This window comes from Artemia franciscana, chromosome 3, assembly GCF_032884065.1.
Source record: "Artemia franciscana chromosome 3, ASM3288406v1, whole genome shotgun sequence".
NCBI classification, from domain to species: domain Eukaryota; kingdom Metazoa; phylum Arthropoda; class Branchiopoda; order Anostraca; family Artemiidae; genus Artemia; species Artemia franciscana.
In genome coordinates, this window is record NC_088865.1 from 48,411,657 (window position 1) to 48,534,496 (window position 122,840).

A 122,840-nucleotide genomic window follows, 5' to 3' on the forward strand; every position below is an offset into this window, starting at 1 on the left:
AATACTCTATTATACCCTATATAGATTTGGATATATGAAATAAACTGAGAACTTAAATTTAACTCAGTTTCTTCAGTTGCTTCTTTGATCAGAAAAATGTGTCTCTTTCCAGACTGAAATATTTTTCTTTCGCAGATCCGAAGCTCTTTAGGTTAAAGACAAAATTTTAAATGTATGTCTGATTGTCAGAATATCATTTTTGCTGAAAGACATTGACGGCAAAAAAGTTTATTTTTGTGTTACGAATATATGTCAAAATGGTTAACCTTTAAGGGTAAAATGAAGAAACGTTGCATAGAAAACGCTCCATTAATTTTTATATTTTACCAACAATCCGCTGAAACGATTTTTTAGTATATCAGAAAATATATCGATTAAAAGTAAACATTCCTAACAAAAAGCCAATATTGAAAAAATAAATGAGAAATCACTGCACCATTTCGTTGTAAATGTTTATCAGAATTACGTAGAAAAGACCGTTTAAAATAGATTTATTTTAAAGGCAAAAAACAAAATCAAACGAAACATCAAACATCATTTATATACGCTACCTTACTAGGAATGTATCTTTGCTCCCTAAAAGAGAGAAAAAGAGAGGGAGAGAGAGAGAGAGAGAGAGGTTGGAGGAGAAAGAGGAAAGGAAAGGGATAATGAGTCAAAGAGAGACAGAAAGAAAAAGGAAGGAAGATATAAGAAAGGGGGAAATGGATAGAGAGAGAACCAGAAAGAGAGAGGGAAAGAGAGAAAGACCGAGACAGAGACAAATGGATAGAGAGATAGAAAGGAAGAGAGAGGGGAAAGAAAGTTGAAAAAGCCTCTCTCTGCCTATGAAGCTCATCAGCCTTGATTTGAGGATTAATCATCTTGATCTTTCATCAATCATATATCTTCCATTTTAATCGATTCGTTATTGAAAATTCATTTTCCACACATTTCATCTGTCAGTTGGCATAGGAAAAATAAATTATCAAATTCTACCATGCACTTATCTCAGGTAAAAGTTTTAATACTGAACTCCACGCTAGATTTTTAAACAATAATATCATAGTGTTCATAATTTAAGCCTCTTCCGCTTTTTAATGTAAATAATAAATTAATTGTAATAGCAATTTAAATTGAAAACATGACGGATTCTCGCCAAATAACACTTCTGGTAGAATCTTAGGAAAAATCTTACATTACAGAATTAACTAAAAACTGTTTAGGTCTTAACTGTAAAAAAAACAACTAAAAATTGACTTAGGATTTGTTTCACTTTAATTCTAACTATAACTTATACGGGTATAAATGATCATATCATCCATAATGGATATCAATGAATCAGACTCGTGAGCTTTGATAATTGTATGTCACTAAAATAGAGACCATTTTACTATTCTCTCGCTTGCAGTGACGAGGTGATACATATACCTATTTGCCATTTTTATCCTCTTAAAGAAATGTGTCTTCCAATCAATCTCTCCCTGTCCCTCTTTACTCTGAAATCCTAAACACACTCTCTTATTTCATTCCAAGCGAATTTCACGTGTTCTATTTCTGTAAGTCTTGAACATACGGCGAAACGAATGACATAAATTCCTCTCAAAACAGATGGCACTAAATGTATCTTCTTCCTCTCATTTATTCTTTTCAGTAGCTCCTTTGAAAGCTCGTTGTCACCCTGTAAGCAAATTTTGCTTTTATTCAAGATTTAAGCTTTTTCTCGGGAATCTACTAACTATTATTTTTAACCATATGACTATTGATAAATTTGTTAAACAGTCAACTATTAAGTTCAAACACTATAATAGCATTTGATTTGAAACAAACTGATTTTGAACATTTTGTCCATCATCAAAAAGCAACAAAAATTTTGCCTTTTTTTTCTCCAAACAGCGATATTACCGTTTAATATCCTTAGCATTTATATATTAAGGCCTGAAGGAGTTTAGTCATTTTTCACGATCCTTCAAAACTATGAGAGACTTTAATTTAATCTGAATCCCAGGACTTATGGACAGAACTATATTTGTTTATCAGGTCAGTGAAACACTAAATATTTGACAAATACTATTTTTGATATTTAATGATCTGAAAATTATTACCTCATTCTCAACAGGGTAAAATATTTTAATCTATCCAAAATGTTATTTCTTGGCGTAAATGAAACAAAATCAGTTTTATAATTATGACAACGGAATGTTATTATTAGGAAGATTATTTTTGCACTAATTAAGATTTTAAGATTAATTTTAAGGTAAGGAAAGATTATTTTAAGCAAAGTACTTACAGTGTATTATTGTTTTTCTGACCAAGGCCTTTTTGTACAGAAGGAGTTGTCAAAATTTTGAAATGACCTCATTCGATTGTAAATTGAACGTTATAGTGTTCTTTTTAGGAGTCAAAACTAATTGGAGGGCTATCAGACCCCCCATGTCTATCATATACCCAAACACATCTGATCAAAATTTCGAGCAATTAATTTTTTCAGCATAGTTGAAAGGTCCGGTGATTACCAAGTCTGACCAAGGCCTTTTGTTTATCCCACGTCAGAAATAAAATCCCACCCCTAAGCCCTTTGGGCAAGGGTTATAAGCTATGCAATTTGTCCATTGTTTAAACATAGCATATGTTATATGTTATTGAGAAAAGTGCGCAAGTTTGACCTTGACTTTCCAAAAAGACAAAGATCGTTCAGGTGAACTTTTAGTTGTCGTTGTTTTTGTTCTACCACTATTTCTTTTCTGTTCAGATAAAGATCAAAACTAGGTTTTTAAAGACTGGTTTTCCAGGCTTTCAGAAATTATTTTCTCTTTTATTCTATAAGTTGATGGTACATATCAATTAGACTTACTTAGTTGAAAGATTTTACTGTCTATGTGAATATAATCTGGTCTAAAATATCCTAGTCAGAAGAGCTTACTTGTACTTCCCAAAAGAAGTGAGAGAAAGCCATGTTGACCATTCTGGGCTTCTATTCGGCTAAGAGAAATTAATATAGACATGTTGTCAAATTTTATGGACAAAAGTAATATATAGGTAAAGTTTCAACTGCTTCAAAATTTTTCTTATTTAGAAAAATATTGCCACATCTCAACAATAGTTCCGTCATTCAATAGGAACATCCTGGCTAAGAGGTTGGCGCACTGGGTTGGGAATCCTTTGTCTGAGGAGCATGGGTTTGATTTCTGACGTGGCCGGTTATTTGGTTCGGAATAGGAGTCGGTGGCGAGAATCTGTAAGATCAACCAGAGTCTACCCACCTTTAAATGGGTGCCTATAGAAATCTGGGGTAGGTTAGACGGAAGTGTGTGCAAAACTGTCATACTTACTTTACTCACATTCAATAGGACTAAAGCCCCAATATTATTTTCAAAAAATTCCAGACAGATGGAAAAATTCTATAAATATCACAGATCTTCTTTATTTTAACTTTTTTTACTGTTTGCATTTAAGTTTTACTTCTGGATAATACAGGAAAACATACTTAAAATTTACGTGCCCAATTTGTTACATGACATCCATGATTTGTATTTTGTCCTGATAATCAGGAAAGATGTTTGCGCAGAAGCTTTAGACAAGATTGACACATTGTAACCTCTGTATGCATGGATAAAAAAAATTGTAGTAAACTCCTTCAATATTTTGTTTCAACTTGATTGGTTGAATTAAATCCAATACCTTCGCATGAAGGTATTGGAATAAATTTTCTTATATACCTTCGCATTTGGAATAAATTTTCTTATAATTTGGAAGAGGTGAAGATCAATTTAAAAAAATTTGTAGTTTACATTTAATTTTCTTTAATTTGTACATTTACATTTTTATAGCTCCTGTAGTTGGGGACAAAGCATTATTTATAATTTAAATGCTAAAATTGATTCATAAATCTTTTTATAATATCAATATTATTCTTTTGTAAAAGTTGTATGTATAAAATCATGCGATTTAAATGAAAAATTTGAAGACTTGAAAAGGATCGAAACCAAATGAAAGGAGTAGCTATTTAGTTGATTATAATCTTAATATAATTTACTTTTTCAAGTCTGATTTAAACTTTCATATTTCTTGGTAAAGTATAATAATATATTAAAATTGGTGCAGATATCACATACTCAATTATACCATAACAACCGTTAAAAAGTGCGAATAAAATGTTGAAAATGAGCTGAAATTCGATTAGTGACAAAAAAAATTTAAACCATTTTAATTTAAATGTATCTTAGCATAAATTATTCATTAATATCTTAGGCTAATTTCTGTGCCGAAAGCTATTAAATATTCTAAAATAACTAAGCTATGTACCTTTGATTACCATGGTTTTGTGGATGGTTTTGTTGATTAATTTATGGATTAGTTTGACGCTAGTCTTGAGATAAATAAAAACGAACCTAGAATTCACTGAGCGCTCATTGCTCTTGATTGGAAGTTAATTGTAGATAAACTGTAAGCCTCTCTGTCCGATTTTCTTGTTATTGATTTTATTTTTTGTTTCGTTTCACCACTCTCAAGGTAATTTTTAAATAATCCCCGACCGTTTAGCTATTTGGTTGATGAATCCCAAAAATAGAGTGTGTCAGAGCGCTCTGATTCAGAAAATCTGTTTGTAATTTTGTTTTTCATAGAATGAAAGCATGAGGAACTTAGCCCTAATAGATTTGGCCCTGAGAAACATGGAAGCATGAGAAACATGGAGTTCTCCTTTGCTATACAAGCTGATTATGGAAAACCAAGAGTATACAACTCGATTTGATAGGCTAAGTCGCTCTAGAAGTACTATTTATGTCAGTGTGGGTGAATTTATTCCATTTTTTAGTAGACGGCCAGACATTAAAGTAATCAATCAATTTTTGGACAAAGCTACAATTTAACCAGGAAATACTGTAGCTATCTTAACCTAGGTAAATAAAATTCTTATAGACTTTCAGGGGAAATGATCGGGTTAATTCCTGAAATTTCCATTTCCATTTTTCAATTTCTTCTTCCGAAATATTAAAATATCTAGATCCGAAAAGTAATTGTTTATTCAAGGCTACTATGCTGTAACAAAACTCAATATATCTGGATAAGATTTGCAAAATATTGTCAGTAAGTTCCATAACTCTTCCTTTAAATTCATAATTTATCATCACTGCCTCTGGCTACTTTTAGGGATAAGGGAAAGCTTAACTGCTGAAAGATTAGTCATAGTTTACCTCAACATGCCTTAGCTCGTTGGACCCAGAGGCGCAACTAATACTTTATCTCCTAAGATTTTTGTATTAATACCGTATGAGAAAAATAAATTCTAAAGCAATTATCCAATCTTACTAGAGCCCAATCCAGATAAAAAGATCGTAGAGTAAAAGAGAGCAAATCCCTGCTCATAAGGATAAAAACAATCAAATAATTAGAAAAAGGAAATGCAGCTGATTAACTGCAGGTGAAATGATTAAAAAAAAATTCTTTAGAAACTAGTCTAGAAATATTTTTTTTTCTAAAGAGCAAATATCTACCCTATTTATGGTTGTCTAAAAATTGATCCGTCACCCTACTAAATTCTTAGCTACCTGCTAACAATTTAGATTAGCCCAGATTAATTAAGTAGCACCTCTTGAGCAATTAAGTATGAATTTGAGTATGAGCGTGTATGAGCTTGAGTGTGAGTGTGAAAGATTATCCTATGAAGGAGTTACAAGCAGAATGATCAACGCTAAAGGTATAAATAAGCATAGACATGCTCGGGAGACAACTTATTGAACTACAGCTACCTTTTCATAGTTTTACGGGGCTATTTCGCTATTTCCAATTTCCAACTAGCCCTTTCAATTTTCAATCGAAAGACCCCTTTTTGAAGTTTCTATGACATTTCCTTCGATACGAAACGCCCTGGTTTAAAATAAATAAATAAATATATTGTTTCTACATCGCTCTTTACTTAGGCAGCACCATCACGCTGCCTATGATATTTATAAGTAAGTTCATTTAATAAATCAATTACGACTAGAGTGTATTATTAAAAAGTGAATTTTTTTTTTCGAACCGTATATCTACACAAAATTGAGATATGATTACCCTTGCTAGTAAGTTTTCGTCTCATGCATTAAGAATTACTTTGCATGCGGTATATTGCAAGATTATTGCTTTTAAACATGATGATTGATGCTAGAATGCTAGACCAAGCTGTCAAGGAGCTGATGGCAAAAAGAGAGGCAATATTCCAGTCAGTTTTGATTTCTAATCAATCCCTTTCAGCCAAGTCCATGTCTGACTAGCGAGATCCAGTCGCTATGCACTCAACTCTCTCGAAAAGACGATAAAATTGCCGAACTTCGGATTAAACTGGGTGAGCAAAGCCTAGAAGTGGGCCCAGGGGATATAAGGATTCTACAGCTGGAAGTTAGAGATAGTCGACTTAACCTTGTATTACACGGTCTGGAAAGATAACGACGAAAAGAGACTCTCGAACGGGAAGTGAAATATCTAAATTGAAAGTAAACGTTCAGTATTGGAGAATATTGTACTTTCTCGGTCATACAGGGTTAACCACAAACCAAACAGTGTTTCTAGGCAGATGTCGTTTGCATCAGAGCACGATGTACACACAGTTTTAAAATCCTTCGGCAAACTGAAAGGTTCGGACATGAGAATATGTACTGATCTACCTCCGGCTTTTAAAGCCATAAGAGCTGAACTTTTAAATAAAATGAAAACAATCAAGGACTCGAAAACTTATAAGTTCGTTTGTCTGCGACATAAATGGACTGAATTAAGACTCCAGGCAAAAAAAAACGAGCGTGATGCTTGGTTCAATATTGATGATGAGTGATGTATAGTATGTTTGATAAGTTAGTCTCAGTAAGCTGATATGAATACGTGTAGTTATATCTCCACTTGCGAAATGCCATGGCAATTGAATGAAGATGCAGAATGCATCGCCTGTGGAAGCTCTTCTGGTTCTTTCTTGTGTAACTTTTCTTTGTATTAATCTCTTTTTTTCTTCATAAGTCTTTTCCCTCATAAAGGGGGTGTAGTTGATGAATGTTCTAAAATTCCGGGATTGGCGAGTGTTTGCTGTCCTTGCATTGTTCCTTTTATCAATATTTGTTTCTTTTGTGTTTGACTTCTAGGTTTTTTCTTCCTTATTTTTTGCATTACTAAAGGCTCATTTTTGGCGTATATTTTCTTGCTTTTTTAGGAACACAGTATGATACTGATAACCACCCGTTGATGATATATCTATCATATCAACTATCTTCTTCACTCACTGCTCCAGAATCCCACCTAGGATGTTTGGTAAGTTGAATTTAATTAAGTCATTCAACTCGCCGGCAGGAGATTGAGAGGTTTTTGAGCGTGTTAGCTTTGTACGTTACTTAGGATTTACTGTTGATGAAAACCTGTCATTCAAGCACCATCTTAGCCATCTTTAGTTGAAATTAAGCAGAAATGTTGGAATGATGCGTCACCTGAAGTTTATTTTACCTGATAATACATTGAGGTCCGTCTATTTTAGCTTAGTACAATCTTACCTTAACTATTGATCACTTTTTTATTCGAATACATTTAGGAGCCATTTACTGCCACACCAGAGATAGCAGAATAAAGGATTACGAGCGCTAAAGAATATGTTCCATCTCCTGTGTCGCTACCAAATAAATCAAGTACCCAGAGTATGTATGTTAGATTTCATATCCTTCCAGTTAACCAGTTTGAAATGTTTCAGCCAGTTCTCTTTGTTTTTCGGTATCGTAAGAAGGTATTGCCTGTGTATTTTTATTAATCAGAGCTGTTATAGGTAGAGGGTGCGGTGGATTCATGTCGACAGTCCAGGAGGCGGTGGATGGTCCGTCATCCGCTAATTAAATCTCATAGATTGCGTACTTCACTAAAAATAGGTTAATTACAGCATGGAATAAGTTTGGTAAAAATTGTAATCTATCTATTCCCCTGTCAATACTAAAAAATAATATTAAAGAGTGCCTGATGAAGATTTAATTTGTTAATCAGTAAGTGTATGTGTACACATATGTATGTGTATATTGGCATATGTATGTAGATGTGCTTGTACATACATCTGTAAGGATCTTTTGTATGGTGTGTTTTGGGGGGATATAGTCTCTATTACTCTGTTGATGAGTTGAATAAAGTTAATACAATTTGGAGTTTTTTTGGTGGGTTTAGGAGTCTGGAAAGGTGAGTTAACTATTGTTTTGTATATCATTTTTGAGGGTAGTTTGAATAGAAAATCAAAGATTTTGGTTTAAAATATATATGTATATGTTGTATATTACCAGAGGTACAATTAATTTAAATCTTTGTCTTATTGGTTTTTTTTCCCGACTCTGTGGAGTTTGTCCCTCGTTCGGAAATTTAAACTGTTGTGCCAATATGGTATTAATAAATAAACCTTGAACATTGGTATCTGAATAAGTTTATTCATTTGAATTTTATTTGGATAAACTCATTTAAAATAAAAATAAATTACCTTAAGTCGAAAGCACACCAATCCAAGTTGTGGCTTTACCGGTATTTCAAATCTGTCATCAGAATGAACTAAATCTGAAAAAGCTTTTGCCAAGTTACATTGCTTCCTAATATGCTTTCTCAGTCCTTCTGCGCCATAAATTCTTAGTACAAACCAAAGTTTTAGAGACCGGAACCTTCTTCCTAAGGGTATTTGCCAATGCTTAAAAAGAACAAAGAACATAGTTTTAGATTTGTAGGCTACATATTTCCATTAAGACGAATAAAACTACATGACCGGTGTAATTTCTGCAAATTTGAGAACCCTCCATATTTCATTAGTTTTTAAAGTTCCTTTTTTCTAAAGTTTAGGTGGATTCGTACAATCTAAACGTCTAGGCATCAAACAAACTTTTGCTTATGATAACTGTGACTTAAAAGCTACATAAAGTAAATTATCGAAGAAAACACATGTCAAGGTGAAGTAAAGGGTAACTTCACATTGCCTACAAAGAATTTGTGTCTAAAAAAAACATTCAAATGTTTCAATAGGTGTTTTAAAACACGCTTTTCATATAAACAACCTTGGTTTTTGGTGTTTATCTTTTTAACAATGTAATATCAAATCGCAACACAACCTTAATATTGCTTGTAAATTAGAATTGAACCAAAATAACGGTCAAAATAAAACACGTCTCGACATTAAACGATTGCTCACATTAGAAATAAAGTCATAGTCCTTAGGAACTTGTTGGCAAAATGCATTCACAAACAGAACTACCTTTGATTTAAGAAATGTCTTTTCATTTTGTATTTACCGTATAAATATTGAGGAGCATAACAAAATTTTTGTATTTTCTGTGTAACACAATTTTCCCTCGTAATAACAGCCACACATTACTTATGAATGATCCAAAATAGCTAGCCAGATAAAACACACCTCAAGTAGCAACAGGAGAAAGCTTCACTAAAATCTTCAAGAGATCAGTGATTAAATGATCAGTATCAAATGATTAATATTCCCACGGAATCACTTTAAAAAGGCACATACAATAAGAACAATCCTTGACGGTAATCAAAAAACCTCATTCCTTATTTTAAAGCAATTTTTCTATATTAAACAAACCATAATACCAACCAAAAGAAATACTTTCAAATTGCAACTGGAGCAGGTTTCAATAAAATGACCATTATCAAAATATTCATTCTCCCAGGGACTTCGTTTTTAGAACTCACTTCTAAGTACAGGCACCCTTGGTGAAACAAACCTTAGTTGATTTCTCGGTGCAATATAAATGTCAAGGAGTCAAACAGCCTTATTCCTGATTTTAAAATCTGCATCAGAGTTTGGGTGCTGCCATCTCCCATCCCTTTATATTTCAGCTAAAGTATGAATACCCCCGTCCCCGAAATGATTCAACAAGAAATTACCTATTGAAGACCAATGAGATCAGTATTTTTAACAATGCCTCTAAGGCGAATACAAGACAAGCGCTTTGGATTTGGTTTAAACAATTAATTTTTGTTTCAAATGTCTTCGAAGGCAATCGAGAACAATTTCAAGTGCCAAGTAGCTATATTGACGCCACTCAAAAATAGCAATAGAAAGCTACTGCGCAAAGAGTGGGGGGCACTGTCCCTCATTTGTGCAGGAAACTCTCTACTCACCCTTTGTATTAATTTCAAGCTTTGCTTTCGTTTTTTTTATTCAATATTGTCAAAGATCCATTATTAGTTTTTGTGACTTGACTTACTTGACTTAATGCTCCTGCCGAAATACTTCCGGCGTCGAGAGTGATGCTACATGGTGCGTCCATTTAGACCGGTCTCTTGCAAGGATGTGGACGTCCTCCTGAATATTTGCCATGGCTAAGAAGCCACCTGTCATGTTCTTCCATCTGGTTGGGAGACGACCTCTTGGGCGTTTCCCGCCATGCAGCACGGGATCAAAGTCAAAAATCGTTCGTGCGGGAGTGTTGGGGGGCATGCGAAGGAGATGTCCGTACCAGCTTAGTGTTCGTTGGGCGAGCTGGACTGAGAAGGGCGTTTGAGCAGTTAACGCCCGGAGGTTCTCGTTGCTAACAAAATCGTGCCAGCGTAGTCCTTCAATGCGGCGAAGATGCTTAGTTTGGGCTATATTTACGGTGCTAAGCACAGACTGAGTGGCTGCCCAGGTTTCGGCTCCGTAAAGAAGCACGGATCCCACCAAAGCATTGTATATGCGCATCTTGGTCCTACGGCTGATAGAAGGTTTCCTCCAAAAGGCGCTTAAACTTCCCACTACAACCGAGGCTTTGGTAATTCGGTGCATTAGATCTTTGTGGATTGATCCGTCATTTGAGAGGATAGAGCCAAGGTATGTAAATTCCTCAACAATCTCAGCTGGTTTGTCACCGACCCATATGACTGCCGTCGGACGCGGTGAGTTACGGGGCTCAACAAACATCACTTTTGTCTTCTGCCAATTAATCGACAGCCCTATCTTTAAGGCTTCATCAGCAAGGATCTGTAGGGCTACTCTGAGCTTTGACGGTGAATTGGAGACAAGAGCAAGGTCATTGGCATAGTCAGCGTCTGAAAGTACTTTATCACCGTAATGCAACCCAAACTGGAGGCGGCTTATGGTCCGAGTCATAATGTAGTCGATGACACAATTAAATAGCTCTGGAGCAGCAGCACAGCCCTGACGGACTCCAGTATTGATTTCAAAAGATGAGCTGCGTCTGCCATTGACTTGCACGCAGCTCTCAGTCCCTTCGTGGAGCCGCTCGATAATGTTGCAGTACTTCGCTGGTAGTCCCGTTGTTTTCAGTTAGAGCCAGAGTGATTACTGGTCGACAGAATCGAAAGCAGCCTTGAAATCAACAAGGGCAACATATGCTTTTTGTTGAAACTCTCGAGTCTTTTCTGTCAGCTGCCGCATTGTGAATATTTGCTCAACGGTTGTTGTGACATCATAGTTTTATAGTTTTTGCGACAGTCATTCCATTATGCAATCTTTGAAAGCCAGAGATAATAATTAGAAAATTGTTTTCAAATTTGCCGAGTTTCCTTTTTAGGTCTCCAGTTGGTCTCAAAATCGTTTCCTTGTGAAAAAATATTTGATTGCTGACCCAATTCCAAGTGTTGATGACCTGGCCTAACCTGTGTAGTAAAGATCGACCACTTCTGGATGCGGTATTCTTTGATGATTTGTTTGTAGTCGGTGTTATGCATTAATATGTATAGTAATTTTTTTACTGTTTTTCTGTCTTTAATCCATCGTTTTCACTTTATACCTTGATGAGTAGTGAAAAATTTCCATTTCATCTAAACGCAATATTCGGTACGGTAAAATGTTTCTAAGATCCACTAGCTAAGCAGTAGAAGTTGAGAAAAATTTTCAAACAGAAGAAAAAACAATGATATTTCCGGACAGTGAAAAAAACAAAATTACAATATAAATATTTGCAACGAGATCTCAGATTAGCCGTCCTCGGCGCAAAGATAGAAAAATGTTAAAAGAACTTAAGAAACAACCACTAATATAAAAAAAGGTAAAATAAATAACCACTAGAACGAAAATAAGCCGAGGAACTGTTCCATGCAACTGTAAAAGGGCTGTTTTTTTACGGTATTTTATTACTTTTTCTATCTTGCACTGAGGACGGCTGAGTGGTGGTCCGGACTGAAATATTTGCACACAATTTTTGCTTTTTAAGTAGCTAGAAATATCCTCATTTTTCTTCTGTTTAAAATTTTTCCCAACTTTTTCAGCATGGTTTATTACTAAATGTCACAGAATAAATCAAACTACTTCTTAAATTGAAAGCCTACACCTTCATGGGAATTTTTAAAATTACAAATGGAATGTGGCATATCTGAAGCTGCTGTGCCTTATGAAAATGACCATTTTGAAGATAGTATTGGTCGAAAAATGGTTTTTGGGCTTAAATGGGCAGCCGAGGCGCTAGCCAATTTTTTCCCTTAAAAAAGTAGATAACTTAGAAATCCTTCATTATAAATAATGACGAAGATCACACTGCCTTTTCATAATACAACAACAAAAGAGAGAATAATGAGGACTTTTTTCCCAAGACAGTGAACCAACAAAACCTATTTGTAATAAAATTTAATTCTTTTTTAACATATGGCTCTGAACAGATATTAAGTACTCTATCCACAAGAGATATTACCACACCTCTTTTAACCTGTGGAGGATGGTTAGATTTGAAGTGAAGATATCTATTATTATGCGTAGGTTTTCTGTAAACCGTAAATTCAAGTTTATTCACACTGCGTATTATCAATACATCTAAAAAAGGTATTTTTCCATCTCTTTCGGTCTCTAGAGTGAATTGCAGGTTTCTATCGTGTGTATTTAAATGTTCTAGAAAACCTTTAAGTTCACTTTCACCATAATTCCAAACTGAAATTACGTCGTCCATGAAACGTCCCCAAAACACATGATTAAGAAAATACGAATCTAGGGCCCAATTTTCAAGATTATCGACGAAAATATTTGCGAGTAGGCCTGATAGAGGTGCTCCCATAGGAAGGCCCCTTACCTCTTTGTAATATGAATCTCGAAACTGGAAGTTCATGGGATATTTGTTACATAATTTAACCAAATACATGAGAACATCAATGTCTAGACCTATTGCTGACTCTTCAATTAGATGGTAATTGTTTTCCAGTTTATTTTGTAATAATTGTTCAGATTTTGAAACATCAATACTAGTATACATAAGAAACTATGTCAAAGCTGCTTAATATGGAATTCTCAGAAATGTCTATTTGTTTCAATTTTTCTACAAGATCAACTGAATTTTTTATATAAGATTTTTGGGAGTGAAGCAATGGTTTAAATGCAGTGCATAACCATTTTCCAATGTTTGAGGCAGGTGATTTTGTACTAGCTACAATGGGTCTTACAGGAATGCCTTGTTTGTGCATTTTTGGTAATCCATAAAACTTTGAGCAAAAAACACCACGAGGGAGGAATTTATTGTATAACTGTGGAGTGATTCTGCCATTTTCTTTCAAGGTTTTTAATTCTTTTATCACTTTTTGAGCAAATTGATCAGTCTGGTCATGGGTTGATTTAACATAAGTGGTTGTATCATTTAAATGTGACTGAATTTTACCATCATAATCAGTTTTATTCATAATTACTATGGAGTTGCTTTTATCGGCTTTAGTGATTATTATTGAGCAATCCTTACGGAGTTTGTTCAAAAATTTTGTGTCATATGATTTTTCCATTGCGTTATTGAGAGAATTAGGAAGTTTTAATGAGGTGTTGTAAAGAGTGTTAATTACATAAGATCTAACTGTATCCGGGTTTGAAACAAGAGCACTACATTTGTGGAGAGAGGATTCTAAAGATGCTACCACGTCTGCAACTGGAACTTGTTTCGGTAAAAACGAAAATTTTGGCCCTTGTTCTAGGACTTTTTCTTCAACATAGCTAAGCTTTTTAGATGAAATATTTACAATCGCAGGTCCAGGACTTATCTTAGGGTTGTAAACTGGGTTGTCCACTTGAGACTCATATTTCAACCTCGTAAACTTATTAGTGAGTCTCTCTTGTGACACACGGAAATCATGGTGGAATAAATTCCTTTCCATCCTAACAATCTGCAAAAAATCATCAGTGGACAAGCTCTGTGACAGAAAATTTTCGAATGATTTTCGTTCTGAGGAAATTATATGTCTTCTGTGTTTTTTGTCCTTAATAATATGACTCAACGTTTTTAGCTGTAGTTTATGTGTGAACTGTTACTCTCGTAAAGTATTTAAGTGAAATTTATGCCTTAAGGATTTAGGAATAATTTTATTCCTTCTGCAGGATTCCAGAAACGTTTGCTGATTAATAATGTTCGCGTGTTTTTTCCCTAAACTAATAAAATGAAAAATATCTTTGGTCAAATGCTCCCCATAAGCGTGACGTAAATAATGACGAAGACCACACTGCCTTTCCATAATACAACAACAAAAGAGAGAATAATGAGGACTTTTTTCCCAAGACAGCGAACCAACAAAAACTATTTGAATATTTCGGCCCTATATCTAACGGCCGAATATATCTAAGGGCTGAATCCATATCTTTCGATTCAGCTTTAAGTAATCATATTTTTGAAAATCCAGACCATTATGTTCTATTTGACGAAATAATTCTAATTAGCAATGACCTGGGAATCAAACAAACTGTCCGTGAGGCAATCGAAGTCAAACGAACTTAAATAATAACACATCCCTAAATAGAGACTTGGGTCAATACACAGTCAACCCTACGTACACAAAATTAATTATAGAAAATAATCTAATTCAAAATAAAACAAAAATAAGAACGAACAAAAACAAGCCCAATATCAAAAGAACTATCAGATTAGCTGCAGAGAAGGCAAATATCGCAATAAGAAATCATTCCAATTTTTAATAAATACAGTTAGTGAAATGAATGAACTTTTTTATCTTGCAAAATTTTAGCTTTTATCAGACAGTCTTGGCTGAACTTTTCGTTAAGAAGTAATGATGCCAAGGCTATTTTAATATAAAAACAAATGGATTTTTAACTGAGAACTTTTATTGTAAGTGTTTTATTGTTTTTTATTTTTTCTTTGCTGAGGACGGCCCTTAGATATAGGGCCGAAATATTCAAATAGGTTTTGTTGGTTCACTGTTCTGGGGAAAAAAAGTCCTCATTATTTTCTCTTTTGTTGTTGTAGTACCATTATAATAATAACAATATATTTTGGTACTTGTGTATTATTCAGAACACACTGAAAAAGTTTGCTCAGTTACCTGACATTCATTGTCAATGGCACAATTAGTTTTATTCCCTATATGTCTTTGTCAAATCACCAGCGATTCAAATCTTATAAGTTTTTCTTGAGTTGCCAAACCTTGCAAGTTTCCTTATCTCTTTGGTACGAACTTAAAATATATTACTATAGGCCGTGTTTGTCTTTCACCAGGTTGTCTACTGTTTGTTTCTTACTTGGCCATGTTCGTTTTTCACGTGTTACACAAATGTTTCTTATTGTTTCTTACTGTGTCAAGTTTCTTACTTGGCCATGTTCGTTTTTTACGTGTCATAAACAAATTATTTTGGATATCATTCGGAAATCTTTCTCACTAAGCAGTAGGATGAACAGCATATAGAAGCATAAATATATAATATATAATATATAAGTATAATGTATATATATATAATATATAATATAATATATAAGTATATATATATATATATATATATATATATATATATATATATATATATATATATATATATATATATATATATATATATATATATGTGTGTATATATATACATATATATATATATATATATATATATATATATACATATATATATATATATATATATATCATGAAAAGAGAAATCACCAATGCTACAGCACAAACACAAAAAAAAAAAAAAAAAAAAAAAAAAAAAAAAAAAAAAAAAAAAAAAAAAAAAAAAAAAAAAAAAAAAAAAAAAGAGACAGAAGGAGAAAAGGAAGACTGTTTTCCTAAATTAGTGATTAATATAGACCAGCACTTGAATGAGGCCTTAACCCTACTCATCCATACAATCACATAGGTCAAACAGCATAGCCACACACAATCAACCATAAAGAATAATCCATGGACAGGCAGTCATGTCGTCAATAAGTATAAGTCGTCATTTACCGAACAATAGAAAAAATAATATAGACAAATAATTCAGAGGCAACACCCAACATAAGGGCTCATCAGGAGAATACACTGGCCTATATAGGGTTTCGCCACTCTAAATTCTCTACCCAGCACAGTGTTGTGGCTACCACAGAATACCCATGGCATCCCCGCGTCAGGTATCACCCCCAAAATACATGCCTATGAAAAAAAAAAAACAGCAAATGTAAAACAACCAAGTAAAACCAAAACAAGCTTATCCTGTTAATATATCCCTCCCTTTAGCAACAATAGGTAAACTAAATATTATAAATTTTACCAAATCACAAATATTAACACATTGCAAAAAACCTTTACAAACACATTGCAAAAAACACATTACAAATATATATATATATATATATATATATATATATATATATATATATATATATATATATATATATATATATATATATATATATATATATATATGTATATATATACATATATATATATATACATATATATATATATATATATATATATATATATACATATATATATATATATATATATATATATATATATATATATATATATATATACATATATATATATATATATATATATATATATATATATATATATATATATATATATATATATATATATATATATATATATATATATATATATATATATATATATATATATATATATATATATATATATATATATATATATATATATATATATATATATATATATATATATAAAACGGACCTCCTGGCTGATATATATATATATAGTTGGTTGGTGCGCTGGATTCGGGATCCTTTGTCTGAGAGGACGCGGGTTCGAATACCAGTGTACCCAATTCTTCAGTTTGGGACGGGGGTCAGTGGCGTGACTTTGTAAGCTTAGCCAGAGTCGACACAGCTCTAAATGGGTACCTGGAGAAATCTGGGGAAGGTAAACAGGAAGGGTGTGCGAAAGCACAGGATGGCTGGCCCCCAACCCCCCATTGCACCTCCTGGCTGAAAGGCCAAGAAACGGAGATCAGCACCGCCGGTAGGGACTGTAAAGTCTAATGCCGTATCCTTATATATATATATATATATATATATATATATATATATATATATATATATATATATATATATATATATATATATATATAAATACAAAACGGACGAGTAGTTTATTTTCCGTTGTTTATTCTTGATACTTACTCTGTAGTCAAGTGTTTTGCTTTGTTTGTCATGCCTCAGATAGACGGGATCGATATTGAAAGCATCCACTAAATCCTTTGAATTTTTTAGCCAAAGAGCGGAACAGTCAAAATGCACCATCAGCCATTTATGGGGATTGAAATTGAAAGAATCGGCAAGGTTTATTCCATTTAAATGGTGTCTATATTCAGGACATATGAACGCTGACCCTAAAAAGTAAAATGGTTGTTTCACTATTTAGCTTTAAAGCTTTTTAATAAATTTTATATAAAAAACTGTATCAGGGGATCTCTAAATAAGTTGCAGGGTTAATTATTTTTTCTTAATAGTTTAAGTTCAGTAAACTGCGCTTAGTAACAAAATTTAATTTTCCAAAACACCTCGTGAATTATGAAAAATGCTTGTTGATTCTAACCAACCCGTAACAAAATGTGACAAGAAAATAAACATGGTGAAGGTGTTAAAGTGTAGGAAAATGGAAACAAATGGTGATGATACTGAGATACGGTTGGACATATCCATTTTCACTGCAGATTCTCCCCAGAAAACTTCTTGCCAATGATTCCGTTTAAAAAAAAATTCCTTAGCATGCTTCATTTGAAAAAAAGGCTTTTTTCTTACTTAATTTCTGATCATTTTCATGTGATGGTAGAAATCCCCCATAAAGAAAATTTTTCCAGGGCATACCCATCAATGGAAAGTTTTTCCCCAGTTATATTCACATGGATAATTTTCCTTAGGCAAAGTTCTCCCGAGGAAAATCCCCCGCACGCAAAAATACCCCAGAGAAAAATAACTCAACAAAAAATTTCTCCCAGAACATCTCCACATGTAAAATAGAGCCGCTAACGAGGAAGTAAGACAAATAAAACAATGTCGCATATGAACTCTGGCAAATTCCCTTTTAAAGGAATAATATGAAAAAAACTTCGTTTTCTTAAAGAGTTAAAGAGGCTGCGTCCCAAAGTCGAACCTTAAAACGTACAGGAATTAGAAGAGACAGTTGGGGGCTGCCGCCCCCCAAACCCCCAGCTTTTAAAGACTCTTTTGTCCAGGTTTTTTTTTGTGGGGGGACTTCATTGTTACTAATTACTAGTTTCGGCGCAATGGTTCTCCTGTCCTCTTGTGTTTAACATTTTTCGAAGTTATTCCATTATTCATTCATTTCAATTTTTTGTTAATTAAAAGAGGGCCTTTCCGAAGCCAAGAGCGGGGGGTTAGCAAAAAAATAAAAAACCTGTACAAAAGAGTCTTTAAAAGCTGGGGGTTTGGGCGGCGGCAGCCCCCCAACTGCCTCTTCTAATTCCTGTACGTTTTAAGGTTCGACTTTGGGACGCAGCCTCTTTAACTCTTTAAGAAAACGAAGTTTTTTTCATATTATTTCTGTACGTTTTTCTACAATCCATGGTGGATGTAATTTGATAATTCCTGTACTCCTCGTACAGGAATTAGGAGAGGAACTTGGGTGGCTGCCGCCCCCCCCCCCCCGCTTTTAAATCATTGTATAAAATAGAAAAAAAATATATAGAATGACCGAAATGTTTCTTTTGCTCATAAGAAGCTAATATTCTGTTATCTCTCAATTGATAAGCTGTCCAGGTGTTATCAAAATTATACACTTTTATTTTGATGTTGTTAAAAAAAACCGCCCGTAAGGGACTTGAACCCTTGACCAGAGGATTTAAAGTCCCACGCTCTACCGACTGAGCTAATCACTTACATGTGTGTAAATATAACTTCTCAATAACTTTTAAAAATTTCAAATTAACATGGGCTCTTATGGAGAGAAAAGCGTTAATTAAGTAGCTAATGCGTGGTTTCTGGAAAACAGGGAAGGAGTTATCGGATCGAGCTGAAATTTCGCGGATAAGCTCCTGGGCCCTAGGGGACCTTAACTTGTGAATTTCAGCCCGATCGGACAACGTTAAAGGGGGGCTGGGGTTGACGGGTCGAAACTTTCGGCCAGATTTTCCCCATGAAGGAAAAGTTGGAGGGGGATGAAATTTTGCAGGTTTCTTAGTTGGAGTTCGGGCTACGAAATGCATCCCTCCCCATCCCTCTGCGACCACTGGAACCGAAGATCGCTTAACATTGTCGTGTGTCGCCTCTTTATAGAGGCACGAGTGTGCCTCCTTGATTAAAAAAGAATACAACATATCAACAGAATGTGCAACATACCGACTTTTAATCCAAAAAACGGGATTCAGTTTTACTAACAGAATGCATTTTGAAGAAAACATTTTTGTCGATTAGAAGAATAAAATCACGATAAACTGTTGCTACTAAATAAAGCCTTCCAGTGGAAACATCCCTTTTAGCTGAAGTATAATAGATCTTAAAGACAGATGCATTGCCACACAAAAATTTACATTAACAGAATTTAAGCCCATCCACCATGAAGAATTTTTTGTGGGGAAGAAATATCTAAAGGGTAATTTTCTAAGGGAAATTTTACAGAGGGGGAGGGGAGATGGGAATTTTTTGGTCTGATTGACAAACGGTCAGGAAATAAAGAAAAAACAATCAGCTGTAGTTAAGGAACAATATTAAAACTTAAAACAAATAGAAATTATTTCGTATATGAGGGGGACTGACCCATCCACAAACTTGGTTCTTTAAGCTAAAGTTTTACTATTTGTCACAATTCTTTAATAAAGATTTGGGCCTCCCTTTAGCAACTATGAGAGTACTCTTGAGCTCCTACGCTTGTTCACATTATTCGCTCAAAGACATGATTTGATAAACAAATTTGGAGATACACTATCAGCAATCAAGAAACACTTACCGGTTTTTCCATCAGCTGTACATATCAGTAAAATTAATGGACATCAAAATAACCTATAACCTGTTAAGTGCCGTACAAACAGGCTTATACACAATTTTGTAGGTTTAAGTCAAATTAAGCTCTATAGATCAGCTCTACAGATCAGCAGATTGACAAACAGTTACACTATCTATAGGGATACATTATAGTTACATATCATGAAGATTAATTTGGAATTTCAAGGGGTTGTAACTGGGGAGTAAGATGGGAAACCCATTGTTATATAAAACTCAAAAGGCTATAGTTACTATAGTTATATTATATAGCTATAGTTATATTATATATCTATAGTTATATTATATAACTATTTTAGCCTATAGTGTGGGCTAAAAACTATAGTTACTATAGTTATACTATATAGTTACACATAGTATATAGGGATACACTAAGAGCAAACAAGAAACGCCGATTAATTTTTCCATCAGCTCTACAGATAAGCAGAATTACTGGGCATCACAATAACCTATAAACTGTTAAGTGCCCTACAAACAAGTGCTGTTAACTCCACATCACAGCGCCACAAATGGATGTGGGCACAGGAGCACAGCTTAGATATACAATACAGTTTTGAAAACTCGATTTATTTTTACGTCACAGTGCGTGGTAGTGATTCTAGCCACTGGAGACAGTAAAAATGTATGCTTAGTGGAGGCATTCTTGATTACAAAGGGTAAGTAGGAATCATGTATTATAGATGTTAGTGACAGACCAAGTCTTTGGGAAATGATTCCTTATACTTCATGGCCCTAGTCTATATATCTAAGCACTTCCATTATAAGTCATCCCTGCCAAACTTACTATTAACTTCATATTTCCAAGTTATTTTCTTTAACCTTTATTTTAGCCTACTATAATATAGGCTATAGAATAGTACAGACTAAAAATTATAGTTACTATAGTTACTATAGTTACACTATATAGTTACACATAGTGTATAGGGAAACACTTTGAGCAAACAGGAGACACCGATCTATTTTTCCATCAGCTCTACCGATTATTAAATAAAAAAAAAACTAATTCTTTTAGCTGAAAGTAAGGAGCGACATTAAAACTTAAAACGAACAGAAATTACTCCGTATATGAAATGGGTTATCCCCTCCGCAATCCCTCGCTCTTTACGCTAAAGCTTTTAATTGGTTTAAAAAATCGAATTGTGGCAAAGAGTCAAACTTTAGCTTAAAGAGCGAGGGATTGCGGAGGGGACAACCCATTTCATATACGGAGTAATTTCTGTTCGTTTAAAGTTTTAATGTCGCTCCTTACTTTCAGCTAAAAAAATTAGTTTTTTTTTATTTAATTTCTGAACGTTTTTGAATTAATGCATGTTTGGTTTTGGCTCTCCTCACATAAATTATTAAAATGAAATTTGTATATTAATTCTTTTTTTGGCTAAATGGCTTTCTCTTAGTTTCGATCAGACGCTTTTGAGAAATAAAGGGTGGAGAAGGAGGTCTAGTTGCCCTCCAATTTTTCGGTTACTTAAGAATGCAACTAGAACTTTTAATTTTTAACGAATGTTTTTATTAGTAAAAAATATACGTAACTTAAGAATTAACTTACGTAACAAACTTTCATAATCTTATATTTTTATTATGTATACGAGGGGGTTTGTACCCTCGTTAATACCTCGCTCTTTACGCTAAATCGTAAGTTTTGTTCCAATTCTTTAAGAATGACCCCTGAATCAGAAAGGCCGTAGAATAAATAGTTTAAATTACTAAAAATACTTTAGCATAAAGAGTGAGGTATTTATCTCCTCCTAAATACCTCGCTCTTTATAGTAAAGTATTTTTAGAACCCCTCATTTGCGTAATAATCTCTGTTCGTTTTAAGTTCCAATGCTACCCCTTCCTTTCATTTGAAAAAACGTTTTCATATTTATTTTTCATTGTTTTCTTATAGTAATGCTAGAAAATCCTGCGCCCTTTTCATTGAATTTTTCTTCCCCCATGACAGATTCCTCCAAGCAAAGATCCTCCAACATAGCCCCCTCCCCTCAGCCCCACCCCCCAAACAAAATAAAATCCCCCTGAAAATGTCTGTACACTTCCCAATAACCATTACTATATGTAAACACTGGTCAAAGTTTGTAACTTGCAGCCCCCCCAGGGATTGTGGGGGAGTAAGTCATCTCCAAAGATATATTTATTATGATTTTCGACTATGCTGAACAAAATGGCTATCTCAAAATTTTGATTCGTTGACTTTGGGAAAAAAATGAGCGTGGGAGGGGGCCTAGATGCCCTCCAATTTTTTTGGTCACTTAAAAAGGGCACTAGAACTTTTCATTTCCGTTAGAATGAGCCCTCTTGCGACATTCTAGGACCACTTGGTCAATACGATGACCCCTGGGAAAAAGAAAAAAGAAAAAAAACAAATAAACACGCACCCGTGATTTGTCTTCTGGCAAAAAATACGAAATTCCACTTTTTTGTAGATAGGAGCTTGAAACTTCTACAGCAGGGTTCTCTGATACGCCGAATCTGATGGTGTCATTTTCGTTAAGATTCTACGACTTTTAAGGGGTGTTTCCCCCTATTTTCTTAAATAAGGCAAATTTTCTCAGGCTCGTAACTTATAATAGGTATGACTAAACTTGATTAAACTTATATATTTAAAATCAGCATTAAAATGCAATTCTTTTGATGTAGCTATTGATATCAAAATTCAATTTTTTAGAGTTTTGGTTACTATTGAGCCGGGTCGTTCCTTACTACAGTTCGTTACCACGAACTGTTTGAAAAGAATTACTGGGCATCACAGAAACCTATAATCTGTTAAGTGCCGTACAAACAAGTGCTGTTAACTGCTGTTTAAGTACCATATAAACTCCCTCGTACCATATTTTGTAAGCGTATTTAACAAGTGACCTTTTTCCCCCACATTCTATTTCTTTTGTGAATGTAAAAGTAGCGTAATGTAGCGTTCATTTGCAAGTGCTACGATAGCCATTTGAATAAAGGACTTGTAATTCCACCCTCGTCAGATACAGAATGATTTTATGTCTGTTTTAAGTTTTTATATTGATCCTTCCGCTGTTTTTTTATTTGACTAAACAAGGAATCAGTCTCTAATATTTATAGTATTCAAGACATATAAAATATGTTTATGTCTAGCTATATACATTTTACTAATCTACTCGTTCTGTTATCATATTAGTACAAGAACAGTGTTTGACAGGCATAGGCCTACCAAGAGCTCGCCTATGAGTCGGTGTAAAGAAGAGTAAAGAAGAGTAAGAAACTGGAATCTTGGAATCTTATTTATAGAATAGTGTAGAACTTATTTTATAAAAACTAATTTATTTATTAGTTATAATAACTACTTTAATTACTAACTTATTTTACAACTAATTTATTTTCGAAGTGCCTATAATCTTTAAACTGGAATTATTCAATTGTGAAATTATTTGTCATGCAATAGCATATTTCTTAAATAAAGAAAATATTCTAATCCTGAATAAAGATATATTATTCTTAACATAGAATATTTCAATGCACAAGTGTTTCAAAGTAAATTCATCCAGAAAATATAGAAAATATTTGACAAAATTATATATAGACTTAGATTTGTAACGTTATGGTTATTGTTGTAAGGTTTTTAAATAACCTTTAATATAAGGCGAATACAATCAATAAGTCATTCTTTGTTCTCAAAAAGGAGATATAACACATCTTGGAAAAAATAGACCTCCTAATTAGCTTTAGAATCAAATAATTTTCAGGAACACGAAATAGACAAATTAACTGAATGTCGTTGTACATCGTTTTGTGCTTATCGTTATGAATATCTCTTAAAAAAAATCACCTTACACCTTTTGGATTGCCTTTTAAGTTTTGTATGACAATGGGTTCCCATCTTACTCCCTAATTACAACCCCTTGAAATTTCAAATTAATCTTCATGATAATCTATATTTTTACTGTTACAAAAGTAGGCTAGTAGCGTTTTTTTAGTTTTGAGAATTAAGTGTACTTTCCAGTCACCATTACATAGCATAGGCAGATACTAAAAACTCAGGCCCTCCTCCCTAGTTTACCTCCTTGATACTACTCGAAAATTTAATTAATAGAATCAAAAACATTTTTTCTTTTGTAATTATAGTATTTTTTTTTCTTTAACCTTAAATACTGCTATTTCACAAAGCCAACAAGTTGCACTGACACAGCATTGCAATGGATCTAAATTTATGGCTGGGAATGAAGGTGAAGCAAGCACTGCAGTGTTAACGTCAGGCAGCAGTCAGTTGTTAGTAGTAGTAGTAGAATGTTTTAAATTAAATTTTATTCCATTCTACTCTATAGTATAACAGCAATTTTATGTTTCCTGTCTGAATCTTGAACTCCCCACTATCTAATAAATCTACCAGTTCTTTTATTTAAGCTGATGAAAAATTCATTTGCCTACAATTTAGGAAAAATTTGTGGAATAGTAAAATGAGATTTGATCTAATTTTTGTGTAGTGCGCCCATGAAATATCTCTGGAAAACTCAAACCAAGTGAATTTCAAAAAAATTTTTGCTACGCATTTGTTTCTGATTAAAACTTCAGCTATTTAGATTTCAATTCACTTTCTAGCTAACTTCTGATCAATAGTGCAGCTAGTTAGCTTTCAGTTAGCTTTCTAGATAACCTCTAATTAGAACTACAGCTAGTTGGCTCTCAGTTAACTTTCTTATTAACTTCTGATTAAGCCTGCAGATAGTTGGCTTTCATTTAGCTTTCTAATTAACTTTGAATTAAAACTGCAGCTAGTTACCTTTCAGTTAGTTTTCTAGTAAACTTCTGATTAAAACTACAGCTAGTTAGCTTGCAGTTAGATTTCTAGTTAACTTCTAACTAAAACTGCAGATAATTGGCTTTCTAGTTAACTTCTGGTGAAAACTGCAGCTTTTAGTTAGCTTTCTAGTTAACTTTTGATTAAATTCACAGCTAGTTCGCTTATTTTTACAACTCTAATACATTATTCACGTTTATGATTTTAAAAAAGTAAACTCAACATATTCTTATCAAGACATATTCTTATCAACATATTTGCATTTGCTATATTTTACCAGCATATGCTGCATCAACATGGATCCAAATCTCATCCTCTTCACAGACAGGTCCGATTTCATCTAACTTATCAAATGCACAAGATGGAGTTGTACCAAGAGTGACAATTACCTAAGAGAGAAAAATGTCTAGTCTCTTAATGTAAACAAAACAAGATATTGTTTTTTATAAGTGCAAAATACAAATAAAATCTAGCTGCAAGAAATTTAAGCTCGCTTTCTTTTATTATTAAGAAAACTAGTTAAAAAATGGTGCGTTTTTGCATCAGTTCAATGTCTTACTAGCAAATAGAAGCAAAACTTCTCAGTTAGTCATAACTCATTGTGAAACTGAATCAAAGAGAATTTTTGAACCTTCAACATGGGAATAATAGGAGCTTATAGCGAAGTAGCTAACGAGAAAAAAAACTGAATAGAGAAGAACTGGGCATCTCAATGCGAGAATTATAGAAAATAAATTTTACTAGTGAAACTGACCCTGAGAAACTAGAAAATTAAACTTATAGGCCTAAATTACCCAATTTTTACTGGCTAAATTTCTCAGTTTAGACCAAAACCTAAGTTTCAATCTGATCCAACTTCGATGTTTTAAAGAATCGGCCTTTTTAAAATTTGGTAGAATTTTCTTTCAAAACTTTTTTTTTGAATTGCCAACTAGTACGAGCTTTGTTAGTCTCATTGTTCAACTCTTAGAATTATATTTATAATCTTATTTGGTACATTAGATGGCGTCGGCAGTATTTTTTCTCAAAGACCAGTTTAGCTGTCATTGTTATCAGTTTTCTTACTATGATGTCGACCAATTAAACAAAACTGAGAAACGATTGAGACTAAAAAATTAGATTAAGATTTTACTCGAGCAATTTTAATTAGCCGAACTTGTGGCTTAGTTTGAAAGAAAAATTGACAATAAATGCCGTAGTTAATAATTAGATATGGAGATAACAAATTCTGACAATTCACAACACTAAAGTAGAACAAAATGAATGAATAAGAGACAAGAGAGGGACAAGATCAATATAAAAAAACACAATAAACACAATACATGCAAAAACAACTCAAAAATGATACAAGGAGTCAAAATCGTAAAGTAAATAATAAGCCAATAGTGATCAACCCTGTGATATAAGGCTAGGGAAGAAAAAGGCTGTGATATAAGACGGATAAACTATCAAACTGAAACATAGGTTGCAAACTTTAAACGTCCTTAATACATTAAGTAAATGAGGATAAAGGGTTAAACAAAAGACAATAATAATTTAATGTGGGGAAACGTTTTAACTTAATAAATGTTAGGTAAAACTGGAAAGAAAGAAGGAAACAAGTTTGGCTATGGAGAATCCTAGTAAATTATTATGTCCTCATCTTTATGTACGGGTATAACTGGAGAGTAAATGAGAGTAATTAAAATTTTGTTGTTGTATTTGTTTTTTGTACGTTTTAGTACGCATTTCACTACTTTATTTAAGTTAAACCTGTTTTTTCAAACAGTTCGTGGTAACGAACTGTAGTAAGGAGCGACCCGGCTCAATAGTATCCGAAACTCTAAAAAATTGAATTTTGATACCAATAGTTACATCAAAAGAATTGCATTTTAATGCTGATTTTAAATATACAAGTTTCATCAAGATCAGTTATACCCATCAAAAGTTACGAGCCTGAGAAAATTTGCCTCATTTTAGAAAATAGGGGGAAACACCCCTTAAAAGTCATACAATCTCAACGAAAATCACATCATCAGATTCAGCGTATCAGAGAACCTTATTGTAGAAGTTTCAAGCTTCTGTCTACAAAAATGTGGAATTTCGCATTTTTTGCCAGAACAGATCACGGATGCGTGTTTATTTGTTTTCTTGTTTTTTTGTTTTTTTTTCCCCAGGGGTGATCGTATCGACTGAGTGGTCCTAGAATCTTGCGAGAGGGCTCATTCTAACGGAAATTAAAAGTTCTAGTGCCCTATTTTAAGTGACCAAAAATATCGGAGGGCACCCAGGCCCCCTCCCAAGATAATTTTTCCCCAAAGTCACCAGATCAAAATTCTGAGATAGCCATTTTATTCATCATAGTCGGAAAACCTAATGACAATGTCTTTAGGGACGACTTAATCCCCTGCAGTCCCCGTGGGATGGGCTGCAAGTTGAAAACTTTGACCTGTGTTTACATATAGTAATGGTTACTGGGAAGTGTACAGACGTTTTCAGGGGGATTTTTTTGGTTTAGGGGGGAGAGCTGAAGGGGGGGGGGGGGTTACGTGGGAGGATATTTACATGGAGAGACTTCTCATGGTAAAAGAAAATTTCACTGAAGGGGCGCAGGGATTTTCTAGCTTTATTTGAAAAAAACAATGAAAAAATAAATATAAAAAGTTTTTTCTACTGAAAGTAAGGAGCAGCATTAAAACTTAAAACGAACAAAAATTATTACGCATATGAGGGGTTTACCTCTTCGTTATACCTCACTCTTTCCGCTAAATTATTTTTAGTAATTTCAACTATTTATTCTACGGCCTTTGTGATTCAGAGGTCACTCTTAAGGAATTGGGACACAATCTAAGCTTTAGTGTAAAGAGCAAGGTATCGACGAGGGTTGACATATACGCAATAAAACATACGAATATAGAAGTTCGTTACGTAAGTTAATTCGTAAGTTATGGATATTTTTACCAATGAAAACGTTTGTAAAAAATTAAAAGTTCTAGTTGCTTTTTTAAGTAATCAAAAATTTGGAGGGCAACTAGGCCTCATCCTTCGCTTCTTTTTTCTCAAAATCTTCCGATTAATTGCAATTAATTAATATGCAAATTTCGTTTGAATTATTTATGTGCGGAGAGCCAAGATCAAAACATGCATTAATTCAAAAACGTCCAGAATATAAATAAAAAAACAAGTTTTTGTAACGGTAAGTAAGGAGCGACATTAAAACGAACAGAAATTACTCCGTATATGAAAGGGACTTTTCCTCCTCAACGCCCCGCTCTTTACGCTAAGGTTTCTTACTGTTTTAAAAAGTAGAGTTAAAAGAAAGGGTCAAATTTAGCGTAAAGAGTGAGGCATTGAAGAGGAAAAATCCCTTTCATATACGGAGTAATTTCTGTTCGTTTTAAGTTTTAATGTCGCTCCTTACTTACCGTTACAAAAACTTGTTTTTTTTTTATTTTTTCTCTTTTAAACTTTTTCTCTTTTTTCTCTTTTTTCACTTTTTTTTTATTTTTTCTCTTGTAAATTGAAAAGCAGAGTGGTCTAAGAAATTATTGACTATAAAAGTGTTTACTGTTATACTCATTCTATCTATTTTGGCGTTCTATAGGGAATACTTCCGAACAATTATCGTCCTATAAATGATTAATAGCCTTGACTATAATTCTTCCAATAAGTGGAAATTTTTCGACGTTTTACCTATTCTAGAAATTGCAAAAACAACATCAGAAGCAGCACCTTCAAAATAGTCAATGCCGGGGAAGAGGTCCTCCTTCCCTCTCCTTAAACTCTCGGTAAATTTAAGTCTCCCTTTTTCAATTCTCTTTTCCTTTAAATATCTCCTTTAAGACCACTGTAAGAATAATCCTGCCCTCTAGGGGTTAATGCCAGACTAAAATCAGAGGGATAGTTCTTTTTTCGAAATGAGGTCGAGGCCAAAGGCGTCGACTGAGTCCGTTGATTTTATTGAATTCAAATCAAATAGTTGGGGGGATCAAGCCAGGGCTAATTATAGAAAAAACCAAGAAAGATAGTCCGAATTAGGGAGAGACATCAAGCCCTTCTCAATGAGCTCTAAAAAAAAATCAGGTTCAAAAATTCGGTCTTGGATACGACCTCTAGAGAAAGACTGAGCTAATGCTTATAAGTGACAGAATGACCTATTTTAGACTGAGCTTTGCCAAGGTTGCATTGATTGCTATCAAGATTCGAGAGATTTTCTTTGGTATTAATGCCTCTGTTAAGCTCAAGACGTCCGTGACTAGTATCCTCCAATAACACTATTTAGATACTATTTAGTCAGTTCATTCAATGCTTTCGTCAGAGTAAGACGCATTTAAGACCTCTGTGTCTAAGTCAATGTCTATCTCAAGTATATTTCAATATATATCAAGTCTATTAGTAAATAATGGGATGTAAAGGGAAAACTCCTAGACGAGAAGGTATGAATAGTACACTAGACACCTCAGAGGATAGCTCGAAAGCAGAATTATCAATACTAGTTGCAGACTTTAAGCAAATTTTCGATTTCGTAAGAAAATGGTAATATGCTTATAAAATAAGCATAATACAATAACGTTAAAAATGATAATATCAACAATCAATTAGGAAGTCTTAAAACAAGAGTCACTACTTGTATATAAGATGAATAACTGAACTGAACTAAAAATTGGAAAGATCGAAAATAATACCTCTTGCCTCAAATTACAAATAAAAATATGTACTGATGAAATAATGAAGTTAAGAAGTAAAGATTGAAAATTGAATGGGTCGGATTGTGACAATGGAAGCCGCCAAATTAGAAAATAGTGTTATCATATGGAATCAGGCACGTACGCAGGAATTTGTTTTGGGGGGCAAATCCTTCAAATTCTTTATTCTGTGAGAAGTATCAGCAAATTATGGAAAAAAACATGAGATTTCGGGGGGGGGGGCTGGGCCTGAAGGCCACTCCCTGCGTACGCGCCAGTTGGAATTCTTTGTGCAAGGGCAATGATCAGGCTAAAGTTTTGTAGTACTTTTGAAAAAGCGTCTTATTGTTCTAAACAAACGGCCATTGTGTTTTAGGAGTCGTGCTTAAAGAATAGGGACAAACTTAAACTTTAATGTAAAGAGTGAGATGTTGAGGATGGAGCAGCCCCCTTCGTATACGTAATAACTTCTGTTGGTTTTAAGTTTTAATGTTGCTCCTTACTTTCAGTTGAAAAAACTTGCTTTTTATTTAATTTCTGATCGTTTTTTAAAATAATGCCAGGAAATCTAGCCCCACCTTCATGGAAAAACCCCCTCCCCACGGAAATATCCTCTAGACAATTCAATCCCGTTGAAAATTTACCCCGGAGAAGTACTTTCAACCACTCCGCGCGTAAAATTGAGACGGAAAAGAGAAAGCGAGACATGTAAAAAGAATTTTGTATAAAAAATTTGGCAAATTCCCCAGTGTATAATTTCCCCTGACTTGTTGACTCCCTGGTAACTTCCTTCCCCATGGATAATTCCCCCGTGGATAACCCCCCAGTAGAAAATTTTTCCCCTCCCCACCCGAAAATGTATGCATGCATCCCAATAACATATACTATGCGTAAACAATTGGCAAATTCACATCCCTTTCCACTGTGGCTGTGGGAGGGGGGGTTATACCCAAAGGCATAGTTATTGGACCTTCCAACTATGATGAATAAAAGGGCTATCACAACATTTTGGAGGGGAGAGGGCCTAATTGACCTCCAATTTTTCAGTCACTTAAAATAGCGCTAGAACTTTTAATTTCTGTTGTAAAGATCCCTCTTCCGACATTCTAGAACCACAGGGTTGATACGATCACGCCTTGGAAAAAAATAAATAAACATGCATCCCTGATCTTTCTTCACATTTTTACAGATAGGAGCTTGAAACCTATATGAAACGTAGATACGCTGAATCTGATATTGTTATTTTCATTAAGATCACTTGAATTTTAAGGGGTATTTCCCCATTTTTTTTTAAATCAGGAAAATTTTCTCAGGCTCGTAAAGTTTGATGGGGTAGGGTTAAACTTAAAATGAAATTTGTAAATCTGAAATCAGCATAAAAATTAAATTCCTTTAATATATCTACTGGTATCAAAATTCTGTCTATTAGAGTTTCGATTACTATTGAGCTGGGTCGCTCCTTACTTACAGTTCGTTACCACGAACTGTTTGATAGTGAAGAAGTTAGAGGACTGCAAGCTGTTGCTAATATGCTTAGTGATTGTTTTATTGGTGATGGATAATCTCTCGATTCTTCAGAAATGGATTTTCTTCTTGCAGGATTCATAAATATTATTCCCTTCCCTCTGAAGGTACGAGCATATTTATGGCCCCAGTAAGTCTCGCAGAATCAAATCAACAGAAATACGATTAAGACAAATAATCGGTTTTTCAAGGTTTCTCACCAATCAAATGAAAAGGATGGTGACTTGTTGAGGGTTTCAGTTGGTATTTAACTGCCGGTATTCACTGTCAAGCTCTTAGCTATTTTTTGCTTTTAGCCGTTCGCACAAAACTCTTGTAAACCTATGAAAAGCAAGAAGTCAACGTAATTAGGTTTACATTCTCAAAATTCAGTATGTCCCCTTTCGTTTTTAACCGTGGTAATGCAACTGGGCTAGTTCGTATGATTTAATTAAGAATATCTGATAAGAGGTTTCATATCAAATCAGTAAAAACCTTAGTCTGTGCAGTAGGAATATAGAGGTGGCGACAGGAATCAGGGGGTAAGAGAGTTTTTTTATATTTTATTTTCAGCTTCCAAAGCTGAAACAGCAGCAAAGGCAAGGCCATCTTGAACAATAGAAAGGTGGAGGTTGGGATAGAGAGATAGGTTTTGGACAATAGAACAAAGCTGTTTATCAAAATGGTAAATGGTTTTACTTAGAGACTCTGGTAAAAGGAACTCAAAGCTTTTTATATTATTACTGCATATATTTTCGAAATATTTATTTCCATTATAAGCCTCCCAAAAGCTGAAAATCAGACTGATGGTTTGGATTAAGCAATTATAATGTGGACATAATTTAATAATAATTTTGTTTCTAATAATAATTTTTATATAACAATATAAAATAATAATAGCAGTAACAATAATAAAATATACAATAATAAAATAAAATAAGTTTTCTCTATTCTTGTAATACTTTTGCATGGATAGCTTAGTAATTCTTTGATTAATGTCTACCTTCGGTGAAGCATATTTCACACATTTGTTTGATTAATTTGATTTTAAGAGTTTAACATATGGTACGCTAGTGATTTTTTTTTATTATTATTGTTGATATTACCAAGTAATCTTTTAGCTAGTGATTACATTTAGCGAATATCATTTAAAATTTTGCTTAATGAAGATAATTGTAAGAATTTACTACTTACAAAAAATGGTATTAGTCCTTCGTCTCTGTCTTTTTTAATTGCTTGTTTCACGGTATTTCCTTCTAATGAGTACTCTCTATTTGATGGTAGACTTCTATATTTAACTCCAGCCAAAAGTGCAGCTCTCTCGACAGATGAGTGTGCCTGATCTGTAAATGAATATTCATATTGATAGCAATAAATAAACCATGGTTCATAACCCCCTAAACGGGTTAGATTAAACTTATCTTTGGGTACAACCCTCAGGCAGTTGTCGTCAAAGTCTTAGGAAACACAATGTTCTAATGATATTTTTTTCCATTTGGAATACAGATTTCTGTTTCTAAAATATGCTAAAGTGAAATATATTACGTTATATTAGGCTGCTGGTCAACTAAAAAATTTAAAAAGGTACTTATGCATCTCAATTTCTTGTTTCGTTGGCAATAGGGTAGTACTAATTAAAAAATGCTCTATTGTTTATGAATGCCCATTCATTTTTCAATTATAACTAAGACATAGTAAAGCTTATTAGGTCGATTCAACTATTTGTCCTATGAAATTCTCAAAGCCTACTATTCAACAACTTCCACTTCTACTACTACTACTAGTAATACTACTATTACTAATGCTACTGGTACTACTACTGCTATTATTACAATTGAGCTATATCAAGAACGTTAAAGTGGATCTGGATTGTCAAAAAACAGAGATGCAATATCTCAGGAGTGGAATATAAATGCATATTTATTTTTAAATCATGCACAAACCATGATTCATAACCCCTTAGACGGGGTTACCCTTAGACGGGGTTACGGGGTTGCAGGGTAACCCCTTGAGTGACTTGTGTGTCTCTCAAGTGATTGGGCACAGAGTTTTGGGTGACACGACATTCAGGAGAAATTTTGTAAATTTCTAAATATTTAATTCTTAATTATTAAATTATACAAAAGTGAAGCACAACACATTATATTAGGTTACTGATTAACCTTTAATTTTAAAAGATGTAGACTTAAACCACCTTCTTTTTTTGTCGAACATAAGGTATACCAATTGAAAAAACACTATTGTTTTTTAATTCCCAATATTTTTTCAATTTTAACTAAGACATTGTAAAGCCTATTAAGACAATTCGACTTATTTTCTATGAAATTTACATAACTCACTTTTCTACTAGAACTACTACTACTATTATCAACTTACTTCAGCACCAAGCTTCCTGAAGCTAATCTAACCTAACCTAAACTGAGTAGGTCCCTCCTTCTTCCCAAAATATTCAAATCTCACTAGACACCCACTCCCATGAAGCTTTGATTTCCTTTAAATCTGCTCTTTTGACCTTTCCTCATTTCAAACGGGGACCACCTACTTACTACTTACTACTTGCACTAACTTACGAACGGGTGATAGGATCTTAATAAAATTTGATATTTAGAAGGATATCGCGACATTATCGTGATCGTGATCCGGTGACATTGGGGGGAGCTGGAGGGGAAACCTAAAATCTTAGAAAAGCTTAGAATGGAGGGATGGGGATGAAACTTGGTGGGGAAAACAAGCACAAGTCCTAAATACGTCATTGACATAAGTGGGACGAATCTGCTCTCTTTGGGGGAGTTGGAGGGTGGGTTAATTCTGAAAAATTAGAAAAAATGAGATATTTTTAACTTGCGAAGGAGTGATCAGATCTTAACGAAATTTCACATTTAGAAGGATCTCGTAACTCAGATCTCTCATTTGAAATCTCAACCGGATCCAGTGTCATTGGGGGGAGTTGGGGGGGGGGGGCAGAAATCTTGGAAAGGGCTTAGAGTGGAGAAATCAGGATGAAACTTTATGTGAAGAATACGCTCAGGTCCAAGATACGTGACTGACATAACTGGAACGTATCGCTCTCTTTGGGAGAGCTGTGAAGGGGGGGGGGGGTGATTCCGAAAAATTAGAAAAAAATGTGTTATTTGTAACTTACGAACGGGTAATCAGATCTTAATGAAATTTGGTATTTAGAAGGATCTTGTGCTTCACGGCTCTTTTTTCAAATCCCGACCAGATCTTTTGATATTGGGGGGATTTGGAGGGGAAAACCGAAATCTTCAAAAACGCGGAAATTGAGGTATCTTTATCTTACGATTTGGTGGTCGGATCTTAATGAAATTAAAAAAAAAACTAGTTTTTGTAACTAAAAGTAAGGAGCGACATTAAAACTCAAAACGAACAGAAATTACTCCGTATAAGAAATGGTTTGTCCCCTCCGCAGTCCCTCGCTCTTTAAGCTTACGTTTTTAATTGTTTTAAAAAGTAGAACTGTGGCAAAGAGTCAAACTTTAGCGTAAAGAGCGAGGGATTGCGGAGGGGACAACCCATTTCATATACGGAGTAATTTCTGTTCGTTTTAAGTTTTAACGTCGCTCCTTACTTTCATTTAAAAAATTCTGTTTTTTTATTTAATTCTGAACGTTTTTGAATTAATGCATGTTTTATTTTTGCTCTCCGCACATAAATTATTAAATGAAATTTGCATATTAATTCTTTTTGTGGCAACATGGCTTTCTCTTAGTTTTGATCAGAAAATTTTGAGAAATAAGGGGTGGGGAAGGAGGCCTAGTTGCCCTCCAATTTTTTGGTTACTTAAAAAGGCAATTAGAACTTTTAATTTTAACGAAAGTTTTCATTAGTAAAAAATATACGTAACAAACTTTTAAATTCTTATATTTTTATTATGTATATGAGGGGGTTTGTCCCCTCGTTAATACCTCGCTCTTTACGCTATATTTTAAGTTTTGTCCCAATTCTTTAACAATGACCCCTGAATCAGAAAGGCCGTAGAATAAATAGTTGAAATAACTAAAAATACTTTAGCATATCGAGCGAGGTATTTATCTCCTCCTAAATACCTCGCTCTTTATGCTAAAGTATTTTTAAAACCCCTCATATGCGTAATAACCTCTGTTCGTTTTAAGTTTTAATGCTACTCCCTACTTTCAATTGAAAAAACTTTTTCGTGTTTATTTTTTCATTGTTTTTTTTTATAGTAATGCTAGAACATCCTGCGCCCTTTTCATTGAATTTTTCTTCCCCCATGACTAATTCCTCCAAGGAAAGATCCTCCCACGTAGCCCCCTCCCCTCAACGCCACCCCCAAACCAAAAAAATCCTCCTGAAAACGTCTGTACACTTCCCAATAACCATTACTGTATGTAAACACTGGTCAAAGTTTGTAACTTGCAGCCCCTCCCCCAGGAACTGTGGGGTGTAAGTCATCCCCAAAGACATAGTTATTATGGTTTTCGACTATGCGGAACAAAATGGCTATGTCAAAATTTTGATCCGTTGACTTTGGTAAAAAATTTAGCGTGGGAGGGGGCCTAGGTGCCCTCCAATTTTTTGGTCACTTAAAAAGGGCACTATGACTATTCATTTCCGTGAGAATGAGCCCTATTGCGACATTCCAGGACCACTTGTTTGATACGACGACCCCTGGGAAAAAAAAAACAAAAAAAAACAACAAATAAACATGCACCCATGATCTGTCTTCTGGCAAAAAAATGAAATTCCACATTTTTGTAGATAGGAGCTTGAAATTGTTGCTATAGGGTTCTCTGATACGCTGAATGTGATGGTGTGGTTTTCGTTAAGATCCTATCACTTTTATGGGGTGTTTCACCCTATTTTCCAAAATAAGGCAAATTTTCTCAGGCTCGTGACTTTTGATGACAAAGATTAAATTTGATGAAACTTATATATTTAAAATCAGCATGAAAAATTGATTCTTTTGTTGTCTCTTTTAGCATCAAAATTCTGTTTTTGAGAGTTTCGTTTACTATTGAGCCGGGTCGCTCCTTACTACAGTTCGTTATCACGAACTTTTTGACTTGATGTGTAGAAAGATCTTATGTCTCATTGCTTCATTTTCAATTCAAGTCAGATCCAGGGAAATAGGAGGTTGGAGGGGGGAAACAGAAATCTTGGAAACCGGAAATCTTGGAAAACACTTGGAGTGGAGAGATCGAGATGAAACTTGATGGGAAGAATAGGCACAAGTTCTAGATAAGTGATTGACATAATTGGGACGGATCCACTCTCTTTGAGGGAGTTGGGGGTAGGGTGTGAATACGGAAAAATTAGAAAAATTGAGGTATTTTTAACTTAAGAATGAGTACCCGGGTCTTAATTAAATTTGATATTTAGAAGGAGCTCATGTCTCAGAGCTCTTATTTTAAATCCCGAATAGATCTGGTTACATTGGGGGGAGTCGGAGGGGGAAACCAGAAATCTTGGAAAACGTTTAGAGTGGAGAGATTGGGATGAAACTTGATGGGTAGAATAAGAATGTCGTAGATACGTGATTTACGTAACCAGACTGGATCCGCTCTCTTTGGGGGAGTAAGGGGGTCCAGTGCTTTGTCGAGTTTGGTGCTTCTGGATGTGTTAGGACGATGAAAATTGGTAGGCGTGTCAGGGACCTGCACAAATTGACTTGATAAAGTCATTTTCCCCCATTCGACCATCTGGGGGGCTGAAGAGAAAGGAAAAATTAGAAAAAAATGAGGCATTTTTAACTTACGAGTGGGTGATTGGATCTTAATGAGTTTTGATATTTAGCAGTATCTCGTGTCTCAGAACTCTTATTTTAAATCCCGACCGGCATTAAGCCTGTGATTTTCCTTCTAAATCAATCTATTGATTCTTAGAATTTTGCTAGAGCCATACCGTATGAACTCTTGGCTCTTCCGACCTCGTCACAAGTGCCATATGAGCTCTTAGGTCTTTTTTTGCCAATTTCTTATAGTCTATTGTATATTATGATGTACCCCCCCCCCCCTCTCAAAATCCAAAATTGAATCTTTCGGATCGTACGTACTTGAATTTTTATATGCTATTTTAATCAAACTTCCTTCCTGAAAAGTGAAAAATTGAAGTGTTCCTCGTAAGATGTGTTCCGTATGCTAAGAATAACCAATCTCCAAGCATTCTATTTAAACACTCTAAGGAGGTAATTCCATAAGTGGATATTAAAAAAATTAAAACTTAATTTACAAGCTTACTTTGCTAAGTATATGCTTTGCTTCATTTTTCTCATAACATCGACGTAAATGCAAGGGATGACAAGTATTATAACCTCAAATTCTATGCGACATCTCAACAATTCAATGGTTTCCTAAACACCTTTGGGTAAGATATTTGTGCAGCTTTTGATACCGGCATAAGTTTATATACACCTAAAATGTTAATCTTTATTTCCTCATTATCATGTTTAGGGGCGTGTCAATCAAGCTCAAGTCCAGATTGTCTAGTCCTTTTCAAATCATTAACATACCAGTGCAGTATTTTATTATTATGCCGTCTGTCAGCATATTCCAGATCTTCGGCAATGTTATCCCCAGCTTCCACTTCACACCTCCAATATTTTAATGTTTTCTCCACTTTCTTTAAGTTCCTCTTATTTTCCTCTATCTCTCAAATAATTCTTGTACAAGCCCTTCATCGTCTCCATTAGACATACAGAATTTTCACAAAAGTTCCTAGCTGTGTTTCTAACATTCTTCCCTTAGAAACCATAAGCTACTTCACAAAATTTTTTTCTAGAACTATTCTATCTATTCTGAATTTTAAATTCCTTTTAGTGTCCTAATGTCCTGGAATGTATATTATCACTACTTTTAATTATAATAGTAATGGACAGTCTAAGGGCTATGGAGTAAACGTCAACAGCAAGCAACTCGCAGATCTTGACTTTGCAAATGATATAGTACTGCTAGAAGACGCCAAAGATCGATTACAGCTGCTATTTGATGAAATCTCAGAAAAAGCCCGAGAGGTCGGATTGTCGACAATCCGACCTCCAAAAAATCCAGACCGTAGACAAATCAAAAAGTGTGTCCATATCTGGCTTCCCCCTAGCTCTTCAATGCTCCGATAAAACTGTTGAACAGGTCCAAGAATTTAAATTTTTAGGAAGCTGGATAGAAAAAACTGGCAATGTAACATTTGAAATCAAGAGAAGGATTGGACAAAGGATCAGGCGCCTTCAACAGACTAACACCAATTTGGGGAAGTAACAAGTACTCACTTCGTTTAAAATTGTGCCTGTTCAACAGCAATGTGTTGTCTATATTGATGTATGCCAGTGAATGTTGGATTAAAAAAAAATTGCCTTCGAAGGATCCTCAAAATCAGTTGGCATCAGAAAATTACCAATAGGGATATCGGCTGGAAACAAACCAGTCCATAGTGACCGAAGTAATGAAGAAACGAAGATGGACATATTTGGGTCATGTTATACGCATTCCCGAAGACAGAATTCCCTCAAGAGTGTATCAGGGGCAGCCTGAAGGAAGACGAAGATGAGGCCGACCAAAACACACGCTGCGGAGACAGCATGATCGGGACCTGAAAGAGGCCAACATTTCCCTCACTCCACAATGGGAAGATATCACTGCAGCCGCAAAGCTTTGTGATGAATGGAGAGGCTTGGTCGACACCCTATGTGCCACTGATGGCTCAGGAGGGTCTAAGGTCTAAGGTAATTAATCCTTGACACTACTAGATGGTAATCTTTACATTTACTATTAATAACAGGACTCCTATATACCCTAGTATCTTGTATAGATCCTGCCAGTCTTCTGCTTACAGTAACATAATTACATAAGGTTTGCTGTCTTACCATCACGTGAATACCATGTTAGTTTACGGGACATTTTATTACCAAATACTGAATTGGTTATAACCAGATTGTATTACCTACAAAACTGAAGTAGTCTGTAGCCATCACTGTTTTCTTTTCCTACACCAGATTTACATAGACTATGATACCATCTAGCTCTCTTTCTATCAATCTGAGCATTAAAAAAGAATAAAAAAATTAATCAAGTCTTTGGAAAAATAATGTTTGAATATATGGACATATAAACTTTTATTTTTTTTCCTGTTTCTACTATTTTAAAAGGAGACAGTTTTGTTAGTATTTTAGCTTCATTTACTTTCGTATATAATATATCGATAGTAAATTCATATAGTTAATTGATGCCTAAATATAAGACATTTATAAACAATAACAACATAAATCATATAATTGATGCCTATACTTGACATAAAAAATAAATATAATCGATGCCTAAAAATAAATATAGTAAATTGATGCCAAACCATGACTTTTAAAACGTCAATTTTCAGCTTTCGAAACAGTGTCCTAAGGTGGGTGGAGCAATGTTTTGAATCTTCGAACCAATAAATGATTTTCAATTGATGTTCTTTTTGAAACTGCTACTACTACTACTGCTACTACTACTATTACTACTCACCGCAGTACCAAGCTGCCTGAGGCAAAGACAGCTAGGCAAGCCTCTCCTCCATCCCAATCTGCTCAATGCCTCCCTCATTACATTCTCCTAGGAAGTTCCCATTTCCTTTAAATCTTTATTTATGACATCCTCCCATCCCAGACGAGAACGACCTGCTTTTCGTTTAGCCCTAGACGGTTGGCCGAAAAGGACAATATTCAGCAGTCTGTCATGCTTCATCAGAAGAATGTGCCCTAGCCATCTCAAACTTTCTTTCATTATAGCCCTAGAAAGCGGGATTGGACCAATTTTTTTACAGCCTAATGTTTGAAATACGGCCAGGCAGCCAGGTACCCAGAACAATCCTGAGGCAATTTTCTCTGGAAAACATCTGGTAAATCTTCATCCGCCTTTCGGAGGACCCGTATTTCAAAGCCATATTTGACCACTGTCATCACTGTGCCTTCCAGTATTCTGATCTTAGTTTGTAGACTTTACTTCCTATTCTTCCTATTCTTTCTTAACTATTGAAAAACACTTCGAGGCTTGGCTATTCTACTTTGAACATCTTCCCTGCTCCCACCGTCTTTACTTATAATAATGCCAAGGTAAGTGAAGCTGCCCACTTGATCTATCTTTTCGTGACCCAACGTCACCTTTTCATCCTCAATTATTCCTAGCCTTAGAGACTTAGTCTTCTTAAAATTAATTCTCAAATCAATCCTAGTACCCTGAACTCGCAAAACCTCTAAAAGTTCATTCATTCAAAGTTCATTTGAAAGTTAAATCCAAATTGACTTTTTTTATTTTTTTTTTAATTGAATTTTCAAAGGTATGTATCTAAAAGAAAAAAATGATGAAGCAAAATCGTTATATATTAGAAAAATGAATCTAGGTCGATTCCTAGAATCCCTCTTCAATTTGTTGAAGAAAAAAATTATTCAAATTATTATTTTGTGTAGCGTTGGTTTAGTATTGATGGACAACTGTAGTGTTGATGGAAAATTATTCAAAATTAATTTGTGCCTCAGCAAAGCGCAAGTGACGTCCTGGCCTTTAAGCAATTTTAAGGGGTGATAGCTTAGCTCATGATGATGATGCTTTATGTTCGCTTTAGGCTTGGGTGGATTATTAATTTTAATTTATGCTTGTTTTAGGTTTCATTTATTCATTTCCATTTAAATTCTGTTGTTTTCACTCTGACTTGATTATTACTTTCAGTTTCTGTCTGTTTTAGTTTTCATTTTTTTCATTTGCAAAAAAGTTCTGTTCGTTTTAATTTTAACATAATAAACAACTTCATTTTTAATCGGTTTTGATTTTGCATTCTCTCTTTAAATTTCCTTTGAATTTAGATTGCTGCATAGTATGAATAATCATCCGTGTCACCTTTAATAGCGAGTTTAGCAAGCTTTAACAAGCATTAGTGTAATATGTATAAGTGTAATAATTATAAAATACTATACAGATGAAAGCATGATAAGGCTTTTTTGTCTTATGACAACAGCTAGTTAAATAAGTACGTATCTTCATCGTAAAAAAAGAGTTATTTTCAGATGTCACCATGTCCGTTCGTACTAAAGGAAGTGAAGGAAGTGGGTGAAATAAAGCATACTTTTAATAAAGAAATTGTTAAAATGCATGGTATGTTAATATAGCAAAAAAGTTGATTTAACAAACAATATTTCGAGTCATTCAGAGGCACCATTTGGTGGGGGGGGGTCAGGGGTGGGCAAATGCCCACCCCAGATTTTTCAGGGGGCTCAAGCTTCCACCACAAAAGGCCCTTTGCCGCCATAATAATCTATTATGTCGAACATAATCCATTTTGTCCAATTGATTTGAAATTACTGCACGCCTATTACCCAAAGAGCGCAATTACCTGACGACCCTTGGGGTAATTACTATATTTGCTATTAATCATTGTAAACTTTGAAAGTACGTTAGATAGATAATAAAAGTCTCAAGTTCTGTCAAATGCCCATTTCCTAGATGATTGTATTAATAGTATAAATTCTGAATATTTGCAGTAATTATTCTAAGTTGACAGATTAAAATACGTCAGTTCCTGTCAAATGTTTCGATGTTTATTTCCTTTTGTTAGTGAGCATAAGCCACCGTTTTAGACTACTCGAGTCAGTTTTTATTCTGTTTCTGTCCTCGTCTTATGTGCATTTACTGTATCATATGTTTAAATATTTCCGGTCGAACCCCAGACCGGTCGAACCCCAGATTTTAGGCCAACGCTACCATAAGACTTTAAAGACGAGAGCCCAGAGAGAAGTAGAAGACTTTACATCATTAAGCCTATTAACTTTTTAGTTAGGTAAATATAAAGGTATCAATAGCCGTTAGCATTATAACTCAAAAGATCATCAAGCATATGAAACAATTTGTGACAACTTCGGCACTAGGAAAGAACTTCATCCAATCTGGAAATCGGACTTTTACTTTGGCGGATGAAATAAAGCGAGAGTACTCCAAGATTTTCGACCGTCTACTAACCGAATTTGACAGAAGCCTCACAGAAAACTCGCTAGTGCTGAGCACACTCGAAGCCTTGGATCCAAGCTCGATCAAGTTCATGGACACAGAGTTGCTCAAGCCTTTCTCAGCTCTTTACGAGGAGCTGGATATTGACGACATTCTTCTCGAATCTCAAACTGGTATTGCCAAGCGTTTCTTGCTTGATCAGGAGAAAAAGCTGGAAAACTTCCTAGACATTGTCGACCATCTTCAGGCATTACCAGTGGCTCACTCAGAAGTAATTAAAGTACTTCGTATTGCTGCCACACTTCCTGTGACAACAGCGAGCAATGAGCGTTTGTTTTCTTGCCTAGAAATAGTGAAAAACTACCTACGGTCTAAAAGAGGAGACGATCATCTCAGTCACCTCCTTTTGATATTTGCAGAGAAGGATTTAGTAAGAAATTGGACTACGATCAGCTTGTTGACGATTTTGCAAAGATGAAACCTTGGCGGTTCCCCTTGTTACTTTGAGTGTAGTAATATTTTTTTTTTCTTGTTATGTTTTTCCTTTTTGTAAATATTTTTGATCTGACAGATTTCTGCTGAAGGAAAACCAAGATTTTGGTTAAAACCCTCAGCATGTTAACGAAGATTACTTTCACCGACGTATTGTTTACTACAAGAAGAAAGTTTCTCGCTGAGGAGGGCCAGCCTGTAGTCTGGTTGAGTTTTCCACTTTCAGTTTAATCACTTAACCTCTTTGATTATGATCTTTGATGTTATAATTAATCTTAGAGGTCAGTGTGGCTGAGTTCCACATTCGGTTACAGTACATTTCCATGCAACACACGGGTGCTGAAAATGCGTTTTTACTTAGAATATTATATCGATGTGCTGCCAAAACTCGAGTTTTTTTTTACGCAAAAGTTGGGGGGGGCAAAATGGAGCTCAGGCCCACCCCCAGATTTGGCCCAAATGGCGCCTCTGGAGTCATTAAATCAAACGATGCAAGCAAGCCTTAAGGGACGTAATATTTTTGCTCCTATGCAGCTAAGATTTACAGAGCTCTTATACAATTTTTGAAACTTAAATTTGAAAAAAACATTTTCCCTTATTGTGTCATTATGGATTAAAATTAATTTAGTAAATAGAGCTAATTAATTAATTATTTTCATTAATTGTTGTTAATTTAAATTCAATAATTATTAATCCTCGACCGTAAAACAGATTCGAAACATCGTTTTGGAAATAATTTTTCGGGCTAAAACACAAAAGTATGTTACACTGATGTGGATATCCACAAAAAAGATTTAACTAGAGGAAGAAAACGAACAGTATTTCACCTGAACCATAGACGATTAACCTCTCCAAGATTTCTGATTCTTTCCATTGAGGCTCTAGAGCTCTGTATTTTTGTATAGTTTTAGTTTTCGCCGCTAACATGCAAACCAAGGTGGCTTCACTGGCTGTTGTCTGCAACAAAAGTTTAGCGGTATTTATTGGAACTTGTCAAAAAAGGCAAATACAACATTTGAAGGAACATGGAGACCATTTAAACTACTCCTACCTTCAATTTGTTGTAGTTTCAAGCCTCTTCATGCTAACAAACCTTAAAAAAAATTCTTTTTCATCATTTCACTGTAAAGAATTTCTAGTTTGGACGCGGTCGATGATGGTGGAACAAATTCTTGCTATAGAAATGAAGTTGAAAATTCAACAGCCAGCAAAAAGAAAGACATTTTTTCATTTAAATGGTGAATGGGTTAAATTCTTTGGACTTAGTCATAGAGTAATGCTAAAGTATACTCTAACGAAGTTTTTTCAGCATAAGAACAAAAGGAAAAGGCTACCAAAAACTATACAAAAGGAAAAGGCTACCAAAAACTATCTTTGCAGTTTTTGAACTGGGGTCTAACGTAAAAGCCCTCCAAAAAATCTTTTGATGACACAACTGTCCATCCAGTAGTCTGACAAATAAACATGATGTTCCTACTTAATCTTCCTGGAGGCTGGCACCTTATAAATTTGGAAGTTGTTTGATACTCAGATGGTCAGTTTTAGTGTATCAAGGTGCTCCCATCTACATCTCTAAGGATAAGGTCGCCAAGTGAGTAGATAAGCTTTGTCTCTTGGGAGATCGATTAAGATAAAAGTTATTTATATTCCCTAGTCGCTTCCTTTTGCTCAATTTAATGATCCCTCTACATGAGTCTTGTGTGGGGTATGTTGCCATTTTATTCTAGTGTTCAATGCACAATTTTTTCTGGTATTCTAATACATATTTTTATGATACTACAAAGTCTGAAATATATAACTAAATATTTAACTGTAACATGAAGTTTTAAATTGGATTTAACTCCAGTTTAGATTTAAATCCAAATTAAACTTAATAATACAGGAAGGAACTTATTTGACATACCTAAGATAAACCTCCGAACTTAAAATATCGACCCAAAAGTATGAAACATAAGCATAGCTTAATTATGACAATTAAAAATTGATATTTGAAGTACTAGCCGCTTTTGATTGGACCAAACTTTGACCAGAAGTCTCAGTAAAAAATATACGTTGTTTTTAAGTGTTTTCTGAATATTTACCATATCATAAGGGATGTGATTAAAATTTTGGGTAAAACTTTTTACTTAAAGAAAAAAAATACTTCAAATTTAAACTAGAATACAACACATTCAACATTTCTTGGTATTCTGTATGAAAAATTAATCATGTTTTGTTATAAAATTTTTCTCAAAAAAGGTTCTTGATAGAAATGACGGAGATGATTATTGAATTTAGAAAAACTGCTAAAAATAGCCAAATTTCAAAAGGATTTCACTTAAAGTTTGAGAACAAGTCCTGGACAAGGCTAAAATTGATGCAAGGCACGGATAATCCTCAGAACTTGTTCAAGTAGAATTAAATCGTAGGTTTACTGATTTGATAACTAATTATCAAATTTAAAAGATTATAAATCATCAAATTAAAACAAATTGTCAAATTTAATAATCCTTCAATTATCAAATTTACTATTTACATTCAATTTATCAAAATTAGATAATTTATCTAATTTTTCCAGTCAATAAAATTTTTTTGCTGTCGTACTTAAAGGCTGCTTCTGACATTTTCTGAGATAAATGCAAAAGAAAAATTTGTTTGCTAAGCCATTTTTAAAGGGTGGATCAGTGGGGCGATTAAAAGCAGAAAAACCAAAATGTGACAAAAATTGGGCAGCCCTCATTGTCCTTTTTCGAAAACAACTTAGAAAACATTTTTTTTCTATTAGCTAGGAAGCAAGCAAATGTCCGATATGTCCTTTAGACCAAGCAGTAACAATATTTTACGCCGATGTCCTTCACAGGGCGGTTCCTGAAAAGTTTTGTTGTCAATTCAGAATTGTACACCGACAAACTATGGAAAATCGATCAAATTCACATCAATACTGTTTCAGGTAGACGGTCAGGAATTTATTTTTGAGACAGTCCTACCCTATTAATGGCATCTGCATCTGTAAGATATTACAGGAATAATCCCAGATCTTGAAATAAAGAAGAAGGGATTGGGTTTGAAGTGCCACACCCAGTATATTCGAATTCTCCAGTCATCTTATTGCTTTTGCTGCCTGTAACAGCTGGACTCTGTAGTCCTATTCTAGGTACAAGGAATTTTGTAAGAAATATCAATATAATCGGGGTGGATAACCCTTCTCCTTTACCCGTAATTACTCTGCTTTTTAGGAAAATTACACCTACATGAAAGAAAAAATTTAATCGTTAGATATTTATAAATGAAAAACGAAAAGAACATTTCATTGATTTCATCATGGGCCTTTGTTTCTTTAAATGTCAAGAACGTCTTGTTTATTTTTCTGCTACATACTAATTACCTGAATGACACCTCCTCCAACTCCTTCACTTTCTTCTGACAAGAAGCATTTCGGTAAATCTAATAGTTTTCCAAGCCAATCCATCATCAAGGTTTCCAATTCTGTACAGGCAGGACTTGCCATCTATAACATATTTAAATGCATAGTTTACTGTTAAAGCTAAAATTTGAAAACATTTCATTATTTTTACTTAATAATTGTCTAGTTGGAATTAAAATTAATTGAGGCGAAAAAAAATAATCAAGACACAGTAGAGATTTTTTAAAATTAGAATTCGTTAATACTTATTCGGTATAATATATATATATATATACATATATATATATATATATATATATATATATATATATATATATATATATATATATATATATATATATATATATATATATATATATTGAAACGAGTCTCATATATATATCCTGACTATATATAGTTTTTCACAATCTTACTCTAAATTGCAACTGATATTGCACTATCTCAGCCAATGATATGATCAGGAAAAAGCCCAGATACACCTTTACGTTGTAATATTTTATAAAAATGTATGATCTTGTCTGGATTTCATTCATCCTCTGCAACAAAGAGACTGCTCACACAAAAGTGGGAAAGCGGCTATTTCACAGTCGGAACACCAATTTTTTGCTGTTTTCCAATTAACCATATCTCAGACCTTAGATACTCCGGTGCCTCCAGAGATGCTTAGGACATATAAGAAGAGTCCACAGTCATCTCTCAACACTGCAGCCATCGTCCCAAAGACATCTTCCCACTGAAATTCAATTATGTGTTTCTGTGTTTTTGGGGCATCGTATTTATCTTCTGTTGCAACGTGACTGCCGTTGAAGGACGACCTTCAGTAATCGAGTTTCGGGCACACAGATCACATGCCCGAGGCATCTCCACTATTTTCCAACAGAACTTACAAGAGCTTGGCTCTAACTTGGAGACGAAAATGTTATTTAGTTTTTAATTAATGTATACTCTGGGACTAGACCAGAGCTAGTTGCTTAGGGTAAAATTCAGCTTCAAACTTTGCAAGTAAAATTGTACAAGTTTTATAAGATGCGTTTTATGTAACACTGTAACATGCATTTATAACATGTATATGACATGCATATAACATGTATTTGTGTAACACTATAACATGCAACTATAACCTGCATGTTATGGAACAGAGAGCCATCTTTCAGGGCTCAAAGTCATTTTAACTAACAATTTTATAGCCGAACGGCTAATATCACTTTGTATTTTTCAGTATAGAGTAGCCTAGGATGCACGATTAAAATCGTTTTTTTCCAATAATTATTGGATTGGTTTTGAAATAGCCCATCAACCCATCATCAGACTATCTCCCCTCGCCGTTATATTAATTGGGATCTTTCCGAAAAAATATGGATCTACTCCTGATTATGAATTGCCGTCAATTGTGAGGTTATCACTGTGAGTCACAGTTTTATAATAAATTGTAATTATTAGGCAGCATAAAGTCATTAACAGTGAAATTCGTCAAAGGACCGGCCAGCCGTTTCTCACGAACATTCTTCAGAAAAAAAAAAACTATTATAATGTTGGGCACGTGCTGCGACGAAAGTCGTCTCCCGGGCATAAAACATAGCTGGAAACCCGACGGTAGGCATAGAAGAGGCTGTTCGAAGAATGTGCTGCAGAGTACACTGGATTTGGATCGGAAGATGGCTACAGCCTCACTGACACCTAAATGGTAGGGTGTCATCACAGCGTCAGCCATGCGTGATAAATGGAGAGGCTTCATCAATGCCCTATGCGCCACATGTGGCACTGGAGGAACAAGAAGAAGGAGGAAATAGAGCCGTGCATCACAAATAAAACTTTACATTTGGTCCTCATCCTAAGGTCTGTAAAGTGGCCCTCAGGGCTTTTTTGGAAGCTAAAAAATTGATATTTTTAAAGAGGAATCTGAATTGTTTCCTTTTGGGATATAGAGCCTCTCTCAAGTATATTTTCCCATGACGAAGAAACCCAACCATGGACTTTAACAGTCCAAACAGATTGAATCTGTCTGGATAATACTCTCCATTTCTTCAATGAAAATTTTCGACGCTCTTAACTTTGCAGGTTAAACTTGATGAATTTAAGGATCAATATAAAAAACATCTTTGTCTGTATGTGTTATGGTTAATAGCAATAAGTAAGCATTGCTTAAAATAAACAGGCAATTTAAAAAGTACCCAATTAAAAAGAGATAAATCATAAAGAAAATACTATACTCCGTGGGCATTACGAACAACGCTGAAAACTAAGCGGCAGATTTAAGAAAATGTTGCTCAGAATTCTTTACTTTTATATTTCCCTACATACTATACAGCTTGTGACTGTCTGTCCGTTAAATGGACTTGGCCTCTTGAGCTCATGTTTTACTTAGTATCGCTCAAGCAAATGAATGTTTTTTGGCACAATGAGGTTTTTTCACACGCCTAAAATAAATTTAGACATGTTACAATCAATTCCCTTATGATCATTTTATAATTGGTTTTATCTGTTTTTTCCATACAGTTTCAGCAACAATAAATTACTGCAACAACGTTCATCATGTAAAAGCTGAAATATCTCTTCCATATGTACGTAAATCCTAATCGGCTCTTTACGTAATCTAAACGTAAATAATCTTCTGTACGTAATTTCTAATCGGCTCTTTGTCTTTCTATATAGGAACTATTTGAAGTGTCTGATGTGCGAAAAAGAATATGATATTTACTGAAGATGGAAAAAAATTATTCTAACGAACATCTGTACGAGCAGTATCACAATTTAGCCTGGTCTTTTGATCCTGTAGTGATCAACATTAAGTGACCAGAAAATGCGGAAAAAGGTTTACCAAGATGTTCACATTGAACGCTAGAACCAGCAATCTAGTGTTCAAAATTTAGTAAGATTTTTAGGAGAAGTTCCATATCTTCCGAACACAAGAGCACCTAGGGAAAAGAACTTTTACTTTGACCTACTATAGACCTCGGGTTATTTTCTTACCAGTTTGCTTTTGGATATTTTAGCCTTTTCTATTAGCTCATAGAAGTGTGGTCTTGTAAAACTTAGTGTAATCTTCCTTTTTGATAAAGCCCAACTCATTCAGCCGCTCGTTGAAACATTCATTAAAGTGCAAGATGGTGCAAGCAGGGTTGCCGGCTGGTGGAAAAATCACTAGATTCTAGTGATGTTTTGGTTAGTAAATGATTTTCTTCAAGACTTATATACTGATTTAGTGATTCTTTTTCTTTAGGCAATATAAAAAATAAATATTGATAGTTATGAAACATTAGGAGCGGCAACCCTGGGTGCAAGTGACAAGTAATGATTGCAAATGATTGCAGACTGGCCAGCTTGAGTCATATCGTACGCATGTTGCAAAATTTATGTTAAGTAAAATATGCCCTTGGAAATAATAACAGTATTTACAAAACAGGACAATGTTATACATTACTCTAGATTATTATAGGCAAATGTAAAATTAACAAATTGCCCTGTTTCATTGGTCATTATTTATGATGGCCAAGCATTATGAAATCAGCCTTAAATAATCGAATTCCCCATAACATAAATATTGTTATTAAAATATAAATCCTATTAAAGTTTTGGTTAGAATTTGCACTGCCCGTTCCTTACTTACTGTTCCTTACCACGAACTGTTATAGAAATATAAGCGTTTGGGAGGCGACATGGTATCGTAATGACTCGCTAGCGGTAGTAGTACCATTCTTCTATCTGCTTGTACAGTTTGAGAACATACTTAGTTATCGCAAACACTTGTTATTGCAAGATTAAATTAACCTAAATAAGGATTAAATGGATAAATTAAGCTCGCTACGCTGGAATACCCTCTTAGTTTTACTCACCCAAGTAAAACCAATGCATCCAATTGCATCACTCAACATGTCGGCAAGCAAAGATGGCCAAGAATTTCCAGTTGGATAGTAAGCATGAAAATGGGGCGAGTGCCAATGTGTTACCTTAAAACAAAACAAAAAAGTGCTGTATATAACTGTATTTTCTATGCAAACTTAAAAAAAGGGGTACGTACACATTCTAGGGAGGGGGGTTTCAGGTTTTGGTGATTCTAATTTTGACACAGCTTCCTATATCGTTTTCACATTATAAAGCTTTGATATTGTTTTAAAATAGCAATATAAGTTAAATATCCGTGTATAATCATAAGCCTTGTTGAAGTAGAGATGCCAAGCTTCCCTTTAGTTTAAACTTTGTAGTAGATTTCCTAGCTAATGCCATAAAGAGGAGAATAATCATCAGAGTAAAACATGAAAGTGAAAAAGGCCAAATTCTTACAGACTTTTATTCGATACATTTGCCCAAATTGATTTATGAGATATACCGGAACTCTATACATAGAGAAGATCCCTCTAAGAGTATCACCTCTGAGAGATATACATAAATGCACATAGTTAAAAGCATTAGTAATCATGTTATCTTTAGGGTTTGGGGACGGCAAAGATTCAAATGCGCTAAATCCCTTTTTATTAAATCCAGCATTTATTGTACCATTTCCTGCTGATTGCAATTTTAAATATGCTTCTCTTAACTTTTAACACAACGTTTAAGATTAAAAAAATAGATAAATAAATAAAAATGAAATTGAACACACAAAAGAGTTATAATAGGTCAGGTCTACTTACCCCGGGCATAATAACTCTTTCAATGTCACCAAGAATGTTCTCCCACTTTTCAGGGTCTTCAGGAGCCTCTCCAGGTAAAAGTGTTCGAATATACCCTGGCTCTATAGATGGGAGTACTTGTCTGCAATAAATTAAATACTCATGAGATATTCCACAAATATTTAAAACTGTGTATTTTAAGACAACGAAGTATTTAACCTAATTGCTTGTCTGCAATAAATTAAATACCCATGAGATATTCCACAAATATTTAAAACTTTGTATTTTAAGACAACGAAATACTTAACCTAATTGCGTTACTTCTGCTTAACATCATAAGAAAAATGGAATTCCTAAGACCACACTGCTTTTCCGTTCATGAGATTTAAGCGAGAAAACCGGACTAATTACATGAAGAACAGCTTTTTCTGTCCGAAAAATTTTCAGCGTCCAAAGATGCTGCACTTTCAGTCCGAATAGTCCCATCTTGGCTATTATCCCCTAAAACCCGGCTGTTGATTCCTTTATAAAAAAGTTCAACAGAAAAAAAAATCTTGGGCACAGTTGGGCAGATGATAGATAGATGGTTTACCAGCTCTTAACTGATCCCACTCGTAATTTATTCCACTGCTAAAAAAGATAAAAAGAGAAAGAGTCTATTGGTGCCTATTTTCTTTAAACAATACAATTTTCTATTTAAGCGTTCTAAAATGTAAAAAAGGCAAATCATCTAAAGAAAAAGAGAAAAAAATAGCACAACAAGAGAGCCCCCCTCCCCCTCCAAAAAAAAGTAAATAATGTTCACATCTTAAAAAACTTCCACGATGCTGCAAAACTGTAGCACAGAAATGACACCGAAAATCTTTTGTATAGCAGACATTGTTTCCTCCATAGATTCAGATTGGCAAATGGGATGTCTCGTCCCAGTGGCAAATGGGAAATTGCGGAGTATTGTGACATTTTGCAGTATTGTAAAAATTTATTAAGATTTGAGTTTTTTTTTTTTTACCTTTTGTTTTTCTTCTCTCCTTGTGTTGTTTTGTCTTTTTCTTTAGATGATTTGCCTTTTTTTCCCTTTTTTTTTCGTTGATAAAGGCATACGGATGTGGAGAAATATCCGTATTTTTTTTATTAATTAATGTGTAGTTTGTTCTTTATGCTTTTGATTTATTAAAATTAAATACATTTCTCTCAGTTTAACAAAAAATTGTATTGTTTAAAGAAAATAAGCACCAATAAGCTCTTTTTCTATTTTAGCAGTGGCAATAATTCACAAAATATACGGGGGTAGGGGGGGGGGCAAATCATCTAATATTTACAATGCTTATTTTAAATCTAATTTACAATATTTGCAGTCTAATTTACACTCCTTGTCCCAGGGCTGTGGAGGCATGGCGTTGCTGGAGACGTAGCTATTAGACCTTTGGCCTGGTTTTGAAAAATAACAATTAGAAAATTTGGCTCATTCTTGAGGAGAGAGGTCACCCTAAAAGGGTATGGAGGCATGGAGCTGGATGCCCCCTAGTCACTCTTCGACCTCCCCGAAATATACCTTGAAATTTTCAACTTCATACCCTCAGCCGCTCCTTATATATTGCATATTTTCCTTTTTGCCAACCAGCAAGCGCATTGTATTTTTATTATGTTTGACATTCCTTTCAACATTTCTTTTAAGTTAGACCTTAATACCCCGAGCCTCTTTGCAGATTCAGGATCAGACTTGATCTCCTTTCCCAATGAAAAACCTAATGTGCTAGCAGAAGGCCTCTCCCGTCGGGTCTCTAGGATTTTGTCAACCCCTGAGTTATAGTTATCTAACCTTTCACATATCTTGAACAAAGTGGCTATCTCAAAAATTTATTCGGATACATTTATGGAAATAGAACGCAAGAACTATTTGTCCCCAATAAGTTTAGACTCTTAAAAGGGCATTAGACCTTTCAATTTCCAATCTAATAGGCCCCTTCTTAAGCTTATATATGAAGTACCTCTATAAAAAATAATAATAACAGACTGAAGCCTAATGGCCCTTTACAATAGGTAACGCTATAGCGTTGACTCGGATAAAATACCCTTGAACAAAGTTTCACCTTAATATCCCTATCCTTTTCGGATGCACGCAGAATCAAATACTTCCTAATGACAAATTATGCATCTTAAAAATGGGAAAATGCTTAACTTAAAGTCCTTACCCCGGAGCAATGGGGAGCTTGGCATCCCTCGAGGCACAGCTTTTAGACCTGTTGGCCGTTTTGAGCAAAATGACAATTTCAAAGTTTCGATCAGTGATGAGCAAAGGGGGGAACCTATAAAGGCAAGGCCGGCTACTCTCCAATATCTCTTGAACATCTCCTTAAACTATCTTGTAAGTTCTATGTATTTTCAGCAAGCACGTAGTGTGTTTTAGATCTGTTCGGCATCTCTTTCAATATTTCCTTAATAGTTTAACCTTAATACCCTAAATCTTTGACCCAGGATCAAAAATACCCTTTTTCCAATAATTACTTATATACTAACAAGGGGCAACTTGAATAAGCTACAGCCCTTGCCCCAAGGGCTCTGGGGAGTTGTCAAACTCTGAGACATAGTAGTTTGTCCTTTGGATTATTTTGAACAAAATGGATATCAAAAATTTTGATCGGATTCATTTTGGGAAAAAGGGAGTAACTTCTCCCTTTCCCCAAAAAATTGGAAAAGAAGCTACTTATTTTATAGCCAATGTTTCATTGCCTAGTGTCCCTCCGATCACTTTCGAATCTTTAAAAGGGCACCAGAAGTTCCAATTTAACGTCAATTTAGCACTCTCCGAAGTTTATGCGATCATTCCTTGCACATGAGGTGCCTATGGAAATAAATATAACGCACTGAAGCCTTATGGCCCTTTACTACAGGAATTTACTATGGGTCCTTTACTAGAGCGTTGCCAACCAGTATTAAGAAACAAAAAGTTTATGAAATAAAATACCAGAGGTTTAATGGTCACCAAGACAAGGATGGCATATCCTCGTTATTGATATTACTGCAAATGTTGCGCAAGCACTCATAGAAAATAGTGTAAAAGAAAAAAAATCAAGAAAATGATGAAATTTCAGTGTCAATATTTTTTTTTCAATAAATACATAGAAACAAAATAACAAGCAATAGAGTTGCATTTTTAATTTGGTAGTCATATAAAACCTTAAACACATAAAGATTAAGCTAGTAAACTTTGATCTTAAACAAAGTACATATACGTCTGTCAGATAGTTCGTTAACAAAAGAGCTTGGTAAAGGTAAAACCATCAAAGTATTGGATTTTTATTATAATGTACATATTAACTAGATAAATTTAACTTTATCAACCACAAGTTAGGAGCCCAAGAAAATATATCCTATCCTCAAATAATTACCAATCTTTACACCTTAGATCCTTTTTTGGCTCCAGAGGCACCCAGGACACCCACGAAGGGGCTACCAATTTTCCCACAATATTTATAATTCCAATATATCCTCCCGCTGATGGAGGAGGATTGAAGCGTTCAGGTTTCACAGATCCATCTGGTACATTCGGTGTATGGTGTTTCTGGGTCTGCTTCTGCAGCGTAAAGCCGATTGTTGCCCGTGGAGTGCTGCATTAGATGGCTGGCTATTGTCTATACGTGGTACCTGACCAAGCTATGTCTATCAACAAGCTTTTATTGTATCTGTCACAAGAGGCTAACCCATTTAATTGTGGATGGTTATTTTCTGCCACAAGTGGATGTTGAGGATTCTTTTGAGACTTTCAAGATGTTGAGGTTCTCGAAAGCACTCTCTTGTTTTTGGTTTAAGGGCCAGGTTTCTGCAGTGTACAGCAGAACTAGGATGACGTTGCTATTAAAGTGTAGCAAATTTTATTCGTAGAGAGAAGCTTTGAGACGACCAAACTTTCCATTGTCTATTGAAGACTCCAGTGGCCTAAGAAATTCTTGTGAAGATTTATTTTCTGGTAGATCCTGTATTTTTAATTATTCTTCCTATGTTTTTAAAATGGATGACTTTGTTTTAATTGCTAGTCTCCAAAAGTGATGCTCAGGGGTGAGTCTCCTGTAACCATGCATTTTGTTTTTCAATTTACTTCTAGGCCAACCTGGCAGACTTCTCCTTCACTTGTTCTAATAGGTCTTGAAGTCACTTCTTACATGATTCTAGTATGACGATGTCGCCAGCAAAGCCTTTTATGCTCAGGCGTACTTCAAGACTAAGCTGAATGCTTTTTGTGCTGTGCTTTGCATGTTATAATCAATTACGATTACAAAGAGTAGTGGTGACAAGACGCAGCCTTGTTTGACTCATGACAGGATATAAAAGAAATGGTTTTCACCACCTGTCGTTTTTCAACATCGCTCATAGTCTTTAAAGAAAGCAATGGTCAGCAAGACTATCTTTTTGGGGTTTCCGTAGTACAGTAGGATCATCTACAGGCTCTGACGGATCATTTAGTCAAAATATTTCTCAAAACCGATGAATATCATATGGATATTTGATCAGCACTCTCTGTTTTCATCCACCAGTTGTTGTAAACTTAATTTCAGATCCGCCTAAAAAGGGTTCGTTTTGAATCCGTGTTACTTCATACCAAGGTGCCTGTCAAACTGTGAACAGATTCCCTGCCGTAAAATGTGTGACAGCAATTTGCCGAGCATAAGAAGCAGAAAGATTCCACGCCAGTTATCTTTGAGGTTGGTGTCCCCACTACTGAACAACATTAAAAGAATACTGTATTTCCAGTCAGAAAGCATTTTGACGGTTACCCTTATTGCTCAAAGTAAAGCTGTTTACACAATTAGGCATGTCATAACTTATACTTTTATCATCTCTGTTGAATTCTGGTCTTCGCCAGATGACTTCCCATTTTCAGATTCTTTCGATGCAGCAATTTCGTTGGATGACGGAGGATATGTGTTGGCATTTAAAGAGAACAAAACTTTTGCTTCAATCTCTGGGGGGGTTTTCTGCTGTAGGTTTCTTCAATAGCTTTTCAAAGTGGCCATCCCAGAATTTGCTCACCGCAGACAGCTTTGTTATCAGGATTCCCGAGGAATGTTTTCAATCCACGCTGAATAGGGGAATTCTTGACAGCTATCTCATTTGTGATTTTATGTACAGCTCTTGAGCTACCTCTCTTCGCTGCTTCTTCCACCTGCTCAACTTGCCACTCAATCAAATTTCTCTGATCATTTCTGGCACTGTTTTTCACTTCTTTATTCTTGGCTCTATATTCTTTACTTCTGAGGATCTGGTGGTTGAGGTCTTGTCTTTGCATAAACAATGCTTTTATTATTTTCCTTTCCCCTATGTGGTTCCATGTTTCGTCAGACATCCATTAGTCCTTTGGACTTATGCAGCGGCCAATGGTGGATTTCCCTATGTGGTTCCATGTTTCGTCAGACATCCATTAGTCCTTTGGACTTGCCAATTGTGGATTTCCCTGTAATAAAAATTGAGTTTTATACTTTCTCAGGTTTGTTTGCTGCGTCAAAAATTAAGTTTGAGGGAGTCGCTTTGGCGTTTTTATTTATTTTTCAACTTGAGGGAGATTTTTGCTGCCATCAGGTTATGGTTTGAATTAGCGTCAGCTCCTCTGTAGTCCCTTCAGTAGGCCTAATTTCAAGTTCTTGCTCCAGAGGCAGTGTTCAATTTGATTTCGGGTAAGGCAATCGGGTGATGTCTATGAGTGTGTGTGTGTGTACGTTATGGTGGGCAAATATGGTCCTTGAGACAAGGTCGTTGAGGTGTGTGAAATAAATAAACAGTTATTTAGCTGGAAAAACCATGCTCACTGACGTTTGCCGAAGAGTACGATTCGCCGTTTCTACTTTCGTGTTGAAGCCCCCATAAAAACCTCTATATCCTGACGTGGTATGTCTTCGGCTACCGATTTGAGTGCTACTGTTTGAGTATTTTGTCTTTTGACTCGTCGGGAGCATACTTGCTAGGCGTGTAGGAGGCTACTATTGTCAGTTTGACATGGGTGCCTATGAAGCGAGATTTCAGGTTACATATAGCTTGAAATATTTGATTTGTTAATATAAGGGCAACTTCGAATTTACAGCTCTACAAGGACCCGCTGTCGAAAACAGTCACATATCTGTGAAGTTTATTTGATCCAAGCCATCAAACCCATCAAAACCTATCATCAAACCAAGCCTTCAAACCTATGTCAGAGCCAGAAGGTTAAGGTGGTAATCTTGGAGAAGTATCAGCTCTCACTAAGACTTGGAAGCTTGAAACATTGTGCAGAAGTTCCGGAAACCAAATTTAGGGTGCTGTTTCACACTCATAAATCTTGTCCACGCACGTGCAGTAGTTGTCATAAAAAATAAAACAGTTCAATCTGAGACTGAATCTTGGTGTTTGAAAAAATAAAACAGTTCGATCTGAGGTTGGAATCTTGGTTTTCAAAGTCCATGGCAAGGCCACAGCCAAATCTTCCTCTAATGACAGACTTGGAACAGTCATACTCCATTGACCTTTCCGAGGCCAGGCGACTCCAATAGTTGAAATTACCATATAATTATCTTGAAATTACAACATTATCTATAATAATTTCACGAATTTATTTTCAAATAAGGGTTAAATGCAAAAAACACAAATAATCTTGACGAAAGTTACACCGTCAAATTTAGCATATCAGCGAGTTCTAATGCAGAAGTTCCAAGCCTCGATCAATAGAAATGAGAATTTTATCGAAACGAACTATCAAAAAACCGTGTTTATTGTCTTTTTGTTTTATTTTCCCCAGGGATGATCGCATCGAACTGGTGGCCTCAGAAAATTGGAAGAACGGACACTTAAATGAAAATTAAAATTTTTAGTGCCCTTTTTAAGTACCAAAAAATTTTGCCATAGCATAGTTTTCTATAATTTTGTGGTGCAAATCAGTAAGTCCACCTAAAAGGGGAAAAAATTTATGGGTTGGAAATCTTGAGAATTTTTTTCGAGACAATAATATCAGAGAACTATGCATTGGGCTTCCCAGTTTCAGAAGCAGTAATGCCATGGAATACTCACCTCTAAAAATGAACATAGTCCGTGCAAAATAAACATTTAATATATAAGTTTTTGTTTCAGTGTCATCTAACTAGGAATGTTTACTTTAGCTTTGGTAAAATTATGTAGCATGATTTAGAATTGCTAATGAGATTAACGTTAACAATTGATCTTTTGTATAAGTACAAGACTTAGTGTAAGTATAAGTCTTATACTGTCTTTTATACAAGACAGTATAAAAGACGGTTGATCTTTGTATAAGTGACGGAGGACAGCTGTGCGTGAAGCTGCAAAAGAACAACACTTTTATGCACTAGCTCCCTAAATTTTCTGTGAGGCTTCAAATAAATACAGAAGGAGTTTTATTTATGAGAGAGGGGAGGAGGTAGGGTAGATTTAAAAGCCAACTCTCCTTCTTTCGTCGGTATATATTTAAGATAAGCATATAACAAGGGTGTTGCGTGGTCTCAGATGCCTTCTTACTGCATAAAATATTTTCTGTGCAGTATAAGACGCAAAATTTTTTCATTTAACAGCTAAAATGATGGAGAGAAGGGAGGAAAATATCAACAACAACTTAAAAAATTTCCAAGGAGATGGGGGGGTGCTGCCAGAAGCTTTGGTTTTATCAAAATTTAAATGGGAATATTTCTCAGGTTACTAATTACATACATTTTGACTTCTCGTTTTTTACCGCAGGGCATTAGCAACCCTGGCCATCGCCAGCGTCTATGGGAGAAATCCCCATTAAAAAAAAGATTTAGTCGAAGAATTCATCATGAAAACCATAAAATTGATGACCCTATTGTTAACTTTTGATGTTTTCGGATCCAGTTCACTCTCAAGGTATTCTCATATGAATATTAAACTTGAATTTAAAAAAGGGGGTTAAACGGGGAGATTGCCTCTATAAAAATTAAGAGGGCCTCGGATCGAACAGTAAATAGTAACAAACTGTAAGTGAAGAACGGCAAATGGAAACCGAAATTCTAAGGAACAAAGTTTTGATTAAAACACATGCAACAAAAAAGTATGTTAGTTATGCTCATTTTAAGCATTTGAAATGTATTAATTCCAAAAGTGCAAATTAAATTCCATGAGCACATGAAAATAATCAAAATTTGCGAAATGGTGATTACCAGCCCCCTTCCCACAAACACACAAAAAAGGGATGCGGTCTTCATTGGAATAATGAAATAAAATTTTAAATTCAACATCTTAAAGTAGCTATCGACAGGAAATGATATTTCTTACTTATCCCGAGAAGAATAGTAATGGATGAGATTGCCCATAGTCCGTAGCCCTAGCTTGTTAAAAGAGCGTCCATTCGAACAGGCGTTTAAACATGCAGTACCCTTTTTGAGTAGGAAAAGAAATCACAACACATTTTAGCATTTTGGCCAACCAGTATTGAAAACTATTTATCAAATAAAATTAAAGGCTATTGGACATTGTATAACTTCACATTATTTGCAAATACATTTGTGCCTATATTGAACTTGCACATTATTGATACGTTTTTGTGCATTAGGGTGTAGACAAATATATTCTCATACGACAATAGAGGGGAGAAAGGCTCCTATAATGCCGTCAATTTTGAGGGGGTAATTGTCTATACCCTGGATTGTAAAAATACCTGTACTTTTATTGAAAAAGAAAATTTTACTATTTCCTCTGGAATTTTGAAAAAAAAAACATAGCAAACATTCGAATTTTGAAAAGTACATTTTGCCCATCCCCGCCCTAAATTTCCTTAAAACTCACCACTTTGAGTTTAAGCCACACAAAAGTATTTTTGGCCCATTTTTTCAAACCTTCTTTGAATAGTCACCATGCATTGCTTTACAGAAGTTAAATTGTAATTTGGAGAGTAATGCTTGAGGGAGCAGTAGCCATCCTCACTCTTAGGGTGGACTTGGTTATGTCTTTAAAATGAGCAAAAATTAAATAAAACTAGAAAAATTGACCTTAAAATTTCAAACGATTAGAAATAATTTCATATTAGACCAGGACAGTCTCCTCCTCAACCCCCTGTCCCTATACTAAAGCTTGACCTTTCCCCCTCAATACTTTAAAAACGATTGCTCAATTCCAAGGACACTCATAAATACTACCATCAAAGCAATATAAAATCAAAGAGCTCGTGGCAACTAACTGTAAGTAAGAAACGACTCTGGCCAATAACCGAAACTTTAAAAATGAATTTTTATGACAATTAGGACATAAAAAAAAAATGGCCATTTTATACTGATTCTAAATATGTAAAATCTTTCAGTTTAATGTTACCTATCAAAAGCTACGGGCCTGAAAAATTTGCCTGATTTCTGAAAAAGGGGGAACACCCACAAAAAGACAAGACTGTGGGGGTTTCAACCCATTGTCTATAATAATATCGAATTTCGATTTTTTTTCTCCGCAAAATAAAAGATCACGGATGTATGTTTATTTGTATGGGTGTTTTTGTTGTTGTTTTTTTCAGGGGGTTTTCATATCAAAGCAATGGGGGCCTGGAGAGAGTTCATTCAATATTCTTTCAATGTTAAAAACAGCTTCTTCTAAAGTTACCAAAAATATTATGGCACAGGAGGGTAGTATTTCCTGCTATTTGAGGCACCAAACTGCGATTTTGCTCCAAAAAGGGCAAAAATGATATCGATTAAAATTCTGAGATAAGCAATCTATTAGAAAATATCTAATAATTTTATATTGAAATTCAAAATTTTACAAAAAGTAATGCAGCACTGTCGCGCATTCGTTCCTTAAAAGTCAAGTAGTTCACACAAAATAAATGTTTAATATAGAAATTTAACTAAATGCTTCATTTATCTTAGTTTATACTCTTGATTTCTCATGAAATTAAATTTATTGATGTATAACTGCAAATCAGCTATTGTGAAGGCGGACGGTGGTTAAATGTCTAAGAAGAGATGGGGGAACCAGATGCAGAATTTCCATGTATTACCCAAAATTTTGAGGTAAAAATAGTGATACCAAGTTATTCAACACACTACTGTTCTTTGGAAATTTTGAACAAATATTCCAATTCAGTCCAGAACTTCAACTAGAATTCAACATGTAATTACTTTGCAGATTAAAGCTGAAAATGCGGGACAATATTGATTAATTTACAATTATTGATACAAACAATTTAACAGCAGGAAATCAGAGCCTTGTGCGGCAGGTAGCTAACGTATATTGGTTAGGTGTGGACATGATTTGAAAAATGATTAGAAATTAGTAAAAATAAGGAGGAATATAAAAACTTGAAACTAATAGAAATTCATCGTTCTCAGCTCCTCACCGTTTACGCTAAGGTTTGACTTTTTCCAATTCTAGACCGACTGTTGAAACACAACGGCAGTTGAACTAAAATACATATTTTCGAACCTCTAAAAAACTTTATTATAACGAGCGAGGGATTGAGGATCTTTTTTCAAAAAAGTAGACAACTACCTCAGACCAAAAAGTAATATGAAAAAGATAATTCAAAGAAGGAATTTTTTAAATGTTGTTTTGCATACACCCTTGTTTTTTCATTAATTTTAATAATAGTTTTTATAACTTTTGACTTTTCCTCTCTCTCTCTCTCTCTCTCTCTCTCTCTATATATATATATATATATATATATATATTCCTGTCTCTTTCTCTTTCTCTTTCTCTCTCTCTCTCTCTCTCTATCTCTCTCCCTCTCTCTCTCTATCTCTCTCTCTCTCTCTCTATCTCTCTCTCCCTCTCTCTCTCTATCTCTCTCTCTCTCTCTTTTGTTTTTAATTTTTGATGCTGGCTGCTCCAAATATGTAATTCGTCAGTGGTCAATATTATTCTGATAAAATTAAATTTTTTTCTTAATATCTGTTGCATATTTATTTGTCGGGATACGTTGATTGCACACCGTACAAACAGCTAGATTTCAGCTTTACTTTGTCAAACATTTTGTTTATTTGGTTTTGTCAAAAATCTCAATTTTCTTACTGAAACAATATTTTGAGTTGAAAATTGATTTGAAACGGAGCATATATTTTTTCAATCACTATACTTCAATCTACTCATTGTACCTATTGAATACCTATTTAGTCATCTTCTCAGTAGGGGTCTCCCCCAGGCCACCCCAGCGTGTCCCCAAGTGGCAGGTAGGGAAACGCCCTTCAGATATGTAGGGTACCTCCATAGGGGCACAGACCAATGGAGACCTGGTCCCTGGGGGGTCCATAATAGAAACCAGGGTACCCTCGCCCGAATGCCATAAATACAGGCAGAGAAGACCACCTAAACTTGAATGAATAGGAAAACCGTGACCTGAGCAAATAAGGAAGACTTTCAAAACAGTGAGAAAGAGACCACTGAAGAGATTCTAGGCCGAACGAAATAAAGGTTCAAGGTTCAAGGTTCTTTTATTATAACCAACATATACAAAATATTAGGTAACTCAAGGCTGAGAGTATAGCTCGAATGCAATTGAGCTACCTAGAGCATTGGATTACCACCAGAACTCCGTTACCAGTCGAATAACTTAGAAAAAATGAGCGTTTCTAAATATATCACGAAAGAGTTACGCATACAGGTTAAGTGCTTTGCTCGTCCAGACCGCCGCGAAATGTTGGAAAAGACTGCTTTGTCCTTAGAAAAAGCAGCACGCACTCATGAAACCCACAAACTCTACCAGGTATTTGAGGAATCGACTGGTAAGAAAGCTGCTGTGCCTGAAATTGTCAGAGAAAGAGCAGGAAATGTCATTAGCTGTCAAAAGAAACGTTTGATCAGATGGAAAGATCACTTCCAAAGACAACCTAATCAAGCCTCGTCATCCCGTCATCAATTCCTGGTTGTTTCTCCCTGGTGTTAAAAAAGAACCTTACAGTATTAATCTGGCCACCCCAACAAGATTGGAAATACCCAAAGCAATTAAACCCCTGAATAACAATAAAGCCCCAGGGCAAGATGGTGTCCCCCCGGAAATATATAAAAGTGTCCCGAGATCACAGTAGAACAGCTCCATGGTATCCTAGGGGAGGTATGGAGGACCAACACATTCCCAAAAGGATTAGAAGATATGAGTTATTCCCCCTTTTTACGCGAAAGCTGATAAAACCAAGTTAAAAAATTATCGGGGAATAAGTCTAAATGACATTGCAGCATAAATTTTCAGGATTATCCTCTTTAACCGCTTCAAGGCAACAAGAGACAAAAGATCTCGTGAAAATCAAGCCGGTTTCCGTCCCGGTAGAGGCTGCACTGACAATATATTTGCACTCCGCCTTATTGTCCAGCAGTTTGAAAGATATAATTTGCACTGATTCTGATATTTCTGGACTTCGTTTTCGCCTTCGATTCGATCACTCGCCAAACACTTTGGAAAGCTCTTGAAAATGATGGTCCTGGAATTTTTCAAACTACTTAGAGCATACTACAAGGGCTCTGTGAGACGAGTTAAAGTTCACAGACTAGAGACTGAAGAATTTCTGTTTGAGTTTGGAATAAAACAATGCTGCGTTCTGTCTCTGGCTCTGTTTAACTACCGTATTGATTGGGTACTTGAAAATGCGCTGTGTTCTCATCCAGGAGTTCAGATTAAACAGAACCTTTCTCTTAGACACCTTGAATACGCTGATGATGCAGCAATCCTCTCGGACTCAGAGAAAGCTCAAACTATGCTCGATGAGGTAGTTACTTTGGAATATCGCATTGGCTTGAAAGTTAGTACAGGGAAGACAAATCCCACTGATCCTATTATGTTAACTGTAAATCAAGTACAGTTGGATCAGTTCAACAGCTTCAAATATCTTGGCTCCTAGATTTTTACTGATGGATCTTCTGACACCGATATTCAACAGCGATTACAGAGAGCACAGACAGTCTTTGGTTCCCTTATAAAATCGTTGTGGAACTGGCGTGAAATAAGTGTGGGAGCTAAAGTTCGACTCTACCTGGCTTTGATTTGAACGATCCTTCTTTGTAGATCCCAAACTTTGTCAGTAAAGCGACTACACGAAAATAAACTGAAGGTGTTTGAACATAACTGTCTGCGTAGCATCCTCAGGTTAAATCTGAATGATCGCATATTAAATGTGGATATACGACAAATCTGTGGTATCAAGAGTTACCATCACGACCAAGGAGCGTCAACTGAAATGATTCGGCCATGTGTTACGGAGGCCAACAGAGTACTTGTGTTATCAAATTCTTTTAGCTGAGCCCCTTAACTCATAGAAAAGACGCCAAGGAGGACAGCAGAAAAGCTAGTGGAACTTGGTTAAATTATATCTTAACCTATTGGAGGGTTCAAAAAGTTTCGTCACAGATGGACAACTCAATGGCTCTCATTTGCAAAGCAGCTGACAGCAGACCAAACTACGTGATTCAAAAAGGTCTCCAGGAACCTTGATACCGGGCCAGGTAGAAGGCCTGATTCCCACTACAAGTACAAGTAAGCAGTAAGTATACTCAAAATACTTTTTTAGACTGGCCAAACGCTAGTCCCCCCTCTCTGTCTTGAGGAATTTATGTTCTTTCCTTTCCTATAGAGCTTGTTAAAAGATTTTAAGGACTTAACCTTTTTATCTTTTTTGACCTGAAGCCACTATTTTTCAATTCGTTAAAAATTTTCAAAACTTTTCCACTTTGAAGATTAGGGGCCCGCTATTTAGAAATTGATGTCACCATGTAGGCTCTATGGCTATATAGACAAAAATGAAACTAAACCATAAAACATCTGGTTATGAGTAATTCAATTCAGTAAATTATTCCAACAAAAAAATTACTAAAGGTAAACAGACCAAAACGAAACAATAAATAGGAAACACAAATTAATGCTGTTAAAAACGTACAAATTAAGATGAACAAAAAAGCTGCTGAATATTTTTTGACAAGAAATTTTATGAATTGGTTTTAGAGAAAAATTTACCTTTTGGTAGTTACGTTAATTAAAAAAAAATCGTTTGAAACGTTTACCTTTTGGTACCTACATTAATTTCCATTTTAATGCTAATATTTGGCAATAAGTAATAATGTTTTAGTTTCATATTTTTCACAAAATTTATGGGTTTTCAATTTGGATCATTTTTTATTTAGGAGTTTTTCTTTCTAGCTAACAGCTAGTTTTTTCTTTTTGTTTCTCTTTTTTCTACAATGTTCGAAAGTTTACTCGTACTATTGCACTTCATCTAAATTCCTTTTTTCTATGTACCTCTTTCTTCTTTTCCTACATCAATAGTTCTATCTTACCTATTTTTTATATTTTCCATATACTCTATTATATATTCAACCATTTGATGGGCGGCTCTACGAAATTCAGCAGAATCCATAATATCCTAGAAATACCAACAAATTAGCTTTTCACTAATCAAGCTAGAATTAGTCGATTACAAACAGTTTTTCAAATTTGAGGAATTATCTTCTATTCTTTTGATAAGAAGATCTAAGACAGAAAAATACAACGAAATATCCTAATTGCTGAGGACGGATTTCATTAATGCAGACTGGATCTGAACACAAACAGATAAGGAGTGAATTTCAAAACTAATTGAAAACAAGTTCGATTTTTAGAAACCTTGGTATCAACAAGGCTATCAATTGGATAACGCTCTATTTGTTCAACTATTATTACTGCCACGGGGGCTAATCAGGTCAAACCAATTGCCGTAGAATGCTGGAAAAGGCCCCTGGGCCCATGATGATAATACATGATATAACATTTAAAGTTAAGATAGCTAATCTAAAGAGGAAAATTGAAAAATCGAGGAATAATATTTTGAGGGTCGAAATCCCTGAAATGTCATGAATATACCCAGAAACACCCGTAAAATGAAATAGACAAGAATGATTTTTGTGGAGGCTCATTTTCTAAAACACCCCGAATATAGCTTACGGCGAAAAACCCTGAAATACTTGTAAATTGAAATGGGTCAGAACAAAACTTTTACAGACAGACTCCCTGGGACAGCCCCTTTCATATATGGAATAATTTCTGTTCGTTTTAAGTTTAATACTGCTCTTTACTTTCAGTTAAAAAACTCGTTTTTTTTATTTCTGGACATTTTCCAACTAATACAGGTTCGAATTTGGCTCACCGTGCATGAAAATTTTAATGAAATTTGCATATTAATTTTGGCAAAGTTTTCCCCCGTGTATAATTTCCTTTAGAAAGTTCCTCTATTCTAGGCTGCGTAATATCAGTTAGGGGCAGAAAAAGCTTAATTGACAACAGGAAAAAAGCTAATATAATAATGTTCCTAAGAGCTAAAATCATAAATATTTGAAATTTTTCACTTTGCTGTAAAACTGTAATCAACAAAACAGATAATTATATGCTGTTCTTGTTGATAACAATGAACAACTGTTTAAATTATCGCAAGCCTATTAAATGGTTTCAAAAAATATTGTTACTGCAAATTCTAGTCATTTCCCCACTTCATAAGTCAAAGAAAATGATTAAAACAATTTTATTAATTAGCATAAAGAGCCGGGTATTGAGGATTGGGTAGCCCCCCTAATATACGTATGTTCCTTTTTAAGTTTTGATGTTAATGCTCATTTACAGTCGAAAAAGCTTATTTATTTTAACTAAATTTCGGATCTTTTTAAATAATTCCGGGGAATCCAAATTCCCTCTCCATGGAAAATCTCTTCCCCTCACGGTAAATTGCTACATGGAAAGTTCTTCCCATATAAAATATCCCCCACACCAGGAAAATTTCCCCCAGACCATTCCATTCTAGCTGAAAATTACCACCGAAAAATTTCAGCTGAAATTTTTGCTTACCCCACTTTCATTTGAAAAACTTTTATTTCTGATTGTTTTGAAAATGATGCAGAAATTCTCCATTGTGTGAAAAAATTTCCGCAAATTCATCTTCCCCCCCCCCCCAAAGTAGAAAGGTGATCCCAAAGAAAATTCCCTCCTGAGAAATTACCTGTCGAAAGCTCCCCAATGTAGAATTTCTCCTGTGAAAAACCCCTCCATCTAGGGAAAGATACTCCAGACAATTTCAACCCGGTAAATACTTCCCCCGGACAATTCCGCTTAATATCTCTAACATGTAGAATTGAGTTGGTAGTAAGACAAAAAAAGTAAGACAAAAAAAAAATCGTATAGAAATCCTGGCTAATTCTCCAGGTGCAATTCTCCCTTGGAAAGTTCACCCATGGGAACTTCCTTCCCGACGGAAAACTATCCCCGTAGAAAATTCACCCTGCATCAAATATTCCCCTGTCCCCGAAACATGTCTATATACTTCCCAACAAGAAATACTACTTGTAAAAAAAACGGGCAAATTTCGTGACTTACATACCTTTCCCCAGAGGCTGTGGGTGTTATGTTATCCTCAAAGACATAGTTACTGGAATTTTTAACTTTGCTGAACAGAATGGCTCTCTCCGAATTTTGATTGGATGACTTTTAGGAAAAAATTCAGGTGAGAGGGAGGCCATTTGTCCTCCAATCTTTTTTGTCGCTTAAAAAAGGCACTAGAACATTTTAGGAAAACCTTAATTAAACCACTGTATAAGAAAGGTGACAAGAGTGAGTGTCGTAATTATCGAGGCATTAGTCTGGTCTCTGTAGGTAGCGAATTACTGAGTAATATGATACTTTTTAGACTGAGACATGCTGTAAACAAAGTTTTAAGGGAAGAACAATGCGGTTTTAGAAAAGGTAGAGGATGTGTCGACCATGTTTTCACTCCTCGGTTAATAATTGAGAAGTCCCTTCGTTGTCAAACACCTTTGGTCCTTAGTTTTATCGATTATGAGCAAGCTTTCTATTCTGTTGATAGAACAGCGTTAACAAAGGTCTTATCATTATATGGTATACCAGAAAAATACATTAAAGTGATTTGCGCTATGTACGAGAATAATACTGCTGCGGTTAAGGTAGGAAATGAGGTTAGCAACTGGTTTTGTATTAAATCAGGAGTTAAGCAGGGTTGTGTTCTATCCCCCTTTATATGGATCATTTTGATGGACTTCGTCTTAAGGAGCACAGGAAAGGCAATTGGAGACCATGGAATCAAATGGGGAGGAAGAACGCTCCTGGACTTAGACTATGCTGATGATTTAAGCATATTAGATGAAAGTGTGAGCAAAATGAATGAATTTTTAGAGGTTTTACGAGTTCAGGGTGCTAAAATAGGCTTGAAAATTAATGTTAAGAAGACTAAGTCACTAAGGCTAGGAATAAGTGAAGATGAACAGGTGACATTAGGTAACGAAAAGATTGATCAGGTTGGGAGCTTCAGTTACCTTGGTAGTATTATTAGTAAAGATGGTGGGAGCAGTGAAGATGTTAAAAGTAGAATAGCTAAAGCTCAGGGTGTTTTTTCACAGTTAAAAAAAGTTTGGAAGAATAGAAAGATAAGTCTACATACCAAGATTAGAATATTGGAAGCTGCAGTGATGACAGTGGTCAAATATGGCTCTGGAGCATGGGCACTCAGAAAAGTAGATGAAAATTTACTAGATGTTTTCCAGAGAAACTGTCTACGGATTGTTCTGGGTACCCGGCTGACTGACCGTATTTCAAACAGTAGGTTTTACGAAAAGTGTGGTTCAATCCCGCTTTCTGGGGCTATAATGAAAGAAAGGTTGAGATGGCTAGGCCACGTTCTACGGATGAAGGATGACAGATTACCGAAGATTGTCCTTTTTGGCCAACCGTCTAGGGCTACACGGAAAGCAGGTCGTCCTTGTCTGGGTTGGGAGGTTGTCATAAATAAAGATTTAAAGGAAATGGAAACTTCCTGGGAGGGTGTAAAGAGGGAGGCTTTAAATAGATTAGGTTGGAGGAGGAGCGTGCGTGGCTGTGTTGGCCTCAGGCGGCTTGGTGCTGCAGTGAGTTATTAGTAGTAGTAGTAGTAGTAGTAGTATTGAAATTAACATAATCAAAATACAAAAGTGCGGAACTGTTTTTTATTCAAGATATTTTAATTGGTAATGGATATCCCGAACAAATGATTTCTCCAGTGATAGAAAAAAAGTTAATGGAACCGGAAATAATAGAGGAAGATGAGCCAACTAAAAAATACTATTACATAGCTTTGCAGTATATTCCAGTTTTCTTGCAAAAATTAGGAAAAGAAAAAAAAAACGTCATATAAAACAGATTTTAAATCGCAACTAACATAAGTCTCTTACATGAATGGAAAGGATAATATTCCAAAAAACTTATAAAGCAGGATCAAGGCCATACCCAGGGAGGGTAGGGGGGAAGGGGTTTCCCGGTTTGAAGCCCCCCCCCTCCAGCTCCAAAATTTTTGTCCGAAACTTACAAAAGTAACAAAAACGAGTATAAACAAATTTTTGCGAATTGTAATCTTGATATTCACCAATCTATTGCAAACAGTAGGTCATAAGTTGCGGAACTTGAAATTGTGAAGCAGGAAACAGGAAACATAAAGGGGTCACAAGAAAGTTTGTTTTGTCGGTTTAGTTTCCGACTGTTAAGCGAAGAGCGATTCGAAAAATGAAAGGGAAGGCGATATAACATCTTTTTTTTGCACCCAAGTGAAAGAGGTTAGTTATTTCTAACAGTGACGTTGAAAGGCCGTCTGCGGATTGTTCATCTACCCCTGCCGGATTGGTCATGCTACCCCTTAAATACCAGCTTGAATTTCTAAATACGAGCTTGAAATTTCTGCAGCAGGGTTCTCTGATACGTTGAATCTGATTGTGTGATTTTTGTTAAGATTATATGACTTTTAAAGGGGTTAGTCTCTATTTTCTAAAATAAGGCTAATTTTCTCAGACTCGTAACTTTTGATGGGTAAGACTTAACTTGATGAAAATTATGTATTTAAAATCAGCATAAACATACAATTCTTTTGATGTAACTATTGGAATCAATATTCCGTTTTTTAGAGTTTTGATTACTATTGAGCCGGGTCGCTCCTTACTACAGTTTTTTACCACGAACTCTTTGATTTGAAATCAAAACTTGTTTAGCTTTTGCACAGCAATACTTCAAGTTTAACAGTTAATTTAGTTGTATTTGATTTATATTAAAAAAGAGGTTTCAGTTATGAAATACATTCTTAGTATTTGAGGTTTCAATTTTTTGAGAACCTTCTCAAGAAAAACCCTGTTTACTATAAAGTACGTCTCTTTTAGTCAGCCAGGCATCCAGCGCTTTTGCATATCCTTTCTTTTTGCCATTCCCAGTCATCTCCAGGTGCCTATTCAGAGCTGGGTCAATTTTGACGAACTTGCAGAGCCAAGCTACTGACCCCTACCCCCCACGCTAATGACTCTTGTCACTGACGCCATTGACCTCCCTTTCCTTGTCTGTAAAAATCATTTATTTTGTATTTGATAGAGGGTTTTACAGATTTAAAAATATTATTTTCTGGTATATTTGGCATACCCTACCTTCGAGGTGGAGGTAGATAGGGGTTACTATATTTTTGTACTAGAAAATACAATGTTTTGTGGGTGTTTTTTCATGTTTTTTTCTTCTGTATAATAAAAACATAATTTTCCCATTCCATTTTTTACTATTAATTAAAAACAAGATTCTTACCTCCTCAAATGGTATCTATCTTATGCAGATAGTATCCGCTCTTGTACTGGGACTAAAGCAACAAGTTATCATTTCCCTAAGAGGTATAAAAAGGAAAGGGGAAGGAAATCGCGCAAGTCTAAATTGGCCTATTATAGGAAAGACATAGACTTTAATTATGGGAAGTGATAGTCTCTCTGGGAAAATTATAGTCTTCCTAGCAGGGGATATTGCTTTCTTAACATCACACAAAATGCCCAAGTATAATAAAAAAGGCAAAACCAAATAGCTTGATAAGGAATTTCTTACTTAATACTTCAATGAAAACAGGCATAATAATTTTATGTTTAATATCTTTCTACTCAGTCTATGTTTTGCATATCAAGGGGTGTAACATATATAAAGATCAAAGTGTTTTTTTTTCCAATAAAAATAAGTTAGATGGATAATTATTTAAGTCTTAAAATTGTACTTCTGATACCGTAGGGCAAGACTATGATAGGTGTTTGGTACATTTGTGATATATGAGTATTTTAGAAAATGTGCTAGGGGTTTTCCAGACGAAGTTTCATAAGTCTCTTTTTCCAGAGGAAGACCCTTTAGTTTTAGGTACTAGAGGAAGTAAGTACTAACATTTCACTTTCGAAGACTGTCTTTTCTATTTGTAATGGAAAAAGTACTTTGAATACTAATATATAAGAACAAAATAGCCAGATATTTTTTTATTATGTGGCTATAAAGAAAGAAATAGCTTGAAAATGCGCAACTGCTGCAGAATTGATACTCTGATGCTATGATCACTTGATCACTTTATGATCACTATGTACTTAAGGTTTTTTTTGTAGATATTGCCACAAAAGGTAAATTAATTAGAAGATCTCGTGCTGGTGTAATAACAAAAAAGCACAGAGCATATCAAGCAACCTGTTCTTAATATGAACTAGAGAGTATACAGTATTAAAAATCGGATCGTAGTATTTCCTCCACGCAACAGGGCTAACCAGGATGTTCGACCAAAAAAAAGTTCAATTTTACAAGAGATTTACACCCTTTCCCGGATATAAATTATTTACATGAACTTTCACATTTAGAATTTGTAGCCTATTAGATCTTTTCCATCCTAATTTAGCTTTCTCTTTAAACTTAGTGGAATTTGGTTTTATTTTCTACTGATGTTGTTTTTGTGGAAAGTCCATCCTTAAGACAAGGTGTCGTATAAAAATAGTATTTATACAAAGAATTTTATCGACTGCGAATTGTAATATGATCTGAAGTACTTAAAAAGAAAGTTTACCCTCAACAGAATAGCTATAAGAGTAGGAATATAGACTACCCAAATAGCTTGGTAAGCCATCTATGCTTCACAAATCTAGTATATTTATAATGTTAAACAATGTAATATAATTAAACAATCGCAAAATTAAAAAGGCTGTAAAGTTATGAAAAAAGTAAACAAGGTTAAAAATAACAGTTTACGATGCTAAAACCTGGTTATAGTTTTGCCAATAAGCATCAAGGCAACAAAGGCTAATCAAAAACAAAGATCAGAGAAAACAATTTTTGGAAAAAGGGGCGGGGAGGGGGACTAGTTGCCCTCTAATCTTTTTGGTCATTTAAGAAGGGCATGAAAACTTCTAATTTCCCTTCAAATGAACCCTCTCGCAATATCCTAGACCCACTGGGTCGATACGATCACCCCTGGAAAAAAAAGAAATATAAACGCATCCGTGATCTTTCTTCTGGCAAAAAATACGAAATTCCACATTTTTGTAGATAGAAGCAGGAAACCTACAGTAGGGCTTTCTGATATGCTGAAGCTGTTAGTGTGTTTTCTATTAAGATTAGGCTATATGAAAAACAAGGTGTTTCTCCCTTTTACTAAAATTAGGCAAAGTTTCTCATGCTCGTAACCTTTAATAGGTAAAACTAAACTTGATGAAACTTGTATATTTGGAAACACCATAATAAGCCAATTCTTTTAATATATCTACCGGTATCAAAATTCTGTCTTTTAGAGTTTCGCTTACTAATGAGCCGTACCATGGACTGTCTGATGCTGCAGCTTTGTCCATTAACAACTAGGATAGTGTCTTTAAGTTAAACTTACCCTCAACTGTCTAATAGTGTTTCAACTTGATATGCTTCCCCAGCTGCTTGGGAAATATTGAGATATACCTTTTTGACAACCCGAATGTATTAGCGTTCAACTAATTTCATTTAATGTCTTCTTTAGTATTACAGTAAATTTTCAAGTTAATGCTCGTCTCCGTTCCAGAGATAAATATGGATACGCCCTTTTGACTAGTTTAATGCACCAGATTTTGTTTTAGTTCAGTATCCGCCTGAATGTCCTCTGAAACGATCAACTTAAAGAACTTAGGTATTTGTGAGATATTCAAGATAAGCCCTTTTGACAACCTGGATGCATTGCCTGAAAATCCCCCTCGGCGCTCCTTGAAATTTCAGTATAATTTTCTCAGACTTTTCTGACCTACTCAGGATCAAATATTCTCTCTCTTTTCCAATTACAAATCCTCAATGCAAACAAGGAGCACCTTCTATAATTTACAACGTTCTCTCCGGGGGTTGTAGGGGGCATAACACCCCCAGAGGTATAGTTATGAAATCAATTCATTAATATTAACCAATGACAATTTTAAGGGGGTCTAAAAAGGACAAGGGTGGCTTTTTTCCCTCCAAGCACTGTTTGACAAGCTATGAAAGTTTAACAAAATCCCCTTAGCCGTTCCTGAGATATTGCTTTTGCGCCCTTTTGACAACCAGTACGTAATAGTGTGTTTTGAGCTCAACATACCCGTCAACATTTCCCGAAAGTAGTCACAAATAGATGTAGTGGCAGTTGCAAGCAGTCACCGTCACAGCTGCAAGTTTTTGTAGTCATAAATAGTAACACTCGCAGCCACAACCAGTCGCATTCGGTTTCACAGTAGTAGCAGTAAAACTGGTGACCATGTTAGTTTTAACTTCAGACCATTTTCGTTCCTAAGCTATTACAGATACACCTATTTGATAACTTGGATGCTGATAGCGGTTTTTGATTTAGGTCGACATGTCGTTGAACATTCTCCAGAGGTGAAAACGTCACCTTCACACTCTTAGCCTTTTCGGGCACACCCGGGATCAAACATGCCCCCTTTCCCTGATGAAAAATCCTATATTTAATAAATTGGCAAATTGCATAGTTTACATTCTTTGTCCCAAGGGCTGTAGGGGCATGGTATCTCAAGAGGCATATCTATTAGACCTTTTACCATTTTAAATTAAACGGCTTTTTAAGATTTTTATTAGTGTTGAGGGGAGAATCTAAGAGGTCAACAGGGGGACTGGTATACCTCTGTTCCCTTCTTAAGATCCTAATTAATGTGCCACTAAAGTTTCAATTTAATAATTTTAGTCATTCTCTAGATATTGCTGATATGCCCTTTCAGCAACCCTTCTGTGTATAGTGTTTTTTTTTTTTTTTTTTTTTTTTTTTTTTTTTTTTTTTTTTTTTTTTTTTTTTTTTTTTTTTTTTAATCCCTCTTAACCTTGTCTAAAAGTTTTATGTTAATATCCTTAGAATTTTAGGATGCTTAGGATTACACCCCCTCCCAAACAAAATATAAAGTCCTCTTGTCCTTCCTTTCCCTGCCTCTCCTGAACCGCTTGATAGATTTAACTAATCTAAAAAAAAAACCTGGGATATTACTGACATTATAATTTGACACCATATAGTATCTTTATAGCATATAGTTTTACTCCCCCAAGCCATAATATGACATCCAATTGCCCCCTTCCCCCAATCAATATTCCCTGGAAGTTTCAAATTGGGGCTCCAAGCCATGATCTTAGTATACACATTTGTTGTCGATCCACCTCTCTCTCCTTCCCAATCACGATCGCAGCTGTAGCTGCAACCTATTATATGAGTATATAAGATCCACTTGAACTTGCTCCCATTCAGAACTTCCTGAAAATATCAACTTGATCCCCAAACCATTTCTAAGACATTGCAAATAATTTGAAAGCTTGGATGTACATACTTTCTTTTGATTTTACATAGATATACCTGTCATTTTCAAGGTATACCCTTAGGAAGCACTGTAAACCTTGGCTTAACAACATACCCAAAGGTTAACTGTATTGAACAACTAATACCAGATATCGACGCCTTTTCTGACAAAATCTGTTAATGCCTAGCGGAAGCCCAAGCGTTTTACTCCCTAGTCAATTCTTTTTCAGAGGCGGCCACTCGGTCACAGACAAAATTATCAGTTTTCTTCGTCGCTTCAACTAAATAAACATGAGAAGGTTGAACCCAAGGGGTTTCTCACTTAAAATTACGATTAGGTGCAGGTTATCCTTAGCAATTCTTCTTGTAATTATTTATACAACATAATTTTTAATATATATTTATTAACCGGCAGTGTGATGTCGCTACGCTACTTATTCTCCAGACTCTGTTTAAACTGGTTAGAACTAACTATTACTTCACTGAATCGCTCAAAAACAATCCGAGTGGTTAGCCCCTTGGTCTAATTTATGCATTCTCACGCGCTCCTATTGCAGCTGCATCTAGTCTTTTGAGGGGAATTTTTGACTTCGGAACACAAATATGTAAATTATTTAAAGGGACTGCAGCCAGTAACTATATATTATAGAAATACGTTTCTGATTGTTGAATAGAATATTTTTGCTTTTTTATAACCCACAACAATAGTGTCAAGTGCAGCAATCTAGAATACAAGCCCGAGACAGGTTTTATAATTATTTTGGAATTGTAAAAAAATCATATCGGCTTTAAGATTTGATTAGATCAAAATATTCAACTGATTTTTGTTTATTTGTTAAGATAAAAACCACCAAAATCACTAATTCAGGAACGTCAGGCAAACTCCAAATGTTTAACATGGGAGGTATAGGATGATTTCTTGAGAACCCGTCCTGCCTTAGAAATGTGAACATGAGCAATGTTTAAACAATTAGTAGCTAACATGATTAAGGGTAATTACCCCCAAAACTGTGGGGGTGGCTTCAACTTCAGGAGCATACTACATTAGACGTTTTGACGTATCCGAGGGGAATGGATATATCAAAACTTTGATCCAGTATTATGGAGGATACGGAGGGGTCTGGTATAAAAAAAGAGTGAGGGAGGAAGGCTGGTTGAAATTTTTCTGTTTTCAGTTGCATGAATCGCCTCTCAAGTTGTGACAACCAACCTTTCCCTACGAGGTGGCCAGGAAAAAAGAATTTTACTCTTTGTTTGGCCCGCCGTCGGGCTCTAACTGGCACAAACCTAAATTTCATCCTCTATTCGCTTCTGCTTTGGTATTTCCTTAACCCAAGGACTTAGAAATATATGTTTATAGAAGACCAGAGAAATATCTTGCCCCTTTTTCGAGCCCATTTGTTTGGTAGAGAATATTGCGTCTGCGAACATCCTTTTTTGTGTGTACAACTGCCTTTGGCTCATGCTTTAGGGAAAATATTACCCCTTTTTGACCCCATTAATACCACCACACCCCCTTTTGAAGGATAAGTTGTTAACCCATTTTACCCAGAAAACATTCTCTGAGAGTTTTGAGCCAAAGGCACCCCTCGACATTAAACAAGCACACCTTTTCCAATGTAAACCTGGTTCCAGGCGTTTACCCCCCCCCCAGAAAATACACTCACGGAAAATAGCCCCTGCCGGGAAATGCTCTCCCGCGGGAAACACCCCTTGCGGAAATATGCTCCCCGAGAAAATATCCCCCGTCGAAAATACCCTTCGCGGAAAATACTATCCACGGAAAACACCCCCCCCCCCCCTGTGGAGAATATCCTCTCCCTCGAAAAATAAACTCCGATAGAAAATATACCCCGCGGAAAATAGCCCTTGGAAAATATCCTCTCCAGAGACAATAGCCCCCAGGAAAATAACCCTGGAATATACCCCCTCAGAAAATTGAGTATTCCAAATTTGAGAATCTTGTTTTTTTTTGTTTTTTTTAGTTTCTTTGAGAAGTCCTAAGGAAGGTGATAAAGTGGTATTAACATACCCTAAACATTTTAAAAACTTAGGGTTTGTTACAGCCCCAAAAGTCTGGTTACCTGATATTTGGACTATTTAGAAATAAATGGTTATATAAAAAAGATTACCAATCCAATGAACCCGCTTCAAAGTTTATACGAACATTCTTTCTGTAAAAACCTTATATAACCGCAGGGCATAATTTACACTCCTTTCCCAGGGAGGATGTGGGGGGGGGGGGCTTGCATCCTCAGAGAAATAATTTTCGGACCTTTCAATTGCATTGAACAAAATGGCTATCTCAAAATTTTGATTGGAAGTGCTTGGGAAAATTATAGGCGTTGGAGGAGTGCTATTTGCTCTCCAATCACTTTCGACTATTGAAAAGGGCCCTATCACTCTCAATTTACAATCGACTGAGCCCTTTTTGAAGTTTCTACGACAAATCCTTCTATACGAAGGGCCCTGGTATAAAACCAAAAGAAAAAATAAATAAAATAAATAATACTTTGCACAAGCATCGTTCATTACCTAGATAGCGCTAGTGCACTGGCTATGATAGCTTTTTTCACGGAAATCTTTTTTACATTTTTTTTTCTATTAGACCCCATCATTTTACACTTTTCTATACACTCCATGGGAGGGGGGTATTTTCTGCAGGGGTATTATCTGGGGGGAAAATTGTCTGCGAGGGGGCTTTTTTCCGTGGGGCATATTTTCCGGGAGGGGTATTTTTCGGGGTAAACACCGACCACCGTAAAACCTATGTACAAACAGAGAAAATACATTATTTGCAGCCTCTTCCCCAGGGCTAGGGGTCATAACACCCTCCAATGTATATTTTTTGAACCTATTGACTATTTTTGATGTTTAAAAATTTTTACTCATGTCTTAGGGGGCTGAGGGGGTGGATGAGGGGGTGGATTGTGTAGCAAAAGAAGGTAATGGGAGGAGTGGTTGTCCCCCGATAACTCTTGACTCTTTAAAAGGGCATAGAACTTATCCGTTCCAATTAAATGAACCCCTGCTAAAATTTCTGCAGCCATCCCGTTCCATGCGAAGTGACCGATGAAAAAAGATACTACTTTTCAGCTATATGACTCATCCCTTAAACAGTGCTGGAGCGTTGCCTCTGTGCAAAAGAATGCCAAACTATGGAAAACTACATACTTGTCTGGTGTTTTCTGTTTTAAATCCTTGATTCTAATATCTATATGAACCGAACGCAACCAAATAGTAGTTTGTATGAACAGAAGTGCCAAGTGTACTCCGGCCTGTAGGGGTTTGTGCGATAACCAGAATGGTATGTCGCATCTCAACCAAACTTGGTCAGAGGTAACAATTGATCTTAGTTATGCCTTTTTAAGGTTGGAAACCATTTAAAGCAAGGGAGATAAGAGTTACAGCATTGAGATATTTTTATCGTCAGTTGAATATCAAGAGGTCGTATCTCCGAAATTATAAATTTTCAGAAGAGCAAAAAAAAATCCCATAACCTATTTATTTCCCTTCCGATAACCGTAAAACAAAAGCAGATTGATATGTAAAATCAAAATATATTAATCCGTTCTTTTTACGGTTATCGGACGAGAATTAAAAGAATTATGAGTTTTTTCGCTCTTCTTAAAATTTACAATTATAGAGATACGATCTTGATACCCGACTGAAGCTGTACTTTCAGACTGTTAAGCGTCTTAGCAATGGGATTAACTAATGCAAGACTTAAAAAAGAAATAGTTTAAGTACCTGTTTAATAAGTTTCAGGGGGTTCTCTACCTTGTTTGAGAAAATGCAAACAATTCTGGGGCTATTAGAAAAACTTTTGTTCTGCATTTTTATAAATGTTCCCAAAAATTCAAGGGACCGTAATGAAAATCACACCATTAGGTCCTGCATTCCAGAGAGCCCTATTTCAGAGGTTTCAAGCTCCTACCTACTAAGATGTTGTATTCCGTTCTTTTCACCAGAAGAAAGAACAGATGCGGGTTTATTAGGTTTTTTTCCTAGGGATGATCATATCGAACTGAAAATTTTCGAAAATTGAGAGAGAGCTCATTCGAACAGAACTCGAAAGTTCTTTTGCTCTTTTTAAGTGACTAATTAAAAAAAATTCCACAAAACATGTTTTTTCGAAAAAAAGTAAAGAGCTCCATTAAGCCGAGAATGAGCAAAAATAAAGTCAAATAATCTTCCAAGCGTAAAACTACCAAAAATCACTATCAACAAATAAATGAAACTCAAAACGAACAGAAATTAGCCTACAATAAATAGCTATGTCAAACTCAAAAGAAGCAAAAATTAACATGAGCCATGTCAAACTCAAAACAAGCAAAAATTAACATGCGTAGGGCTGCTCATAACCCCCATGCCTTTTCAAAACCAGAACACAAAATGCGCTTTACTGAAAAACAAAAACAACAGCAAAACAAATGACCGTGGATTATTGGTTAAATTGACATATACTGAAAAGTCTTGATATATTTTCATTTATGAAAGTAAGAAAAGTGAAAACTTTTCGAACGTATTTTGTTTTCAGTAAAGTGCAAACTGTGTTCTGATCTTCAGAAGGCATGGTGGTAATTTAGTTCAAATTTCCCCTTAATGCTGTGAATGGAGTAGTAGGGTAGCATTTGTAGTGGTAGTTGTAGTAGTATTGATAGCATGCAAATTTTGCCTTTTTGATCACCTCCCTTATTATTTCCTAAATTTTCCGAATTCATATACTCAGTTATTCCTGTGTTGTATCCTTTTGACAATCCATACACACGTAACCTGTTTTAATTTTGTTCAACACCCCGCTCAACATTCTCTGAAACACTCGCCTGAATGCCCTTCGTCTTCTTGGAAAGTAAAGTTCAAACATGTATACCTTTGTCAATAACACACACTATGTGTAAAAAAAACACTAATTGACTAACTTACAGCCCTTGTCTTGAGGACGGTTGGGAGGTTGACATACCCAATGCTGGGCCTTTCAACAGTGCTGAACAAAATAGCTCTCTTAAAGTTTCAATATACGTTTTGGGGAATGACAAGTTTGGGGAGAGCTGAAGTCCCTCGCTTCACTTTTGACTCTTTATTACGTTTAAAATTGTGGAACTTTTTAAACTTTAATAAATAAACAATTATTTAAACTTTGATGAATAAATATCAGTTTATGTATCCTAAACTGACAATCTGCAGCCATTTTTTCAGTAAAGTGCAAATTATGTTCTAGTCTTGAGAGGGTGTGGGGGTTGTCAAAAACACGATTTAAAGACCTTTCAACTACACTGAACAAAATGGCTTTTTCAAGATTTGAATTTTTGTGTTTAGAGAATGGATACGCGGGGGGGGGGCGTGCTCCAATTGCTGTTGACCAATAAAATGGGTGCTAAGTCTTTCAATTACCAATTGAATGAGCCTTTTTGAATTTTCTAGGAAAACAAATGGCCTTCACAAAATTTGTATTAGATACATTTTGAGAAAATACGGGACGTCGGAGGGGGGACCACCCTCCTACCACTCTGAATCTGAAAAAGGGCACTAGAGCTTCTTATTAGCAATCCAATGCGATCTCTATGAAATTTCCACGATCACCCTTTCTATATGTATACCTTATATCCCTCCGTAGCATAACTTACAACCTTGCCCTGAGGGCTTTGGGAGGCTTGTCATCCTCAAAGACATAATTTCCAGACCTTTCATTTACGTTGAACAAAATGCTAATCTCAAAATTTTTATTAGATGTATTAGGGAAAATTGTGGGCATGGGAGGGGGTTAGTTGCCCTCCAATCACTTTCGGCTATTTAAAAGTACATTAGCCCTTTCAATTTCCAACTGAGTGAGCCTTATGCAAAGTTTCTACGACAAAAATGGCCATCACAAAATGGCTGTCAGATACAATTTTGGGAAAATACGAGGTTCAGGGGAGGGGGATCCATCCTCCGAATCTCAAAAAGGGCACCAGAACTATATATATATATATATATATATATATATATATATATATATATATATATATATATATATATATATATATATATATATATATATATATATAACAGGAACGATAGAGCTTAAGGTAATTGATACTTGTGAATCAGCCAGTCTGCGTCGACCTTATCAATCTGGGTGGTTTCTAACTTCCACATATGTTCGGATAACATAGATGACGTTCACTAGGACTTCGTCCTAGGAATATAGTATTCTACTCTGCATCTTACTACAGTCAGGCAGCTCAAAAAGATAGGACATGTGAATTAGCTCTTCCAAATCCCACTCGGCAAACTCAAATGTCCAAAATATTTTCCAAAATCCCCTTTATATTGTGTCTCCCCTCCCGTGACCCATTCTTATCATACCCCCAGCAATTACTCCCAGAAACCATACCCTAAATCGATGGGCTCTTAAGAAAGAGAAAAAAAAATCTGCCAACAAAAAGAAAAAAGAAAACACAATCTGAAGATGAAGATCTAGCAGGCAAGTTTAATTATATGATTAAATTTTCCTGAAAACGAGGTTTATCTTGTAATTTTATGACAAAATTATTCGTAAACTGATCATGCGACCAGTTTCATGTCTAAATCTCTAACAGACCAAAAGCAAAATCCGCGGCGAGGGGGCCACTTGACCAAGGGCACCAATATGACTCAAGGTGGGCTCCAAATTAACAAGTTTATTTTAAAAAAGAAAAAGAACGGAATAAAGGTGCCAGAAATATCTTGGGGTAAGGGTCACTCCCTCCAACCCCATGGATCTGTTCCTGGCCTGAACTGCTTTTAACTCTTTTCTTATCTAATTTCAACCAAATTAGCTATATAGTTGAAATAAATAGTTAGATATATGTTTTACACAAAGCCCTATTGGGATATTCACTATTTAAATAGTCGCAAAACTAAAATTAAGGATTTTTTTAGTAAGGAGTGGGCAGGGGCAGTTTGAAAAATATAGTCCATAACATAAATTAATGTTGTAAGTTGCCTTATCATATTCTAATCATTGACGCCTAGAAACCACACCCCAAATCGACGGGCTCTTAAGAAAAAGAATAAAAAAAATCTGCCAAAAAAAGAAAACACCTTCTGAAGACGAAGATCTAGCAAACAAGTTTAATTATATGATTAATTTTTCATGAAAACGAGGTTTATCTTATAATTTTATGACGAAACGATTTGTAAACTGATTGTGCGAGCAGTTCTATGTTTGAATCTCTAACACATCAAGAGCAAAATCTTGGGCGCTGGGGCCCCTGGACCAAGGGCACCAATGTCACTCTAGGTGGGCATCAAGTTAAAAAGTTTATTTAAAAAAAAGATTAAAAAAAGAAAAAGGAACGGAATAAGTGTACCAGAAGTGCCTTAGGGGGAGGGCTGCCTCCTCCGACCCCATATATCTGCTCCTGGCTTGAATTGCTTTTAATTCGTTCCTGCATCTAATTTTAACCAAATTAGCTATATGGTTAAAATAAAATAGATAGATAGATTTATTCACACGAAAACCATATTGGGCCATTCGCTATTTAATTAGTCACAAAACTAAAATTAAGGATTTTTTTTAGGTTGGAGGGGGTATACTATTAGTCAAAACTTACCTCTCGATTTCCGGGTATTTTCGATATTTCCCCAAAATATCCGGAAATATCCTTCGATCCCCTAGTACATTCAGCCATCAGCCTTCGTCTCTTATCCATTCTCTGCTCGTGTCCAAATTTCTTATTTTTATCCATTTTGTACTTTTAGCTACAAAGTTAGTTTTCAATCTGTCATTGTGAATAGACAAAAAGCTATAACTGTGCTACCACGTTTTTCAAACGTTTAAGACAAAGAAAAATTTTTATTTTCATCATATTTCCAAAAAATCGGGAAAAGTTCCAAGTTCTTAGAAAAAATCTTTACAGCAATCAAAAATTTGTATGCCAATTTGCCGATTTATACTGAACCGGCTAAACATAAATAATTTTTTTTTGTTTCAAGTTTCAACTTTGCTCTTTACAATCATAGGAAAGCTTTGCTTTTTGTTGTTAATTGAATAAATCACCTACGAATAATTCATGAAATTGACAAGTTTACTTAAAAAAAGAGCAAAAAAAGAAAAAAGAACGGAATGCGAGTGAGGGTGCCACAAAAATCTTGGGGGCATAAGGCCCCTCTGGCCTCACATGCCCCCTGGATTCGTTCCTCCGAAATAAACTGTTGCTCCGCATCTGCTCCTCTGAAATAAACTGTTGAAGAGTGACTGAGCAATGAAACTTCTTTTTTATAATTATCGATTTTTAACTAAATACTATTGTTCTTGTTAAATTGATCACTGTTTCTATTGGCTCCCCACATTTCTAAAATAAATTGGGAATGAGTCTGTAAAAGCTTTTCTAATTTTCTTTCTAAGATAAATGATTTCCTTTTCATTGTGTGGTATTCTCTTGAAAAAATCTGGGATGAGCCAACCGTCAAAGAACAATTTTCGGTGAACTATAAATATACTAATATAAAGAAAAGAAAAGAAAGAGTAAAGGAATAGAGTTGTTCTTGTTATATTTCAGCCGGTCAGATGAGTGGTAAGGTCTGATGTATTTGAAAAAAAAAACTTTTAAATTCATTTCAGAACAAAAGAAGTTTGCAAAAAAACTTTCAATAAAGATAGAAGTAAAGAGCTAAATCACAACTGAAAACAAGAAGAAACTATTACTTTGCAGGCCCTGCGATATATAGGAAATTCATTAAAAAGAAAATAAATTGACTTAAGATCAAGATCGTATCCAGGATTTTTGTTCGGGTGGCTATTTCTCCGAAGGGGGGGGGGGGACAAAAAACTTTACTTACCAAAATTTGTTTATATGGATTTTATTACGTTTTCTACGGATTGGACCAAAATTTCAGGGGAGGGGTCAAACGCCTAAACCCGCCACCTGCATACGGCCATTTTATCATAGTTCCCTACTGTATTCGTGGAATTTTTTAAAAGATGCAATTAAAAATATATCTTGTGCATTATCTTTGTCATGATCATACTTATTCAGATCAAGATTTCGCTCTCCATCTATCTCTCTCTCTCTCTCCCTCTCTCTCTCTCTCTCTCTCTCTCTCTAACCCCTCCCTTCCTCTTTCGCTCTCTGCATACGTACATTTTCGTAAAGCTTCGAATATTTGCTTAGTACAAAACAATGTAGTCATTATGAAACATAGTTGGCTACTTAATTATGCACGTGTAATGAGGAAACATAATAAGTGATAATTATGTGAGCTAACACAGATAAGTTTTCTTGGCTGTAAATTTTTTACCTTGCCATTGAATATTCAGTAAACAAGCAGCTAAAAACAACGTCATTGAGAAATGCTAGCTTACGGAATATTCAATAGTGCTTCTATAAACGTGTTTATTTATCCCTTGTATGCAGGGTTGCCACCACGATTAGTTTCTAATGTGCTACAGTTTCCCAAATGTGCCTGCTATATAGCAATTTTCGGTGCTGCAGTCAAAGCAAAAATTTCAAAAAACTTTTCAAATTTAAAAATGGTCCGTTAAGTTTACTTGAATTAGATTTTAGGTCAATTTCTAATCTTTTTTAATGTAGATGATTAAAAATATATCCAAAGAAGATGTAGCTGATCAGAATGCTAATGGCAAAATGTCGTGTATTTGAATGACACATCGTGTATTTGAATCTATTTAGATTATTGCCATGCATAAACAATGTATTGGCATATATTATGATGTAAGGCACATCATTTAACTGCATTTCATATGTCTATATATTCGATTTAACCATATAAGAAAAAAAGTGCTATATTCAATTTAGCGCGTGCCACAGTGCCAAAAGTTTTGGCACAAAAGTACCAAAAATAGCACTTTTATGCTACAGATGCTAACCTTGTTTGTATGCCTATGCAAAAGGGCTGATGTAAATCCCCATTCATAACTATATTTGATTAATTGTGAGATTTGACTTGCACTAATTTGAGCAAACCGTGCACTAATGAATGAACCGTGTGTCTATTTTTTATTTTCAAAAGATTCTACAAATATAGAGAACTATTGACTGTTAATTGATCTATCTTCAAAAGTAAATTTTACATAGGCTGTAAAGCAGCAACTTCCTTTTGTTCTAAGTTTTGACTTCGTTAATTACTTGTGGAACAAAAAGTTAATTTCTCATAAATTAAGCGGGGACGCAAAAGAACCAGAGCTAAGAGCTCATATGGCACTTGTGACGAGGTCGGAAGAGCCAAGAGCTCATATGGCATGAGCTCTAGCAAAATTCTAAGAATCAACAGATTGATTTAAAAGGAAAATCAGAGGCTTAATGCAAGTAGGGATTTAAAACAAGAGCTCTGAGACACGAGGTCCTTCTAAATATCAAAATTCATTAAGATCAGATCACCCACTTGTAAGTTAAAAATACCTCATTTTTTCTAGTTTTTCCTCTCCCTTCAGCCTCCCAGATGGTCGAATTGGAAAAAAAAAATAATTTAGTGAATTTGTCCCGGTCCCCGACACGCCTACCAATTGACATCGTCCTAGCACTTCCAAAAGCACCGAACTCACCAAAGCACTGGACCCCCCAACTATCCCAAAGATAGTGGGTCCAGGCCGATTACGTCGATCACATATCTACAACATTTGCTTATTCTACCCACCAAGTTTCATCCCAATCTCTTCACTCTAAGCGTTTTCCAAGATTTCCGGTTTTCCTCTCCAACTCCCCCCAATGTCACCAGATCTGGTCAGGATCAGTGACTTTGTCACGGTCCCCGACACACCTACCAATTGACATCGTCCTAGCACTTCCAAAAGCACCAAACTCACCAAAGCACTGGACCACCCTAACTATCCCAAAGATAGCGGGTCCAGGCCGATTACGTCAATCACATATCTACAACATTTGCTTATTCTACCCACCAGGTTTCATCCCGATCTCTCCACTCTAAGCGTGTTCCAAGATTTTCTATTTACCCCCCAACTCACCAAATATCACCAGATACGCTCGAGATTCAAAATAAGAGCACTGAGACACGAGGTCCTTCTAAATATTAAATTTCATTAAGATCCGATCATCCATTCGTAAGTTAGAAATACCTCTAATTTTTTTCAATTTTTCCTCTCCCTCCAGCCCCCTAGATGGTCGAATCGGGGAAACAACTGTTATCAAGTCAATTTGCGCAGGTACCTGACACGCCTACCAATCTTCATCGTCCTAGCACGTCCAGAAGCACCGAACTCGCCAAAGAACTGGAAATCCCCCCAACTCTCCCAAAGAAAGCGGATCCATTCCAATTATGTCAATCATGTATCTAGAACTAGTGCTTATTCTTCCCATTAAGTTTCATCCCGATCTCTCCACTCTAAGCTTTTTCCAAGATTTCCGGTTTCCAAGATTTCTGTTTCCCTCCTCCAATCGCCTGTGTCCAAGGATCTGATTCGAATTGAAAATGGAGCATCTGAGACATAAGATCTTTCTATATATCAAGTTTCATTAAGGTCCGATCACCCATTCGTAAAATATACAAAACTCAATTTTCGTGTTTTCCAAGATTTCCGGTTTCCTCCCTTCAACTCCCCCAAATGTCACCGAATCTGGTTGGGATTTAAAATGATAGCTCTAAAGCCCAAGACCCTTCTAATTGTCAAATTTCATTAAGATCTGATCACTCGTTCGAAAGTTGAAAATACCTCATTTTTTCTAATTTTTACGAATTACCCCCTCTCCAATTCACCCAAAGAGAGCGGATCTGATCCGGTTATGTCAGTCACGTAACTTGGACTTATGCTTAATCTTCCCACCAAGTTTCATCCTGATCTTTCCGCTTTAAGCGTTTTCCGAGATTTCCAGTCCCCCTCTCCAACTGAATCCACTGGATCCGGTTGGGATTTAAACTGAGAGATCTGAGTTACAATGTCCTTCTAAATATAAAACATCATTAGGATTCGATCACTCCTTCGTAAGTTAAAAATACCTCATTTTTCTAATCTTTCAGAATTAACCCCCCCCCAAATCCCCCAAAGAGAGCAGATCAGTTCCGGTTATGTCAATCACGTATCTAGGACTTGTGCTTATTTTTCTCATCAAGTTTCATCCCGATCCCTCCACTCTAAGCGTTTTCCAAGATTTTAGTCTCCCCCTCAACTCCCCCCAATGTCACCGGATCCAGTCAGGATTTAAAATAAGAGCTCTGAGACATAATATAAATCTAAATATCAAATCTCAATTAAAATCCGATCACCTGTTCGTAAGTCAAAAATACTTTATTTTTTCAATTTATTCCGAATTAACCGTCCCCCCCCACTCCCCTCCAGATGGTCGAATCGAGTAAACGACTATTTCTAATTTAATCTGGTGTGGTCCCTGATACGCGTGCCAAATTTCATCATCCTAGCTCATCTGGAAGTGCCTAAACTAGCAAAACTGGGACAGAATGACCGACAGAATTTGCGATCGCTATGTGTCACTTGATGAATACCAAGTGCCATAAAAAAAAGCGACGACAGTTTTATCAGACAGTTTCTGGTAATAAAATGTAAGTAGGGAGCGTTCCGGCTCCCTGACCAAAACTCTAAGAAACAGAGTCTTGATAACAGTAGGTACATTAAAAGAATTGAATTTTGATGCTTATTCAAAATATGTAAAATTTACCAAATTTAATGTTACCCATTAAAATTTCCGAACCTGGGAAACTTCGCCCAATTTTTGAAAGAGGGGAAAACACCCCGAAAACGTCAAGTGATATTGATGAAAATAACACCATCATATTCAGCCTACCAAATGAGGTTTCAAGCTCATCTGTAAAAGAAATGTGGAGTTTTGTAATTTTTTTTTCTCCCGGATGAAATATAACGGAATTTGATTTCATTTTATTTATTCTTTTATTCCCAGGGGTGACCGTATCAAACCAGTGATCGTAGAAGATCAGAAGAGGGCATATTTATCAGATATCGAAAGTTCTATTGCCCCCTTCTAGTGACCAAAAATACTGGAGGGCAGATAGCCCTCCTCCCACACTTTTTTTCCGATTTAGCCCAACTAAAATTTTGAGATGGTTATTTTTTCAGCATAGTCGAAAAATTTAATAGTTATGTCTTCGAGAATGACCTGACCCCCCACAGTCCCAAAGGAAGGGCTGTCAGCTATGAATTTTTTCCCTAGTTTACATATAGTATTGGTTATTGGCAAGTACACAGAGGTTTTTTCAGGGGGGATTTTTCTAATGAAGGTGGCTTACAGGTGGCTTACGTTGGAGAATCTTTCCATGGTCCAGTTTCTTATGGAAGAGGAGAATTGTTCATGGAAGGGGAGCCAGATTTCCCAGCATTATTTAAAAACAAGCAGAAATTAATCTATTAAAACAATTTTTCCCACTGAAACTAAAGAGCAACATTAAAACTTAAAACGAATAGAAATCATTACGTATATGAGGGGGGTCGCCTCACTCAATACATTGCTCTTTACGCTAAAGTTTAATAAGAAGTTTTAAAAGAGCTTATTATTCTATTGAAACGGCCTTTGTGATTCAGGAGTTATTCTTAAATAATGGGAACAAAAAATCAAACCTTTAGCGTAAAGAGCAAAGTATCTAGGATAGGTGACCCCCTTCATATAAGTAATAATTTATGTTTGTTTCAAGTTTTAATGTTTCCATGGAATGATTTTTTATGGGCGAGAAGAATATTTCATGGAGAAGGAGCCAAATTTCCGAGCATTATTTAAAAACAACCAGCAAGTAATTTATTAAAAATAAGTTTTTCCAACCGGAACTGAGGGGCAACATTAAAACTTAAAATGAATAGGAATTATTATGTATATAAGGGGGTTCGCCTCACCTCAATACATTTCTCTATACGCTAAGTTTAATAAGAAATTCTAAAAGAGCTACTTATTCTAATGAAACGGTCTTTGCGATTCAGGAGTCATTCTTAAAAATTGGAGCAAAAACTCAAACTTTAGCGTAAAGAGCAAGGTATCGAGGAGAGGCAACCCCCCTCATATACGTAATAATTTCTGTGCGTTTCAAGTTTTAATGTTGCTCCTTACTTTAAGTTAAAAAAAAACATGTTTAAAAAAAAATTAATTAGAATATGGAATGAAACATGCAAGCAAGTTTAACTTTTCCCCTCCCCCAAACTTTCCCGCGGAAAATGTTCAACTTCGTCATTTATTTTGGAATCCTAAGGTGAATGTTAATGATATCTTTGAGAAAGCCCTGATAGAAAGTTCAATTATTTACGACATCTCCTACTTTAGTACCTTTGTGTTTTATTTACATACGCTCCATGTATACACTAATAGACTCACTTAAATTTATGCTTTCGATCCTTAATTCGCTATACATACTTTCATATAAAAAAAAAATGTGGTACTTGTATGATACATCCCCAACCAAATATATTTTATCAAACAGTTCGTGGTAACGAACTGTAGTAAGGAGCGATCCGGCTCAATAGTAACCAAAACTCTAAAAAATTGAATTTTGATATCAATAGCTACATAAAAAGAATTGCATTTTAATGCTGATTTTAAATATATAAGTTTCATCAAGTTTAGTCTTACCCATCAAAAGTTACGAGCCTGAGAAAATTTGCCTTATTTAGGAAAATAGGGGGAAACGCCCCCTAAAAGTCGTAGGATCTTAACGAAAATGACACCATCAGATTCAGCGTATCAGAGAACCCTACTGTAGAAGTTTCAAGCTCCTATCTACAAAAATGTTGAATTTTGAATTTTTTGCCAGAAGACAAATCACGGGTGCGTGTTTATTTGTTTGTTTTTTTTTGTTTTTTTTTTTTCCCCAGGGGTCATCGTATCGACCAAGTGGTCCTAGAATGTCGCAAGAGGGCTCATTCTAACGGAAATGAAAAGTTCTAGTGCCCTTTTTAAGTGAACAAAAAAATTGGAGGGCACCTAGGCCCCCTCCCACGCTCATTTTTTCTCCAAAGTCAACAGATCAAAATTTTGAGATAGCCATTTTGTTTCGCATAGTCAAAAACCATAATAACTATGTCTTTGGGAATGACTTACTCCCCCAAAGTCCCTGGGGGTGGGGTTGCAACTTACAAACTTCGACCAGTGTTTACATATAATAATGGTTATTGGGAAGTGTACAGTCGGTTTCAGGGGAATTTTTTTTGGTTTCGGGGGTGGGGTTGAGGGGAGGGGGCTATGTGGGAGGATCTTTCCATGGAGAAATGTGTCATGGGGGAACAGAAATTCAATGAAAAGGGCGCAGGATTTTCTAAAATTACTATAAAAAAACAATGAAAAAATAAACATGGAAATTTTTTTTCCAATTGAAAGTAAAGAGTAGCATTGAAACTTAAAACGAACAGAGATTATTACGCATGTGAGGGGTTCTAAAAATACTTTAGCATAAAGAGCGAGGTATTTAGGAGGAGATAAATACCTCGCTCTTTATGCTATAGTATTTTTAGTAATTTCAACTATTCATTCTACGGCCTTTCTGATTCAGGGGTCATTCTTAAGGAATTGGGACAAAACTTGCGATTTAGTGTAAAGAACGAGGTATTAACGAGGGTACAAACCCTCTCATATACATAATAAAAATTAAAGAATATAAAAGTTTGTTACGTAAGATAATTCTTAAGTTACGTATATTTTTTACTAATAGAAAAATTCGTTAAAAATAAAAATTTATAGTTGCCTTTTTATGTAACCGAAAAATTGCATGGCAACTAGGCCTCCTTTCCCATCCCTTATTTCTCAAAATCGTCTGATCAAAACTAAGAGAAAGCCATTTAGCCAAAAAAGGAATTAATATACAAATTTCATTTTAATAATTTATGTATGGAGAGCCAACATCAAACATGCATTAAGTCAAAAACGTTCAGAAATTACATAAAAAAAAACTAGTTTTTTTAACTGAAAGTAAGGAGCGACATTAAAACTTAAAACGAACAGAAATTACTCCGTATATGAAATGGGTTGTCCCCTCCGCAATCCCTCGCTCTTTACGCTAAAGTTTGACTCTTTGCCACAATTCTGCTTTTTAATACAATTAAAAGCATTAGCGTAAAGAGCGAGGGATTGCGGAGGGGACAACCCATTTCATATACGGAGTAATTTCTGTTCGTTTTAAGTTTTAATGTCGCTCCTTACTTTCAGTTAAAAAAACTAGTTTTTTTTTATGTAATCTAAGTAGAGCCTGTTTCTCTGACGCTCTATCCTAATGCAATATACCTAAGTAAGATAAAAACATAATACTTTAGAAACAAATTTGGGGTATATATATGCACATTAGGGGGTAGAGGTAAAGTATAACAGATCTTCGTGCCTAATTGCCAGGTACAATTATTCTGCATATTGTGAAGTAAGAGTTGTTTTTTAACTTCAAACTGTCCTAAGACTGTAACCCCCCCCCCCCTAATGTGCAAATATATATCCCAAATTATATATTTCTCATCTATTCTATCACTTCTCTTTGTCTTGTCTCACGCTAAGCTGAAAGAAACTAACGAAAAAAAAACAGTTCTACAATTATGTCAATGAGTGATTAACTTGAGCGATGGGGGTATCAAACAGTTCGTGGTAACGAACTGTAGTAAGGAGCGACCCGGCTCAATAGTAACCAAAACCCTAAAAAATAGAATTTTGATGCCAATACATACATCAAAAGAATCGCATTTTAATGCTGATTTTAAATATATAAGTTTCATCAAGTTTAGTCTTACCCATCAAAAGTTACGAGCCTGAGAAAATTTGCGTTATTTTAGAAAATAGGGGGAAACGCCCCCTAGAAATCATAGAATCTTTACGAAAATCACACCATCAGATTCACCGTATCAGAGAACCCTACTGTAGAAGTTTCAAGCTCCTATTTACAAAAATGTGGAATTTTGTATTTTGCCACAAGGCAGATCACGGATGCGTGTTTATTTATTTTTTTGTTTTTTTGTTTGTTTTTTTTTCTTTTTCCCAGGGGTGATCGTATCGACCCAGCTGTCCTAGAATGTTGCAAGAGGGCTCATGTTAACGGAAATGAAAAGTTCTAGTGCCCTTTTTAAGTGACCAAAAAAATTGGAGGGCACCTAGGCCCTCTTAATGAATTGGGACAAAATTTAAGCTTTAATGTAAAGAGCTAGGATCTGACAAGGGGGGAACCCCCTCATATATGTAATAAAAATATGAGAATACAAAAGTTCTTTACTTAAGCTAATTTATAAGTTACGTAAATCTTTTACTAATAAAAATATTCGTAAAAAATCAAAAATTCTAGTTGCCTTTTTAATTAGCCAAAAAACCGGAGGGCAACTAGGCTTCCTGCCCCGCTCTTTTTTTCTCAAAATCATTCGATCAAAATTATGAGAAAGCCATTTAGCCAAAAAAAAAAAAATGCAAATTTTGTTTTAATTATTCCTCTGCGGAGAGCCAAAATCAAAACATGCATTGATTCAAAAACGTCCAGAAATTAAATAAAAAAAACAAGTTTTTTTAACTGAAAGTAAGGAGCGAAATTAAAACTTAAAACGACCAGAAATTACTTCGTATATGAAAGAGGCTGCTTCCTCATCAACGCCCCGCTCTTTACGCTAAAGTTTTTTACTGTTTTAAAAAGAAGAATTGAGAGAAAGAGTCAAACTTTAGCGTAAAGAGCGAGGTGTTGATGATGAAGCAGCCTCTTTCATATACGAAGTAATTTCTGGTCGTTTTAAGTTTTAATGTCGCTCCTTACTTTCAGTTAAAAAAACTTGTTTTTTTTATTTATATCATACAAGTACCAAAATTGCTATAGTTCATCCACTGAAGGAATAGCTGTGTTCTTTTGAGATTAAATAAAAAAAACTAATTTTTTTAGCTGAAAGTAAGGAGCGACATTAAAACTTAAAACGAACAGAAATTACTCCGTATATGAAATGGGTTGTCCCCTCCGCAATCCCTCGCTCTTTACGCTAAAGCTTTTAATTGTTTTAAAAAGTAAAATTGTGGCAAAGAGTCAAACCTTAGCGTAAAGAGCGAGGGATTGCGGAGGGGACAACCCATTTCATATACGGAGTAATTTCTGTTCGTTTTAAGTTTTAATGTCGCTCCTTACTTTCAGCTAAAATAAATTAGTTTTTTTTTATTAATTTCTGAACGTTTTTGAATTAATGCATGTTTGGTTTTGGCTCTCTGCACATAAATTATTAAAATGAAATTTGTATATTAATTCTTTTTTTGGCTAAATGGCTTTCTCTTAGTTTTGATCAGACGATTTTGAGAAATAAGGGGTGGAGAAGGAGGCCTAGTTGCCCTCCAATTTTTCGGTTACTTAAAAAGGCGACTAGAAATTTTAATTTTTAACGAACGTTTTTATTAGTAAAAAATACGTAACTTAAGAAATAACTTACGTAACAAACTTCCATAATCTTATATTTTTATTATGTATACGAGGGGGTTTGTACCCTCGTTAATACCTCGCTCTTTACACTAAATCGTAAGTTTTGTCCCAATTCTTTAAGAATGACCCCTGAATCAGAAAGGCCGTAGAATAAATAGTTAAAATTACTAAAAATACTTTAGCATAAAGAGCGAGGTATTTATTTCCTCCTAAATACCTTGGTCTTTATGCTAAAGTATTTTTAGAACCCCTCATATGCGTAATAATTTCTGTTCGTTTTAAGTTTCAATGCTACTAATTCCTTTTTTTTGAAAAAAACGTTTTCATGTTTATTTTTCATTGTTTTCTTATAGTAATGCTAGAAAATCCTGCGCCCTTTTCATTGAATTTTTCTTCCCCCATGACATATTCCTCCAAGGAAAGATCCTCCAACATACCCCCCTCCCCTCAGCCCCACCCCAAAACAAAATAAAATCCCCCTGAAAACGTCTGTACACTTCCCAATAACCATTACTATATGTAAACACTGGTCAAAGTTTGTAACTTTCAGCCCCTCCCCCAGGGATTGTGAGGGAGTAAGTCATCCCCAAAGACATAGTTATTATGGTTTTCGACTATGCTGAACGCAAAGGCTATCTCAAAATTTTGATCCGTTGACTTTGGGAAAAACATGAGCGTGAGAGGGGGCCTAGATGCCCTCCAATTTTTTTGGTCACATAAAAAGGGCACTAGAACTTTTCATTTCCGTTAGAATGAGCCCTCTTGCGATATTCTAGGACCACTTGGTCGATACGATGACCCCTGTAAAAAACAACAACAACAACAACAAATAAACACGCACGCGTGATTTGTCTTCAGGCAAAAAATACAAAATTCCACATTTTTGTAGATAGGAGCTTGAAACTTCTACAGTAGGGTTCTCTGATACGCTGAATCTGATGATATCATTTTCGTTAAGATTCTACGACTTTTAGGGGGTGTTTCACCCTTTTTTCTTAAATAAGGCAAATTTTCTCAGGCTCGTAACTTTTGATGGGTAAGACTTTTGATGTAGCTATTGATATCAAAATTCAATTTCTTAGAGTTTTGGTTACTATTGAGCCGGGTCGCTCCTTACTACAGTTCGTTACCACGAACTGTTTGATATGAAGCATTTTATATTTGTGTCTAAAAGCCACAACACTCAAGTGCTGTCGAGATTTTGTATCGCGAATCTGAGACAATAACCAGTTTTCATGGTCTTTATACCAGACAATATTAGTTCCGGCTCGGTAGGAAAATACGTTGAAGCTATATTTTAATTAAATTTGGTTAGGTTATGTTACTTTAGGTCGTATTTAATTAAATGGTGTCTGGGCGGCCACCTTCCATAATTTTTTGTTGTAGTTTCCATAATTTTGTTATTAAACTATTATATTTTCAACATATTTTGGTATATTTCATTATGATTAATCTAACTAAACTTCTTGATTGTAGTGGCTATAAGACACACATACCGAAACTTTTATTAAGCACATGCCTACTGGCAACGAGAGTAAATTTGTCGAAGTAGCAGAAACAGAAAAATGTAGCTTAAAACTTGACAAAGAGCAAAAACAATCTTTCGTCTCCTTCCTTAAGGTACATATTTCTTATTTAAACCGAAGGTTTCCAGACTATCTTGTATGTTTAAAAGAAAGTAATAGATCTAGGTAAATATAACTTCCTGGAGTTAACTCAAATATAATTCCTGAGATCTCTGAAAGGTATACTCAAGGGGGTCTATCACTTTCTTTGAAGTATCATAGAAAGTAGGCTCATAAAATGACTTGTTTACCTTAGATGGCTTCAAAGTTGTTTATTTAGAAAAGTTTATTTTTGTTTTATTGATTTTATCCAAGGAAAGCTTTTGTCAGATTTATATGCCAATACTGACCACGAAACTAATTATTGTATTTGCACAGAACATCGGACAGTTCTTGGCGATCTTTTTATGAATATTTAAATCACTAGTCCCAAGAGGCATTCCTTCCAAGTTCAAGACAAAGTTCCGTAGTTGTTGGAGGGGGAAGAGGTAGGGGTAATTCTTTCAAAACAAGGAAGCACAGTTTGAGCAGAATTGTCAAATGTACATAAAAGAGGACCATTATAAGCTTCAAAAGACTTAAGATTGTAGAGGAGGGGATTAGATTTTATGTCTATTTTTAAATAATGTTGAATGATTGGCAGTCTTATATTATTTCTATTACTGGCATTTTGAACGTACTTCCAAAACAGCCTTTTGTTGAAGAAAGTTGCACTTAGATGTGGTACTATATCTTGTTTGCCTTGAAGAAACTACGAGTACTTCTGATTTCCGTTCAAATAAACCCTATCAAAGTTATACCCAACAGTTAAGAAGTATTAACTTTGATCTGTATGTTTCACATCCTTTTGGTCTACTAGTGAATGAAGGGGGGGGGGCGACCAGTGTCTCCCCCATCTGCCTGCCATGTGTTATCTTTTTTACTCTATAGTTTAATTCAATATGTAGACAACTATTTCTTTCTAAATGACAAATAACGAATTTTACCTTGGATACATTTGCTGTCTTTACTAATTAACCTATTTAGGGATACAAGCAAGATTATTCTACTTTGTCCCGATTCGGGTTAATTTTAGAATTAACCAAGCTCAATAATTACAGCTGGAACGATGAGAATGGATTCCTAGATCAAGTTATCGCTAATCCTCAAAGTAATAAGTCACCGCAGTACCATGCCACCTAAGGCCAGCACATTGACGTATCCTCCTCCTCCATCCTATTCTATTTAAATCCTCTAGTAGCGGGAGTGACATAGACACTGGATCTACCTCCCTATTTGGGAACTTAAGCTAGCCTATATCACAGACAGCACACCTTATTTGGGCACTATAGGTTGCCAATACGAAAGCCATAATACCTGAGGCTTGTCATATTTAAATCTCAGATGAAAGTACGCAGGGTAAATCTCTTTTGCATATAGCTGTGCGTCCCTTGCAACCAGCCATATCAAGAAGATCCAATATAGGGCTGGATTTTCAAGTAGTTCATATTAATAAGAGAGTGGAATTCTGAGAGAAAACAGTTTGAATATACTCTTTATCATCAAGTTTTTATCTGACAGTATATATTAGCCAAAATGAGTGGTTTGTTCACACTATTAGAAGCTGATAGTGGAGCTGGCAGTAGCAATGATACAAAGGCAAGAGTACCAAATGTAAAATCAGAAATTACATGAGTATCTCCATTAAGCCTTGAATGGGATGACATGAATGCAAGATATGTGATATTACTGAGCAAATTTGAATCGGAGGAGCAGTTATGTTTTGCAACAAAACTTGATGTAAGGCATATGCATAGACTTCAAGCTGCTTTAAATGCAATAGTGAAATATGTTGAGGACAGTAAGTTGTATCAGTGAGTGAATTTGATTCATATATTGAGTGAAAAGTGAGTGAAAATATTGTTGTAATTATGTAATAAAAAATGTTTCTAAATTGAAAATATTTTCTTGTTAGATATTTTTACTTGATTACCGTTCCTTTACGAATATTCTCGAAGTAGAAAGAATCTTAGTTTATTCTGTGGTTAGCAGTGAGAGTGTTAGGATTTAAAAATAGATAGATCTGAAAAACAAAAAATCGCGGAGAATCTTGTGATTTTGGAAAAAAATTTTGATTCTAGATGATTGTTTTCTAGAGTTATCTCTAACAAGGAAAATATTTCCCAAAAGAATGCTTAACGATATAACGAGACATGATTCTCCATCTTTGGATTATTGTATGAACCTTTTACGTCGTGGCCCAAACACATTTACTCAATTTATTGCCATATTAATTGAAAAGAAACAAAATAATATAGTTGATTTGCTTTTGAACACTGCCTTAGAAATTTAAAACCATCCAAATGATTTTTCTCCATGAGAACAATAAAAAAAAATCGAGAATTTAGAAAATCATATCGAAACAAGTTTTGTGATGTCACTCGATTACTCCTCTCTTGCTATATAGAAAGAGTATATAAAATACTCTCTTTATCGATTGTAAATCAGTTTTATTTTGATGGTGAGAGTGTCAACACTGGAACAGTGTTCTATATAAGTCCACTATGCATGTATACACTTGGTAGGTGGTCATCATATGAGAATTGTGAAAACGTTGATGAGTATGGTGAAAGTATAGATTATGCAATCCGTGTAAATTACATAGAATATATGTATACAAATTAAAGACGGTAATTCCTGTCATAGAGAGATTTGTGACCCTAACGCTAGAGGATTCCTATGCCCCAATTATAACTATGATAAATGTGATCAGCGGGATAATACCTATCCCAGTATGATTAGAAAGAACCTTAAACGATATTTCAGTTTATTTCTAAGAGACTGATACCGTCGTTGTTTTAAATTATTTTAGGAGGAATAATCAGGTCTACTCTTCAACCGCTGAAATGACAAGAGAATTTGGTTTCTATATCATCGTTGTGAAGACAATGGCTGCTATAATTATAAACCTAGTGATTTTTATTTTCCTATTACAGAAAGTGATTCTTTATTTAAAACACTGCGTGTGATATTCCTTCAAATAAGCAAATTGAAACACCTGAATTTTAAAATATGAATGAAAATAGTATCATTTACGGTCGATGGAATGGTATTAACAATGAAAAGGGTATTGTTAACATTTTGAATTTTTCAATGACATCCGATGGTAAAAAATAGGGTTGTTATTTGGACATGAATGGATCCATATTAGATGTGCTGATTATTTGATTTGTGTTCACAGTGTAAGGTCTAGTATAACACTGCCTTCGAGTGCAATTTCCCAGTAAGTTTCAAGTTGATCTAACGATGTTAATGCAATACTCTCAGATAAAGATTTGGCAAAAGGTGCAATCTAAATGTTCTCTCCCAGTTCGTACCACACTCATATCTTGAGTGCCAGACAAGTTCAATCCAATGATACCATGAGTTTTTGTAAATTATTGTATCATTTATACTATTTTGAAATAGCTGGGAAGCTCGATCCAGGGATTGCATTGTCAATTCGTACAACGTCCAATAGGATCAATCAAAGGATAAATTTTAGAGCAGGATTCCGTTTACTTTACGCACAAGAGAGGAAAGTCCAAACATCTCAAATTTGTGAGGGCAACTATTCCACGATGATATAGTACTAACACTTTTTTCAAATGCCAATGCCAGTTTTAAACGAATCTAACGGTTGATAAATGAAGAGTCGGTGAAGATGAGTGAATCCGTGGTAATATGACGCTGATTGGTGTTTCAATTAGCAATTTCGTTTCACATTAGTAATGTTGTTTTCACCAGAACACGAAATCTCCTATTATTCAAACAGTCGGAAGTAAACCTGATTCTTCCTACATAAACAGTTTAAAACCATGACGATAACAGTTTCTTAGGAATAAACTAAAATTTAGTTTTGGACTTTTTCCAATCATACCAGGTTAGGTATTCTCCCACTGATCAAATGTATCAGAGTGATGATCGGAGTATAGGAATCCTCTAGTGTGAGAGTCACAAATCTTTTCAAGACAAAAATTACAATCTTTAATTTGCATTTTTATTTTCCTATTACAGAAAGTGATTCTTTATTTAAAACACTGCGTGTGATATTCCTTCAAATAAGCAAATTGAAACACCTGAATTTTAAAATATGAATGAAAATAGTATCATTTACTGCATACTGCATATCCTCTTCTTAATTTACACGGATTCCGTAACCAACACTTTTCTCCATACTCGACAACAATTGTACAACTCTCACAGGATGACCAGCTGCCCAGTGTATACATTCATAGTGGGCATACATAGAACATTTTTCAGTGTTGACAATCTCATTGCCAAAAATAAATTAACCTACGATGGATAAACAGAGTGTTCTTTTCTAGTTCTATAGAGAGAGAGGAGCAATCGTTTGACATCACGATTCAGTTAAACTGAATCTATTTGGATAAGATTTATTAATTGTCGATTTATTTATTGTTATCATGAAAAATGATCTGGATCGCGACTTAAATCATCATTGAATTTCCTTGGTAGCGTTCAAAAGCAAATCTACAACAATATTTTGTTTTGTTTCGATAAGTATGTCAATAAATTGAGTAAATGCGTTTGGCAATCGACTCATAAGCATCATACAATAGTTCAAAGTTGGAGATTTTATCTTCCATAATATCATCAAGCATTCTATGATAAATTATCTTCTTTTGCACTGATAACTATTGAAAACGATCATTTAGATTCAGACATTTTTCCAAAATCACAAAATTCTGCATGATTTCATGTTTCATAATCCCTCCATTTTTTAATCCTTATTCTCTCACAGTTGAATACAGATTAACTAACAAAATTGAAAGAGTATTTCTACTTTAGGAATATCCCTAGAGAAAGGAGCGATAACCTAGTAAAAAAACATTTTCCATTTGGAAATTTTTTTTATAATTACAGTAAAATTACAATATATGGAAAACCTCTTCTTTTACATATTGATTCAAGTTGTTATCCTCAATATATTTCAAAAATTCATTCAAAGCAGCTTGAAATCTATGTATATGTATTTTATTAAGCTTTGCTGCAAAACTTAATCGCTCCTTCAATTTGAATTTGCTCAATTATATTACATATCTTGCATATATCTCATCCTATCGAGGACTTAGTCAACATCCTCTTGCATTTCTATTGCTATATTTAATACTCTTGTCTTTGCATCAATGAAGCTGCCAGCTCCACTACCAACTTCCAATAGTGTACACAAACCCCTGATTTTTTGCTAGTACGTCAAATAAAAAACTGATGAAAAAGATATATTAAAACTGTTACCTCTCTGGATTCCACTTTATTACTAGTATAAAATATAATGAAAATCCAGCCTTATGTTGTATCTTGCTGCTACGACTCGTTGTTAGGGCCTCATGGCTATAAGCAAATTATGTTCCCTTTTAAGTATGCAAATAATGTATCTCCTTTAGTACACCAATGGGGAAGGTCTATGACCAGATCTAATTGCTATGTAAATCGCCTATGGAAACTTTGTTTCTTATACGGTTGTGTAAATTTTGCATAGATGGGCCATAGAGAGGCTGTAGCGATGAAATAAATTATGTAAAATTCGACCCATTCAGGGACCACTACTCGTTCCAAATATCATCCTCATTTAAAAAAAGAAACAAATTAAATTTACGATTTGCAGCTTTTTGCGTAAAACTTGTGGAGCTATCAAAATTGTCATTAAGATTAAGAAGAACCAACAGATTAGTAGGTGTTTTTCACCCCTTCAAATTTCAACATAAATACTAGATAAGCATAGAATTAAATAAATTGAAACTTATACTAGTTTAAATTAGAATTGAAATATTTTGAGTTCAGTAATTTTCATACTACTAAATTTTTCAATATAAAGTGCCAAGAGGCAAAAATGCCATGAGGCAATTGGGAGTCCATTGTTTACTCCATATCCAAGTCCTCCATATCTCTTTACCAAAAAAGAATTATAGCAGCATTAAGAATACGTAAAGTTAATTATTTTGTCAGTTGAACATTGCTCTCATGATGCCCCAGATGTCTCATCTGATACGAAAAGCCGTTCCAGAGATAGTGCTGATATGTTCTTTTGAAAATATTGATAGCCCCAAGATGGTTTAAAGACATACTTATCCCTTCAAATCCTGATCCTGATACCTTTTTTACACTTTCAAGATACGCAGGAGCAGGTTATGAGATGCAGGTGCTTGTTACATCATAGAGAATGTTTTCTAAGATATGCAGGTGTCTGTTACGGCATAGGGAATGTTTTTCTATGGTTTTTATGCTTAAAAAACCTAAGAGTGCAGGGGAAACGTTTATGGGCTTCTTTGCCCTGAATGACAATACCTCATTTCTTTGACTGGATCTTAGATTTAAGCCCCCCCCCCAACTGCTGAAAATTTTTTTAACAAGTCAACATGTAAAAAGTTTCATGAACAAAATCAGCGTGCAAAAAGCTCCACGAAAAAAAATGAGCAAGCAGCAAGTTCCAAAACACAATCAGTTTCAATTGGAGCAAAATCAATTTACAAGTTTCACAAAGAAAAAAAATCAACTTGCAACAAATTCCACGTTCAAAATCAGTTTCATGTGAAGAAAAACCAATTTACAAGTTTCACGAAGAGACAAACCGCCGTGCAAAAAAGTTTCACGAACAAAATTCAACACGCAGCAGGTTCCATAGACAAAATTCAGCAGGCGACAATCTCCATGAACAAAATCAGTTTCACGGGGACAAAAATCCATGTACAAGTCTCACGAAAAGTATAGTCAACATGTTACAAGTCTCATGAATAAAATCAGAACACAATAACTTCCACGGAAAAAATCAGAAAGCAGCAGGTTCCATGAGCATAATCAATTTCACGAGGAGAAAAAATCAATGCTAAGGTTTCATGAAGAGAAAAATCAACGTACAAAGAGGTTCTAAAACAAAAATCAGCACGCAACAAGTTCAACGAACAGAAATCACCACCAAATAGTTCAATAAATAAAATCAGTTTCACGAGCATAAAAGTCAATATACAAGAATCACAGAGAGAAAAATCGACATACAACACTTTTCACGAACAAACATCAGCACAAAACAAGCTTCATGAGAGAAAAATCAACATATAACAACTTTCACGAACAAAAATCAGCATGCAATAAGCCGCAGGAACAGAAATCGGAACAGAACAAGTTCCATGGACAAGATCAATTTCACGAGGAGAAAAATCAATATATTAGTTTCACGAAGAGAAGAATCAACAGACAAAAAATTTAACAAGCAAAAAATAGCACTCAAAGAGCTCAATAAATATGAATCAACAGGTAAAAAGTTCCAAGAATTAAATCGGCTTTACGATAAGAAAAATCCTATCCGAGTTTCATGAAGAGAAAAATCAACATGCAGCAAGTTTCACGAACAAAACCAGCACATGAGAAGTTCCACGAACAAAGCTTAGAATGCAACGAGCTCCATGAACAAAATCAGTTTTACGAGGAGAAAAATCAATGTACAATTTTCACGAAGAGAAACATAAGCATGCAACAAGTTTCACGAACAAAATCAGCATTTGACAAGTTCCACAAACAAAAATTTAACGTAATGAGTTCCATTAACAAAATCAGTTTCACGAGGAGAAAAATCAATGTGCAAGTCTTACGAAGAGAAAAATAATTATGCAACAGGTTTCACGAGCAAAGATCTGCACGCAACAAGTTCCACCAACAAAAATAAACAGGCAACAAATTCCAAGAAAAATTTCAGCTTGCAACAAGTTCCCTGAATAGAATTAGTTTTATGAGGAGAAAAATACAGGCACAAGTTTCAAATAGTGGAAAATCAACATACGAAGTTCCAAGAACAAAAATCAGCACGCAACATGTTCCATGAACAAAATCAATGTACAAGCTTCACAGAAGAGAAAAATGAACATGGAACAAGTTTCACGAAAAAAAGTCAGAAATCAGCACGCAACTTATTCCATGAACAAAATCAGTTTTGCGAGAAGAGAAATCAATGTACAGGTTTTACGAAGAGAAAAAATCAATCAGCAACAAGTTTCACGAACAAACGGTCAGCAAACAATAAGTTCCATGAACCAAAATTAGTTTCATAAGGAGCATAATCAATGTAGAAGTGTCACTAAGAGAAAAATCAACACGCAATTTTTAAGAGCATAAATCAGCACACAACAAATTCCACGAACAAAACCAGTTTCACGATGAGAAAAGTCAATGTGTAAGCATTACGAAGAAAAAAATCAGCATTTAATAAGCTTTACGAAGAGAAAAATCAACATGCCAGAAGTTTCATGAACAAAAATCAGCACGCAATAAGTTTCACGAAAAAATTAGTTTGACGAGGAGAAAAATCAATGTACAAATTTCACGAAGAGTAAAATGATTATGCAACAAGTTTCACGAACAAAAATCAGCACTCAACTAGTTCCACGGGCAAAAATCAGCCCGTAAGAAGTTCCATAAACAAAATCAGTTTTATAACAGAAAAATCACGGTACAAGTTTCGGGAATAGAAAATTCAATATGCACAAGTTTCACGAAAACAAATAACTACTCAACAAGCTCATCTAACGAAAATCAGGATCCAAGAAGTTCCATGAACAAATCAGTTTCAATAGGAGAAAAATCAATGAACAAGTTTCACGAAAAGAAAAATCAACATACAACAAGTTTCACGAGCGAAAATCAGAACGCAACAAGTTCCACGAAATAAAAACAGTTTTACAATAAGACAAATCAATATGGAAGTTTCGCGAAGAGAAAAATTAGCATTTAACAAGTTTCACAAAGAGAAGTATCAACTTGTAACAAGTTTCAAGAACAAAAATAAGCATTCAAAAAGCTCCACGAACAAGAATCAGCATGTAAGAAGTCCCATGAACAAAATTAGTTTCATAAATAGATCTCTAATAACACCCCCACCTCTATGGAATTGGTTGATAGGGGGGTCTCCGTCGGAATTTGATTTTAGAGGGCCCTGCTGGAACTGCTCACTAGGGGATGGGTCAGCCATATATAGTCACAGTGGCGTGAAATACGCAGAGTGTTGTCTTAAAGAAACGTGGCATTTTCATTAAAACCCCTCAGAAATGCCTGTTAATATGGCTTAATTTTACCTCTAATAACAAGCCCCCGCCCCTCCACTGAAAATGGTTATAAGGAAACAAGTCCTCCATCTTTCTTTAATTCAAGAGTTTTTTTGCTGATATTTTATCCTATATCAGGTTTTCTCACTTTTTTCCATTTAATGAGAGTTAACTGCTTTTTGTGATATTATGGCTCTTTTTGCTTATATTTTATCTTGTATAAAGTTTTTCCACGGTTTTTGTTGAGCTTTAACTATTCTTTCTGTTATTTCATGATTTTATAACGTTTTGTCTATTGATAAAACTTGTATTTGCAATAAAAAGTCTATGTCTTCGGTTACTTGTTCCAGGATGAATCTTCCTTAATTAATCATTTACGTAACGTAACCAAAAGTAAACAAATCCTATTATGCAAAAGCTTTTTTCATGGCCCTCTAACAAGTCCTATTACTTAACATGCAAACCTTATTACGTAACACGTAAACTCTATTAAGTAGCAATCACAGTAATCCTGGAGTAAGGAAGCCCCTGAAGGCTTTTTAAAGACTCTCTATTATTTAATACCGAAAAATTCCTAGGGTAAAGAAGCCCCTGCAGTTTTTTCTACATCCTTAGGTTTTTGAAACACAACAACCATAGAAAAAACATTCCCTATGACGTGACAGAAACCTGCATCTCTTAGAAACATGATGTAACAGGCACCTGTATCTCATATAAAACACTAGCTGTTGGGGTGGCGCTTCGCGCCACCCCAACACCTAGTTGGTGGGGTGCTTCGCGCCCCCAAGCCCCCCCGCGCGCGTAAGTCGTTACGCGCCATATTAGTTACGCGCCATTGTAGTTTTGTCCCTGTGTCCCACCTGTGAATAGAGATATATATATATATATATATATATATATATATATATATATATATATATATATATATATATATATATATATATATATATATATATATATATATATATATATATATTATATATATATTATATATATATATTAATTAAGTAAAACATGCGAATATACAACATTCTTCGCTGTCCCATTGTCTATGAACATAAATAGATTGTCAGGTTTACTGACTCTTGAACATGCAACATATAATTGTCCATGGGAAAAACAATCCGTATTCAGATCTATACCTCATTATTCTAATGATGTGTCCCTGTGTCCCGGTCGTCATTTATATTCCCTGTATCCCGGTCGTCATTTGTGTCCCGGTGTCCCAGTTTGTAATTTTTCTTTGAGTGTCCCGGTCGTCATTTATATTCCCTGTGTCTCGGTGTCCCGGAAGTCATTTGTGTCCCGGTGTCCCGGTCTCTAATTTCTATTCGAACAATCCCTGTGTCCCGGTCGTCATTTATATATCCCGCCTGTGCCCCCGGCGTCCCCGTTGTAGGTGTGTCCCTGTGTCCTGGTCGTCATTTATATTCCCTGTGTCCTGGTCGTCATTTGTGTCCCGGTATGTAATTTCATCAGTTGACAAACATGACGTCAGTCGACAAACAACTTCATGACGCATACAGCTCAATCCTTAAAATGACCTCAGCCGACAAACATGACGTCAGTCGACACACAAACATGACGTCACTCGACACACACACACACAGACAACTTATTTATATATATATATATATATATATATATATATATATATATATATATATATATATATATATATATATATATATATATATCACAGAACGGTGAGCCGTTCTAAAGATATCACATAAATATGGAAAGTTTATCACATAAATGTGTCTTTAGGGGAGGGTTTAGGGATTTATTTTTCAGTTCCCTTTATTCAGACTTTTGCTGAATAAGGGGGCTGCAGGACATTAACCTCCCCTCTTATTAAAGAAGAATATTTCTTGCATTTATTTTAATGCTTCATTTAGCCAATCTGATTTGCTTCATAATAAAATGATTCACAAGTGCTCGTTAGCTTTTATGAAGAAGGGGTTTATGGGGTATTTTATAGGTAGGAGGGGGATAGCTAAAAGTGGTATCTGATCGCAATGGCCAAATTTTCAAAAGTCTTATTGAGAATGCTTTTTCGGGAATTGTTGTCTAACATCACTTGATTTCAGTGTATATTGTGTGTCTGGGCCTTTACTATTGTTCCTGGGAGGGGGTTAGTATTGTCCCTCCTGCTGCGATTTTTCTTATATGTAGATAAGAATATTACATTCGCAGGCCTGTAAAGCACGAGAGGAGTTTTTCACTTCGGGGGGAAGGTTTTCCCTGGGGGCCACGAAGGCACGAGGGGGACTTCCTGGAATGATCTGAAAAACCATCAGAAATTAGATGTACAACATATATTTTCGACTGAAAGTAAGGATTAACGTTAATACTTAAAACAATCAAAAATTATTCCGTGTATGAAGGGAGTTCCCCCCTCAATCCCTCGTTTGTTACTTTAAAGTTTTTAACGCCTTAAAAAACCTATTTATTCGAATTCAAAGGCCCTTGTGTTTCAGCATTCTTTCTTAAAGAATTGAGGAAAAAGCAAAAAAAAGAGGTTCCAATAGCAATAGCAGTTCATCTAATTTATAACTCTTTCTCTTGTTAATGTTTGGATTTTGGCTAGCTAGGATTATGACAGCAATTTGAGATCTTGCAAAATAACCTCTTATTAAATCTTAGAAAGCGCGATGCTAACGCGTAATTAGGTTTTTTTTTAAAACATGGGAGGAAAGATCTCAGTTTACCGGCTGAAGTTTTGCCAAGTTACGATGCCTTAATAAATGCTGTTTTTCTAGTAACAGTTTATGCTATGATTGCGACTGTATAGCATTTTGTACTTGTTAAGGAACGAAAATAAATACTGAATAGTTTGTTTGATAATTAGGATTAAAGAGTAAGTAAGTCTACCATAGGTATTAGATACAAAAAAATATTAGCATATGTTAATAATTAAGAATAATGAAAAAATGAGCAAAATACAGTATCAAGAGTCTGCGTCTTTTTAACAAAGTGTAAAGAAAAGACAGCAGTGTTTCAGACAAAAATGCTTTTTTAGAAAGCTCTTCCTTTTTATTTAGAGTCAAGATGAAATGAAACAAGTTTCTTGTTTAATTGTATTCATAAAACGTTTTACCTGTTACATTTATTTCGTTTTAGTTAATAAAGGCAAAACAGTATATGTGGTTAAATAAAGTTTCTAGACTTCAATCAAATAGAGCTTTAGAGCAAAAAGAAAAAAATTAGAGTCCATGTCCTTTATACAAAGCGTAAAGAAAAGGCCATCGCATTTAAGAAAAAAATGATTTCTTATACAACTCTGCCTTTTAATTTACAGTTAAGTTGAAATGTAACGAAGACTAAAGGCTAAACATTATGTGTTGTTACAGGATTTTCATTCCCTTTGAATTATATACGAAATCTTAATCTATGTGAAATGAAATAAAATTGTTTTTTCCCTGTCTAAATTAAAAAAATTACCTTCGCTATTAAACTTGGGTTCATTGAACTTAACTTAATTAAACTTAAGTTAGGGTATTCGGAACATCTTGGAAACCGGAGTCGTTATAGAAGACAAACTTTATCTAATTAGCTTTTTTGAACATTCTCTGCTTTTTTATGCCGGCCTTATTAGCCTTTTTAAGAACTGTCATTTAATCAGACAGTTCGTGGTAAAGAACTGTAAGTAAGGAGCAACTCGGCTCAATAGTAACCGAAATTCTAAAAAACCGAGTTTTAATATCAATAAATACATCAAAAGAATCAAAATAGTATGTTAATTCCATATATAAAAGATTTATTAGGTTTAGTGTTACTCATTAAAAGTTACGAGCTTGAGAAAATTTGCCTGATTTTTAAATAGGAGGGGGGAAACACCCCTAAAATTAAAGGAATCTTAATGAAAATCACAACATCAGATTTAATCTTGGAGAATCCTTATGAAGAAATTTCAAGCTCCTATCTGCAATTAAATAAAAAAAACAAGTTTTTTCAACTGAAAGTAAGGAGTGACATCAAAACTTAAAACGCACAGAAATTACTTCGTATATGAAAGAGGCTGCTTCCTCATCAACGCCCCGCTCTTTACGCTAAAGTTTGACCCTTTCTCTCAATTCTTCTTTCTAAAACAGTAAAAAACTTTAGCGTAAAGAGCGGGGCGTTGATGAGGAAGCAGCCTCTTTCATATACGAAGTAATTTCTGTGCGTTTTAAGTTTTGATGTCACTCCTTACTTTCAGTTGAAAAAACTTGTTTTTTTTTATTTAATTTCTGAACGTTTTTGAATCAATGCATGTTTTGATTTTGGCTCTCCGCAGAGGAATAATCAAAACGAAATTTGCATATATTTTTTTTTGGCTCAATGGCTTTCTCATAATTTTGATCGAATGATTTTGAGAAAAAAAGAGCGGGGGACGAAGCCTAGTTGCCCCCCGATTTTTTGGTTAATTAAAAAGGCAACTAGAACTTTTAATTTTTTAAAGGCAACTAGAATCTTTTTATTGGTAAAAGATTTACGTAACTTATAAATTAGCTTACGTAAAGAACTTTTGTATTCTCATGTTTTTATTACATATATGAGGGGATTCGCCCCATCGTCAGTACCTCGCTCTTTACACTAAAGCTTAAATTTTATCCCAATTCATTAAGAATGACCCCCTGAATCACAAAAGCCGTAGAATAAGTAGTTGAAATTACCGAAAATACTTTAGCGTAAAGAGCGAGGTATTAGAAGGAGGTGAGCCCCTCATATGGGTAATAATTTCTGTTTGTTTTAAGTTTTATTGCTGTTCCTTACTTCCAGCTGAAAAAGCTTTTTAACTTTTATTTTTTAATTGTTCTTTTTTAAATAATGCTAGTAAATCCTGCTCTCCCTTCATGGAAATTTTCTTCTCCCATTACAAATTCTCGAAGGAAAGTTCCCCCAGCATATCCCCCTCTTCTCAACCCCTCCCCCAAACCAAAAAAATCCTCCTGAAAACGCCTGTATACTTCCCAATAACCATTACTATATGTAAGCACAGGTCAAAGTTTGTAACTTGTTGCCCCTCCCACGGGGACTGTGGGGGAGTAAGTCGTCCCCAAAGACATAGTTATAAGGTTTTTCGACTACGTTGAATAAAATGGCTATCTCAGAATTTTGATCCGTTGACTTTGGGAAAATAATTAGCGTGGGAGGGGGCCTCGGTGCCCTCCAATTTTTTTGGTCCCTTAAAAAGGGCACTAGAACTTTTCATTTCCGTTAGAATGAGCCCTGGGTCGATACGATCACCCCTGGGAAAAAAAAACAAAAAAAAACAAAAAAACAAAAAAACAAATAAACACGCATACGTGATCTGCCTTCTGGCAAAAAATGCAAAATTCCACATTTTTGTAGATAGGAGCTCGAAACTTCTACAGTAGGGTTCTCTGATACGCTGAATCTGATGGTGTAATTTTCGTTAAGATTCTAGGACTTTTAGGGGGCGTTTCCCCCTATTTTCTAAAATAACGCAAATTTTCTCAGGCTCGTAACTTTTGATGGGTAAGACTAAACTTGATGAAACTTATATATTTAAAACCAGCATTAAAATGCGATTCTTTTGATGTAGCTATTGGTATCAAAATTCCATTTTTTAGAGTTTTGGTTACTATTGAGCCGGGTCACTTTTTACTACAGTTCGTTACCACGAACTGTTTGAAAATGTGGAAATTTGCAATTTTTGCCATAAGACAGATCACGGATGTATGTTTATTTTCATTATTTTTTCCCCAGGGGGGATTGTATCGAACTAATGGGAGAGGATTTTACGAGCGGAAATCTAAAGTTCTAGTGCCCTGTTTAAGTGAGCAAAAAGAATGGAGGGCGACTGGATCCCCTCCAACGCCCATGTTTTCCCCAAAATTATCTGGTAAAAATTTGGAGATATCCACTTTGTCCAGTATAGTTGAAAGATCGAATAATTATGTCTTTAGGTCTAAAATGAAACCTACGGTCCTTGTTAAGGGGCCTGTAAGTTATGAAATTCCACCATTGTTTACTTATATTTGTTATAGGGAAGCACTCATTTTCTGGGGGATTATGCTTGGGGTGGATTTCTAAATGAAGAATCTTCCTTGGGGAGGGAAATATCTGGGGGAGGACGTGAATAATTCAGGGAAAATGTTACACTGGGGGTGTTTGACAGAATTACCATACGAAATTCGTTTTAATTGTCTTACATTCTCTTTGCCAATTGTTTTATGTGGAGATGTTCTGGAGAAATTATCATGGGGATTTCTCCCGCGTGTTTTGATTTCCGGGAAATAAATTCCACGGAAGGGGGCAGTTTTGGAATGATCGACAAACTGATTAGAAATTAAAGTCTTGATCAAATGAAAGAATGCTAAGACGAATTTTTAGGCGAAAAGCTTCCACAACCAATTTTACAGGGTGTAGGAATTTTCCAGCAAGGATGGAACTGTCTGAAAGGAATTTGAGGGAGAGGCACTTTATATTGGATGAAATTTCAGCTGATGAGTTTTCTGTGAGGGGGAGGCGTATATTTCATAGATGGTAGGCCAGATTTACTGGCATTATTTTAAAAACGAACAGAAACTATTCTATATATGAAGGGTTTCCCCCTCCGAAATACCTTGCTCTTTACGCTAAAAGTTGGACTGTTTGTTCAAATCTTTTAAGAGCGTATATATATATATATATATATATATATATATATATATATATATATATATATATATATATATATATATATATATATATATATATATATATATATATATATATATATATGTAAATTTGTTTTAATTTTTTATTTACGGTGAGCCAAATTCGAACCTTCATTAGTTGAAAAAAGTTCGGAAATTAAATTAAAAACAAGTTTGTTTTTTTTAACTGAAAGTAAGGAGAGACATTAAAACTTCAAACGAGCAGAAAATTTTCTGTATATGAAAGGGGCTGTCCCCTTTTCAACACCTTATTTCTTACGCTAAAGGTTGAATTTTTGCCGCAACTCTACTTTTAAAACAATAAAACTTTAGCGTAAAGAGCGAGGTGTTGAGGAGGGGACAGCCCCTTTCATGAGCAGATTAATTTCCGTTCGTTTTAAGTGTTAATGTCTCTCCGTACTTTCAGTTAAAATCACTTGTTTTATATTTGATTGTGATTAAGACCGACTGTTGCTGGTATCTTAATTTATTACTTTGTGTTCCTCAATCTTGCCGCAATAGTCAGTTAATTATTTTTTTATTCGGAAGCCAATATCATTAAAACATTTCAATATTTATGTTCCGTATTATTAATTTGTTCTTTGTTCTTTCGTATTATTAATATGTTCCGTATTATTAAAGACTTGGTGCTGCAGTGAGTTATTAGTAGTAGTAGTAGCAGTATTATTAATTAGTTAATCAGTAATTCGTGGTCTTTTCCGCCATCTTATCCTCCTTTTGTCGTATTTAGCTTTATTTTCTTGTATTTTTTTTGTATTTTTTTTTTATTTCGGGTATTTTATGATTTTGAATTAATGATAATTTTTATGTCTTTTGATGTTTTTCTTTAGTTCTGTTTCTGTGTTTGTAAAATAGTGGGTTAAAAATAATTGTTTTATTATTATTATATCCTATTTAATTATTGAATACGAAATAGCGTGATTCGTTACAGGTTTTTCATATTTTTAGAACCTTTTACTATATAAAATGAAAGGAATTTTTTTACCACTGTCGTAGTTAAATATTCTACCTTTCGTCATACTTCAATTTAGCTATTATTTAAAATATATCCTGTTTTATTTCATGATTTTATCATATTTGTGCTATTAACAAAATCTTAGGCTAAATGGAATGAACTAAATATTTTCTTTCACTGTCCGAATTAAATCATTATCTGCCATTGCATTCTATATTAATTATTGAAGTCGGTATACTGTGTTTTATTACAGGTTTTTCGTCTGCGTTGAGATGAAATGGAATGAAATAAATATTTTCTTTCACTGTCCGAATTAAATCATTATCTGCCATTGCATTCTATATTAATTATTGAAGTCGGTATACTGTGTTTTATTACAGGTTTTTTGTCTGCGTTGAGATATTCACGAAATCTTAGACTATAAGAAAATGATTTTTTTTTTTTTTTTTTTTTTTTTACTGTCTAAATACTTTTGAAATGGTTCAATAGTCGTCGAAACCCTAAATATAACAGAGTTTTGATAACAATAAATACATCAAAAGAATCAGATTTTTATGCTGATTCAAAATATATAAACTGTATTAAGTTTAATGTTACCCATCAAAAGTCAAGGACCTGAGAAATTTTATCCAATTTCTAAAAAGGGGGGAAACACCCCCAGAACATCTAACGATCTTGATGATAATCATTTCGTCAGATTCAGGATATGAGAAAACCCTACTGTAGAGGGTTTAAGCTTATATCTACAAAAATGTGGAATTTTTATATTTGTTTTATTTGCCAAAAGAAAGCTTACGGATGCGTGTTTAATTTTTCTTTTTCTTTTTTTGCTTTTTTTCCACAGAGTTGATCACATCGAACCATTGACCCTAGAAGATTGGAAGAGGGCTCGTGTTATTGGAAAATTAAAGTTTTAGTGTCCTTTTATGTGACCAAAAAGATGAGAGGCTAGCTATCCCCCTCCCACACCCCATTTTACTCAAAGTTGTATGATCAAAATTTTACATTGGCCATTTTTGTCAAAATAGTTCAAGGTCCGATAACTATGCCTTTTGGAATAAAATAACCCCGAACAGTTCCTTGGTAAAGGGCTCTAAACTACAAAATTTACCCGTTGTTTACATATAGTATTTGCTATTTGGGAGCATACAGACATTTTTTTGGATAGGGATTTTCTGCTGGGAGAGGGATTTACCACGATGAAAATTTTCCATGAAGAGGGAAGCCTCCAGGGTAAATTTTCCAGGGAAAAGTTACACTGGGAAAATTTGCTAGAATGTCTTTGCAAAATTCTTTTTATTTGTCTTACTTTGTCTCTGCCAACTAACTTTAACATATCAAAATGTTCTGGGGGAAATTTTCGTCGGGATTGGAATTGTCTGGAGTTATTTTCCATTGAGGGGTGTTTTCTGTGGGTGAAATTGTCCATGGGGATACTTTCCATTGGAGCGAATTTCTGCTGGGGGTATGAAATTTTCAAGAAGGTTTTTCTACGGGGGGGGGGGGGGATATCCGACATGATTTTGAAAGTTTATTAGCAGTAGTTGGATCGGCAATTATACTTTTATTAGGTCCTAAATAGTTCCCAAACTAGGTTATCCTTCCAGTAGGATATCCGAGTCTTTCGAATAAAAACTTTTAGTGTTTATCATCTGTTATTACGAATAAATGGGAAGGTGTGTATGGCACAGCCTAGATAAGGCCGTATCCACGGACGGAGGAAAGTTACTACGTTTCAATCCACCCATTCCCCCATTCCCCCGGCCCCCCAAAAATATCTGACTCGTGAAAACCGAATAAAAATGTAGGCATATATAACAAAATATTTTGAGTTTTTAAAATTCTATCTATACCCCCCCCCCCCAGAAAAAATAATCTCCCAGAAAAAAAATCCGGGATATGCCTTGGAGCTTATATATTCTCTTCTATGTTGATTCAAAATTTTGGGATAAAAATAACAATTTAGTAAATAAGTTAGTAACATCATACCACGGTAACGTTTGATTTAGTAATAATGTTTGATTAGTAACGATTGATTTGAAATATAATAAAAACTTTGATTTTATCGTGTCCCCTTAAAAGAAGCATGGAAGAATAACCTTATATTGGGGGGGGGGGGGAGGGAGGGGACTCACATGTTCAGTTAGACCTTTATGATAGGCTCTGATAGAAAAGTAATGTCATAAAAAAGTTCATGCAATATGGCAATATTTGTGCTCTCTAAGATGAATTCAGATAAATACTAATGAAAATCTAGCTTTAAGAATTCGCGCTAAGGGGTAATATCCCCATAGTACACAAAGAAAGTTCCGTTCTAAAATAAATTTTAGTAAGTAAAGAACATTGTTGAAACTCTTATGACCAAAGTATTTTTAATTGTTTAAATGACGTATGCTTCAATCCCATAGTGCCTCCATTCTTTAAAATAAAATTTCAGTATTTCATAGATTTTGATCACACTCTCACTAAAACATAAGGTAAACTCGAACACAAGGAGTAGAGGTGTTCGGAAATGGTGCTCACCTGATATATAGGACAATTTCTGTTCCTTTAATTTTTACCATCACTGTTTTCTTTTATAAAAACAGTTTTTTTTTTTTGTTTTTTTTTACTTAATACCCTATTAAAAGTTGAGTATTTGCTCGATGACTACCAAATGTGAACTCGAAAAAGAAATTTGTACCACTTTTTCTGTTCAAATATATCAATATCAATACCATTGATACCAATAATATAGTCAATAATATATTTTGAAAGAATTTTAACCTTCTTCAAAGAATAAAATGGTGATGGTTCTTGTGCGATATACTACTACTACTAGCAACACAATACAGAAACCTGGCCACCTGTGGCCATCACGGCGGGCCCTCGCTACTCCTATGTCAAATATTTAAATACTGTTCTTAGAATTTCGTCTTTTTTGCAGGTGTATAAATGTAGCCATGGAAAGTGTCCCAAAAGATCCAAAGGCTTCTGGGTGTTGCAGCATCAGCTTTCTAAAATGCATACTTTTCTTTTTCACTATTTTATCCCTGGTAAGTATGAAGACTATAGTTTATAGCTATCTCCTAGATATATATTTATATTATTTAAATTTTTATATTTATTACCTTATATCATATTTATTACATTTTAATGTTTTGAAAAGTTTATGTACTCCCTCCTTCTCTCCTGAAGTGGAATCCCATTTAACTTAAGTCAATGACTAGGAATAGTAACATCGACCACTTGTTCGGAAATGTAGACGACACAGGGAAAGAGAAGCCAATCAAAAGCAGCATAATAGCGTAACCAATCATTACATTATCCTGCATTTTTAATAGCTTTAGATCGAAATTGAATATGATGTTTACATGATTTCATAAAAGAAACCCAATGGCCACATCCGATGGCCATATCGTATTTTTCCGTAACCTCCCTCTCTCCAAACAAAATCCTAGATACGACCTTCACAGATCCCTTATAATTTATGAGTGTAAGTTGATTCGGAGCCTGACAGTGTTTTCGCCATTCGCTTGATAATAAATTTCGTCAAATAAATGGCCTGAAAACCATTTTATTTTACCCATGAAGTAAGAGAAACATTGAAACTTCGGAACACTCTATAAGCAGTCAAATTAAGACCAAGACAGACGTGATGGTCTTTCAGGTTTTCGTGATGGTTTTAACGGTTTTCAGGAGAAACTGCAACTTGTCCCCTCGTCCCTTGACCCCAACGAAAACTTTATTTGTCTTATGTGTAAAAACACTATATGTGCTTTGATCTTTAATTTTTGATATTGTAATTAGGTCTGGAACATCTTGAAGGCTAATTAGTACTTCTACTAACAACTCACTGAAGCACCAAGCCGCCTGAGGCTAAAAAAGCCACGCACGATCCTCCTCCATCCCAATCTATTTAAAGCCCACCTCTTTACACGCTCCCAGGAAGTTCCCATTTCCTTTAAATCTTTCTTTATGACATCCTTCCACCCCAACCACGGACGACAGCTTTCCGTTCAGCCCTAGACGGTTGGCCAAAAAGGACAATCTTTGGCAATCTGTCATTCTTCATCCACAGAACGTGCCCTAGACATCTCATCATTTCTCTCATTATAGCCCTAGAAAGCGGGATTGAACCACACTTTGTACAGCCTGCAGTTTGAAATACGGTCAGTGTGCCAGGTACCCAGAACAATCTGTAGACAATTTCTCTAGAAAATATTTAGCAATCCTTCATCTGTTTTTCGAACGCCCATGCTTCAGAGCCATATTTGACAACTGTATCAATGTAGCTTCCAATATTCTAATCTTGGTTTGAAGACTTATCTTCCTATTCTTCCAAACCTTTTTCAAAAAGTTCGTGATTACGAACTGTGGTAAGGAGCGACCCGGCTCAATAGTAGCCAAAACTCTAAAAAATAAAACTATGATACCAATAGCTACATTAAAAGAATTGCATTTTAATGCTGATTTTAAATATATAAGTTTCATCAAGTTTAGCCTTACCCATCAAAAGTTACGAGCCTGAGAAAATTTGTCTTATTTTAGAGAATAGGGGGAAACACCCCGTAAAAGTCATAGAATCTTAACGAAAATCACACCATCAGATTCAGCGTATGAGAAAACCCTATTGTAGAAGTTTCAAACTCCTATATACAAAAATGTGGAATTTCGTTTTTTTTTGCCAGAAGGCAGATCACGGATGCGTGTTTATTTGTTTGTTGTTTGTTTTTATTTGTTTTTTTCCTCAGGGATGATCGTATAAACGCAAAGGTCCTAGAATGTTGCGGGAGGTCTCAATCTAATGGAAATGAAAAGTTCTAGTGCCCTTTTTAAGTGACCGAAAAAACTGGAGGGCACCTAGGCCCCCTCCCACGCTAATTATTTTCCCAAAGTCACCGGATCAAAATTCTGAGATAGCCATGTTATTCAGCGTAGTCGAAAAACCTTATAACTATGTCTTTGGGGACGAATTACTCCCCCACAGTCCCCGTGAGAGGGGCTACAAGTTACAAACTTTGACCAGTGATTGCATATAGTAATGGTTATGGGGAAGTGTACAGACGTTTTCAGGGGGATTTCTTGGTTAGGGGGAGGGGTTGAGGAGAGGGGGATGTGTTGTGGGAACTTTCCATTGAGAAATTTGTCATTGGGGAAGAAAATTCCCATGAAGGGAGCGCAGGATTTTCTAGCATTATCCAAAAAAAAACAATGAAAAAATAAATATGAAAACGTTTTCCAACTGGAAGTAAGGAGCAGCATTAAAACTTAAAACAAACAGATTTTTTTGCGCATATGAGGGGCTCACCTCTTCCTAATACCTCGCTCTTTACGCTAAAGTATTTTTAGTAATTTCAACTATTTATTCTACGGCTTTTATGATTCAGGGGTTATTCTTAAGGAATTGGGACAAAATTTATGCTTTAGCGTAAGGAGCGAGGTACTGAGGGGGGTGAATCCCCTCTTATCTGTAATAAAAACATGAGAATACAAAAGTTCGTTACGTAAGCTAATTTGTAAGTTATGTATATCTTTTACTAATAAAAACATTCGTAAAAAATTAAAAGTTCTAGTTGCCTTTCTAAGTAACCAAGAAATAGGAGGGCAACAAGGCCTCCTCCTCCGCTCCTTTTTTTCTCAAAATCATTCGATCAAAACCATGAGAAAGCCATTTAGCCAAAAAAAAAATTTGCAAATTTCGTTTTAATTATTCATCTGCGGAGAGCCAAAATCAAAACATGGATTGATTCTACAACGTTCAGAAATTAAATAAAAAAAACAAGTTTTTTAACTGAAACTAAGGAGCGACATTAAAACTTAAAACGAACAGAAATTAATTCGTATACGAAAGGGGTTGCTTCCTCATCAACGCCCTTCTCTTTACGCTAAAGGTTTTTACTTCTTAAAGTGGAGTAGAGAGAAAGACTCAAACTTTAGCGTAAAGAGCGGGGCGTTGATGAGGAAACAGCCCCTTTCATATACGAAGTAATTTCTGTTCGTTTTAAGTTTTAATGTTGCTCCTTACATTCAGTTAACAAAACTTGTTTTTTTTTTTATTTATTTACAGTGTAAAAACACCTTGAGTCTTGGCTCTTTTACTTTTAACACATTCACGAATACTGACATAGGCTTATGATATTACGTGCTTTTTGGAGGAAATACTTTTTCCTTGATTACCTGAACCCAACAGAATTTGTCTGTCTTAAGGTGGAACAAGTTATTGCATTATCCTACAATTTTCAGGGCTTTAGATCAAAATTCTAATCTTGGTTTGTAGACTTATCTTCCTATTATTCCAATTTTTTTTTTTTAAAGTGATAAAACACCCTGAGCCTTGGCTATTTTACTTTCAACATCTTCAAGAATCACCAACGGATTGTTTGTGATTCTCCTTTAGTCCTTCCCGTCCATTTCCTTGCTCAAGTCTTTTTTTTTACTTTCACGGTATTAAGATTTTATTAATGCCGGGATTTAGCCAGAACTTGTTTAAACCATTCAGACTTTTATAGAGATTCTTGATCAGCTAAAAAGTCTAAATTAATTGTTATTTGCTTGAATTAGCTGTTGCTAAATCTTAGTTTTAGCAATGGATGGGGCATTACAAAGAACCCTGGTTTCACCCAAAACACCATTTAAAACACTACATTAAAATTAACGTCCTATTCTTCTTTGTATTGTTTTTTTTAAACAAATTCTCTCTCTCTCTCAGACAAAAAAAAAAAAAAAAAAAAAAAGACGTCAGGATTGTGTCTGAAATATCCTACAGCAAGGAATGTGACTTGTCCGAAAGTAATAAAAGGGTTTTGAAACATGCTTGTGTGTTTTTTGCAACATAAGAAGAAGAAACAAGAATGTACCCTTGGTTAACCATAATATACATGATTTTTTTTATGTCTAGTTTTGCCTCAAAGGTCATGTAAACCAGCCACATGAGCCCTGGCTTTAATCTATGACATTTAGACTGCAGCAGAAAGGCTTAAATTAATTGGCATGGCTAGTTAACAGTAGCATCCCGGCCTTAACCAAATTACAGTTACCAAGCAATGCTCTAGGTCTCACGGTTTTGTGGGGTTTTGAAAAAAATAGCAATATCCGAAAAATATTTATATTTTAGGTTTTTTTATTAGTTATGTACCAAATATAGTGGCAAAGTTGTGTATGCACTATTTCAGGTAGTTTTATAACTCGCTTGTCAGACTTCCAATATACCTATGTTTTGGGATTCTTCTACAGTGCTTCCCGTCCCTTTCCTGGCTCAAATGTTTTTCTACTTCCTCCCTACTTCTTTTCTATTTCAATTTTGCTCCCTCCTCATTATAGTCAGTGTTTACTGTTTATTGCCTGATTCTTCTTCCCTAGAAAAAAAACAAAGAAAAGAAGAAGATACATTATATATACTAAAAATTTAAAAATACAAAAAAAATTTATAATTACTTATACTTTTCTCATATGTAATTATTTTTAAATCTGCGCAAGAAATGAGCAATAAAATAGCTTTATTTCAATCAAAAAGTAAAATTTGTTTTGTAAATAAATGTTTCTTTTATCATAAATTCATCCGAGATGCGTCCAAATGTTTGGGAAATGCTTGCTGATTTGATAAGCAATCTAATAATGCTTGAATATGCTGAACATCGCAAATTAACGGCAAAATTATTTAGGAATGCAATACGCATTATTGGTTTTCTCTGTTTTGCAATAGCGAATAACTAATAAAAAAAACGATGTACAAAAATGAAAAGAAGAATGAGTTCTTAATTTGTAGAAATGAAAGGTATAGAGTATAATATAATTTCATTCTCTTTGCTTCTTGAAAGGGCTGCCCACTCTTAAAACCATGTGCACCAGAATGCAAGCCATCCATGTCTCAAATGTATCACACGTGGTTTCAAGTGTACCATGTATAGCACGTAGATGCTTGATTTGACAAATGTGTACCGAATGTGGTGGAATAACTGGCACTAAGAATGTACACCATATGATAGAGAGTGGGTGGCTCCTCTTTTTTTATTATGGTTATTACTTAGATTATGAAGCATTTACAAATACCGAAAATAATTTCAAATGGATACAATAATGTCAAGTAAATACGTAGTGTCTTGGAGTTCAATATAACAGCTGTCTTAAGAAATTAAGTAAATAAAAGTAAGCGAATCTTTTTAAGCAAATACGTATAATAGACAGCAAAATTGCACTACCTAAGAAAAGAGCAATAAGGCTTCAACCCGTTGTTTTTCTTTTCCTCGCGCACCATCGTCTGGAAGGGGCCATCATGGACCTTCCGAGAGGTTTCATTCGGTTGGAAATTAAAAGTTCTAATTCCCATTTAAGAGCCAAAAGTGATTGGGGTGCAACCAGCTTTCCTCCTACGTCCTGTTTGGCTGTCCTTCCCACAAAAAGATCTAATCAAGTTTAAGATACCCATTTTATAGTTGACAGATCCAATAATCATTCCTCACGGGAAGGCTTGACCCCCCCTTCCCTTCCCATGCCCTTGGGATAAGGAAATCATGCAAGCTGTCAAATGTAAACATATAGGTTTTATTATCAGAGGCTGTGTAAGTAAAGACGATGTCGGCACAATGTATTATTTATTGTTTTGGTTTTTATGGCACTTGGTATTAACCAAGTGACATATGGCAATCGCAAATTCTGTCGGTCTGTCGGTCTGTCTGTCTGTCGGTCGGTCCCGGTTTTGCTATTTTAGGCATTTCCAGGTGAGCTAGGACGATGAAATTTCGCAAGCTTATCAGGGACCGGACTAGATTGAATTAGAAAAGTCATTTTCCCGATTTGACCATCTGGGGGGAGTGGGGGGGGGCGGTTAATTTGGAAAAAAAGAAAAATTGAAGTATTTTTAACTTATGAACGGGTGATGGGATCTTAATGAAATTTTGATTTTTGGAATGATATTGTGTCTCAGAGCTGTTATTTTAAATTCCGACCGGATCTGATGACATTGGGGGGAGTTGGAGGGGGGAAACCTAAAATCTTGGAAAACACTTAGAGTGGAGGGATCGGAATGAAACTTAATGGGAAAAATAATCACAAGTCCCACATACATGATTGACATAATCAGAACGGATCCGCTCTCTTTGGGGTAGTTGGGGGGGGGGTTAATTCTGAAAAATTAAAAAAAATGAGGTATTTTTAACTTACGAACGGGTGATCGGATCTCAATGAAATTTCATGTTTAGAAGGATATTGTGTCTTAGAGATCTTATTTTAAATCCCGACCGGATCTGGTGACATTGGGGGGGGGGGGTGAAACCTAAAACTTGGAAAACACTTAGAGTGGAGGGATTGGGATGAAACTTGGTGGGAAAAATAAACACAAGTCCTAGATACATGATTGACATAAACGGAACGGATCCGCTCTCTTTGGGGAAGTTGGGGGGGGGTGTATTTCTGAAAAATTAGAAAAAAATGAAGTATTTTTAACTTACGAACGGGTGATCGGATCTCAATGAAATTTGGTATTTAGAAGGATATCGTGTCTCAGTGCTCTTATTTTAAACCCAACCGGATCTGGTGACATTGGGGGGAGTTGGGAGGGGTAAACCTAAAACTTGGAAAACACTTAGAGTGGAGGGATCGGGATGAAACATGGTGGGAAAAATAAACACAAGTCCTAGATAGATGATTGACATAAACGGAACGGATTCGCTCTCTTTGGGGTAGTTGGGGGGGGGGGGGGTTATTTCCGAAAAATTAGAAAAAAATGAGGTATTTTTAACTTACGAACGGGTCATCGGATCTCAATGAAATTTGATATTTAAAAGGATATCGTGTCTCAGAGCTCTTATTCAAAACCCGACCAGATCTGGTGACATTGGGGGGGGGAGTTGGGAGGTGGAAACCTAAAACTTGGAAAACACTTAGAGTGGAGGGATCGGGATGAAACTTTGTGGGGAAAATTAATCACGAGTCCTAGATACATGATTGACATAACCGGAACGGATCCGCTCTCTTTGGGGTAGTTGGGGGAGGGGTTAATTCTGAAAAATTAGAAAAAATGAGGTATTTTTAACTTACGAACGGGTGATCGGATCTCAGTGAAATTTGATATTTAGAAGGATATCTTGTTTCAAAGCTCTTGTTTTAAATCCTGACCGGATCTGGTGACATTGGGGGAAGTTTGGGGTGGGAGAACCTAAAATCATGGAAAACGCTTAGATTGGAGGGATCGGGATGAAACTTAGTGGGAAAAATAAGCAGAAGTCTGACATACGTGATTTACATAATTGGAACGGATCCACTCTATTGGGAGGGGGGGTTAATTCTGAAAAATAAAAATGACGTATTTTTAACTTACGAAGGAGTGATCGGATCTTCATGAACTTTCATATTTAGAAAGACCTCGTAACTCAGATCTCTTATATTAAATCTCAACCGGATCAAGCGTAATTGGGGGGGGGGGGCAGTTGGGGGGACCGGAAATCTTAGAAATTACTTAAAGCGGTGATATCAGGATGAAACTGGATGAGAAGAATAGTAACCTGTCTAAGATATGTGACTGATATAACCGGACCGGATCTGCTCTCTTTGGTGGAATTGGGGGGGGGGGGGTAATTTTGAAAATTGAGGTATTTGTAACTTACAAAAGGGTGACCAGATCTTAATGAAATTTTGATATTTAGAAGGATCTTGTGCTTTAAAGTTCTAATTTTAAATTCCGACCAGATCCTGTGACATTGGGGGGAGTTGAAGGGGGAAACGGAATTCTTGGAAAACGTGAAAATTGCGGTATTTTTATCATACGAATAGATGATCGGATCTTAATGAAATTTGATTTTTAGAAGAAATTCATGGCTCAGAGCTCTTATTTCAAATCCCGACCAGATCTTTTGACATTGGGGGGAGTTGGAGGGGGAAATCTTGGAAAAACACTTGGAGTGGAGGAATCGGGATGAAGCTTGGTGGATAGAATAAACAAATGTCCTTGATACGTGATTGACAGAATCGTACTGGATTCGCTCTCTTTGGGGGAGTCGGGGGGAGGGGTTCAGTGATTTGGCGAGTTTGGTGCTTCTGGACGTGCTAGGACGATGAAAATTGGTAGGCGTGTCAGGGAGCTGCACAATTTGACTTGATAAAGTCGTTTCCCCAGATTCGACCATCTGGGGGGCTAAAGGGAGAGGAAAAATTAGAAAAAATTAGGTATTGATAACTTACGAGTGGGTGATCAGATCTTAATGAATTTTGATATTTAGAAGGACATCGTGACTTGGAGCTCTTATTTTAAATCCTGACCGGCATTAAGCCTCTTATTTTCCTTTTTAAATCAATCTATTGATTCATGGAATTTTGTTAGAGCTCATATCATATGATCTCTTGACTCTTAGCTCTTCTCGCCTCGTCACAAGTGCCATATGAGCTCTTAGCTCTTGCTGTTTAGACCAGGGCACTTCGTATCAAAAGAGCTGTCGTAGAAATTTCAAAAAGGGCTCAGTCGTTTAGAAATTGAAGGGGCTAATGCCCTTTTTAATAGTCAAAAGTGATTGGAGGGCAACTAACTCCCCTCTCGAGCCCGAAATTCCCACAAAATCATTCAGTCAAAATTTTGATAAAGACATTTTTTTCAACGTATTTGAGAAGTCTAGAAATTACGTATTTGAAGATGGCCTGCCGCCCCTACAGCCCTCGGGGCAAGGGTAATAAGTTATGCCCTGAAGATATATAAGGTTTCTTAAAGAAAGTTTTGTCGTACAAACTTCAAAAAGGGCTCATTCAATCGGAAATTAAGAGAACTAGTGCCCTTTTTAATAGTCGACAGTGATTAGAAGGCAACTAACTCTCCTCCCACGCCCACCATTTCCCGTAGCTTCCAATCAAAATTTTGGGTTAGCTATTTTGTTCAACTTAGTTAAAAGACCCGGAAATTATATCTGTGAGGATGAAACACCCCCCCCCCCATAGTCCTCAGGACAAACGTTGTAAGTTATGCTCTGGGGGCATATGAGGTTTTGATAGAAATCATTGTCGTAGAAACATCCAAAATAGCGTATTCGATTGGAAATTGAGAGGGCTAGTGCCTTCATTAATAGCTGAAAGTGATTGGGAGTTTAATGCCCTCCCCCGAAAACCCTTTATTTCCCCAAACACTCCCGATCAACATTTTGATATAGCCATTTTGCTCAAAGTAGTTTAAGGTCTGGAAATTATGTCTTTGAGCATGACACCGCCCCCCTCTCTCAGCTTTCAGGACTAAGGTGATGAGTTATGCCCTGGGGGCATATAAGGTTGTTTTTTTTAATAGAAAGCG

The 122,840-nt window shown here is 35.2% G+C and overlaps 1 protein-coding gene across 5 annotated transcripts; it reads right to left on the reverse strand.

The window, feature by feature from the left end:
* Nucleotides 1–472: 472 nt before the first annotated feature.
* Nucleotides 473–77,292, reverse strand: LOC136025350 (aromatic-L-amino-acid decarboxylase-like). 5 transcript variants are annotated; one of them, XM_065701282.1, is made up of 11 exons: nucleotides 77,200–77,292; nucleotides 64,748–64,833; nucleotides 50,537–50,657; nucleotides 49,742–49,855; nucleotides 45,870–45,992; nucleotides 43,333–43,462; nucleotides 32,262–32,410; nucleotides 25,178–25,289; nucleotides 17,301–17,509; nucleotides 8,447–8,647; nucleotides 473–1,660 (listed from the first exon to the last, which is right to left on the reverse strand). In XM_065701282.1, the coding sequence occupies exons 2-11, from the start codon at nucleotides 64,825–64,827 to the stop codon at nucleotides 1,487–1,489; spliced, it is 1,413 nt and encodes a 470-aa protein (XP_065557354.1). In that variant the 5' UTR covers nucleotides 64,828–64,833; nucleotides 77,200–77,292; the 3' UTR covers nucleotides 473–1,486. The 5 variants fall into 5 exon arrangements, with proteins under 5 accessions (XP_065557354.1, XP_065557358.1, XP_065557357.1 ...); XM_065701284.1 differs by lacking the exon at nucleotides 77,200–77,292 and adding an exon at nucleotides 70,035–70,053 and having other exon boundaries at nucleotides 1,296–1,660; XM_065701283.1 differs by lacking the exon at nucleotides 77,200–77,292 and adding an exon at nucleotides 67,888–68,016 and having other exon boundaries at nucleotides 1,296–1,660.
* Between the last annotated feature and the right edge of the window lie 45,548 nt (nucleotides 77,293–122,840).

Bases quoted from the DNA above. Each gene is read 5' to 3' on its own strand.
- LOC136025350 (XM_065701282.1), bottom strand. From the start codon at position 64,827: ATGGATTCTGCTGAATTTCGTAGAGCCGCCCATCAAATGGTTGAATAT. The intron at 49,856-50,536 runs GTAAGTAGACCT...TTTTGTTTTAAG, and splicing joins AAAGAGTTATTATGCCCGGG to GTAACACATTGGCACTCGCC. The intron at 8,648-17,300 runs GTAAGTATCAAG...GTTCTTTTTAAG, and splicing joins GCAAAACACTTGACTACAGA to CATTGGCAAATACCCTTAGG.